A 144179-nucleotide genomic window follows, 5' to 3' on the forward strand; every position below is an offset into this window, starting at 1 on the left:
TTCTAGATTAAAGTTGGAACAAGGCAGTAACCATGTCCCCAATACCGTTCGATTTTCTATGGGGGAGGGGAGAGGTGAGACAAGGATACTACGTTTTTCTCTATTTTAAAGCTTCACCCCAATTGGTAGAAAGAATGGGTTCCACAAAAATCACAAAAGGGGTTAAGTCTGTTTTTGGCTTTTTATTTTTTCTTATTGTTGTGCTCCTTACTCCTCTATTTATTTTTTTATATTAATTAATGGGGAAAACAAGACGGGTCTGCCTGGTTGGCCTATAGTGTTTGTGTGATTCTGTTACCAGACACTTACCCCCTAGATGGTATATCCCCATAAGGTGAAACAGGGTTGGTTTGGTGCTTGGCACCTATAGTGGTATTTTTTTTTCCCTCTCTCCTTTCCTTTCCCTCTTCAGTGCTGCTAAGTCCAAAATATGGTTACATTTGCCTGCAATAATGTCAGGGGCATGAGAGTCTCAGAGAAGCCGACGCAGGTCCTTAGGGAACGTTGGTAGGTGCGGGCAGACATTGTGTTTCTTCAAGAAACACACGTCACCCATGCTAGATTCCCCTCACTGAAGAATGCAAGGTACCCTATCTTGTACCATAGCTGCTCGGACAATCCTTGAAAGATTGTATTAACATGCCTTATTATATTTCATATATATTTCAGCTTATGCCCATTTGTCAATGGAATGTGGTCCCTTGCATTTACATAGTAGCGAGCCAGACTAACACTCATTCATACAACCCTGGACATCAGACAGCTGTATTTTGCATTTAGACGACATGTTAAACACCTTTCCATTCATTCATTTGAACCCTTGACAGTTGGATATTTTGCATATAGATGACAGACAACACCTGAACTCATTGCCACTTACTTACATGTTAACACATCAGACAAACTGAATACAGACAGAGCGACTCGTCCCACAAAACACAGATTCAGATACAAGAACACCTCATATTGACATAGATGCATAGCGAAAACAAAAGCCTTTTCATGTACTGTTCTGTGAGATATGTGCTATTGTTAATTTGACTGATGAATTGTAACCAGTTTGGAGCAGTTTTTCCCGCTCAAAACTTGCCTTAAATATGAGCGAAACTTGCAATAAAATCAGTTGTGTCTGCGCTAAGTTTGAGTGCTATGTGTCGTCACAACTCCTGGCCGGATGAGGGAAAATTCACTATCTAGGGGGGGTTAGCAACTGAAGGGCCATATATCATCGTGAAATTGCCTTCTGACAAGATTTGAGCTAACAATCCTAAATCCTGTGGAGTCTCAATTGTGTTTGCCGAAACCCTGCCGTGGACATTGGATGACCAGCTTTCTGATCCCGAGATCAAATATCTGTTTGTACGTGGTAGTGTTGGTGAACAGTCTGTAACACTTGCTAACATATATTTTCCAAATACATCTCAGCTTACCTTTTTGGAGTCCTGTGTGGCGGACCTCAGTCAAATTGCCGTGGGTAAGATGGGGAGGGTGTTTTTAATATGGCCATGGATCTCCTTGTAGATTCTTTCCACAGCTCTTCACATCTCTCATACCCATATCTAAGGAAAATTAAACAATGCCTGCCTGAGGCCCGGTTTGTGGTTAAATGGCATCTCCAACATCATAATGTGCGAGATTATACTTTCTATTCTCCTGTACATTAATCCTATTCTAGGGTTGACTACTTTTTTATTTCTCGTGCACTAGTGGAAAATGTGGTGGAGAGTACTATAGAACCAATGATTATGTCGGACCACGCTCCCATCACCTTGTCCCTATCTGTCTCAACCCCCTCAGAATAGATGGTGGCGTATTAATGAAAGTATCTTACAGGAGGAAGTGTTAAAGACATAACTTTAAACTGCGCTTTCAACCCTCTTTGAATTAAACGAAACACATGATACTAGACCATTATCAATTTTGGAGGCTCATAAATGTTACATTAGATGATTGCTGATTAAGCTTGGCTCTAGGTACAAGAGGGAACATTTTGAACAATTGAATCAACATATATCCTGTATACACTATATTGAAACCCAACATAAAAAATCACAAGCGATGCAATTAAAAACAGAGCTAGCTAATTTAGGCTTCTTTTACACGGCCGCTCCGTGTGAAAGCTCCGCTGCGGGACTTTTTTTTTTTTTTTTTTTCACGGAGCAGATGACATTCGTGTCATCCGCTCCGTATGCCCGCATATCATCCCATCCGTTTGCGGATGATATGCGGACATAATGTAAGTCTATGGCATTGCGGATGACACCGCTGACATACGATTTTGCTTCCTTTACGTTTTTTGAACGGATGAAAAAATAGGGTTCTGTTCAGTTCCAAAAAACGGAACAGAACTGAAAGGAAGAAAATCGGATGTCAGCGGATGGTATTCCGCTGACATCCGCAGTGCCATTGACTTACATTATGTCCGCAAATCATCCGCAAAAAAATAGGATGATTTGCGGACAAGCGGAGTGGCTGTGTGAAAGAGCCCTTACAGGAACAGGTCAACTCCCTCCTGCTATCTAAGGCCAAAAGGAAGATGTTGTACAGTAGGCGTTTGTATTACGAATTTGGTAATAAAGCAGGCAGGCTTCGTGCGTGCTCTATCTACACCCCATATACACAGGCCTTCATTCAGGCTATCACGTCAGAGAATCAAAATCAAAAAGCCACTAGGTCTGTAGAAATAGCAAGTTGTTTTAAAGATTTTTATTCAGCCTTATACAGCCTGATCAGCCACCCACAGGTCGTGTACCAGCCAGCCACAGCACTGTACCAGCCAGCCCGCCACCCACAGGCGCTGTACCAGCCAGCCACCCACAGCCCCTGTGCGAGACACCCACCCACCCACCCACCCACCACAGGGTGTCAGCCAGCCAGCCACCCACCACAGGTGCCAGACAGCCACCCAACCACCACAGGGTGCCAGACAGCCAGCCACCCACTGGCCTTGTATCAGCCAGCCACCCACAGGCCCTGTACCAGCAAGCCACAGGCACTGTACCAGCCAGCTACCCACAGGCCCTGTACCAGCCAGCCACCCACAGGCCCTGTACCAGCAAGCCACAGGCACTGTACCAGCCAGCCACCCACAGCCCCTGTGCCAGTCACCCACCCACCACAGGGTGCCAGCAAGCCAGCCACCCACCGCAGGGTGCCAGCCAGCCACCCATAGGACCACCCACCCACCACAGGGTGCCAGCCAGCCATCCACCCACCACAGAGTGCCAAACAGCCAGCCACCCACCACAGGGTACCAGCCAGCCACCCACCCACCACAGCATGCCAGACAGCCAGCCACCCTCCCACCACAGGGTGCCAGCAAGCCAGCCACCCATACACCCACCCACCACAGGGTGCCAAACAGCCAGCCACCCACCACAGGGTGCCAGCTAGACAGACAGCCACCCACCACAGGGTGCCAGACAGCCATCCAGCCAACCACCACAGCATGCCAGACAGACAGCCACCCACCACCAGGTGCCAGCAAGCCAGCCACCCACCCACCACAGGGTGCCAGACAACCAGCCACCCACCACAGGGTGCCAGCCAGCCAGCCACCCACCCACCACAGGGTGCCAGCCAGCCAGCCATCTACCACAGGGTGCCAGCAAGCCAGCCACCCACCACAGGGTGCCAGACAGCCAGCCACCCACCACATGGTGCCAGCCAGCCAGCCATCCACCACAGGGTGCCAGCAAGCCAGCCACCCACCACAGGGTGCCAGACAGCCAGCCACCCACCACAGGGTGCCAGACAGCCAGCCACCCACCCACCACAGGGTGCCAGGCAGCCAGCCATCCACCAAAGGGTGCCAGACAGCCAGCCACCCAACACAGGGTGCCAGCCAGCCATCCACCACATGGTGCCAGCAAGCCAGCCACCAACAACAGGGTGCCAGCCAGCCACCCACCCACCACAGGGTGCCAGCCAGCCAGCCACCCACCACAGGGTGCCAGCAAGCCAGCCATTAAACAAAAATTAACATGTTCAGTACCAGATTTGTGTCAAAAATTGTCTTTATTTTTCAAAACTTTAAATGTTCAAAATATCGGCCCATATCGGCCGATACCGATATGCGATGACCAGAATATCGGCAACGAAAAACCAATATCGGTCGATCCCTAGTAGGGATTACTTTGACACAGTTCGCCAGGTTAAGCATGTATTGCCATATGAACTAAAAATCCCTGTTTTTTCATTGCATAGTTTCCTGGAAAGGGTGTATCCAGAATTTGTAGTGTTAATATGTGGTCACACCCCTTTAGCACCGAATAGTTTAAATACATGTACAAGCTATTGGGATTTGAGCACAGGTATATCTTTTCTCTGTTGTAACGCAGGTCAGTTACCAAACTTAAACCTAGTAGCTATCCCCCACCTTGTGTCTTTATGTTCCAGGTTGGCATGGTGTCCACAATAGCATTTGCACTAATAAAGCAGTGTAGGACTGGCCATAAAAGGGACTACTTTGATGCAATTGGCCAGCTTAAGCATGTATTGCAATATGTGTGAACTAAAAATCCCTGTTTTTCATTGCATAGTTTGCTGGAAAGGGTATATAGCAGTTTGTAGAAGGTTCATCCAGAATTTGTAGTGTTAAGGTGTGGTCACACCCTTTTAGCACCTGATAGTTTAAATACATGTACAAGCTATAGGGATTTGAGCACAAGTACTGTATATCTTTTCTCTCTTCGGTACAGTATATAGGGATCGGGACAGATGCAATGAAGCCCTATATGACCATCCAACGGCTGTGGTTAAAGCTAATGGTATGCTATCTACTAGTTTTACATTAAAAAAGGGCACTTGACAGGGCTGTCCCCTTTCACCGCTCCTCATTATATTAACTTTATAGCCTTTGCTGAGATGTGTTAAAGGTAACCTAGATATAAAAGGGGTACAGGTTGGGGAAACATCCCATAAAGTAGCTACATTTACAGATGACCTACTTTTTTTTCATTACCAACCTGGAGATATCACTACTACCTAATTTAATGAGAGAATTGGATTGCTATTTACAATTGTCAAATTCTAAGATTAATCATGCAAAATCTAAAGAAATGAGCCTTACAACCAGAAGTTAGAATCCCTGTATTGGAAATTAGCTTCCTGTTTAAATGGGTAACTGAGAGACTAAAGTATCTGAGACTATTTCTCACACGCTCTTTAACAAATACATTTCAGTATAATTTTCCACAATTGCTTACCAAAATTAAAAGTGAGCTCAGACGATTGTGGAGTTTGACACATACGTGGTTTGGGAAAAACTGTATTTTAACCACTTTACGACCAGCCGCCGCAGATGTACTCTGCCCCTGGCCCCGCCGATGGTCTGATTCGGTTCAGAACCGATCAGTCATCAGGTCCAGGCCAATGATTTTCAGCCTGGACCTGCTGATCGGTCCTGACCAATCGCAGACCTAGCTGTGCCTGTGTAATGTAAACACAGGCACAGAAATGACCCTCTCTCCCCTCCCAAAATCCTTTTTGGATTCCAGCGTGAGAGGAGAGAAGATAAACTGTAAATACTGCACCAAGCACATTTCCACACACCTAGAAAGACACATTTAACCTGCGATCACCCCCCCCAGTTAACCCCTACACCCCCTGTCACATTGCACACTGTATATAGTATATAGCAGTTTTCTATATTCCTGTATTAGTGTGCCTTGTGACTTGGTTTAGTGCTAGCGACTGATACTTTTAGGCTTAGGATACTCGCCTACCCCCCAAAAAAGATTTAACCCCCTGATCCCCCCTGATCACCCCAGTTAACCCCTTCACATTGCACACTATATACAGGTATATAGCGGTTTTCTGTGTTCCTGTAATAGTGTGATTGTGACTTCAATTAGCGCTAGCGAGTTAGTTTCAGTCCCAAGTAGGTTTAGGGTCCCCGCCACCCCACCCCCCCAATAAAGACTTAACCCCCTGATCACCCCCAGTTAACCCCTACACCGCCTGTCACATCGCACGCTATAGACAGAATATAGCAGTTTTCTATATTTCTGTAATAGTGTGACTTGTGACTTGGTTTAGCACTTGCGACCGTTACTTTTAGGCTTAGGATACCTGCCACCCCCCTCAATAAAGATTTAACCCCCTGTTGTGGAAATTGCATATTTAACAGTGGCTCACTAATGATAAGGTCACACCTTTCTTGAAGATTTGGAAGGCAGTTTGGCCAAGCCTAACATCCCCCCCCCCCTTCAAGGTCACTGTACAATGGATAAACAGCCCTTTTGTCCTCAGGACAAAGGGTGTTGGTTTGGGGGGATGGTATATTCTAAATACTTCTGGCCAAAGCTGCAAGAAAGTCTTCAGTCTCAAACGAAACATCCATGAAGCGAGGACTGCTGACTTTTCTCTGTGCCATGTGCTTGAAAGCAAACGGGACTCCATGGCTGCAATCTTCTTTTAGTTAAGTATATTTGCTTTATCTTTATCTGTATCTGCTAGTCTTGTATTATGCTCCTAAATATTGTAACAGTTTTGTATGTACAGATTGTTTTTGCATAGTAAAAGCACATTTATACACCACAAAGGTCTAAGTTTACTTGGTTGTACCGCAAAGTAACCCTTGCTAGAAACACAAGCAAAACATTTGGGGGCTCGTGCCAGGATTGCGCTATGGATTCAACTGAAGCAGACCTGTTTTCTGTGGTGTATTGTGTAGTTTGTGCTGGGTAAAAATGCTGTGTAAGCTGTTTAGGAAAAGCAAGGCTGCAGAGAGGTCTAGTGTCCAGAAGGAAGTGTGCAGTTTACCTATCTGGGCCAGAAACAATGAGTGGGAGCCTCTTGCTAAAGTATTTGCAAAGTATGCTTCTCCCTTGAATAAAACTTGGGGTGATAAAGTCTCAGATCATTTTGTAGATTTTAGCCTTAAGGGGTTTGGTTTAAGTAAAGCAGAGAAGAGGACAGTGTCCACATTGGGTTGGTACTTTCTACATGCTCTCTATATAGAATCACAGAGAAGGGAGAAGACAGAGGATGAACTTAAGGTATTAAAAGGCCAACTAGCAGTTGCTTCAGAGTGTGTGCGTTCAATTGCTAGTCGGGCAGATGATTTGCAAGAGCAGTGTGCAGCCCTCACAACCAAATCAATTAATGCCTTAAGGGAAAGGACGGGCCGAAAACCTGTTAGTAAAGCCAGGGTACGTGCCATTGTCACATCCCAAAACTGGGATTGTGAGGATGTCTCCTCCAATGAGGATGAGGAGATAGAGTTTGATGTTTCAGATGATGACTATGTGTCTTATTCTGATGATAGTGATGATCTGAATGAGTTTCATGCAAGTCCAATAATGCAGAATAGTGCTTGTGATGAACTGAATGAAGTGGAAAAGGGGCCTATTCAAATTGAGCCCAAGGAGCAGCTTGCAGTGGTGACCGAAGAAACTGCAAGCGAGGTAAAGTATTTAGGTAAAGTTAAACCTGCAGTGGCTTTGAAGTGTGTTCAAACTTCTGTAGGCAGAGCTGAAGATTTGAATGAGCGGTGTGCAGCCCTCATAAGCATTTCTAATGATGTAACAAAGGACAAAGGCCCTAAGCCTGCAAGGAAGACAAGGCCTATGGTCTCCAGAATAAACATGTGGACTGATTTACTTAAGGCAGGGGTCCCTAAAGGGGAAATAGATGGGATCCCCACACCAGCTTTGTTTGAGAAGTGGGAACAAGTGAATGGGAATGGTTTATTCAGCCACATTAAGTGTTTCTGCTGTCATAGAATGGGGCATTTTGCTAGATGCTGCCATGCTGTGACGATTGGACAACAGCAGGCCAGTATTCGCAGGACAGCACGGAGAGACATGCAAGTTTATTCCTTTCGTTGGAAGTCAAAGCCTTTCAGTGAAAATGTAACCAGGCAACAGTGGGCACCCTATAACAGTTTTGCAGTTAAATGTGAGCAGTGAGCTATGTTTTTTGGCACAGGTGGAAGGAACATATAATCCGCTTTGTCTGTAATTTTTAAGGTACCGAGCAATGAGAGGTGGACCGGGCAGAGCAAATGACAAAACCGGATGGGATGGAACAGACCAGAAGATGAGAGCCTGAGGAAGATGCAGATGATTTCCTGATGGTGGCTTAATTGGAGTGGACTTACATCTGAGCATTTACCAGGAGAAGGACAAAGAACTTTCATCATTTAGGATTTTCTTTCCACAGACTGCCAAGGACATTGCTAAGCCTGTTTAAAGTAATGTTGTAGCTGCCAGGGACTTGGTCTGACCGCTCAGATGATACGGGGGTCGAAAGGGAATTTTTTCCTCCCATTGAACGGGGGGGGGGGGGGGTTATTTTTGCCATTTCCTGGCAAAGGCTTTAAGAGATGTTGAAGTTTGTATTGCATATACATTGTACATGCTTAAGATAATTAGCTTGTGCATGTTGTAGATATTTTTTTTTTGTAAAGAAGTAGAAATGTTTGTAATGTTGGTAATTATTGCCAATGTATGGGATCAAGAGGTGGATTGTATCAGTTGTGGATTTTTTACAAATGTTCCCATCCATGTTTAAATAATTTCTCTCACCAACAGGTAGTTTTAAAATGGCTGCCGCATATTTAATGAACCATGTGCTTTTAGGGGGGAGGTGCAGCCATGTGTGGATGACCTCACTCAAAGTGACCTAGGATGTGGTCAAAAGATATGACCACATCCTGTGGGAGGTTTTTCTGTGTACAGGATTATAAAAGGGTGAATTTGCATGAGAAAAGCTCTGTTTCTACCTCACCTTTTGGACCTTAAACATCCAGGCTGCAGCCTGGCTTGTTTGTTCATTTGTAGTTGGAGAAAACATGCGGCGAGGACCTTTCTTTGTCTTGTTGCTGCAGACATCCATTGGAATCCCACCACCCGAGCTAAATATTCAATATTCTTGGGACAAGTGTTGTATGTTTAAGAAGCATATTTCTGCTGTTTACAGACCATAGGCTGTTCATGTGTTAGGCATTGTTATATCTGCCAGTCTTGTGATATGTTTCTAATATTGTGATAGTTTGTATGTACAGCATGCTTTTGTTTAGTAAAAGTACATTTATATACACCACAAAGGTCTAAGCTTCCTTGGTTATACCGCAAAGTAACCCTTGCTAGAAACGCAAGCAAAACACCCCCTAATCCCCCTGATAACCCCCAGTTAACCCCTTCACACCCTGTCACATTGCACACTAGATACAGGTATATAGCGGTTTCTGTATTCCTGTAATTGTGTGATTGTGACTTGATTTAGCGCTAGCGAGTTCGTTTCTGTCCCACGTAGGCTTAGGATACCCGCCACCCCCCCAATAAAGATTTAACCCCCTGATCACCCCCCAGTTAACCCCTTCATTGCCCTGTCACAGTGTCACTTTTATAGTGTACAGTTTTTTTTCCGATCACAATTATTAGTGTCACAGGTGACATTAGTTAGCATTAACGCTAGTTAGCGTCGGTCTAGGACAGTGCAGATCCCCTCCGCATAGTTAGAAATATTAGTTAACCCCTTGATTACCAGTAACACACACATACACACACATACACACACATACACCTCCATTACTACTATAGTATCTGAACGGATCAATATATTTGATCTGATCAGAACTATACTAGCGTCCCCAATAGTTTAGGGTTCCCAAAACACAGCGTTAGCAGGATCGGTCATGACACCTGCCAGCACCTGCATTTTGCCCCTCTGCCCAGCCCAGCCACCCCACCCCACCCAACCCAGGCAAGTGCAGTAATCAATAGATTACTGTCACTTCCAAAAAACACAACACACAAAACCGTTGCGTTAGCAGAGTCAGGCCCGATCCCTGCTAGCACTAGCAGTTTTTTTGTAGCATTTGAAATAGCCCTTGACAACCAGGTGCTTTTTTACCTGTGAGTCACACTACTGTACCTGTAAATTTAGTGGCTAAAATGTCCAAACGGTGGTACAGTAGTGAAGAGGCCTACAGCATACTGACCATGTCAGATGAGAGCAAATCAGTATACGAGCCTGTAGAGAGTAGTTGCTCCCTGACAGATAGCTCCGATGACGGAGGGGTCCCTGCTAAGATCAGGCGTACCCAACCCCGTTTGCTAAGGTGCAGGAATTGCAGGGTGCTCATATGGAGCAGAGAGCCAGTACTAGTGCCGCTCACACTTTTGGTGAACTGGCGAGCACAAGCGGCCTAGTACACCCTGGACCTAGACATACCAGCAGTGCAGTATCACTTGGTGATGTGGCGAGTCCCATAAGTGCAGTTGAAGCTGGTGCGGTGGCTAGCACGAGTAGTGGCCCGCAGCCATTGATAATTGGAAGACAGGCCCATAGAGCCCATAGTGTCCTCCCTGAAGTGCTGGCATATCCTAATTGGCAGCCCACAGATTCTACAGCGCCTGTACTTCCCCCATTCACTGCCCAACCCGGAATTCACGTGGAAACAGCCAATTTTACTCCCCTTAATTTTTTTGAGCTGTTTTTCACAGAAGATCTTTACAGATCTATTGTGGACCAAAGCAATTTATTTGCTGGTCAATATATCGCCGCACATCCAAACTTGTCCCTTGCCAGAGAATTCGCCTGGAAACCTATAAGGGTTTCCGAGTTTAAATCTTTTCTGGGCCTTTCCTTCAACATGGGTATAACTAAAAGGAGTGAGTTGCGGTTATATTGGTCAACTAACCCAATGCACCATATACCCATGTACTCTGCTTCCATATCCAGGGCGAGATACGAGCAAATTCTGCGGTTCATGCACTTCAGTGACAATGAACTCTGTCGTCCTCGGGGAAACCCTGAATATGACCGGCTCCACAAAATTCAGCCCCTCGTAAACCACTTCAATCAGCGGTTTGCAGCCTTGTTTACCCCCTTGTTGTCTGCGTTGATGAGTCCTTGATTAAATTTACTGTCCGCCTTGCTATCAAGCAGTATCTCCCCAGCAAGCGTGCCAGATACGGGGTCAAGCTGTATAAGCTGTGTGACAGGGCCACAGGCTATACAGTTAGTTTCCGTGTTTACGAGGGTAAAGATAGCACTGTGGAGCTCCCCAACTGCCCAGACTACATAGGGAGCAGCGGCAAGATAGATTGGGACTTGGTGTCACCCTTATTCGGAAAGGAGTACCATTTGTATGTGGACAATTTTTATTCAAGCGTGCCACTTTTTAGTCACCTGCTCGAAATACAAATTGGCACATGTGGCACCGTGCGACCTAATCGCCGGGGCTTCCCCCAACGGCTTGTAGATTCCCATCTTAGTCGGGGGGCCAGAGCCTGCTTGAAAACTGACAAATTGCTTGCAGTGAAGTGGAGGGATACACTGAATGTTTTAGTTCTGTCCTCCATTCATTCAGACACGACGGTCCAAATTCCTACAGTAACTGGTGTTTTGGAGTAGCCCATCTGTGTCCACGACTACAACCTTAATATGGGAGAGGTGGACCTCAACAACCAGCTTTTGGCACTGTACTTAGTTGCCTGTAAAGCCAGTCACTGGTACAAAAAAGTGTCTGTTTATTTATTCCAATTGGCTTTGCTGAACACCTTTGTGCTATACAAAGCATCAGGACGAACTGGATCCTTCCTAGAATTCCAGGAAGAGATCATCAGTGCCTACCTGTATCCAGGAGGTGCTCCTGCCCCACTTTCCCTACCAGATGCAGTGAGCTGGCTGCATGAGAGGCATTTCCACATGTCCTCCCGAGTACCCCTGCCAAAAGAAACCCCCAAAGAAGATGTTGTGTCTGTAGTAAGCGTGAATTTAGGCGTGACACCCACACTTATTGTCCCTTCGGTCCTGACGAACCTGGTCTCTGCATCGGGAATGTTTCAAATGCTACCACACACTAGTGGAATTCTAGCGTAGGGTACAGCACGGCACAGTCTAGGGCACACTAACACAGGGTCTCGAAAGATGTTCGATGGCTATCGTCATTTTGAGAGACCCTAACCTGGAATGATACAGTTGAGTTGAAGAAAAAGTGTAAAAAAAAGTTACAAAAAATTACAAAACAAAAAGTTACAAAAAAATGACAAAAAAATATAAAATAAAAAAGCCAAAAATAGGTGACGTTTGAGTTAATTTTCTGTTCTTACTCTGCTCTTCTACTTCTACTCTTTTTACTTTTACTGTACTTTGTTACTGTTTTTCATTGGTAATGGTAACCATTTTTTACTTTTCAGGTACCAATGTAATGTTTTATGTTTACTGTTCAGTTTGCCTTGCAGGTACACTCATCAGCTGCCACACTGATTTATATATATTCTGACACAAACAGCGTTTGCGCTCAGCATATATGGAAATCTCTGATGGCAGCGCTGTAGGAGGTGATTTCACCACCACAGTTAAAATAAAAAAAATAGGTATACATAGCGTTGGTCACGTATACCCATCATTAGAAAGTGGGTTGGATGTTTTGGGCGGCTAATGATGGGAATACTACTCCTTTTCTGGCGTATATTTCTTACATTGATCGATGTGGATGAAGGAATCTGTTAGATTCTCTTTTTTTGGTTCAGCCCACAGGCTGCATGGAAAAAAAAAAAAACCTACAATATATGCCAATGTATGTTGCTGGACTTTGAGTGGTTATACCAGGATGATGCCGGCAGATTTAGGCATTATCTTGGTATTGTTTTTTACAGCCAGCGGTCGGCTTACATGTAAAATCAATCCTAGTGGATAATTAGCCGCTAGACTCCCCCTCCTCCCGCCGCCTTTCGTGGTTTTTCTTGGGCTCTCCTGTCCCCCCGGTTAACCCGAGAGTGCAGCCGGTGGTTCAATTATCTAACCATAGAGCTGTTTGGAGACGAGAATGGCTCCAATCATCTCTATGGCCTAAGATACCGGAAGCTACGAGCATTTCATGACTTCTGTTTCGCCAGAAATAAACAGCGCCATTGGGAAATTGGGAAAGCATCTTATCACACCAATCTTGACGTGGTCAGATGCTTTAACGTCAGGGTGAGAGATCTAGAGTCTAAAAGACCCCAATTTTCTTAAAAAAAAGAGTACCTGTCACTACAGGTTGCTATCATAGGGGATATGTAAATTCACTGTAATAACAATAAAAATGATTTAAAAAAAAAATGAAAGAGAAGGTGTCAAAATAACATAAAAAAGCAAAATAAATAATATAAAAAAAAAAAAAATTCAAACACCGCTGTCCCCCCGTGCTTGCACGCAAAGGGGCACAAAAGCGTCGGTCTAGTGTCATAAGTAAACAGCAATTGCAGCATGCATGTGAGGTATCGCCGCAAACATCATGTCAAGGGCAGTAATTTTTGCAGTAGACCTCCACTGTAAGTCCAAAGTGGTAACCCATAAAGACTTTTAAAGGCTTTTAAAAATGTACATATTTTTTTGCCGCTGCATGGGTGTGTGCAATTTTAAAGCATGTCATGTTTGGTATCTATGTACTCGGCATAAGATAATCTTTTAAATTTTACCAAACAATTAGGAATTACATAGTGTATTTGTGCATTTGATTTAAAAAAAGTGTTTTTTTTTCGCAAAAATTGCGTTTGGAAAATCTGTGCACAAATACGGTGTGACGAAAGAAATTGCAACATCCACCATTTTGTTCTGTAGGGCCTCTGCTTTAAAAAAATATATAATTTTGGGGGGTTCAAAGTAATTTTCTAGTAAATAAAATATTTTTTCATGTAAACAAAAAGTCACAGAAAACGCTTGGTCTTCAAGTGGTTAGAAGAGTGGGTTATGTGTTGCTAGATATTTGTTGAGAGGCATATTGAGTCATTGGAGTATTTTATATTTTGCCCTAAGTTTCAGGAAAATTACAATTTGTTTTTTTTTTTTTTTCTTGTCACTAAATGATATATTGCTCAAGCATGCCATGGGTATATGTGAAATGACACCCCAAAATACATTCTGCTGCTTTTCCTGAGTACAGGGATACTACATGTGTGAGACTATTTCGGAGCCTAGCTGTGTACAGGACCCTGAAAACCAATTACCACCTTCAGGTTTTCTAATGGCGTAAATTGCACATTTTACTTCCACACTACCTGTCACAGTTTCGGAGGCCCTGAAATATCAAGATAGCACAAAACCCCACCCAAATGACACCCCAAAATACATTCTGCTGCTTCTCCTGAGTATGGGGATACCCCATGTATGAGACTTTTTGGGAGTCTAGCCGTGTAGAGGACCCCGAAAACCAATCACCGCCTTCAGGCTTTCTAAGGGCGTAAATTGTTGATTTCACTCCTCACTACCTATCACAGTTTTGAAGGCCATGAAATGCCAAGATAGCACAACCCCCCCCCCCCCCAAATGACCCCTTTTCAAAAAGTAGACACCCCAGGGTATTTACTAAGATGAATGGTGAGTATTTTGCAGCTCTCATTTATTTTGCGAAATGAAGAAAAACAAGGAAAATTCATTTTTTTCCTCTTTTTTCAATTTTCAAAACTTTTTTGACAGGAAGTGAGATTACAAAACACTCAAAATGTCTCTCTGCTAATAGCTTAGGGTGTCTACTTTTCGAAAAGGGGTCATTGGGGGGGGGGGAGTTTGTGCTAATAATAATAAAGGTAATAATAAAATGTCTGCGCTGCGTGTTACAATAAGGTAGCTAACCCTAAAGTGGTGTACCTAACCAACATAAAATAATACAAGAATAAAAACGGAGTAGCACACTGGATAAGTACAAATAAATGCTCAAGTCCAATCAAATAGGTGTCCATAGTGAAGATCTTAAATGTGATGGTTATAACTTCAAGGTGCAGTAGTATATGCGACAATATTCACTCCAAGGTGCAGAAATGTATATCACCCGTGAGTCATCAACATCACCAGATAAGTTGGACACTCACCAGATGGTATGGCTACCATTACAGTAGACGGAATGCCTTGAATGTACATGATCTGGATATCGGATGGAAGAGAGACCTCCGCTGAATCACCACACAAGCATCCAACTGGGAAATGAAGCAGCTCAGCCAGAGCCAGAAGGTACAATCATAGTGAAGTATGTTTAATAAAAACGACCAGAAAACCAATACAAACAAAACAAGTCACATAACACTCACATGAATTGCTGATGGTGACCCGGATTCGCACAGCAGCGGGGACATTAGTGCCAAATAGGTGGTCACACCGAGATCCAGGTCATGTACGTTTAAGGCATTCCAGCTACTGTAATGGTAGCCAAACCATCTGGTGAGTGTCCAACTTACTGTATCTGATGATGGAGGTGACTCACGAGTGATATACATTACTGCACCTTGAAGTGATTATTGTTGCATATACTACTGCACCTTGAAGTGATAATCATCACAATTAAGATCTTCACTACAGACACCTGATTGCTTGGACTTTTTATGAGCATTTATTTGTACCTATCTGGTGCCCTACTGTCATGGGTCTGCTACCTAAGGGTTAACTTAGTGCAGACTAATTTCTGTGATTGGGAACAGGCTGCCTTATTTAAACACCTCAGCAGCACTGTGTATTTGCTGTCTGATCTGCAGGTTCCTGTGACCCCTTCTCCCATTTACCTGCTTCTTGGATTGATCTCCTGTATGACCCGGCTTGACTTTTGGACTTCCCTTGCTTTCTGCCTGCATCTGACTTCAGCTCACCTCTGACCTTGGACCTGCCTGCTTCTTTGGATTCCACGCCGCCCACCAGTTGTCGACCCGACCTGTGAACTGACCTGTTTGCCTGTGGGCCCCGCTCCAGCATCTCCCCTCTGAGCTCTCCCAGCCTTCTTACCTCTGCTTCAATCCACACCCCTCTGAACTATGTATCATCTGCCAGAACCGACTTCTGGGTGTGCGTGAGTGTGGACTCGGGTGTTCCAGCCTTCAGCCTGTCTGTTGTTCGGATCCTCCTACCAGCTGGTTGTCTCCTCTAAAGTACCTGGGACCTTGGAGCTGCCTGTCCAACAGCTGACCCACCAGGGCCTCATACCATTTTGTTCTCTCATGCCACCTGTCTGCTCTACCAGGGGCCACGAGTCAGATACACAAGGGAGGCCTTCTTCTGCACTATTGGGCTCATCAGCCAGGTACCTGAGAACTTGACACCTACACTGTTTTTATTCTTACAGAATAAAATGTGTTTTGGCCCTAAACATTACAAAGTGTATGAGTGGAAGGAACAAGAACAAAATTATACACATTTTAAACATATATTTGAAGGTTAAAATATCAGATTTCTCCATTGTTACGAAGCTTGACAAGACCCATCGCTGTGTGCTAAATATAGGTCCATCTCATTATTAAATACAGACCTTAATCTCTTTGAAACATTTTTAGATACTCGTCTCATGCTGTGGATACCCTGAATAATTCACCTTGATCAAGTTATATTTATGTCCGGTAGAGAGCCTAGAGACAACACCTTTAGGACTCTTAACCTTATCCATAACTGTAACTCTAATTCAATCCTAACATTGCTACATTGCTACTCTCTATAAACATGGAGAAAGCTTTGGACAGGGTTAGTTGGAGGTTCTTGAAACATACTGTACGCTGTCCCTTTTTGGGGTTGGTAGTAATATACTGAAGTGGATTATCCTGCTTTATGATGACCCGGTTGTGAATGTGAAGCCAAACGTAACTCTCTCCCCACAGTTTGCTCTAGAAAACAGAACATGTCCAGGGTGACCCCTTATTTTCATTTTGGTTCTTGAACCCATTCTTAGACATATTAGTTTGAACTCAGATAAAATAGGAGTGGAAGTAAACATAATGCATCATAAAATTGCTACTTACGCAGATGATCTTGTCTTTATCTTCAAGTCAGAAATAACGGTGCCTAACCTTTTTGAAGATTTAGACTCCTATTCTAAGCTCTCCAATTATAAAATGAAAATCTAAAGCATTAAACGTAATCATACCTATGATGTGGTTCTAGGCATTACAAGCTTATTTCCCATTTAAAAGGGCTGTGGGTAAGCTGAAATATGTAGGAATCTTCCTCACACTGATTCTTTCACAGGTTTTCAAAGAAAGATTTCCCCTCTTTCATTCCGCCATTCACAAAGATTTAAAGTGGTGACTATAATCACATACTTGGTTTGGTGGGAATAGTACAGTTTACTTAAGATTCATGTGTTGCCCCACCTCCTCCAAACTCTTTCAGTTGCAATTCTGCCCACTTTTTTACGTATGGTCAGGAGGGAGCTTACACTGTTTCTGTGTCTGAAATGCTCCCCTAGAAAAAAAAATTACACTCTTAGTTTCTCAAAATGCATAGGATGTATAGGGTTCCCCGATCTAATATAATACCATCAGACAGTTCATTTATCCAGGTTACTGGATTTGTGCATACATGCTATGACAAAAAGCTGGGTTTCATTGGAACAATGTCCTTACCTCTTCAAGCACCCCGCTGTATGCCAAGTCTGACCCATTTATCTGTCAGGGACCATCTGCTTATGTCTTCTCTTAAGACCATCTCTAAAACACACAACCTTGTCATTAACACATCAGCTAACTCCCCCATGGTTCCCCATGGGTAGACAACCTGGTGTTTGCCCCCAGAACTTACAGGGCTCTCCCTTTACTGATGACCCTGTGGCATGCTTACTAAATCTCAGTACTCCCTGAAGGCAAAAATATCACTTTTCTTTAGTAATCTTCTTAAGGTCTCCCCTGGCCCTTATTGATGGTCAATGGATAAGAAAGGTGAATAATATCATGAATATAATACAACCTACCCTGGCCCTCAGAAGGCTGGGGGGCAGTTTCTGCAAAACATAGTTTAACTGGATCCAATCAAAATGTGACGTCCCCCATTTTTATTGTTCTCTCCTCCACTCTGTCTTTTTCCCTTTCTTTCTTCTGTATCCCACGGACTTTCATAAACCTACCGGCGATGTTATTTTTACTTGTTGGTAGTGATCTTTGTACACAGGACCTACTCCCAGGCGATAAATTATGTAACCTGTCCTTAAAAATACTGCTTTGGCTGAGAAGTATGTATCTGCAGGGGACTCTGCCCTGTTGTACTTGCCTATTTATCAACTATCCTTGTATTTTTGCCTTTCTTAAACAATTTATAAAGAAAATGTCAGATTTCACCAGAATGTATTTTTTAAATAAATGAAGCTTCTTTAATGTAAATCATTTTTACAAGTGCAAGGTCTGTTTGTTCATACTGATCTGGACATGGTAAATTTGAATAATGAATTACACAATTGCATAGCGATTAACTACTTTCTATTATTAAGATTTTGTTTTTACCAATATCTACAGTTTATTTATGATTTATTTGTTATTAACATTACTTGATTGTGAATAGGAAGGATGTATATACAACCCTGCTTGAATTACAGGCAAACACAACATGTAAATCAGAAAATAATATCATACAGAACACATACATACAATGGGAGTAAAAAAGCAGAGCATTTTTAACAGAATACGACTTTCACATACTTGGATGAGGAATTAGAAAATAGAAGTGCAAATTGAGGAAGGGATTAGAAATAAGCATTATGTTTCCAAGACTGTATCTCATTGCAAAATTACATACTGATATAATTCCTACTTGGTAAACAATTGCCTGGAGTCAGTAGGTTTATACCCATTTCAAAATGTATACGAATTAATGTCCCACAATCCAAAAACATACTAAAAAAGAGAATAAAAACTGAAAAAACACCTTTGAGAATTATACATGGAATTTGTATGTTATTTTATCCTGTTCAAGTGTTGTTAGGATATTTAATATGTGTCATATTCTGAAGACAATAACAATACACATACACAACATTATTTTCTTTGTGTGCGAATAAACAGATTTTAAAGTGTATGTAAACCCTAACAATGAATTTTTATTATTTGCAACCTTTTGGTCTGCATTGAAAATGCTTTGTTATATTTGTGCCATAGGTGCAACAATTTAAAAAAAAAAAATACACGTTGACCCTTTCACAAATCCAGTGGACATCTTCCTGTAGTTAATTGATATCACAGACATTATTATCACTTGAGCTCTCTCTATGGATTACAGCACACTCCCTGTGAGTGGAGACTATGACATATTCTGTAATCCAAACGCACCTCCTGTCCTAGGATGACAACACTGCTCCTCCATAGATATAATACAGAATGTTGTCTCTGTAGGACAGAAAAGATTTTACTGCCAGGATCACTAGGTAAAGAAAGAGGAAAAAAGCCAGAAGAAAGAAATTAATGCAGCTACCACATCTAATGGCTAGTAAGTTGCAAAAAAAAAAACATTTTTTTTGTCCTTGGGTTTAGATACACTTAAATTGAAAATGTGTAATGTTTCTGAAAGGAATCATGTGTTTAACTTACAGTTTATGATTTCCTATTTGCAATCAGTGAGACTTAGAATTTGCTCACAAAGGCTCAGACATAAATTTGGAAGCTATAGAAATAATCTAGGCATATTATTACTGTCTCTGTTGGTAGCTTTCCATGAAAATCCATACATTAGAAGATGCCATAAAGGAATGGTCACATGCACCCACAACGATCTACTACCATAGCTGGAATTTTTCCTTGAATTATTTCTGCATCATCATTAAAAAAAAGCATATTAATAGAAGACATTTTAGCCGGGGAACAGCAAGGCCCACTGGGCCCTCTAGGGTTTGCCTTGTTAATAACATGGCTATGGGGGTACTTTTGCAGATATTCAATACCACATTCTCCAGAACATAAGTTGGCTTTATATCTTTTTGGTGCAATCACCCAATCCCAGCCAAAAGCCTCAAAATCTACTGTTAATGGGTAGCGACAACACATTGTTTCAGATGAATTCTCATCACAGTCATTGCCAACGTTTCTTCTCAATCTTTTCGGCATATCTATGACCTTGACCTCCAAAAATGGATCCTGATGGAAAAAGAGGGCCATATTATTAAAATACTGTAACTCATGATTGCTACAGATATACTAAGATTTAGGCATACACATATGTACACTTTACACAGAAAGAATAAATAGTTGTCGGATATGTAATCAAACATGCAATATTTAGGTTGCTCTTCTTAAAGACCAACTCAAAGCGATAGGCCCAGCTATCCATGAAACATACATATATTTTAAAACTCATTTGAAGTCACAGAAATACATATGCAATCAGATACTAACAAACTCCATTTTGTCCTATCTGAACTTTACAACAGTTGTGCAGCCGCAGGGAGTCTAAATTTGATCGGAAGAAGATTGGCAGACTTTTTTTGGTCATGCCCCTTTGACAGAACTTCTGTAGGATCGGCTGCAGTACTCACAGGCCGAATGTCGACCAGATCCTTTTGAACCGGCTGATGACTCCCAACATTCGGTCTGTGTGTACTAAGCTTTAGGCTAGCCTTCCCTCAGCCCAATTGATCCACACAAGCAGAATGAGAGATCTTCAACGGTTTCCCCCATCCATTCTAAACAACGTGAATGAGCTATTGTTTTTTAACAGCTTCAGCACCCTTGGCTGCCTTAATACCCACAATTTTCCACTTAACTCATTTGTTTTTTTTAATTTGCTTTTGTTTAGCTGGATGGTGCCAAAATTCAATCTGTGTATGGTTAGCTGTGACCTAGAGGAGTCTTTTTTTAAAAGACCTGGTTAGCACACCTACTCCATTTTTCTGCAATATACATATATATATTTACAAAATGGGACGTTCAATGTACACAAAACTTATTAAAACAATAATTTATTATTTGTCTTTATTAACCGTTTTACCTCATTAAACTTATATAAGTGCATTATAAGGCTGGTAATATTTGTAACTTGACCGCTTAAAGACTAAGGGCCCTTTCACATGGGCGATCCGATCAGATCCGCCTGTCAGTTTTTTAGGCGGATCTGATCGGATCCTCCATGCAGCTCAATGGGGCAGCGGATGTCAGCGGAGACACCTCCGCTGACACCTGCTGCCATCCGCATCCGATCCTGTCCGTGAAATCTGGACGGATGGAAACCCTATTTTTCCATCCGTTCAGTGATCGGATCGGATGAGAGCGGACAGGCGGTCCGCTCTCATCCGATCCCCCATAGAGGGCAGCGGGGGCTGAGACACCTCCCTCTCCGCACTGCAAGTGGAGACGGAGCTGTCATCCGCCGGCTCAGCGGGGATCGCGGATCAATCCCCGCAGAGCAACACGGATCCGCCTACGGAGGCGGACCATGTGAAAGAGGCCCAAGCCTTTTCTGGCACCTTTTGTTTACATGTAACAATTAGTATTTTTTGCTAGAAAATTTCACAGAGCCCTTTAAACATGATATCTTTTTTTAAAGCAGAGGCCCCAGAAAATAGCACAGGGACCACTTTCCACCATTTCCAACTGTGACCTACCACTTGTTTTTTTTAATATATTTACGTTACCCCTATGGGGACAACTGTATTCATGTATATGTTTTGTATGTGATGTGCTTTAATTATGATGTTTATTGTAAGGCATGTATTGTGCATGCTTTTTATCCATTTGATTGAATAAATATGGATTTTATATAACATTTGTGTGGTATATTGTGACCATCCCCTTAAAGGCCTAAAAAACCCAACTTTTTCTCTTCTTTCTGGTTTTGCCCTAGAAAATAAGCTGGTGGGTTTTGCAATTTTTTATGTCACACAGTATTGCGCAGTGGTTTTCAAACGCATTTTTTTGGAAAAAATACACTTTATTGAATTCTAATGCAAAAAAAACCAAAATGCATAACCCAATTTTTGGCAAAATTTAAAAAATTATATTACACTGAGTAAATAGATACTAAATATGTCACACTTTAAAATTGCGCACTGCCATGAAACTGCGACAAACGACATACGTTTTACTATCCATAGTCAATGCTTTAAAAGCCTTTACAGGGTTTATATTTACACAGGAGGTCTGGTGCTAGAATTACTGCCCATGATCTGACGTTCGTGGTGATACCTCACATGTGTTGAACAATTGCTGTTTGCTTGCATGCATGACTGAAGCATGTGCTCGTCTTTGCCTGCAAGAAGGGGGGGGGGGGGTACTTTTTTTTTTTTTTAATTATTTATCTTTTAATTTTGGTTTTTACACTGTTGCTTTAAAAAAATGTTTTTTTTTACTTTTATTGTTGTCACAGGGAATGTAAACATGCCTTGTGACAGCAATAGGCATGTAACAGGTGCTATTTATAAAGAGATCTGGGGTCTATAAGACCCCAGATCCCTCATCTGCCCTTTAAAGCATTTTATTACACCAAGATCAGTGTGATCCAATACTTTTGATTTTTAAAAATGTCGCCGTTTACATCCGGGTAACCTGAAAGAGATGTAAAATCATTGCTTCCAGGTTACTATATCAGGGAGCCCAACAAATCCAATATGGTTTTTGCGGGACTCTATGATCAGCTGGTGGACACGTGTGGCTTGTCAATTGGGACTCCTGGTGGGACCTGAGATCCCGGTACAGCCACGGGAGGCGTCAGCGGGGAGGGACGTCCCCTCGCACTGCTTGTAAAAGAAATCCAGCAGCTAGTTAGCCACTAGGATTGTTTGCAGCTGTGGGCATGATCCTGGTATAACTCCTTAAACTCCAGCAACGCACGGGTACGGGGTGGGGGGATTTGGGGGAAGGGCTCCCTGCCAGTAGAATACATTGATTATTGCTAGTGGCTATAACAGTAAAATACATGTAAAATATGGCAGGCTGGTTGTACCAAAATTAATTGATCAATCAACTTGGGTACATTCAGCATGCCCATCCATGGTTTGAATCTCGGCTGGTTCCTGCTGAAGTCTAGAGGGAATCCACATCTAAAATTTGAGAAACCCATGAGAGTGAGATACCATACTTAGGCTAAGGTAGGCAAATGGAGCCTAAACTGTTTGGTATACCTTTTTTTTACTGAATGACACTGTGTAGACACTGTATTGTTGTGAATAACTGTGATTGGCCACATCTAATCACATGGCATAAATGGGCTGTGATTGGCCTTGTCTGTACCATGTAATCACTGTGATCACTGTGCCCGAAGGGGCCGTACGAGGCACATTCTTGGGAGGACCCCATATGACATCCTCCCAGAACAATAGGGTTCCCGTTGACCGTCATTTTACAATGGCGTGGGCAGGAAGCAGGTAAAGGGAATAAATTGTTTTTGCATGGAAGTTCCTTTAACTCACAGTCTGTTATTTATTTATGTATTTATTTTTTTTTGCTTCTTTTTAGTCAGGTAAATATGATATCAATATATCTGAAAAAAATTAAAAATATGTACTACAGTATATATTTCATATTTACCACTTGTAGCCAGGAGGAGATTAACACAAGCCTACTACCTCTGGGTTTCATAAGGCTAATTTAAAACCTTGTTGCAAATAGCCTTTAATAGCTGGGCAATGACTGGGCAATCAGTGACATTCGATACATTAGACTTTGTGTGCTCTCACCCGCCTGAAGCCAAAAATGAGTTCCTTAATAATAGGAACCAACACTGACCTTGTCAGGAGACTACTCACTCCCCTTGTTTCAAAGCATGACACATCAACTGAGAGTGTACACTCCATGCTACTCAAAAAATAGCAGCACCTTGTTCAGGAACAGAAAGCCCCTGCTGAAGGAATGGGGAAGTTGTGGTGACTAGACAGAGATGAGAAGATACTTCAGCCAGGAAGGAGTCTATTCCACATTATCACAGCTCTTACTGTGAAGAAACCTTTCCTTATTTGGAGATGAAATCTTTTTTCTGCTAGACATAAAGAGTGCCCCCTTGTCCTCTGTAAAGACCTTAAAGTGAATAATGCAACACCAAGCTCACTATATAGACCCCTTATGTATTTATACATGTTGATCATATCCCCCCTTAAGCTCCTTCTCAAGAGGGAATACATTCAGTTCCTCTAATCTTTCCTCATAGCTGAGCTCCTCCATGCCTCTTATCAGTTTGGTTGCCCTTCTCTGCACTTTCTCCAGTTCCCCAATATTTTTTTTGTAAACTGGTGCCCAAAACTGAACTGCTTATTCCAGATGAGGTTTTACTATTGATTTGTACAGGGGCAAATTGCTACCCCTCTCTCTGGAGTCCATCCATACCCCTCCTAATACAAGAAATAACTTTGCTCGCTTTGGAAACGCTTGGCATTGCATGCTATTATTAAGCTTATGATCCACCACAACCCCCAAAACCTTCCCCACTATGGATTCTCCCTAGTATAGGTGGTCTACTGAAGAGGCACCTCAGATGATTCTGAAGATAAATTACAACTGTTATTGCCAGGCAAGAATATGTATACTATGCTGACTGTTCTGCATTATATTCATAGTCACCTAGGGCCCGAAAAAAAAAAAAATGTCAAACTAGTGAGACACCACTGCTTTTGACACTTCATGCGGGCTGAAATTGAAGGTTACTGTCACTCTTGCATATGATGCATACAGATGAAGACTTTACCCAGCAGAAATGCCCCAATGGGTCATCTTCAAAGTCAAGGACCAATGGAATTAGTCTGCATTGACATTCAGTGTCTGGAACCTGATTCGAGTGGACAGGGAAATGTCCTGGTGGGGACCAAGCACTTTACCCAGTATGCCCAAGCATTCCCAGCTAAAGACCAGCAAACATTTATTGTGGCCAAAGTTCTGGTAGAGAAGTTCTTCATCCACTATGGCCTGCCTCAATGGATACACTCTGACCAAGAGAGAGACTTTTAGGCATTCAGAAGTCCAGAACAACTCCTTTCCATCTGCAATGAGAATCACAGCTAGAATGATTCAATCACACTCTTTTAGATATGCTCTGGATGCTTTCTGAAAAGAAACAGCAATGGAGCCAGCATATTTCAGTAGTCGTACATGCCTGTAACAGTACAGAGAACAATGCCACAGGGTACGCCCCCTATATGCTCATGTTTGGGAGGGAGGCCCAACTGCTAGTCGACCAGCATTTGGTACATTCTCCGACCAATCTTAGATGACCTCCCATAGAGGATATGTGGACTGCTTAAGGAAAAATCTGAGAACTGCATACGAGAAAGCCCAGGCTGCCTCAGATACCTGGGGGCAGCGAAACAAAAGATCTGAAACAAAACTTTGATCTGAAATAGAGTACTGCTGAGAAATCTGGGTGTTCCTGGGAAGCATAAGCTAGCTGACCAGTGGAAGTCCCAGCCCTATGCCATCTGTAGGCAGCTGCCTGGATTGCCGGTATACCATATTCACCCAGAAGGAGAACAGGTTCTTTAAAGACTTCCAGCCTCCCTTAATGCAGTAAACCAAGAGACTTCTCAGCCATCCATAGATTTAGAAGAGGAACCAGCTAGGGAAGAGCCCTCCGAGCAGAAAGAACAAAGGGCAATGGAACTATTCAGCATTCTAAAAGACTGAGGTAAATTACCTTAGTTGAAAGTTCTGAGGAAGGTATTTTCACTACTCAAAGGACTCACAGAGCACCAACCCTTCCCACTACATATTTAGTGGATGGTGACTCAAACCTACCCTCTAGGTGGGCTATTAATTCCTTATGGACAAGATAACCTTGATCCTTCTGGCAAATTATGGGAGGTTCCTCTGTCAAATTCATATATCAATGAGAATGACCAGGGTTTTTTGTAAATGGCAATTTAAGTTTGTTTTTATTTGTTCAATAAAGTTAATTTAAAGTTGTGGATGTTATATGCTAATGGACACTGCCCCTTCTTTGGGGACCAAATATTTCTGACTGGGGGAGTGTGTAGCCAGTTGATTTGCTAAGAATGAGAGTGAGAAAAACACTGGCTGCAGCACTGACCTGGTTAACAGCTATTTCAGCAACAGGAAGGGACTGCTGAGCAGGAAAATGTTAATAAGCTGAATAAGGCAACAATACGCTGTGGGAACCGTACTCTACAGGAGAGGAGAGACTCTACTGTGTAATCAATAGCTTTTGAACTACATTCCCCAGAGAAGATTTTGTCAGGAGGAGGGGAAAGAGCAGCACTTTCCTAGGTCGTCCAGGGCACATCTTTCTCTTGCCATAAGGGAGACTGGGGAATACATATCACTGTTCATTGTGCACCACCATTGCTGTATATTGGTGGCCTGAGCGGGATCCAGAGTGCTGAATTGAGGGTGCCAACAGACAGTCATCTGGGTGCAGAGCAGAGAGTGGACTAATTGCTGTGTGTGCCTGAATGTTGAACTGCAATATTTTTGGGACTGATGAGCTGCTGCTCTGGGGATTTACTATCTTCTGCGAGAGAGATTGAGCCCTTTATAAACTGACCAAACAGCCATCTAGTCACCTTATTGCTGCCTGCAGGCTTGACTGAGACTATTATCATCTGCACCACCGGTACAACTGGGCCCCAGTGCTAGCCCACTGAAGTGGTAGAACTAAGGACTGTCCCTAGTTCTACCACTAGCTGCTAAACAGAGATCTTTACCGATTGATTATGCTAAGAGGTACCTCTCAGGAAACATTGCACCATATCCTAGCCATTCTCCTACAGTACACTCTAGACTCGGTATAGTATTATTATTCATGTTGCAATTAGTGCTTTTATGCACTGTTTATTGTTGCATTTGCTGATTCATGAGCTAATCCTGTGGTAACCTGTACCAATACATTTATGTTAATTCACCACTAAATGGTCTTTTCTCTATTTCCTGGTACTAATTTACAGCTGAGTTAAAGGCAGCCCTCAAAATTTCCACTCGCCTGGTCGCATTTGGCGAGTGGAATTTATTTAAATGCGAGTGTTGCAGCTTGGCTCAGGTGGTTGCCGGTCCGCTCGGCTCGGCTCGGCTAGGGTGGGGGGCGGTTCTGCTCGGCTTTAGACAAGCCGCAGGAGCTGCCTCCCTAGTCATCTCTATGGAGGGCTGTGAGCCACGCTGCACGCTGGGAAATGTAGTTTCCAGCACAGCCCCATGGATTCTCTGCTCACTGACATTCCGGACTTGAGGCGGCAAAAAAGATGCGTGTCCCAGGGCAGCGAGGAGGAGGAGGAAGAAGAGTTGGCAGCAAGTGAGACTTCAAGGTAACAGCCTTCTGGGTAGAAGTTTGTGCAGGGACAAGGGAGTAAGGGTCGGGGAGGGGGGAAAGTAAACAGAGGAGTCTGGGTCTGGCCATGCCTGCACACAGAGGAGAGGGAGGGAATGGGGGGGGGGAGCATCCATCTCCACAGTACCTGCACCATCTCTGCAGTCTCTGACTGTCTCCTGTGCCATCTCTCCAGTCTGTCTGCTGTGCCATCTCTCCAGTCTGTCTGCTGTGCCATCTCTCCAGTCTCTGTCTCCTTTGCCATCTCTCCAGTCTCTGTCTCCTGTGCCATCTCTCCAGTCTCTGTCTCCTGTGCCATCTCTCCAGTCTGTCTCCTGTGCCATCTCTCCAGTCTGTCTCCTGTGCCATCTCTCCAGTCTGTCTCCTGTGCCATCTCTCCAGTCTGTCTCCTGTGCCATCTCTCCAGTCTCTGTCTCCTGTGCCATCTCTCCAGTCTCTGTCTCCTGTGCCATCTCTCCAGTCTGTCTCCTGTGCCATCTCTCCAGTCTGTCTCCTGTGCCATCTCTCCAGTCTGTCTCCTGTGCCATCTCTCCAGTCTGTCTGCTGTGCCATCTCTCCAGTCTCTGTCTCCTGTGCCATCTCTCCAGTCTGTCTGCTGTGCCATCTCTCCAGTCTGTCTCCTTTGCCATCTCTCCAGTCTCTGTCTCCTGTGCCATCTCTCCAGTCTCTGTCTCCTGTGCCATCTCTCCAGTCTCTGTCTCCTGTGCCATCTCTCCAGTCTGTCTGCTGTGCCACCTCTCCAGTCTGTCTCCTGTGCCATCTCTCCAGTCTCTGTCTCCTGTGCCATCTCTCCAGTCTGTCTGCTGTGCCATCTCTCCAGTCTGTCTGCTGTGCCATCTCTCCAGTCTCTGTCTCCTTTGCCATCTCTCCAGTCTCTGTCTCCTGTGCCATCTCTCCAGTCTCTGTCTCCTGTGCCATCTCTCCAGTCTGTCTCCTGTGCCATCTCTCCAGTCTGTCTCCTGTGCCATCTCTCCAGTCTGTCTCCTGTGCCATCTCTCCAGTCTGTCTCCTGTGCCATCTCTCCAGTCTCTGTCTCCTGTGCCATCTCTCCAGTCTGTCTCCTGTGCCATCTCTCCAGTCTCTGTCTCCTGTGCCATCTCTCCAGTCTGTCTCCTGTGCCATCTCTCCAGTCTGTCTCCTGTGCCATCTCTCCAGTCTGTCTCCTGTGCCATCTCTCCAGTCTGTCTGCTGTGCCATCTCTCCAGTCTCTGTCTCCTGTGCCATCTCTCCAGTCTGTCTGCTGTGCCATCTCTCCAGTCTGTCTCCTTTGCCATCTCTCCAGTCTCTGTCTCCTGTGCCATCTCTCCAGTCTCTGTCTCCTGTGCCATCTCTCCAGTCTCTGTCTCCTGTGCCATCTCTCCAGTCTGTCTGCTGTGCCACCTCTCCAGTCTGTCTCCTGTGCCATCTCTCCAGTCTCTGTCTCCTGTGCCATCTCTCCAGTCTGTCTCCTGTGCCATCTCTCCAGTCTCTGTCCTGTGCCATCTCTCCAGTCTGTCTCCTGTGCCATCTCTCCAGTCTGTCTCCTGTGCCATCTCTCCAGTCTGTCTGCTGTGCCATCTCTCCAGTCTCTGTCTCCTGTGCCATCTCTCCAGTCTGTCTGCTGTGCCATCTCTCCAGTCTGTCTCCTTTGCCATCTCTCCAGTCTCTGTCTCCTGTGCCATCTCTCCAGTCTCTGTCTCCTGTGCCATCTCACCAGTCTCTGTCTCCTGTGCCATCTCTCCAGTCTGTCTGCTGTGCCACCTCTCCAGTCTGTCTCCTGTGCCATCTCTCCAGTCTCTGTCTCCTGTGCCATCTCTCCAGTCTGTCTCCTGTGCCATCTCTCCAGTCTCTGTCCTGTGCCATCTCTCCAGTCTGTCTCCTGTGCCATCTCTCCAGTCTCTGTCTCCTGTGCCATCTCTCCAGTCTCTGTCTCCTGTGCCATCTCTCCAGTCTGTCTCCTGTGCCATCTCTCCAGTCTGTCTCCTGTGCCATCTCTCCAGTCTGTCTGCTGTGCCATCTCTCCAGTCTCTGTCTCCTGTGCCATCTCTCCAGTCTCTGTCTCCTGTGCCATCTCTCCAGTCTGTCTCCTGTGCCATCTCTCCAGTCTGTCTCCTGTGCCATCTCTCCAGTCTCTGTCTCCTGTGCCATCTCTCCAGTCTGTCTCCTGTGCCATCTCTCCAGTCTGTCTCCTGTGCCATCTCTCCAGTCTCTGTCTCCTGTGCCATCTCTCCAGTCTCTGTCTCCTGTGCCATCTCTCCAGTCTCTGTCTCCTGTGCCATCTCTCCAGTCTCTGTCTCCTGTGCCATCTCTCCAGTCTCTGTCTCCTGTGCCATCTCTCCAGTCTCTGTCTCCTGTGCCATCTCTCCAGTCTGTCTCCTGTGCCATCTCTCCAGTCTGTCTCCTGTGCCATCTCTCCAGTCTCTGTCTCCTGTGCCATCTCTCCAGTCTCTGTCTCCTGTGCCATCTCTCCAGTCTCTGTCTCCTGTGCCATCTCTCCAGTCTGTCTCCTGTGCCATCTCTCCAGTCTGTCTCCTGTGCCATCTCTCCAGTCTCTGTCTCCTGTGCCATCTCTCCAGTCTTTGTCTCCTGTGCCATTTCTCCAGTCTCTGTCTCCTGTGCCATCTCTCCAGTCTCTGTCTCCTGTGCCATCTCTCCAGTCTCTGTCTCCTGTGCCATCTCTCCAGTCTGTCTCCTGTGCCATCTCTCCAGTCTGTCTCCTGTGCCATCTCTTCAGTCTCTGTCTCCTGTGCCATCTCTCCAGTCTTTGTCTCCTGTGCCATCTCTCCAGTCTCTGTCTCCTGTGCCATCTCTCCAGTCTGTCTCCTGTGCCATCTCTCCAGTCTGTCTCCTGTGCCATCTCTCCAGTCTCTGTCTCCTGTGCCATCTCTCCAGTCTGTCTCCTGTGCCATCTCTCCAGTCTCTGTCTCCTGTGCCATCTCTCCAGTCTGTCTCCTGTGCCATCTCTCCAGTCTCTGTCTCCTGTGCCATCTCTCCAGTCTGTCTCCTGTGCCATCTCTCCAGTCTGTCTCATGTGCCATCTCTCCAGTCTCTGTCTCCTGTGCCATCTCTCCAGTCTCTGTCTCCTGTGCCATCTCTCCAGTCTCTGTCTCCTGTGCCATCTCTCCAGTCTCTGTCTCCTGAGCCATCTCTCCAGTCTCTGTCTCCTGTGCCATCTCTCCAGTCTCTGTCTGCTGTGCCATCTCTCCAGTCTCTGTCTGCTGTGCCATCTCTCCAGTCTCTGTCTCCTGTGCCATCTCTCCAGTCTGTCTCCTGTGCCATCTCTCCAGTCTCTGTCTTCTTTGCCATCTCTCCAGTCTCTGTCTCCTTTGCCATCTCTCCAGTCTCTGTCTCCTTTGCCATCTCTTCAGTCTCTGTCTCCTGTGCCATCTCTCCAGTCTATGACCCTCTCCTGTACCATGTCTGCTGTCTCTCTGGCTGTCTCCTGTACCATGTCTGCAGTCTTTCTGGCAGTCTCCTGTACTATGTATAATCTAAATAAAATATGATCATTTATGAGGGTGTGTTTAGGGGCGGAATTAGGGTCAGGCCAGGGTAAGGGCAACTGGTGGCAAGTAACTCTTAAGGCCTGGCTAGTAGCCCAGGATTTGAAATTTTGAGCCCTGTTAAAGGTATCTATTTCATGTTCTTAAAAGTGCTTGCAGTAACTTTCATTCAACCAGGTGTGTCAGAAAGTCTGAGGTTGTACTTGGAATCATGGCACAGAATACAGAACTCAAATTGCCAAGCATGTTAGCACTACATTAAAATGCGGCTGGAAAGAAAAGATCAGCATCTATGGGAATGGGAGCAACAAAAACAGAATAAGTATTGATGAACTGCTTGTAGTAGTTAGGAAATCCTAGATAGCATTGTGTAGCTTTAGGAGTGCTGGGCAGGGGTCATTTGTTAATAGCAGCAGCTATTTCAAGACAATATTACCTAGGAAAGGCATCTGCAGGTTCATTTTTTAGCTTAAAGCTGGATACACACTATCCAACTTTTGTGGTTAGATTTCCTTCAGATTTACCTTTTCTACGTAGTGCAAGGACCTGCCAGATTGCATACAAATTGAAAGTGTTTGACCTCATATTATATGGTTTTGGTAAGTCTAAAGGAAAAAGTCTTCAGAAAATCTTATAGTGTGTATGGCCCATTAGCATAAAGTTCCTTTTCATGCAGGAGTTGCAAGCAGACATGACATCTGTGAATTGGCAATTCCAGTGTGAAAATTAATATATTATCTAGGTAGACAACAATACACTCACAGGAGAATGCTCAGAAGATTTTTTTGACAAACTGTTGGAAAACTGCAGGCATATTAGAGTGGCCCAAAGACATCACTAGATATTCCTAGTGACCATCTTCGATATGAAATGTTGTCTTCCACTGATCTCCTCCTTTGATGCAAACAAAGTTGGATATGTCTTGTAGGTCTAGTTATGTGAATATTTAGACTCCACAGAGGTGGTCAAAAAGCTCCTTAATAAGAGGCAGCGATTCCTGACAGAGTTGGCAATAAATCTGTGATAATCGATACAGGGATGGAGAGTACCACTTTCTTTTCTACAAAGAAAGCTGGATACACACTATACAATTGTCTTTAGATTTTTTCCTTTAGAATTACCTAAAACCATATAATATGAGGTCAAACCTAAACACTTTCAATATGTACGCAATCAGGCAGGCCCTTGAACTGCATAGTTGAAGGTATATGAAAAGGAAATTGAACAACAAACGTTGTATAGTGTGTATCCAGCTGAATAATCCTGCTCTAGCAGAAGAAGATTTGTTCTTTTGGAGTTTTTTTGAGATGTATTATGACATGGAGTTGGTTTCAGGAAGACTAATGGGATATACATGACCTCCTAGGGGGAGTAGAACCCAATACCAGGTATTAAGTTGATGACATAATTGTAGGCTTCCAAGAAGACAGTGGTCTTGTTGAGATGCAACTACATATGAATCATGCAACATTTGGAAGAGGGTTATGAAGACTCATCAGCATGCCTCCTCCTAGACTTACTACAGTAAATGTAGGCGTTTCCCAGTCTCTGTGGACATTAATTAATGGGGTGTTTTTTTGTCCACCGTAGATACAAAGGCCTTAGGGATAAAAGTGGGTTTTTCTTATTGGGATAGTCATGAATGGCCAGGTTGTGTAGATTGCTTTCTCGAGAAGACCAAGCAGAAGGTGCAGATGGTTAATGGTGGCACTGGAAAGTTACTGCCATACAGGTGAGAAAGCTTTTCCAGAGCAGACGTCTCTTGGGAGCATTCTTGAAATCAAATGTCTATATGCATGGCCAGGGTGACCAAGTCATCATGCTTTGCCATTTCATCTTTAATATGCTCAGACAAACCCTGCCAGAATTGCCCCATTATTCCAGAAAAATTGGACCACAAAAGTTTGAAACTGGACAGCATGTTGTCCTACTATGGGAAAACCTTTGTAGAGGTGTAGGAAGGAACATACTGTAGAGTAGGCTCAAACAAGCTCATCAAAGATTCTACAGAAGACAGCCAGGAAAACAACAATGTTGTTGGTCACAGAATCACCTTTTTCCCAGAGCGAGAATGCCAAAGTTTCCCCATAGATAAGGGAAATTACAATGGTCACTTTAACGTGGTCTGCAGGAAGTCTGTGACTGTAGCTTGCAGTATACATTACACTGATATTAGGTGGGGGTAACAAGAGAAGCTTTGAGACCACTGACAAGACAGATGTACACACTGTGACATGGCCAATGGTTCAGTAACTGGAGCAAGAGAGGCCTGTACTTGGTCTAAGAGTGTTGATAAAGTGCCAAAATGTCACAACATCTGGACTTGACTGCCTTCCTGAGCATTTTGTCTTCGGAAAAGAAATTAATTTGAATCAGTAGATGGCTGTGGTAGGATTCATTGTTTGAGGAAAATTGTCTTGGGGCCACAAAGAAAGAAATAGTTCAGGAGATTTTGGTAACATACTGTACCAAAGGTTGCATGGGGATGCAGTTGTCTTGGAAGCACTCAGGGCTCACTGGCGTCACAGGCTGCAAGTGAATGCTCTGAGGTCGCAGCATGATACAGGAAGCTCTGGGGTCACTGATTGACACAGGATGCTTAGGACTTGCCAGGTGACACAGGTTCTTACCAAGATCACTGAAGAAACAGGAGTCACTGAAAACATGGGAGCACACAGGGGTCATTGGGGTCTTTGAAGACACAAAAGTCACTTGATACACAGGTGTAAAAGGTCTCACCAAAGTTGCTGGAGACACAAGAGTCACAGGGATTACCAATGTCCCTGGAGACACAGGAGTGCAATGATCGCTGATAGCAGAGTAGTGCAGGTGTCACTGGAGCCAACGATGTGTTTAGGTTACTGAAGGCACTAGACTTTACAGGTACAGATTTTACTGAAAACATAAGAGTGCAGGGGTCACTGAATGGCTGCACAGGGGAAACAGCCATTAAAAGCATGGGGAATTAAAGAAGGAGAATGTCACTTCGTCATTTGAAGCTGGTGCTAATCAGAACTATTTCCAGATTGGATGTAGCACAAGCGTTCCAGGTGATAGCTGACAATTAATCCCATGCCAGAGAAAACTAAGCACTGTTCACTGGATCATGAAACAGGTGAGTGCTACATTCTGCTTGTTTATTTCTTGCTGTCTGTTTCCCATCATGGAAATTTGCCTTACCTTTCTTCCCAATAAACACTACAGGAAATTAGGGGAATTCCTGCCTTAGACAGTTGTCCCTGGAATAGGTATAGCCATTGGAAGATTTTCCCTTCTGGGAACAACTCTAAAGTTTTGGATTTCCCCTTACTTTCATTCTAGAAGACAATGGTGGTACAATATAGAAGGGTCAATCTCCCCTTCTGACATTTCGAACTTGACAGAGGGTCTAATCCCTCCTAAATTTATCAAAAAATAAAAAGAAAGACATTTTCCTAGAGATGAACTTAAAGTGCTGCAGCACATATTTTTTCTATGGGCAGCCATATTTGTTATTTATTGTAGGACTCTATTTTAATAACGTGTAAAAAAAGTAATTTGTTATAGTAGAAACCTCTTTGTGTCTCTTTGGGAGATGAGGATAGACAAAAATTGGATTTACCTACATTGGATTGGATAAAACTACATTGGAAGTGGAAAAAATAAGCCTTTTTAAAAAACTTGTTATTATACAGTACAGTATCTCACAAAAGTGAGCAAATCCCTCACATTTTTGTAAATATTTTATTATATCTTTTCATGTGACAATACTGAAGAAATGACACTTTGCTACAATGTAAAGTAGTGAGTGTACAGCTTGTATAACAGTGTAAATTTTCTGTCCCCTCAAAATAACTCAACACTCAGCCATTAATGTCTAAACTGCTGGCAACAAAAGTGAGTACACCCCTAAGTTTAAATGTCCAAATTGGGCCCAAAGTGTCAATATTTTGTGTGGCCACCATTATTTCCCAGCACTGCCTTAACCCTCTTGAGCATGGAGTTCACCAGAGCTTCACAGGTTGCCACTGGAGTCCTCTTCCATTCCTCCATGATGACATCACGGAGCTGGTGGATGTTGGATGTTGGAGACCTTGCACTCCTCCACCTTCCGTTTGAGGATGTCCCACAGATGCTCAATAGGGTTTAGTTGTGGAGACATGCTTGGCCAGTCCATCACCTTTACCCTCAGCTTCATTAGCAAGGCAGTGGTCATCTTGGAGGTGTGTTTGGGGTCGTTGTCATGTTTGAATACTGCCCTGCAGCCCAATCTCCGAAGGGAGGGAATCATGCTCTGCTTCAGTTTGTCACAGTACATGTTGGCATTCATGGTTCCCTCAATGAACTGTAGCTCCCCAGTGCCGGCAGCACTCATGCAGCCCCAGACCATGACACTCCCACCACCGTGGTTGACTGTAGGAAAGACACACTTGTCTTTGTACTCCTCACCTGGTTGCTGCCACACATGCTTGACACCATCTGAATCAAATAAGTTTATCTTGGTCTCATTAGACCACAGGACATTGTTCCAGTAATCCATGTCCTTAGTCTGCTTGTCTTCAGCAAACAGTTTGGGGACTTTTTTGTGCATTATCTTCAGAAGATCCTCAGAGAGTTCTTTGCCATGAGGTGCTATGTTAAACTTCCAGTGACCAATATGAGAGAGTGAGAGTGATAACACCAAATTTAACACATCTGCTTCCCATTCACACCTGAGACCTTGTAACACTAATGAGTCACTTGACACTGAGGAGGGTAAATGGCTAATAGGGGTGTACTCACTTTTGTTGCCAGCGGTTTAGACATTAATGGCTGTGTGTTGAGTTATTGTAAATGGACAGAAAATGTACAGTGTTATACAAGCTGCACACTCATTACTTTATATTGTAGAAAAGTGTCATTTCTTCAGTGTTGTCTCATGAAAAGTTATAATAAAATATTTACAAAAAATGTGAGGGGTGTGCTCACTTTTGTGAGATACTGTATATGGGGGACTTTTGCCAAAATCACGGAAAGTAGCTGAAACCCCAAACACAAAACCCATCTACATTCATATTATGACTTACATATCTAAGTGATTACTTAGGAGAAACTAAGTGTGAAGAATATAACAAAAAAATATGTAAAAAAGGAGAATATTTTTAAAGGGAATTAACCACTTTTGGACTGGGCCTTTTTCTGACACTTGTTGTTTACAAAGTTGAAATATTTTTATTTTTTTTTTTCCTAGAAAATTACTTAGAATCCCCAAACATTATATATATATATATATACATATATATATGTATATATATATATATATATATATATATATATATATATATATATATATTTTGGCAGAGACCCTAGAGAATAAAATGGAGATCGTTGCAATATTTTTTATCACACCCTATTTGCGCAGCGGTCTTACAAACGCAGTTTTTTTGGAAAGTATACACTTTTTTAAATTAAAAAATAAGAGAACAGTAAAGTTAGCCCAATTGTTTTCTATAACATGAAAGATAATGTTACGCCGAGTAAATAGATACCCAACATGTCATGCTTCAAAATTGTGCACTTTCGTGGAATAGCGACGAACATTGGCACTTAAAAATCCCCATAGGCGATACATTTAAAAATTGTATACAGGTTACCAGTTTAGAGTTACAGAGGAGGTCAAATTATTGCTCTCACCCTAATGATCGCGGTGATACCTCACATGTATGGTTTGAACACCATTTACATATGTGGGCACGACTTGCGTATGCGTTCGCTCCTGCGCGCAAGCTAACGGGGATGGGACGCTTTCATTTTATTTTTCCTATTTACTTTATCTTTTATTTTTTATTTTTACACTATTTTTAAGAAAAATAAATAGATTTTGATCACTTTTATTCCTATTACAAGAAATGTAAATATTCCTTGTAATAAAAAAAAAGTCATTTTTTTTCATGATGAAAAAAAAATCGGTTCTTAAAATCCGTTGCTAGGAAGCGATGTATGACGTCGCTCCGGCCCTCCAAGGCCATAGAGTAGAGTGAGGGCCATCTTGCCCTCACTCGACTTTCTGCCTGAGGGGACAGCGGACCGTATAATTTTCCCCGCTACCAACGGGTCTGGTAAGCGGAGAAAATGACCGGGAAGCGGCGGGAGGGGAGCACCTTTCCCGCCGTCCATAAGGGTGATCCCGTGGCGAATCCGCTGCTGGTACCACCCTTATGTTAAAGCGGACCGCCCGTTGTTTAAAAAAATACTGGGGTTGTGGCAGCAATTTGCTGCCATAACCCTGGTATTTAACGTCAAAGTACCACGGTAAAACTGCGGCGGGAGGTCCGTAAGTAGTTAAAGTGGAACTTAAGACTAAATTAAAAATTACATATACGGTATGATGTAATCTGTTGATCCTATCAGTAGATCCTTTATTTTTCCACTTAGTTTAACAAAGTGTTAATGCTGTTTTATTCTACAGTGAAATTGTACAGCAGCATTGTCACCTTGTAAACAGGATGCACTCAAATGAATGTATAGTTTTAAATGGACCTAAAAGGCCCCATTAAACTCAAAAGCAAGCATTTACAGTATTACAGATAAAGAAAAGGAGGGAAATGGCGCTGTCTACTAAGAGAAAGATCCAACAAACACGGTAATATCAGAAAATTCAGGGCAATAGTAATAAATACTGTATGTGGCAATTAAAATGTGCAAAGAATTCCAAAAAATAGCTGGTATGTTAATAGGTAAACGGTACTAAATAAATGCACAATAGAAAAAAAGACGTTGGATGACGAAACGCGTACGGCGCCGTCACATCACTTCCGGTTCCGGTTTGCGTGTGGAACGCATTGCGTTCCAGAGACGTGTTTACTGCTCGTACTTTACTTCCTAAATGTGAGTACTTATTTTTACTTGTACATAATAAAGGATACATTTATACTGTATCACACTATGTGCCCTCTCGTTACTCTACATGGTCCTTCCATTTAAATCTCTGTCCCGCTGACACTGGCTGATATTCCTGGAGTACTGGAATTAATACCCCACCCACCAAGAGCGGACCCTACAAGACCCCTGGACATCCTTTAGAGGAACCCCCAGATTATCCCGGAGCCCTACAGGGACCTCCTGGCACATCCCTGTACATCAGGATACCTTGAGGGACCAGGATCTATCAGAGGGATCACCTTTTTTGCCACTATATATACCCCTGTGTGGGTGGGTATTTCTGGCGAGTTTGCTACTTACCTTAGGGGTCACCAAAGCACCTCACCAGATTACCCACCACGGGGTCACCACTGGTATTACCGCATGAAGATTGTTCTCACCTGTTTACACCATTTATGGATTGTTTCCGTCAGCTGACACCCAGTCACTTTATTTGATTATAGGGGCACATTGACACTTTATTGGTTATACCTTGTCCAGCTGACATATTTCCACTTTTTTGGATACATTTATGTGCACAGTGCCACTTTACCTTAGTTGTCATATTGTTTACTTCTTATCGTCAGATTGCACCTCATCACTTCAATTTTGATATTTATATGTGCACCTTGTCACTTTATTTCCAATCAACCATTCCGTTATCACGTGTATATATACTTTGTCACTAAGCACACCTTTATACTATTTTTTTTTTTTTATTGTGCATTTATTTAGTACTGTTTACTTATTAACATACCAGCTATTTTTTGGAATTATTTGCACATTTTAATTGCCACATACAGTATTTATTACTATTGCCCTGAATTTTCTGATATTACCGTATTTGTTGGATCTTTCTCTTAGTAGACAGCGCCATTTCCCTCCTTTTCTTTATCTATATTTATATAGCCTTTTGGTTATAGTTAAGGGAGGCTGCAGCCTACTATGGTCACGTTTCTTCCTTAGCGTGGAGTATATCCCTTTTATTTACAGTATTATATTGCAGCTTACCAATTCTTAGATATAATGGCTGCATTCACTTTCTTTCTAAAGCTTTCTTTCCTTTATTTTTACCTGGTGACCAATCCATTATGTCTATTGTTTTTCAACAGAACAAGCTGTCCTATAGATGTAGCAGTTACAGGGATGAGAGACACCATTTACCACTGACAGGGTTGCTTACAAGGCTCAGCTTTTATTTATGTAAAACCTTAATCCCAAAACTAAAAAACTGTTTGCTGTAACTGCTTAAAAGTGTTAACTAGGGTCCAGCTTCAATTTGTAAGAGTATCTATATCTGCTAGTACATCTAACACTCTCCGCCCCTCAGACTGAAATGAATGCAACCACCACATCTAATGATTGGTAAGCTGCAACATATTCAATTTTTGGTTCTGGGTTTAATACTGTTTCAGTATCAGCAATAGTGCAGCAACAGTTTATCCTTCTTTTTGAAAAAAGGTTGATAATTTTTTTTGTGTGTGTGTGAAAAAAGCTGATAATTGTAAGCACCTCAAACAGTGTTATATGTTTTTTTCCAACCCCTTTTGTTAGACAGCTTGGTCTGCATGTGGAAAGAAAACACTCTTCACAACAGTTGGCCAGATCACGAACACTCTCCAGGGGTAGGTATATGTGTGTCAACGTCAACAATCAAAAGAAGATTTCGCCAGAGTGAATACAGAGGGTTCACCACAAGATGTAAACCATTGGTGAGCCTGAAACACCGGAAGGCCAGATTAGATTTTGCCAAACAACATCTAAAAAAGCCTTCACAATTCTGGAACAATATTCTATGGACAGATGAGACCAAGATCAACTTGTACCAGAGTGATGGGAAGAGAAGAGTATGGAGAAGGAAAGGAACTGCTCATGATCCAAAGCATACCACCTCATCAGTGAAGCATGGTGGTGGTAGTGTCATGGCGTGGGCATGTATGGCTGCCAATGGAACTGGTTCTCTTGTATTTATTGATGATGTAACTGCTGACAAAAGCAGCAGGAGGAATTCTGAAGTGTTTCGGGCAATATTATCTGCTCATATTCAGCTAAATGCTTCTGAACTCATTGGACAGCGCTTCACAGTGCAGATGGACAATAACCCGAAGCATACTTCGAAAGCAACCAAAGAGTTTTTTAAGGGAATGTTATGCAATGGCCAAGTCAATCACTTAACCTGAATCCGATTGAGCATGCGTTTCACTTGCTGAAGACAAAACTGAAGGGAAAATCCCCCAAGAACAAGCAGGAACTGAAGACAGTTGCAGTAGAGGCCTGGCAGAGCATCACCAGGGATGAAACACAGCGTCTGGTGATGTCTATGCATTCCAGACTTCAGGCTGTAATTGACTGCAAAGGATTTGCAACCAAGTATTAAAAAGTGAAAGTTTTATTTATGATTGTTAATCTGTCCCATTACTTTTGGCCCCTTAAAAAGTGGGAGGTACATATACAAACTGTTGTAATTCCTACACCGTTCACCTGATTTGGATGTAAATACCCTCAAATTAAAGCTGAAAGTCTGCAGTTAAAGCACATCTTGTTTGTTTCATTTCAAATCCATTGTGGTGGTGTATAGAGCCAAAAAGATTAGAATTGTGTCAATGTCCCAATATTTATGGACCTGACTGTAGGTGTTAACCTGGTACAGTTACCAAATTGCAATCGTTTTTGCTATAGTGGCCCATTAACCACCTCCAGTCCAAACCTTTTCTGGCACTTTTTGTTTAGATATAACAATCAGTATTTTTTGCTATAATATTATTTAGAAGAACCCCAAAACATTATATATTTGTTAAAGCAGAGAATAAATTGGTTGATTTTGCAATTTTTTTATGTCATATGCCTTTGTGCATGAGCGCGAGAGGACGGATGCTCTTTTTTTGTAATTTCTTATTTATTTTATTCATTTATTTTTTTTTCCACTGTTGCTTTGATTTTTTTTTTTGTGATCACTTTTATTGCTGTCACAAGGAATGTAAACATCCTTGTGACAGCAATAGGCATGTGATAGGTACTTTTAATGGAGAGATCTGGGGTCTATATAAAACCCAAATCCCTTCTCTGCGCTTAAAAGCATTCAAAACACCAAGATCTGTGTTTTTGAACGCTTTAGATTTTTAAAAAAATGGCGCTGATTGTTTCCAAGTAAACCGGAAGTGATGTTATGTCATCTCTTCTGTTTTACAATACCGGCTTTGCTTGGCTGTCCGACCAGCTGGTGGATGTGCTGGCTGGTCCCTCGGGTTTCCTGGTGGGATGGGACAGCACGAGCAAGCCATGGAAAGCTGCGGGAGGAGGGATGTTCCCTCCTGCTGCTTGTAAATAGCAATTAAGCGGCTAGTCAGCCACTCCAATTGCTATTAAGAGAGAGCCGACCGCTGGCTCTAAAATACGGTACTCAGGCATCATGCTGGTATAACCACTGAAAGTTCGCTGAGGTACGGGTATGTTGCTGTACTGGAAGTGGTAGAACAGTGATTGAGAAAAGGCCATGTCAATTGGAACTGCAAAACCTAAGATCACTGGGTGCAAAGTAACTCCACATATGATGGTCTTCGAGACTGAGAAGTATGAGATGGTATTTATTCCAAGGAGATGATTTTAAACACATTTAAAAAAGGCTATTCGGTTGAAAGTTATGTCAGAAAGGAAACCTAACCTAATTTAACACGTGCCCTTTGTAATGTACTAGTAATTGATTTAAAGTTTTCGTAACCTTGGGTTGGCATATGCTGCCAGCCCCTCTCTTGTATTCAGCTATAACACACTGTGTAAGTGTATCTGGATTGCAGATATCTTCAGGGTGGTCATGTGACTCCCAGCCACTTTCTAGTCCAATCCAGGGCTACAGCAGGAGGAGCTCAGCACTTAGATGGGGCAAAGTGCAGCTGGGAAGTCACGTGACAGGCCTGAAGATTTGTTTTCCACATACACTTACATAGTGTGTTATAGCTGAATACAAGAGAGGGTCTGGTAATAATTTTTTTAAATGTTTAAATCAATACTAATAGTGGCAGGAGGGGATGGGAGAGGCAGCTCACACACATACACAGAGCTGACAGGCAGGGAAGGGAGGGGAGGGGGGAGGAGGACACAGGACAAAGAGGAAAAGAGGATGATGAAGACATGTATCCTGACCACAATCCCATAGCACAGCAGCCATGATAAATGTGGTCTGCTCTCAGGGGGGTAGTTAGGAGGATGACGAAGACACGTATCCTGACCACGATCCCATAGCTCAGCAGCCATGATAAATGTGGTCTGCTCTCTGTAGTTAGGACCAGGCAGGATAAAACAGGTATTTTAGGAGATACAAAGGGGTAATTAAAAAAATGAAAAGCACTATACTACAGCTTGCACAATAAAGGGACAGGAGCATAATTTTTGTTTTGTTTTTGGGGTAACAACCACTTTAAGAGCTCTTCACTTTGTAAAAGACTTAGATCCATTGCTAGGTTAGCGCAATATCAAACACTGGGGTTGATTTACTAAGGGAAAATAAGCTGTTTACTTTGCAAGGGAAGTTGCACTTTGTAAAAGAATTTGCCCCTTAGTGAATGTGATTAAGTCTCACTTTGAGAAAATAATGTTGCCTGATTTGTAATATTTCTGAAACACTAATTGAGATGTATGTATATAGCTTGGGTTTTCCCAACTCTGTGAAATGTAGGTTTCTTGTGACGCATAGTACAGTGTGATCACCCAGTGAAGTTACATTCAACAGCACATGTCACAGAATTGCATTAAAGGCAGGTAAGAGCAGATTGCTGTAAATTATGTGGATTTGCAGACTATAGTATGCCTGTATGCTTTGCCTAGATAGACTGCTGATACTTTATATTCAAAGGTTTGGACTATATTGTATAACTGGGCAGCATAAAAGGGTTGAAAACCTATGTTGTATTTCCTTATGATGTATTTTTTATTCCTTGCACATTTTTAGGTATGCTAATTCGTTTTTAAAAATGTGTAGATATAATTCAATATCGTGATATAATAAAATATTTAAATCGTAAGCAAATATCTGGTGAACTGCTGAATGGCAGAAATAATTTGAATGCTGAATGTTTTACATTTTCTAAATATCCTTATATAATCATTGACTCAAGCAATGAAACACAAAACATAGAAATAGAAAATAGAAAGAAAAGGCAGCTTAATTGTTCAAGCAAAGAGCTGAGATGCTTCCCAACCTTGAGTGTAAGGTGCATGAATGTCATTCATGATCTTGGTGACATTAATACAGTTGATTTGTATCATTCACATTTTATGATTGCAAGAAAATTGAGTGTTGTTCTAACTAATGCAAAAAGACTAATGTTTAGTCATTTAGCCATGATTAAAGTCCCATACTGGCTGAGATACATTTATACACATTTAAAACACAGAGCTTGCTTAGATTTTTCTAATATTGTGTATGACCAAATCTATACAAAAGTTCTGAGGAGGCACCTGTGGGCTTTAGAGCTCTCTTTTACTCTGATGATTAGACATTACTTTCATATTATGTACCTTTGCTCCCCCCCCCCCCCCAAGTCCTTAACAGACATGTCACTATCTTTCAGTTGGATTCCCAGCTATATTCTGCATTATGGGGAATCCATTGGTGAAGGTGTGACAATACCATTAAAATATTTAATGTCATAAATATCAAAAATGGGGTTCTGATGGAAATGCCTCTCCAATTAAATCTTCATGAGATAAGAAACAATTCTTTCATTCATCATGCAAACATGCAAAACTGCAACTTTAATTGAATTAAATTTTTAAATTGAGTTGGCCTTTAATAGCAATTGCTGTGAATTAATTTTAAAAGAGTGTTAAGTGCAGTATGAAACCTACCAGGCCGTTTTCATTGTTGGTAATGACAAGGTCTTCTCCATTTGCAACCAACGCTTTAATTTCAATGCCTAAATTGGTTTCAGGTTGCTTCAGCCAGTTTTGCAGAACAGTTTTCACATCGAAGCTTTGCCAAGTTCCAGGTCCTGGATTCATGTCAAGTTTTAATGTTCGGATTCCAATGTGTCTTGTACCATCTTTCAAGGGTTTAATGAGTCTCAGGATTTGCACCACAACTGTTGCAGGCATTTGGACAGGCTTTAGATGTATCCATAATTGCGCCTTGGATATTTTAGATGACTGAATTTCAGAGTTCAGTTTGAAATAACAGCATTTTTTCATTTTGGATGTTTCATAGTCCAAATCATCTGATAAGTAAAGGGGAAAAAATGAGTATTCAGGATTTTCTGGGATGCTAAACTAAGATATTTGGAGATAGAAAATTTACAGACAATTTCTTGACTCTGAATAGTCATATGTCATTATCAAATTGCTTTTGCAATATAAGGTACATAAGATAAGAAAAAACTAAATGTAATATCCTTAACTATAATATTTGTCTGTATACAGTTTTTATACAGCTTTTACCCAAGCTTTACCAAAAATGTATATTTGATATGTTATGGAAGTGACTCCAGCATGCAAAACAGCAACCTGTTTGGATAGTGTGGGTTTCATTATGCTTTACTTGTACTACTACACTAAAGAGAATGTATCTGAATACCAGTTGTTCACCCTTTAGGGCAGGGGTGGGGAACCTTTTTTCTGCCAAGGGCCATTTGGATTTTTGTAACATCATTCAGGGGCCGTACAAAATAATCAACTTAAATATTAGCCTGTTATATTTGACCACAGCGTGCCCCCTTTCAATGCAGAGTGACCACAGCGTGCCCCCTTTCAATGCAGAAAGACCACAGTGTGCCCCCTTTTAATGCAGAGAGACCACAGCGTGCCCCCTTTCAATACAGAGAGACCACAGAGTGCCCCCTTTCAATGCAGAGAGACCACAGCGTGTCCCCTTACAATGCAGACTGACCAAAGCGTGCCCCCTTACAATGCAGACTGACCACTGCATGCCCCCTTACAATGCAGACTGACCACAGCGTGCCCCCTTACAACGCAGACTGACCACAGCGTGCCCCCTTACAATGCAGACTGACCAAAGCATGCCCCCTTCAATGCAGACTGACCACAATGCAGAGTGAACAGCGTGCTCCCTTAAAATGCAGAGTGAACAGCGTGCCCCCTTAAAATGCAGAGTGAACAGCGTGCCCCCTTAAAATGCAGAGTGAACAGCATGCCCCCTTAAAATGCAGAGTGAACAGCGTGCCCCCTTACAATGCAGAGTGAACAGCGTGCCCCCTTAAAATGCAGAGTGAACAGCGTGCCAAGCGCCCCAGACCAGTGCACTTGACTTACCTGTTGTAGCGGCAGCTTCCTCTCTTCAGTCCCCGCGTCTCTTCGAGTCCTCCCGCGTCCCGCCTCCTCCTCGGCAATGGCATTGGCCGAGGAGGATCCGTGAGACAATAGCGAATTTTCTTTTGCTATTGTCACACAAATGGGCGGGCTCGAGGCGCACTGCTCTGCGCCTCGGGTCCACCCTTTTCGGAGACTCAGTGTCAGGACGGAGCCATCTGCTCCTTCTGACACAGCGGCACGGGGAGGGGGGCCGGACGTCACGATCGTGCGGGCTGCATGCGGCCCGCGGGCCGCAGGTTCCCCACCTCTGCTTTAGGGGCTAAACATTATACATTTTCCTAGCTGATTTATTTTCACTGTAGAAAAATATAGTAAATAATTTTGCAACATTGAAATTAAGTCCCGACATTCATTCACATGATTGTGATACAATTGCGGATTTAGTTGCTTATCGTAGTGGCTTTCGGTTAGTAACAGATTCTATCTATCTATCTATCTATCTATCTATCTATCTATCTATCTATCTATCTATCTATCTATCTATCTGTCTGTATTTTTTTGATTTATTGATCCTTTCATGACACAAATATGTGTCTTTTTATTACAACTTCCAAAAAAATAGTTTTGTCCTAACTATAATTGGTAGTGAAAGTGAGAGGAGATAGGAAACTGGATCATTTCCAGTGCTGGCTTGTACATCAAGTTACCTGTTTCTAAGAACCACAAGCAGTTCTGTACATAAGGAGTCCGTCTTTGAGCACACAACTTTCTACTGCAGCTGCTGCTGCCTATCTTGGCTATAAAATCATAAAGAGTTATTGCCATAAAGTTATGTAAGTGCAAAAATTGCTTCGGCATATTTTGGTACATGATCAGTATGTTTTAAATGCTTTGAATAGAGAAGCATTATCACTTACATTTGTATAATATATAAGCAGCTGCCCTTCTTGCCAACATTTCAGCCAAATGCCATTTCCTGGCAGAATGTTACTCAACGAGATATGATTTAAAGCTACTTCCCTTTTTACTGTTCCTAGATCAGTACTTAGATCACTGCTGTGTATTAAAAACTATTTATTTCTTCCCAGAACTTTTTATAGATGAATAGATAGGTAGGTGGAAAGATAGATAGGCCATGCTAACAGTGAATTTTCTAGGTATTGTTAACAGAGGGTGCAAATGTGAAATTAAAAAAGAGGAACATTCACATTTTATGAAAGCATACACAACAAACTCTGTTATATTGGGGGTTGCTTTTAAATACCTTGCGAAATTTGCACTTGTACTTTTTTTTATATTTATTCTGTATGAACACAAATATTGTTTTAGAAACATTTTGGCTTTAGGCATATTCCAGGTACTCAACCAAACACACTAATGTTAGTATACAAAATTGTAACTATAGCCATAGCAAACCATTTGACTTATGTGGAGCCAAAGAAAATAGGGGCCTAGATCTGTCTGGTTGCCCATTGATTTATGCAAATAGTAGCTGCATATGGTTAATACAGTCGAATAAATGGATTTTTAATACATACCTACCTTTAAAATCCATTTCTTGAAATACATCACGGGACACAGAGCCATACATCATAACATATGGGTTATATAGCCACCTACAGGTGAAGGACACTGGCAACCAGTCAGAAAGGATGTCCCCCTATGTAACCCCTCTCACACAGGAAGTACCTCAGTTTTGTAGCAAGCAATAAAGGCCCCAAAAAAGAGGGGAGGGACCTTTGTGTCCTGTCATGTACTTTGTACTTCAAGAAATGGATTTTACAGGTAAGTATGTATTAAAAATCTATTTTTCTTTTTGTACATCACGGGACACAGAGCCATAAATCATAACATATGGGATGTCCCAAAGCAATGTATCTGAGGGGAGGGGGACATCAAAAATACTGATATGAGACCACAAAAGGGACTATACCGCTGCCTGCAGAACACTGAGGCCAAATGCAGATTCTTCCTGGGTCCCAACATCCACTCGATAGAAACGAGTGAACATATGCACTGACGACCAGGTCGTGGCCTTGCTGACGAAGGGCCCAAGAGGCACCTACTCCCCTTGCAGAATGTGCCTTTTCAGGAAAAGGTGGAACCTTCCTTTCTATATCATACACCTGGCGAATCCAATGAGAAGTCATAGACTTGGATGCTGCCAACCCTTTCCTGGGCCCTTCTGGCAGCACAAGCAAGAGATCAGTCTTACAAATCTGAGCTGATCTTTTCAAGTAAATCTTAAGTGCATGCATTACATCAACAGAATGCAATAACTTTTCCTCCTCTAAATGAGGATCTGGAAAAAAGGAAGGTAGTATAATGTCTTGATTCAAATGAAAGGTGGACACCACTGTGGGCAAAAAACCTGGGTGTGGACGTAGAATCCCCCTATCATGATGATTACAAGAAAGAGCTGCTAGTTCCGATTCCCTTCTGACCGAAGTTATCGCAATCAAAAAGACCAGTTTCCTGGTCAGAACCAGGGGAACCTGCCCCATGGGCTCAAAAGGCTATTTTTGTAAAACTGCCAGCACCAAATTTAAATCCCAAGGACATAATGGTAGCTTCACAGGTGGAAGCAAACGTAACATTCCCGGACGAAGGTCTGAACCAACGAATGGGAAGCGATCAGTTCTTGGAAGAAAACCGATAAGGCTGACATTTGCCCTTTAATAGTGCTGAAGGCTAATTTCATATCTACCCCTCCTTCAAGAAAAAGCTAGAATTCTCCCGATGATACATTTGCGGGGTTGCCATTTCCTGGCTTCACACCCGGGAAAATGTAGGATTTCCTGACCCTGTAATAAATTCTTCTAGAGACTGGTTTCCTATCATTTATCAGGGTATAAACTGTAGGGCCAGATATACCCCGCTCCTTCAAGAATAAGGCTTCAATAGCCAAGCTGTCAAATTTAGAGACTGTAAAGCAGGGTGGAGTAGATCCGGACACAGTGGAAGGGCCCAAGGCCTTGTCACTGCCAACCTTTGGATTTGTGCATACCAAACCCTTCTCGGCCATGCCGAAGCTACCAGGATTACTGGTTTTCCCTCTAGCTGGATCCTGTGCAACAGACGTGGTATCAGCTGCACCGGAGGAAAGGCATAAATCAGGGAATACTTCTTTCAAGGAATCACTAAAGCATCCACTCTGACTGCGAGTGGATCCCTGGTCCTGGACACAAATCTCTTCAACTTGTTTAACCTGGATGCCAACAGATCTACATTTGGGACCCCCCCCCCTCCCCGCGTAGGCAGATTGATTGAAAAATCTCGGGATGTAAGGACTATTACCCCGGAAACATCGGTTGACGGCTCAGAAAATTGTGCCTTCTTGATGGTTGTTATAAGCCACAGCTGTGGCATTGTCGGATTGCACCCCGAAGTCTGGGCGTCCAGTATTTCAAAGTCCAACTGACTGCTAGGATTTCCAGAATGTTGATGGGGAGACCTTTCTCTACCGAAGACCATTTCCCCTGGACAGTGGCTTCCTCTAGAACCGCTTCCCAGCCGGAGAGACTGGCATCTGTAGTCACCACCTTGCCGGAAGAAATGATTTCCTCTTCTCCAGATTTCTGGTCACCAACCACCAATTCAGACTCTGAAGTACTCTTGGTACCAGAGACATGGACCAGTCCAGAGACTGAACCTTTCCGGGCTATGTAGACAGAATGTTGTTCTGCATGGGTCTGGCATGGAATTGAGCATAGGCAATTTCCTCGAATGCGGACACTATTTTTCCCAATAACTTCATGCATAGATGTACAGAAGGATATCTCAGCCTTACTATGGACCAAACCAAATCCTTCAGGTCTGTGACCTTTCTTGTTGGCAAGAATACCTTTGTCTTTTCTGCTTTCATAAGGAAACACAGATATTCCAGACGCTGGACCAGCTCTAATGCTGACTTTGCCAAGTTCAGAATCCAAGCCAGAAATTCTAGGAACTGTACTGTCTGGAGGACATTTAGACTTAGAACCGAAGCCGATCGATCTATAAGTAATAGATCGTCCAGATATCCTATCACAGATATCCCTTGGGACCTTAGAACAGCCAATACTGGAGCTAGGATCTTTGTAAACAGTCTTGGAGCGGTAGCTAACCCGACGGGTAGGGACACCAACTGAAAATTATTTTTCACTGCAAATCGTAGAAACCATGGATGAGCCTGAAATATAGGCAAGTGAAGATATGCATCCTTGATGTCGATAGATTCTAGAAATTCCTCACCCTGCAGGGAGGCTATGACTGAACTAATTGACTCCTTATGCAAAGTACGAGCGTTCAGAAACTGGTTTAGAGCTTTGAGATCCAGAATAGGTCTCACATCCCCATTTGGTTTGGGGATTATGAACAGGTTTGAGTAAAAACCCCTGAACCTTTAGTTCTCCAGAACCTTCGTTATCACTCTTTGGGCCCTCCGCTGGTCCAACGCCAGAAAGAGAGATCATCTTTTTAGGGTATCTTTCAGTATGCTTGACCTTGCAAAGCGAGGATGCCGGAACACTCGAAATTACAGTTTGTACCCCTGCGAGATGGTGGAGATAACCCAGTTGTCTTGGATTGTTTCCACTCAAAGCTTTGAGAACCAAAGCAGCCTTCACCCCACCCAAGTAAGTGGGGGCGCCCCTTCACAGAGAAGGCTTAGAGGAAGACTTGACTGATCTCTGGGCCCAGGGCTTTTTCTGTCCCTGCCCTGAAGGCTTGGTTCTGGACCCAGATGATGACTGAGGCCATCTCCACCATCTGGAATTAGAAGCACTGGTAGTATGAGTGCTGGGGATCTTAAAAGAGGGATGATTGCTCTTCCTTTTTACAGGTAGCAACGTACTATTCCCCCAGAGATCTTTTGGATATCCTTATCCAGATCGTCACCAAAAAGGTGTTCTCCCTGAAAAGGGAAGCCAGCCACTTTTACATGGTAATTCCGCAGACCAGCTCTTTAACCAAAGGATTCTGCGCATATGCACTGTCATAAGAGCAAAGCGTGACATTTGCCGTATGGAGTCTGTAAAAGTATCAACTGCGAAACATAAAGTGCGAGGCAGATCTGGCAGATCTTCCACAGACTCTCCTTGAGAAGGAACTGTCTTGGACACTCGCTTCATACAGTCTTTTAAAGACTGACAAACTCCTATGGCTGCTACTGCTGGTTGTATCCCAGATCCAGCAACAGCAAAGGAGGCTTTCAATAAAGATTCCAACTTTTTATCTGCTGGATCTTTAAAAATCTGGGCAGTATCCACAGGGCAGGTTAAACTCTTGTTAACCAAAGAAATTGCAGCATCCACAGTGGGTATTTTCCATTTCTTAGTAAATATTTCCTCAATAGGATACAATAGAGAAAACATTTTAGAAGGAACAAAAATCCTATCAGGATGATTCCAATCATTATACATTACTTGCTCCAAGAGCAGATGTATGGGAAATGTCTGAGGACTATGAGCAGGGCGCAATGAGCCTTGAAAGGAAAAAGAGACTTCAGCCATCTCTAAGGGAGGAAATTTGTATCCAGACCAGGCTGGGTTTGAGAGGCTGATAAAGACTCCTATGACCCTGACTCCTCATAAGTGGAAACCTCAGCTTGACCTTCCATAGGGTCATCATCAGCTACTTCTTCCACATCCTCTGCCCAATCCTGAACTTATTCAGGGAGTGGCTCAGGTGAGGGGGATCTATCACATTTCTCCCTCCTTGTGATGCTACAATCATGCCAGCAATCTTACCCTCAAGGCTTGCTAATGCCGATGCCAACTAGTCCTTAGTGACATATGTTGAGGCAGAAGCACCTGGAGTAGCTACTATACCTGACAACCGTAATGGCTCAGATTGGCTAGTCACCTCTGGCTCTTCAGGGGGAGTAGACACAGAGGAAGCACAGCTAGGACCTTCAAGGCCAGATGGCGGCATCTTAGTGCCCCTTCCAACTGTGCCCCCCCAGCCCTCTTACGGGCAGACATTTCTTTATAGCAAGACAAACTTGAGGTACTAACTTTAGTGTACTCAAGGCTTGTGCCAAGCTTATACAGCTTATCACACACAGCACTGATTATCCCAAAGATACAGGACCTGTTTGTGCCAGTAACATACACCCACAGTAACTTATGCAACCCAGCTGCTGCTGCTCTGTGTCCCCTTCAGCCTCTGACAGAGGCTAGCGCGTTGGAAACAGTTCCTTTTAATCGTGCCGATTTATACAGTATTGCGCGTACGCGCCATGCTAGGTGGTGTCCACGTGCACACCAATCTCGTGCAAACACGCCCTCCATGCAGGGTACACCCGTTTTAAAAGGGTGAAGATTCGTGCGTACGTGAATGGGCCTTCACCACAGACATGCTATCGAGGGAGGAGACGAACACGTGGGCGATTTCGCGTCAAGGCGAAGACAACAACATGGGGTAAGAGCAGCTTAGGCCGAATTTGGTTTGTCACAGCTAATACCTTTCAGGTGATCAGCCCTGGGTTAAAACAGTGTGTCAAACAAAGAGGCAAAGAAATAATGTTTAAACAATCTTTGTATCCATACCACAACTGCACAAGATGTATTTGCATAGCTTAACATCCATAGTCTTATGCAGAAACCCACATGGTACTCCGTTCCTGTTATCTTTTAAAGGGAACAGTGCATAAAATATTTACATTTGCTGTATGTGTAAATATTTTAAATTGGACTTACCAGTCCTGCTGCAGGATTCTGTTTGAAACAGGAATCCAATCTTCACCCATCACTGTGAGCTTTGTCTTGCCGATCTTCAAGGACTGGGTCCCCTTGTTTTAGAGGGGACACGGCCTTGGACCTGTAGAGCAACCCTTTGGGGATGGGTGTTACTACGGGTCCAGATCCCAGGGCCCAGCGCCTAAAAAGGACAACATTACAGGCAAAACCTTGTAACTGCTTCCCAAGGCTCAGGTACCATCTTTTTAGTCTTCTGACTTTTTTAGATGTATCTGATAGCTAACCCCTTAGATTCGGTGATCTTTGATAAGGGTATATAGCATAATCTTTTTTCTTCTTCTTTGAAGAATATGTGGAGAGACTCCCCCCCATGACCATCACCTTTAGACACTGGTGAAAAAACTAAGGTACTTCCTGTGTGGAAGGTGTTTTATAGGGGGACATCCTTTCTGATTGGTTGTCAGTGTCCTTCACCTGTAGCTGGCTATATAACCCATATGTTATGATTTATGGATCTGTGTCCCGTGATGTACAAAAAGAAATAGGGAATAATTTATATCCAGTTTGAAAACATCCATTCTATCCCTATGAAACCTGTCAGATTTTAAAGCAGTAATAAGCCCAAATCAAAAAATGTAATTCATTGCAGCTTACCAACCCTTAGATGTGGTGGCATTTGTTTTCTTTTTATGACATTTTCCCCTCTGTTTTTACCCTGTGGTCTGGCTAGTAACACCTCCTGTATTAGAGATCCCCACTCAGGATGAAGGAGCACAAGGGCACCTTTGGACAGCAGCATTGTCAGTCTGGTGGGGGGGGGGGGTGTTAGATGTATTAGCAGATTTTGATACGCTAACAAATTGAAGCCAAACTCCAGCTCAATCTGCAGTTACACAAACAGTTACAGCAACAGTTTTTTTTTCTGTTGGAATGATAGTTTTTACATGAATAAATAAAAGCTGATCATTGTCAGCACCCCTGTCCGTGGTAAATGGTTTGTCTCAACACTCTAACTGATACCTTTGCAGGAGAGCTTGTTCTGTTAAAAAAACAACAGTCTGATAAAGAATTTGAAAAAAACAAAAAAAAACAACAGTCTTTCTAGCCAGATGAAAATATAGGAAAGAAAGCCTATAATAAGAAAACTAGTGCAGCCATCACTTCAAAGAATTAGTAGCTATAATATAATAAATGTCTGCTTTTGGGTCTAATACTGCTTTAATATCAGTTCAGTAAATGTGTTGGGGATTGAGATTAGAGAAACAGTGGAAATTCGTAATGGTTTTGTTATATGGTCCCCCCACACCAAATGGCCCTGTGAGAGAATAATATAACCAGAATCATTTAAAAAATGAACTCTTATATACAGCATTGTATTTACCTTTAAGCACAGTATGCCAGTGCCAGTAAGGGGCAGAGGCAAAAAGGTGGCTTCCACTATATATTTTTTAGCCATATATTTTTATGCTTAATTGGTAAAAATACATTGCTTATTTACAGGTTGTTGTAATAGTGTAATCAGGGTTGAGTTTATTTCTACTAGTCACCCTAGGCCAACTATTCTGTATTGCTTCCCTCCATATCACAGTGGACTAGCTAGCCCATCAACGAGATCACACATCATAACAACGCAAGACACATCAAGACTAAGGCCAGCTAGGCTAACTTGACTTAAAGTGGAAGTATACCCTCCTATTGTTTTCAGCCAAGGAAGCTGCCATCTTGACCTCTGTTTAATCTTTACTGGCACATGTGATCAGTTATGACACTAGCAATTGGATGGTTTGACAGTTTGGTTGAGAGCACAACCAATCTGACAGTTATATCTCCGTTACGCTACAGAAATGTAATTGTTTTTTTTTTTTTAAACTGTTAAATTGATGGATTTACTTTTACTTTAAGTCCACAGTATGATTTACAGTTGAACGTGTGCCACCACTGGCAGTCTTGCTGTCTTAGACCACAGCTGTGGTTGGCCAAGAAGAAACCTGGTTCTGCCTGCAAAACAAAAAAAATGCCCTGTATGTAAGAAATGATCTTACCAGAGAGGTGTTGTGTTGTGTGCCTCCAGTGAATAAAGTCCAGCTTTGCTTTCATATGTTAATTATTTATAGAGGGCTATGAATGAATGCCACAAGGTACTATTTGATTATAAACTTCTAAATTGCCAATATTACAACCCCAGTGTAACTTCACAAAAATAACCATTTCTTTGAAAGAGTTCTCTTGGCTTTTGTCTCAATTGCTCTTTAACACAAACCAACGCGTTTCAAAAACCTAGAAGCTCCTTCCCAAGCATGCCATAGCTGTCAATGTTGGAGGCAGGCACAGATATAGCATGCCTTCTACTTACTCCCAATGGTCTTCCAGCAGTTTGAACAACATATTTCTGTGGTTATCTATTTTAGGGAATTGGCTAGTTAGCAGCCCTCCTAGCTTTTGAAAAAGAGAAACAACTTTTAATAGATTATATATAGAGATCCAAACACATCTGGCATTATAAGTTATAAAATGTTTCTGTTTTAAACAGAGTTCTGCTGATGGCCAATATATGTAATGCTGCACTCTGTTAAAATGTGTACAAGACTTATTTTGACATTATGAAGGGGAGCACTTACACTTTTATAGTAGGTTTATTCAAAATAAGACAGGATCATAAATCAAAGGCATATACCTTGAATACTAAACTCAAAAACATAAAATCTTATATGTTGCAGCGACATTAGTTTATACTTTTCAGACTAAGAACATTTTTGTAGCAAGTATAGAATACACCTGCTTATCTTGCCACTTCATGTGTGCTGAAACGGTAGCAACGACATCCTTATTTTTGGATTGTATATTACTAATCTACCCATCCCCCATGCAATAGATTTGAGCAAAGGCATGTTTGAAATCCTCCCTGGGTAACAAACATGGCTTCTTCAATAGATACAGTGGAGTAGTGGGCATATCCACCCAGGGATAGGAAGTTGGTTATTTCCAGGACTACCCAGTAGGAAAAAAGCTGAAAAAGAAAACAAATGCAGCCACCTCTTCTAAGGACTGGTAAGCAGCAATATATTTAATTTGTTTGGGGGTTTAGATATACTTTAGAGTGCACTTTAACACAAGTCATTTACTTTATGCACAGTTAAGTGTGCTATCAAACCCCCAAAATCAGAAAAGTGAGATTGCATCAAATGATGTTTTATGAATACATAAAGATAATACATCCCCCTGTAAGTGTTTGGGTTGATTTTAATATTGGAGCCCATGGAACCCAAAAATGTAGAAGTTTCAAGAGAGCTGGATATTATTATTTTTTTTTAAATGAATGCTTACATCCTTACAGCCTTACAAACATTATTAGAAATTATAGTATAGAACAGCCTTTCTCAACCTTTTCAACACAGAGGAACATTTCTGGTCTTGGGGAACCCCTGCTAAAAATTAAAAATCTACAACTCATGACACATTGCTGTGACAGTCAGTGGGAAGAATGCTCCTTACTCTTGTCATCGTTGGGAAGAATTACCCCCTTATAGATAGCTAAAAGGAACAAATATATCATTGGGAACTTATCTGAGAGGCAGAAATTGCCCATTGCTCAAGGAACTCCTAGCAACCTCAGGAGAAACCCTGGTATAGAATATCAAATATCTATGAGCTGTTACCATTAACATTCTGCTTTTACATATACTAACCTAAACATCTTATGGAACAATTAACATGCATTCTTGCACTGTAACAACAAAAAAAGTATGTTATCGCATTGTTTTTATCTTTAGGTCAGAAAAGTATCTAAAAATTCCATGATTCTTTAGGCTTTTTCCATAATTGTAAAGATATTATCTTTAGATCAGAAAAATATCTAAAAATTCCATGATTCTTTAGGCTTTTTCCATAATTGTAAAGATTTTATAGCTCCATGGTTTAATGGCATGACTAATAATGTACCTTGGCTGATGTTACACTTGAACTTTGTGGGGTGCTGGCAGTAAAGGGATCTGGTAATGTAACATTTCCAAGGTATTATTGGGCTCCTGACAGTTTTTGCCACTGTGGAATTAGTTATTCGAATGTTGTTCTATTTGAATGATTTATGCAAACCTATACACTTCAACGCAAACATTTTTACAGTTAATGTATAATCTCTAACTTAGAAGCTCCAATACAGTGGCTAAATCAGTAATATCAGATATGCAGTAGTTTGGACTTCCATAAGTACTTGAATTCTCATGCAATTTGAACTAACCCTCAAGGTTTTAAATACAAAGTGATAACATGCAAGCAATTACCAAAAAACGACATAGCTAATCCAGTCCAAACATGACATACTTACTTTCTGTTGGCATTATAATGAATGTTTCAGGGGTGGCATGATAATCATCGTCTTCCAAAGACCCCTCAATGCTTGCATCGCTTTGAACATCATACTGGTCTATTATGTCTTGCAGAGGTGGAGCTTTTGGCAACATTTGTTTTATAACTTCCTTGGTGATGTTAGGTGCTTGTTCCAAGCGAAGCTTGCTAAGTATCTGGAATTTTATAGCTTCTAGTCTTGTAGACTTGCTGTTCTGCCTCAAGGAGCAAGAAGTGCACAGAGTGTCCTTATTAGCTGCTTGATCGTTGTCATTCAGTTCCACTGATGGAAGAACTACTAAAATGCACAGGTAAAAATAGCAGCAAGCACGTACCTTTATCATGTTCTCATTTAGTCAACTGTAATGTTTACCCTTACTTCGTGGTCTATGTTATAGGATATTGAAACGTCAAAGACTCCTACTTACTGTTACTAGAGTGGAACCTGTCACACTAATAAATCATCTGCAGCTCATCTGTACTTTTATACTGTAACTTAAGTTACGCTTGCATCATCAGAACCAGTGATTGGCTGCCTCATTAACAATGAATTCAGCTGGCAGAGTCTATTGAGCTGTGTTACTGTGGTGGCGGTTTGTTGCATGCCAAAACCCAGTTTATCTTTTCAATGACTCTAATTAAATGTAATTTCCTAATTTTACCAGATGTTTAAGAAATACTTAAATATGTACTGTGGGCATAAAGCTGGGCTCTATTAATCCAAAAATATTATCTTATTTTCATAAAAAAAAAAAAAAAAAGTACTTGTATGATACCAGAAACCATTTTGGGTTACAATAACATTTTTCCTACAATATATACATAAATAATTCACCATCAGACTGGTCCTGTATAAACAGAACAGATAGCTAGCAATACTTACATGTTAGGTAGGAAGTGCTGTTTTAAAACTTTGACCTTTTTTAATAAAGAGTGGCAAAGCAACAGCAAGTATTAGCACCCATGTGGACATGTCATTATATGTTGGATAGCATCCCTTAGCCTTAAAATAGATTTAATAGGTTGTGTTTCTTTACTGACATGTATAACTAATATAGCCAGTTTTACTGTTGGGGCTTTTGCAGTTCAAGCTTCTGCCCTTGGTGTAGGCTGTCACCGAACGTTACTTACTTTATTGGCATTAGCTTTCTTTATTTCCATTTTCTTTTTTTCTTTTCCAATTGTTATAGATTAGGTGTTGAAATGTAATTTTCATATCCTTTACTAGAATATAGTTGGTTAAAGAGTTAATGATAATTTCACAAATTACTGTATAATAATGGAATGCATATCAACTAGGGATCGACCGATTATCGGCTAAGCCGGTATATCGAGGGCCGATATGCACTTTCCCCGATATATATTGGAATCGGCCCCGCAGGTTACCGATATTGCCGATATTTTGGAAAAGTGCTTGTACCGGAGTGTTGCCTGCAGCTAGAGGCATCACCCCGGTACCGGCAACCATAGCCGACGGTCCGCTGTCTTGTAATGACAACCAATGCGGCTGAGAAGCCATTCGGCTGTCATTACAAGGAGCGGGAGGGGACGTCCACCCCTCCTGCCGCCTTCCGCGGCTCACCCTAGTCTTCCGTCCCACCGGGAGAACCGGGCAACCAGCCTGCACGGCCACCGAAGTCCCCATCAAAGCTGCATTCGGGTCTCCATGCAAAAACCTGGAAGTGATGTCATGACATCACTTTTGGGTACTGGCGCCAAATTAAAAGAAAATGACAGCATTCAAAACAGCCAAACTTGGCATTTTGAATGCTTTTAAGTGCAGAAGAGGGGTTTTGGGTCATTTAGACCCCCAGATCCCTCCACAAGAGTACCTGTCAAGAAAAAAAAAAAATTAAAATGTACGAAAATATCGGCCAAAATATTGACCAAAATATTCGGCAATGAAAAACGATATCAGTCGATCACTAATATCAACTGCCTTGAAAAGAAACAAATACATAAAGCAGTACTATACAATAGATTCAGATCAATAAAAGTGGTTTAGGTAAAGAAAGACATTGGCTGCCACTGCTGATCTCATCTTAATTTAAATGTTTCAATCCTCTGTGCTATTCTGGGCTTTGGTACTAACTGAGTCACTGACAAAAAGTAGTATGGAAATCAGGAGGTGTGACTTCACTCTAATTTCACTTGCTGCGTATTTGTCTTTGGCCAGTTATCCAAAAACTATGGAAGCAGAGATAGCCATGTAATTAGCATTTTTAACCACTTGCCGACCAGTCACGTTGATTGTACTGCGGCAAAGTGGCTCGTTATCATCTGGCGACGTAGACCTACGTCACCAGACATTCCCATCTCTCGGCGGCGCGCGCGCGCCGCCGGAGGCTCGCTCCCGCTGTATTCAGTTACAGAGGGAGTCGGGCATGGGGAGGAGCGGCGGTGATCATAGCTGAACCTGCGATCTGTCCCTGTGTCACTCAGTCACCTCCCCCCACACACGTTAGTAAGCACCAGGCATACATTAACCCCTCCCTCTCCAATAAAAATGAACCCCTTCGCTGCCAGTGTCATTTTTACAGTAACAGTGCATATGTATAGCACTGATTACTGTAGTAATGTCACTGGTACCCCCAAAAGTGTTAAAAATGTCAGTCAAGGGTCCGATCTGTCTGCCGCAATGTCGCAGTCTAGCAAAAAAAATCGCAGATCGCCGCCATTACTCGTTAAAAAAAACCCCAAAAATGACAGAAATCTTTCCCTTAGTTAGTAAACACAATTACTTTTGCGCAAACCAATCAAAATACGCTTATTGCGATTTTTTTTACCAAAAATATGTAGCAGAAAAAAAATTGGCCTAAAATGATAAAAAATTTAGATTTTTACATTTTTTGGGGGGGGGGGGGGGGGAATTTCATATAAAAAAATGTGAAAAATATTGTTGTTTTTACAAAATTGTTGCTCTTTTTTTTTTTTGGGTACAGCGTTGCACGACCGCGCAATTGTCCGTTAAAGTAATGCAGTGCCGAATCGCAAAATATGGCCTGGTCAGGAATGGGGTAAAACCTTCCGGTCATAAAGCAGTTAAAAATACGCTCATTGAGAATTTTTTTGTCAAAGACATGTAGCTAAATACATTTTGGCCTAAATATATGACAAAAATTGAAAATATTGTTATTTTTTCAAAATTTTCACATTTTTTTATTAATATCGCAAAAAATAAAAAGCGAAGAGGTGATCAAATACCACCAAAAGAAAGCTCTGTTTGTGGGAAAAAAAGAACATAAATTTCGTTTGGGTACGGCGTTGCATGACCGCACAATTGTCAGTTAAATTCGCACAGTGCCGAATAGCAAAAAGTGGCCTGGACGTAAGACAGCAAAATCCTCCGGTGGTAAAGTGGTTAAATAGGGTCAACAACAGCAGCCTATATATTTCTTTCAGTACAAGTACCTTAGAATTTGTTGCCTGCAACTCTGGCAATGGTAAGTTGATCTTTTTCAATGATTAATGTAAATTGTTACATAGTTAGTCTGGCTGACACAAGTCCATCTAGTTAAACCAAGGTAAAAATATAAGTATATAAATAAATATACAAATGAATAAATGAATATTTATATACAGAATCTCACAAAAGTGAGAAAACCCTCACAATTTTGTAAATATTTTATTATATCTTTTCATGTGACAACACTGAAGAAATGACACTTTGCTACAATGTAAAGTAGTGAGTGTACAGCTTGTATAACAGTGTAAATTTGCTGTCCCCTCAAAATAACTCAACACACAGCTATTAATGTCTAATCCGCTGGCAACAAAAGTGAGTACACCCTTAAATGCAAATGTCCATGTTGGGCCCAAAGTGTCAATATTTTGCGTGGCCACCATTATTTTCCAGCACTGTCTTGGGCATTGAGTTCACCAGAGCTTCACATGTTGCCACTGGAGTCCTCTTCCACTCCTCCATGATGACATCACGGAGCTGGTGGATGTTAGAGACCTTGCGCTCCTCCACCTTCCATTTGAGGATGCCTCACAGATGATCAATAGAGTTTAGGTCTGGAGACATGCTTGGTCAGTTCATCACTTTTACCCTTAGCTTCTTTAGCAAGGCAGTGGTCATCTTGGAGATCGTTATCATGTTGGAATAATGCCCTGTGGCCCAGTCTCTGAAGGGAAAGGAATCATGCTCTGCTTCAGTATGTCACAGTACATGTTGGCATTCATGGTTCCCTCAATGAACTGTAGCTTCCCAGTGCCGGCAGCACTCATGCAGCCCCAGACCATGACACTCCCACCACCATGCTTGACTGTAGGCAAGACACACTTGTCTTTGTACTCCTCACCTGATTGCTGCCACGCACGCTTGACACCATCTGAACCAAATAGGTTTATCTTGGTCTCAAGAGACCACAGGACATGATTCTAGTAGTCCATGTCCTTAGTCTGCTTGTCTTCAGCAAACTGTTTTTTTACGCATCATCTTTAGAAGAGGCTTCCTTCTGGGAATGACAGCCATGCAGACCAATTGGATGCAGTGTGCGGCGTATGGTCTGAGCACTGACAGGCTGACTCCCACCCCTTCAACCTCTGTAGCAATGCTGGCAGCACTCATACGTCTGTTTCTCAAAGACAACCTCTGGATATGACGCTGAGCATGTGCACTCAACTTTGATTGACCATGGTGAGGCCTGTTCTGAGTGGAACCTGTCCTGTTAAACCGATGTATGGTACTTGACCACTATGCTGCAGCTCAGTTTTAGGGTCTTGGCAATCTTCTTATAGCCTAGGCCATCTTTATGTAGAGCAACAATTCTTTTTTTAGATCGTCAGAGAGTTCTTTGCCATGAGGTGCCATGTTGAACTGCCAGTGACCAGTATGAGAGAACGATAACACCAAATTTAACACACCTGCTCACCATTCACCCCTGAGACCTTACAATAAGGAGTCAAATGACATCGGGGAGAAAAAATGGCGAATTGGGCCCCAATTTGGACATTTTCACTTAGGGCTGTACTCTCTTTTGTTGCCACCGGTTTAGACAATAATGGCTGTGTGTTGAGTTATTTTGAGGAGACAGCAAATTTACTCTGTTATACAAGTTGTACACTCACTACTTTACATTGTAGCAATGTGTCATTTCTTCAGTGTTGTCGGATGAAAAGATATATATATTTACAAAAATGTGAGGGGTGTACTTATATATATATATATATATATATATATATATAGCTACACTCCTATACCCACAATTGGTCCAGAGGAAGGCAAAACAAACCCCCAATAAAGCATGATCTAATTTGCTCCAGTAGGGGAAAAACATTTTTGTGTGAGAAGTATAGCGGTTTCTTCCACTTTGATGTACTTTTAATTGATAGTCTGGACATGGGAAAACAGTAGGGTCCTGGCAAGTGGACCTTGAATACTTTTGAATTTACAGGCTGTTGCTACATGAAAAGGTATACTCCCCCTTTTTTTTGTTTTGTTGCTGTTTGGGTCACGTATGATGTTTTTGCTTTTAGATACCTGTGCTTTTCTCCTCATGAAACAAAATAGTGTCTTCACGAAACACGTCGAGATTCATCTGACACAGACCATTGATGTTGTTGATATTGTTGATGTTCAAGCAGACTAACAAGTATATGTATGTAATGGAAATGTTTTCTGTTGATGATCATCCTTGTTTTGTGTACCATTATGTATTTCTTACTATTTTTATATTATAAACTAATGTAATTTTACAATTTTTTTTTATTTCTCGTTAAAGTCCCGTGGGCCCTCATCTTCTGTTTTTATGCATAGTATTTATTGGGTTAGATCACTGTTACCACAAAGTGTACCTTGCATGACAGGACTCAGACTTATGAATAGTGCAGCCTGTTTGTATCCAGTACATGTTCCTGTGGGGTACTTTTCATTGCTGGGACATTAAAGGGTTAGTTTACCTTTACCAAAAAACTGTCTATGCAGATAAGGGGGCGCCTGTAGCTCAAAATCAAACTGTGCAGCTCTGACTAAAATTGAATAATGTCCTTGCTATAAGTGTAGGCCATTTACATACCTCCCAAAGCCTGACTGGAATACTTCCAGGACGTTGCTAAGTGAGGCCTAGTCATTACTGCTCACCTCCGCCATCAAAGGAAGAAGCTCTTTCTCTGATTCAAACACCCTCACATGCTCTTTCTCTCCTCTGATGCAGTGGCTCTGAGCTCACAATTTGAGCTTTCACTCCTGTGATGTTGGAGGGGAGCAGAAATGACTAGGCCTCAGTTTCCAACATCCTAGCAACATCCTGGGAGTATTCTAGTCAGGCTTCGTGAGGTATGTAAACGGAATACATCTATAGCAAGGGCATTATTTAACTTTAGTCAGAGCTGCACAGATTGTTTTTATCAGATGCCCCTGAACAGCATAAGCAGTTTTTTTTTTTTTTGGTAAAAGTGAACTAACCTCATAAATACTATGAACTGTGCACATGTGTGGTTATTTGCAATCCCTTCACTGCTGTTGGAATTTGAGGACCTGTTTTGGAAACAATGGCTTTTGATATTATTTATTTTGTCGGTTTAAGATTAGCTTGATTAAAAAAGTGTTATTTATTTATATAATTCAATGGTTTGCTAACCAATGCCCGCCCGAGGACGTCATATGACATCCTGGACTTTGAGTGGAGATATCTGAATGATGCCCGCAGCTACAGGAATCATTCAGATATCATCTTTTGCAGCCGACGATTCCCTGCACCATAAGAACAATCATAGCGGAAGTTCAGTTGATTGATAAAGTGTTATTTATTTATATAATTCAATGGTTTGCTAAACACTGCCCGCCCAATATGACGTCTTTAGCTTTGAGTGGGGATATCTGAATGATGCCTGCAGCTACAGGAATCATTCAGATATCATCTTTAGCAGCCAGCGATTCCCTTCACCATAAGAACAATCATAGCGGCAGTTCAGTCGCTTGATCGTTCCTACATGAGGCGGAAGTTCACCATAAAGAATACCGAGGACCAGATGGTCCCCAGCAGCCTTTAGTACTCTCGGAGGCTCGGGCACGACGTTATGACGTCATGTCGGGCTCGGCAGTTGTAAATACTTCCATTATCTGGGCTGGAAAGGCTGAGATTGTTGTTTTCTTTTTTTTTTTAAATCTCAGTCTTTCCAGCCTAGAGTTATAGATCCCACATCTCTCCATAAAGAGGACCTGTCATGCCCTTTTCTTATTACAACGGATTTTTACATTCCTTGTAATAAGAAAAAAGGTGATAAAAAAATTATATATATATATATATATATATATATATATATATATATATATATATATATATATATATATAAAAGGAAACTGTAAAAATATAAAAATAAAATAAGCAATATATATATATATTTTTTTTAAAGTGCCCCTGTCCCTGCGTGCCTGCACACAGAAGCGAACGCATACATTAGTCGTGCCCACATGTGTAAACAATGTTCAAACCACACATGTGAGATATCGTCGTGAACGTTAGAGTGAGAGCAATAATTCTAGTCCAAGACCTCCTCTGTAACTCTAAACTGGTACCCTGTAAAAAATTTTAAAGCATCGTCTATGGAGATTTTTAAGTACCGAAGTTTATCACCATTTCATGAGTGTGCGCCATTTTAAAGCATGACATGTTAGGATACTGAAGAAAGGAAAGACACTGCTCCAGGTGTATAGTGTGTGGTGATAGCCAGGAGATAGGATATCCAGTAGAGTGCTGGCCCCGGCCCACCTCCGTGGGAACACTTGTAGGAAAAGAATTAGCCGCACATCCAGGGATTCCAATAGGTTTCAAATACCTTTATTTCCAAAAGTTGCAAATGATGACACCAAAGACACCAGCATGAAGTCTCGTAGACGCGTTTCACACATACATCTTGTGCTTAATCATTACGATTATGACGGTAATGATTAAGCACAAGATGTGTATGTGAAACGCGTCTACGAGACTTCATGCTGGTGTCTTTGGTGTCATCATTTGCAACTTTTGGAAATAAAGGTATTTGAAACCTTTTGGAATCCCTGGATGTGCGGCTAATTGTTTTCCTACAAATGACATGTTAGGTATCTGTTTAGTCGGCATAACATAATCTTTCACATTATACAAAAAATTGGGCCAAATTTAGTGTTTTTTTATTTTTTTTATTCATGAAACCATTTTTCTTCAAAAAAAAAAAAAAAACACGTTTGGAAAATTGTTGCGCAAAATACTGTGTGACATAAAAAGTTGCATCAACCGTCATTTTATTCCCTAGGCTCTCTGCTAAAAAAAAAACATATGTAATGTTTGGGGGTTCTGAGTGAATTTCTAGCAAAAAAAAAATGATGATTTTTACATGTAGGAGAGGAGTGTCAAAATAGGCCCGGTATGGAAGTGGTTAATAGTCGCTTACTGATATGAGTTGTCAGGATTTCTCTCTATGTAATCCTTTGTTGTACAGTTTTCCTGAGTTAGGCCATAGCTTTTGGAATTAAATAATCTTTCAAATTCAAGTTGAGCTGTTAAATCAAATATATGGCAGCTGCCATTGTTGACTTATTTTTGAATGTGCATGTTGAAGAGCTGTCATTTGTATTCTTACTTGACTGTTTAGTGAGTCACTGACCCTGAACAACATGTCAATATCAGTTATCCTAACACCTGATCTGTGCTTATTGCAGATCACTGACTCAACAAGTAGTGAAGGAAGGAAGGGGATGACACCTTCAGATTATGAACCTTGAGAAACAAGTAGTAGTTCTCACATTTCTCTCCAGGGTAAATGGAAAATCTTTTAGTGCTGAGACTCACAACTGGATGGAGATCTTTGCTTGAGAATCTGATCAGCAGGAATAGGAAATCCATACAGTAGAAATGAGGTAAGATGAGCAACTCCTTCCAAAGGGGTAGGCTATGCCAGAGCAACATTCATATGTGACTGCAAATTGGTGAAATAAATTCCAGATGGACATACACTATATTACTAAAAGTATTGGAATGCCTGCCTTTACATGCACATGAACTTTAATGGCATCCCAGCTTTAGTCTGTAGGGTTCAATATTGAGTTGGTCCACCCTTTGCAGCTATAACAGCTTCAACTATTCTGGGAAGGCTGTCCACAAGGTTTAGGAATGTGTCTATGGGAATGTTTCTTCCAGAAGTGCATTTGTGAGGTCAGGCACTGATGTTGGAGAGAAGGCCTGGCTTGCAGTCTTCGCTCTAATTCTCTAATTCATCCCAAACCTGTTCTATCGGGTTGAGGACAGGACTCTGTGCAGGCCAGTCAAGTTCCTCCACCCCAAACTCGCTCATCCATGTCTTTATGGACCTTGCTTTGTGTACTGGTCCAAATCATGTGGTGGAGGGGGGATTATGGTGTGGGGTTGTTTTTCAGGGGTTGGGCTTGGCCCCTTAGTTCCAGTGAAGGGAACTCTTAACACAACCAGGAGAAAATTAATGAGTTGAGACATCATTATTAAAATAAATGTCCATACAGTGAAAATGATCAACAATGTGAAATAAAGTCCATATCAACGTGTGTATAGATATGAACACCAGTGATAATGTTCAAATATATATTAGCTGCTATGCAGCTGTGCAATTCTTCTGTCCTTCCCCACCCAAAGTAAATCCTTCACCAAAGCTAAATAACATAGATTTTTTATCAGAAAATCGTGACCCTCAAGGTCATCAACACTTGTGGCATAACCCCGCCAGGGCCTCTAGTGTAAGGAGTAGCATGAAGTGTATGGATCCAAAAGTTGTTAACACCACGTCCGCTTCCACTTGCTACGATTGATAACACTCAGCATGAAAAAGATAATGATCCTTCATAGTGTAAATTGTAACTATTTTATTGTATAAATAAGAGATGCACTTACAGCAATCCAGACCGAAATCGCATAAAAATAAAGCCGGCCAGCTAATTCAACATCGCCCTTAGGTCGCCTCCTCAGTCTCCTCCGTGGGTCGTGCTTCCCCTGCGTCTCCTCCCTCATCCTTGGCCAATAGCATGGCTTCTCCTTTCAGCCAATCGGAAACGGGTCTCAGGACTGCTTCCTGATTGGCCAGGAGGAGAATCTGTGTGACAATAGCGAATATTCATTCACTATTGCCAAAAAACTGGGTGGGCTCAGGGCGCAGTGCTCTGTGCCCCGAGCCCACCCTTTTTTGAAGCCTATTAGAGCCTCTGGCTCTAATCACGTGCTTCAAAAAAAAAAAAAAAACATTGCATGTAGATTAGGGGGCTGGACACATGGATAGGGGGGGCACCCTGTGCCCCCCAGTGGGCGGGCCGCCACTGGTAGGGAATGGAACCAAGGGATGGTGCTCGCAGGTGGGTAGGGGCGAAGAAAGGGGGGGGGGTTCATGCACCTATTCTCTGAGAAAAAAAAGCACTGGATGCAGTTATATTTTCATAGGGCCTAATGTCAAAGTCTGATAAACCATAAATTATCTCATAACATGCAATTTCGTTTTATTAGAGAGCAATCATGATGTATCTTTTATGTGTGGCTTCCTCAGACGGAGTGATGTGTTCCATCATCTTCCTGCACTTCATAATTTGGAGGTGTTTAGAATTAATAGCCATTTTTTTCTACATTTGAGTAAACTCTTGAAAGAAATATAACTTTATCATACCAGGATTTATGAAATATTGCTAAAGCTTAGGTTGTGCAGTTTTTTTGCGCTATAAACAAAAAGATCCTGACAAATTTGAAAAAAACAAAGCATTTTTTCACTTTCTGTTATAAAACCCATCCATTAAAAAAATTTAAAAAATCAAATTTCTTTATCAGTTTAGACCAATATGTATTCTGCTACATGTTTTTGGTCAAAAAAGGTCACAATAAGCGAATATTGATTGGTTTGGGCAAAAGTTATAGCGTCTACAAACTATGGGATAGATTTATGGACTTTTTTTTTTTTTTTTTTTATATTTTTTACTAGTAATGGCGGCAATCAGCGATTTTTAGCGGGACTGCGACATTGCGACGGACAAATCTGATACTGACACTTTTTGAGGAACAGTGACGCCAATACAGTAATCAGTGCAAAAAAAATGCACTGTAGGGGTGATCTAAAGGGTTAAATGTGTTCCCTGGGAGTGCTTCTTACTGTTTGGGAATGGCTGCACTATAGGAAGACAGAGACCTGTGTTCCTGCTTAGCAGAAACACAATATCTCTGTCTTCCTTACTAGCAGAACAGCAATCTGCCTTGTTTACATAGACAAACTGCCGTTCTGCCTCTCTCCGAATGATCGGCATCTCGTTAACAAGGAGACACTTTGAACTTGGTTTTTACAGTATTAGAGCTTTCCAGAATCTCTCTCTCTCTCTCTCTCTGTGCCCTTGTTAAGCTAGCTGAAGACACAGAATCTCTTCACCACAAGGACTTCTCAATTACACTCCCCTCCCCCCTACTTACCCATTTAAGGGGAGTTACACTAATTTTTTCTTCTTTTAATGTGTGTTTTAAGCATTACAAGCGCTTTTCCAAATGGATATTTTACATTTTTTTGTAATAAACCACCTTTTTTCTTCTGTCTGCTGCACTTCCTGGTGCCTCTGACCTAGGCAATTACATCACTAGGCAATTTGCAAAGGCTGCTGGGATAGTGGAGTCATGTATCCCAGGAGTCCTTGTGAATCATCTAGTGATGGAATCTCGTGTTATTTCCAGACCGGAAATTATGTGCATGGGAGGACCAGGATGCCATGACTGACAGATCGCTATAGCAACGGGGCGGAAACTTCGGCCACGTCACCATTGCTATTGTAACATGTCAGGAGGAAGGAGCCCAGCACGGTGACATTACTGCGCAGGCGCAAGAACAGGAGGTGCATGCTGGGTAGCCAGCTGCACCTTATCCTGGAAATAAATACTTAAGGGCTTCAGAAGCCTACAGTGGACATGGACCCTGCCAGCTTCCGAGATTAAGGCAGTTGTTCTTTATTTAAACTGAAACTAAAAGGAATAGGCTATAGACACAAGCTAAATTTGGCATAAAAAATTCATCAAATTACAGCGGAGTTTAAAAAAAAAATGTAATTTGGGGACTGGAACTCAACTTTAAGTGGAAACCCTTCACTAAAGTACCAGTGTTACCTTCCTAGTTGGTTATATATTTGTCACAGAGTTTATTGGGCCTGTGGTGTTAGGGGTTGAAAAGGAAGTAATTAGATATATAAAAAAAGGTCACTCTAGTTCCCTTTCAAACCCGTGGTCGCAGCCTCGCTTCCAGGTTAAACTAATTACATCTTTTAATATAATGTCATTTTACATGTAATATATTTCTGTATACTGAACTCTCCAGTAATTTGGTCACTTTATTGCCGTTTGGTCTGTGTAAGTTGCATTACTTACTTTGAAACATGTCTGAACTCAGGGTGTCAGAGGTGTCAGGAGGTTTGCAGGGTCAGGGCAATCTTTGGGGTAGGTCATCTTATAGCGGCCCTCACGGATATACTATCTTTGGGATAACCTTCATTACAGAACATACCTTTCAGGACTCAGGAGGTCTAGAGCTAAAGTAAACCCATTATGAGAGCATTATGAGAGCAACATGGGGGCTGCCTTTGCTGAGCTCTCCACCTGAAAATTATATTTGGCTGTAATGTTTACCCAGTGGCGTAGCGTGGGTTGTCAGCGCCCGGGGCAAGGTAAGTAATTTGCGCCCCCTACACAAACCTATTAGACCACTACACTGACACCTACACTGACACCAACACTGACCTAGCTGACCAATACAGAGACCTACCTTATTCCTACACTGACCTACCTGATTACTATACTGACACCTACACAGACCTACCTGGCCACTACACAGACCTACCTGGCCACTACACAGACCTATCTGACCACTACACTGACCTACCTGACCACTACACAGATCTACCTGATTACTATACTGACACCTACACTGACCTACCTGACCACTACACAGACACCTACTCTGACCTACCTGATCACTACACTGAGCTACCTAATTACTATACTGACACCTACACTGAACTACCTGACCACTACACAGACCTACCTGACCACTATCCAGACCTACCTGACCAATACACTGACCACTACACTGACCTACCTGTTTCCTGTACTAACCTACCTGATCACTATACTGACACCTACAGAAACCTATCTGACCACTACAGAGACCTACCTGACCACTACTCAGACCTACCTGTTTCTTGTACTAACCTACCTGATCACTATACTGACACCTACAGAGACCTATCTGACCACTACACAGACCTACCTGATTCCTACACTAACCTACCTGACCACTACACAGACAACTACACTGACCTACCTGATTTCTGCACTAATCGACCTGATCACTACACTGAGCTACCTAATTACTCTACTGACACCTACGCTGACCTACCTGACCACTACACAGACCTACCTGACCACTCCACAGACCTACCTGTTCATTAAACACCTACACTGACCTACCTGTTTCCTGCACTAACCTACCTGATCACTATACAGACACCTACTCTGACCTACCTTATTCCTACACTGACCTACCTTATTCCTGTACTAACCAACCTGATCACTATACTGACCTACCTAATTTCTATACTGACACCTACCCTGACCTACCCGACCACTACACAGACCTACACGGCCACTACACAGACCTACCTTACCAATACACTGCCCACTTCACTGACCTACCTGATCACTATACTGACACCTACAGAGACCTATTTGCCCACTACAGAGACCTACCTGATTCCTACACTAACCTACCTGATTACTATACTGACACCTACAGAGACCTAGCTGACCACTACACAGACCTACCTGATTCCTGCACTAACCGACCTGATCACTATACTGACCTACCTAATTTCTATACTGACCCCTACACTGAACACTACACTTACATTCCTGATTCCTATCTGACACATTCACTGAACCCCCTACACTGACATCCCCCCTACACTGACCCCTACACTGACCCCTACACTGACACCTTCACTGACACCTACACTGACCCCCCTACACCGACACCTACACTGACCCCTCCCTACACTGACCACTACACTGACCTCTACAATGAACCCCCTTCACCGACCCCCCATACACTGACACCTACACTGAACCCCCTTACACTGACCCCTTCAATGACCCCCCCCTACACTGACCCCCCATACACTGACACCTACACTGAACCCCCTTACACTGACCCCTTCACTGACCCCCCTACACTGATCCCCCCATACACTGACACCTACACTGACCCCCCCATACACTGACCCCTTCACTGACACCTACACTGATCCCACACACTGGCCCTCTACACTGACACATTCACTGACCCCCCCCCCTACACTGACACCTATACTGACCACCAGTGGCGGCCCGTGCATAGGGGCGCCAGGGCGCCGCCCCCTACCCCTAAAAAAATAAAAAAAATAAATGACAAAGCGAACAAATAAAGTTGTAAAAAAATTGGGTTTGCCGGCCTCTGTGATGGAACTGGTGGCTAGGGGGGGGGGGGGGGGGGTGGGGTTTACGTCCCAGAAGAGGCGCAGATTGGCTGTCTTCTGGGGGCGTAACCCGGGCGCAAGTCTTTGCGATTGGACACCCCCACTTTCTGATATCCTGGCTGTGATTGGTCCAGTCTCCAGCCTGGACCAATCATCATCCAGGACATCCGATCCCTGACGTCACAATGGGGGCGGTGCCGGTGCGTGAGTCAGTCACTCACCGTCACCGCCGCTCGGAGGACGAGGGAGAAGTCGCTCACCTTCCCGCCGCCGCCGCCGCAGAGAGGACGAACTGGATCGAGGAGGGAAGAACCCGCCGCCGCCGCCAGGTAAGTGCATTAAATTGAAGGGAGCACGCACACTGGTCTCTGCATTGATTGGGGGACAATGCTGTGGGCACTCTGCATTTATTGGGGTACAATGCTGTGGGCACTCTGCATTTATTGGGGTACAATGCTGTGGGCACTCTGCATTTATTGGGGTACAATGCTGTGGCACTCTGCATTTATTGTGGTACAATGCTGTGGGCACTCTGCATTTATTGGGGTACAATGCTGTGGCACTCTGCATTTATTGGGGTACAATGCTGTGGGCACTCTGCAATCATTGGGGTACAATTCTGTGGCACTCTGCAATCATTGGGGTACAATTCTGTGGCACTCTGCAATCATTGGGGTACAATTCTGTGGCACTCTGCAATCATTCGGGTACAATGCTGTGGGCACTCTGCAATCAGTGTTTATTGCATTGAAGGGGGCACAGCACAGTGTTTATTGCATTGAAGGGGGCACAGCACAGTGTTTATTGCATTGAAGGGGTCACAGCATGGTGTTTATTGCATTGAAGGGGGCACAGCACGGTGTTTATTGCATTGAAGGGGTCACAGCACGGTGTTTATTGCATTGAAGGGGGCACAGCACAGTGTTCATTGCATTGAAGGGGGCACAGCACAGTGTTCATTGCATTGAAGGGGGCACAGCACAGTGTTTATTGCATTGAAGGGGGCACAGCACAGTGTTCATTGTATTGAAGGGGGCACAGCACAGTGTTTATTGCATTGAAGGGGGCACAGCACAGTGTTTATTGCATTGAAGGGGGCACAGCACAGTGTTCATTGCATTGAAGGGGGCACAGCACAGTGTTTATTGCATTGAAGGGGTCACAGCACAGTGTTTATTGCATTGAAGGGGGCACGGCACAGTGTACATTGCATTGAAGGGGGCACAGCACAGTGTTCATTGCATTGAAGGGGGCACAGCACAGTGTTTATTGCATTGAAGGGGGCACAGCACAGTGTTTATTGCATTGAAGGGGGCACAGCACAGTGTTTATTGCATTGAAGGGGTCACAGCACAGTGTTCATTGCATTGAAGAGGTCACAGCATAGTGTTCATTGCATTGAAGGGGGCACAGCACAGTGTTTATTGCATTGAAGGGGGCACAGCACAGTGTTTATTGCATTGAAGGGGGCACAGCACAGTGTTTATTACATTGAAGGGGGCATAGCACAGTGTTTATTGCATTGAAGGGGGCACAGCACAGTGTTTATTGCATTGAAGGGGGCACGCACGCTGATCTCTGCATTAAAGGGGGCACGCACGCTGGTCTCTGCATTGAAAGGGGGCATAGCACAGTGTTCATTGCATTGAAGGGGGCACAGCACAGTGTTTATTGCATTGAAGGGGGCACGCACGCTGTTCTCTGCATTGAAAGGGGGCACAGCACAGTGTTCAGTGCATTGAAGGGGGCACAGCACAGTGTTCATTGCATTGAAGGGGGCACACACGCTGGTCTCTGCATTGAAAGGGGGCATGTACGCTGGTCACTGCATTGAAAGGGGGCATGTACCATCTCCTGTACCATGACCTGTGCCATGCCTATACCATATCTGTGCCATGCCTGTACCATGACTTCAAAGTCACACAATTTTTTTACTGCGTTTTTTTGGCGCGAAGCAATACCTATTACATTTTTCTTTTTGCGCCCCCCCAAAAATTTTGAGCACCAGCCGCCACTGCTGACCACCCTACACTGACCCCCCCTCTACATTGACCCCCTCATACACTGACACCTACGCTGACTCCCCCCTACACTGACACCCCCCTACACTTATCCCCCTATACTGATCCCCCTACACTGACACCGACACTGACCCCCATAAACTGACACCTACACTGAGACCTATACTGACCCCCCTCTACACTGACCCCCCTACACTGACCCCCCCTGTACACTGACACCTACACTGAGACCTATACTGACCCCCCTACACTGACACCCCCCCTACACTGACCCCCCCATACACTGACACCCCCTACACTGACACCTATACTGACCCCCCTACACTGACCCACCTCACCCCCTCCCGTGTCCACTTCCCTGGGCCCCCAGGGGCAGGCAGCACATCACTTACCTTGTTCTGTGTCCAAACACTGGCGACTCGAGGAGGCGATCCGGAGTGGAGGGAACAGCATGTCGGCGGCCGGCCCGGACAGCAGGGGGAGACTCTGGAAGCATGCTGCACATGCACTAAACCACAGACTGCCATATTCACCCACGACCAGCCCCGCCCCCTTGCCGCATGTGACACCTTCAGCGGGCCGCCGGAGTGCGGGCGGGCGGGCCGCTGGACAGGGCATCATCAGAATAAAGGGACACTATGATCCCGCGGACGGTGGGTGTGTTATGCGCCCCCCTAAATGTTGCGCCTGGTGCGAGTGGCCCCCTCAGCACCCCCCACGCTAAGCCACTGTGTTTACCCTGTAGCTTTAAAGCAATATTAAACCCAAAACCATTGTATTGTAGCTTACCAATCATTAGATGTGTCGGCTCCATCAGTTTTCTTTTCTTTGGCTTTCTTCCCTCTCTTTTCACCCGGTGCTCTGGCCAGTAACACCCCCCCCGGTATTAGTGAGACACATCTCTGGACAAATAGGCACAGGAGGCACAGCAGACAGCAACATTGTCATTCTGGGGAAGGGAGTGTTAAATGTATTATCATAATTAAATACACTTAACAAATTGAAGCCAAACCTCAGCTCACACTTTATAATCAGTTACAGCAAAAGTTTTTTTTCTTTTGGGATACAAATTTTGCAAGAATAATTCAAAGATGATCATTTTAATCACCCCTGCCAGTGGTTTGTCTCATCCATGTAAACTGATACATTTTGCTGGAGAGCGTGTGTTTTGAAAAACAACAGACTTGCTGGCTAGATCACCAGATGACAATAGAAGAAAGAAAGCCTAAAAGAGGAAGATGCAGTCTTCACATCTAAGAATTGGTGAGCTGCAATATAATAAATGTTTGCTTATAGTTTTAAAGCGGTTGTAAACCCTATTAAAAAAAAAAAAAAACCTGCAAGACAAAGGCATAATGAGCTAGTATGCATCGCATACTAGCCCATTATGTTTAACTTACCTTAAAACGAAGCCCCGACACGGACCCCCGGACATCGATGCGGGCGCTGCCATGATCCCTCGTCGTCTCTTCCGGGTTCGGCGGCTCCGGCGCGCTGATTGGCCGAAAGAGACGGCTCCAGCGTGCTGATTGGCCGGAGCCGCGATGACGTCACTCCCGCGCATGCGCGCAGGAGTGATTTTTCCGGCAAGCTCCCGGCAAGTTAATTGAAGGTCCCCCCGGACCTTCAGAGCGCATGCGCCGCTCGCGCGAGCGGCTGCATGCACTGTAAATATCTCCTAAACCGTGCCGGTTTAGGAGATATTATTTGTACCTACAGGTAAGCCTTATTATAGGCTTACCTGTAGGTAAAAGTGTCAAAAAGCGGGATACAACAGCTTTAATACCACTGTAAAGTCACACGTATGCAGGTAATGACTTTTTATTTTTCAGATCTACTACTTTCAGGTCAGTAAGAGTTGGTGGTTCAGTTTCCTAATAATGCATCTAACATATTACCTTCATGACAGTTTACTTGAAGCCAGACCTGAGGCTGAGCAAAAACAAGTTGTGAGTGTACATTTATGTGTGTAAAAAATGAAAAAAAAAAAAAAACTGACAGGTCCTGTGGGAGCCACTGTACTAACAATCCAATGTTAGTACAGCAATCTCCCCTGCTGTTCTATTGTGTTCTGGCAAGGGGATTGCCCCCTTGCCAAAATACTTCAGTCAGCGCTCTCAGCTATTGGCCATTGATCAGGAACTGGTTGGCTACTGGTTGTCCAGCATGCTTGTTTGAAAGAAGCCAGCCGAACAGACGGCTTCTAGCGGATTGGGTGCCATACACATGGGCCGATTTTAAGCTGGTTTTTATTGAACTGGCTGATGTTGCCCCACATTTGGCCCGTGCATACTTAGCTTTAGTCAGGGAAGCTGGAAATTCAGCTAGCTCTAAAGCAAGTAGCGTTTAACCTTTTCCCATACCTCCATGCCACTATAGGACACAGTAGCGACAAAGTAGTTGGCCAGGTGGACCACTCAGCACAGCAAGAGAAGTTGATGGTCCATAGTCCCAGATGTGTTGTTTTCTCAGCAGATAGGTGGGCAGTGAGAGAGATATTTACTCTCCTCTTTTACTGGCAAATCTTTTTTGGACAATTTAATCATGGTGACAAGATCTTTCTTTCAAGAGGACCTTTACCCTTATCATAAAAATGACATCAAAGACATCTTTAGAAATGTTTACATCAATCAGGAAACAGTAATCTATAAACAGATACTTAGATAACTGCAGGCTTTTAAATCTTTGAAGATCGTATTTTTCTTTTTCTTCCCATTTTTTCTGATGGTGGTCATCTTTACCAAGGGCAGATAAATTAATCTCCCTTTACTTCCTGGAAATCTGGGTCTTCCTCCTGGAACATGTGACAGGAATTCCCAGGATTCAACTGTGAGGTCATGGTGACATCGTCAGTGTCTCACTCAACCAGGAAGCTGAATACAGTAACTAAATCGCAAAAAAGTGTTTGTTTAACTGATGAATGTACATCAGCATGCAGGGCTGTATGCTGCTGTGATTTTTAGTTGGGGGGAGGGTAATGGGGGGAAAGTCTACTTTAAATACAGATAACAAACTGAGTGACTCAAAGGACTATGGGATCTGTATAAATTATGTGTGCCAATTGTTAAACTGATGATTGACCAGTGATACCACAGGATGATAATACAATGTATCCCATTCTGTGGCATACCTGTAAAACATTTCTTTCACAATAAATTTCCCATAGTGTACCTTCATTTTGCCTGTATGCTATAAAGAAAGTGACCATCAAAGTATTTACCATGCAGCCATACTCTTTCATATTTTTTTCTTTATTATAATTACAAAATTAACCAAACAAGAAAAATACATTTTGCAGTCAAGACTAGTAACACTGTGCTTTTAAAAAGTTGTGTTTAAAATCAAAATCATTGTTTACTGTCTGGTTATAATGAACTAGTTTAATAACCTTTGGATGTTTAAGGTTTATGTTGAAAATACAGTACATTTACATTGTCCCAAAGTTTCCTTTCTGCATTTCCATGCAAGGTATTTGTGTGTAACAGTTGGTAAGAAGAAATGAATACAGCAAGCTTATATGTCTTCTCAGCTTAATGAAAAAGTGATGATAGTCTGTCTCATTACAAAGGGGGAATGGAATTGCTCCAACTCTCTTGATATTAGCAAAACAGCATATTCCAGAGCACCACGGTGATCTTCTACCATTTCTGGATGTTTTCCATTAATGGTTTGTTTATTTTCATTGAAATCTTATATGTTGATTGGGGACATTGGAGACATATAACTGCGTATTCATGAGCACCCACAGCGATCTACTACCATTGCTGGGATTTTTCCATAAATTATTTCTTCATTTTCGTTGAAGTATAACATATTGATTGGAGACATTTTAGTTGGGGTGCAACAAGGGCCTGCAGAACCTCTGGGGTTTGCTTGCTGAACGAGATGAGTATGGGGGTATTTCTGCAAGAATACAATTCCACATTCTCCGGAGCAGTAGTTAGCTTTGTATCTTTTTGGTGCAATAATCCAGTCCCATCCAAAAGCTTCAAAATCAACTGTCAGTGAATAACGACAGCATCGGGATTCTGTTGAATGTTCATCACAATCTAGGCCAAAATCTCTACGGGATCTTTTTGGAGTATCCATCACTTTAACCTCTATGAAGGGATTCTGGTGGTAGAAAGAAACAATACATTTCTGATGTATACATTTGTATATATTGAATGGAATATACACATGTAATTTATGAGCAATTTAAGATTTAACACCTGCCTAAATTAAAGGTTAAATTCCTTTTATCAATGATTAATGCATATAATTAAAATATCTTCCTTTCTAGACTTCTATGTACCAGGGCCGGGACAAGGGGTGGACAGGAGGAGCGGTTGCCCTGGGCACTGTGGTATCATGTAAAGAAGAGGGGGGCACCACAAAGAGATTGAGGGGGAGGGGATTTGTGTTGGAAGGGAGCATTTGAGGGGCAGCAGGGGGTAATTATTGTTTTAGGGGGGGAATTTTGAGGGTGAGGTGGCAATAGTGGTGACTTAGGGGGATTTGTGTTTGGAGGGGAGGAAGATTTGTGCTAGGAAGAAAGATTTGGGTGGAACTTGTGCTGGCAGGGGAGATTTGAAGTGTGTGTGGGGGGGGGGGGAGATGTGTACTACGAGGGGAAATTTTAAGTATAGAGGATTTGTGCTAGGAGGGGGAAGTTCTTTTTGGGGTAAGATTTGGAGGATGGGGAGGTAAAAGAGGGGGGATTTAAGCAGGGGGGGGCAATTTGTATTGGGAGGAGGGGGGATGTATGCTTAGGGGTTAGCATGGAGATTAGTGCTCATTGTTTTTCTGGGGGAATTTTGCTGACACATAATGCTCATATATCTGGGGGGGGGGGGGGCGCAGTTTGGCATGTTCGCCCTGGGCTCTAGGTGACCTTGTCCCAACACTGCTATGTACTGTACTCTTCTAGTGACTGGCAATAGAAAGCAAGTTATTGTTGCAGCTATAATAGCAACTGGGTACATTCAGTTAATACAAAACATTTTGCCAAATTTGTAGTTTGGTGTGCAAAGTTAAAATGTATGTATGGCCAAAAAAAAAAAGTCATATTCAATACATCTCTGTAATATATCTACATCTTCTTATGTTTTCTCTCTTTAAATTGCTGCAATACAGAAAATGACCTGTTCATTCAATTAGTGAATGGCTGGTTTTTGTGGTTTGGGGTGCAATCAGAGTGATGCCACTGATGGCATAGCATCAACCTAACAAAAGTATGATTTCTATAATTGCTTACATCGGCTAGACCTGTTTACATGCAGTGGTCATCAATTGTTTTATTGATCAACTGCAGACATTAAGCACAATCTTACAGCTAAAAAGAAAACGTTCAACCAATTTCTTTTTAACTGAGGGGAAAAGGCATTTTCAACCTGAAGCAGATGGACATCGATGTCTCCTGGCCAGTAACAACTGCATTAAAATATTATTCTTAAAAGAGTTTGTATCATAAAGCATGGACAAACTGTCAATCTTGAAGGTTTAGCATTTGCCAAAAGGGCATGAGTATTAGGTCTCATGCACTCTTTAACCCCTAAATGCCTGTTTTATAGGCATTTGCATTTTCTGCCCCTAAAGGGCTTAAGACCTTTGAAGCAGTATAAACAGTTGGTAGGAGCCCAGTGTGGGATTCAAAGGTAGAGACAGATAATGTGAATTTCCAATTGTTCAGTCAAATTTGAGAAAATCCCACTTGATTTTTATTATGAGTTTCCATTCACACAGCATACCTAAAAAAATATTTATCACCGTTTAGATGTTTCTTGGAAAAAGGTATCACAGCAGACTGCAAACATTTCTGCACAAGTTCAGAGAGTGTCTGTTTCAAAAGAAAGGCTAAGGACATGCATAAGTTCCTCTCATTAAAATACAATGTAGAAGCAAACTTCTAAACCTTTCACCCTTTGTTAGGATAGACCATAGCCAAATCTAGATTACAGCTGATAATGAGATCAGCCAGCACAGTATAGCAAGGTTAAATATGGCAAAGGTTAAATATGGCAAAAACAGCTCATCAACCCCCTCAAAAAAAGAGAACTTAATAGTATTTTAGGCTAGAGTTATCTAAAGTGGTGATCACCATTTTTAAATGTTTTTTTAGGCTGGGTCTAAACTGCTGCACGGAGCAGGTCACAGCAGGGACCTGGTGCGTCCCTGTTCACCATTTCAGGTCCAATTTCAGTCTGAATTTTTGGCTTTATTTGGACCTGAAATGATTTAGAAGACACACAGGCCTCTTATGCAATTTCCCCCGGAGCCGCCCCGCAGATATGTGAACCAGCTCCATAGAGAGCCGGTCACAATATCCTGACATGCAAATTTGATGCAGAAAACCTGCATCAAATTCGCAACAGTGTGAACCCAGCCTTAAAGCAGAACTAAATTCTCTCAATCAGCATTAAATATTTGTAATCCTTTTGCTGCTAACATTAGTAAATAGATAGGAAGGTACTGTATATTAGATTTAATTGTTTTATTTATTTATATTTTTATATTTCTTCATTTACTTCCTGGTTTCTGGCCCAGGCCAAAATGATGTCATATATCCCAAGAGTCTTTATGGGCATTTTTTCTTTTACCTGGAGGAGGAATAGAGGGGCTTTCTCAGCTAAGCATACCCTCCTGCCTTAATTTCTAAAATAAGGGCAGATGGATTCCAGAAAGTAAATGCTACATGAATCATCTGCCACCACTCAAGATGGCTAGAAATGCTAGGGGGCTGTTTTTCAAAGTGATTTCTCAACAAAAGAAAGCACGGAGACCTAGACGGATAAGTGAGTTTGCTTTGGATATTAAAAATTAATAAATGGCATTTTCAGTTTGTGGTGCTCAGATACAGTTTAGTTCAACTCTAAGTTATGCTATGTGGATGAGAACATATATCAAATATAAAAAAGATATTATCCCAATTTGACTGTAAAAGTAGAAATACATGAAATACAGATTCAGAAACCAAAAGTTCAAGAGTTAGCAGTATCAGCAGGCTTTATAAGCTGTTGAAGTGGCCTTCCTCGTATAACTTTGTGTTCTTTAATACAATCCTAATTCCACAAATGTTGGACGCTGTGTAAAATCTACATAAAAACAAAATGCAATGCTTGAAAAATCTCATAAATACATATTTTACTGACAAAAGAAAACATATCAAATGTTTAAACTAAGAAAATGTACAATTTTAAGGAAAAAAAAAGGGTCATTTTGAAATTGGTGGCAGCAACACATCGAAAAAAGGTTGGGACAGGGCCACGTTTACTATAGTGTAACATCCCCTATTCTTTTTAACAACACTTTGTATATGTTTATGAATAATGTTGTACCATTATTGCCTGATGGATTGCTCAACAGTCCTGGGTCTTCTTTGTTGTATTTTCTGTTTTAAAATGCACCAAAAATGTTCAGTTGGTGAAAGGTCTGGACTGCCGGCAGGCCAGTTAAGCACCCAGACTCTTCTAATATGAAGTCATACTGTTGTCATAGATGCAGTATGTGGTTTAACAAGTTCTGTTGAAATATGCAAGGCCTTCCCTGAAAAATAAGTCATCTGGATGGCAGCATATGCTGCTCTAAAACCTGGAGGTATCTTTCAGCATTGATGGTGCCTTTCCAGATGTGCAAGCTGCCTATTCCATATGCACTAACACACCCCCATACCATCAGAGATTCAAGCTTTTGAACTGAAAGCCGATAACAAGTTTGAAGGTCCCTTTCCTATTTAGTCTGGAGGATGCAGCACCCATGGTCACCAAAGAGAAGATACATTTTTGACTAATCTGACCACAGAGCAGTTTTCCACTTTAAATTAGCTTAAATGAGCTTTGGCCAAGAGAAGATAGCAGCGTTTCTGGATCAAGTCCAGATATGGCTTCTTTTTTGCATGATAGACATTTAATTTGCATTTTTAGATGGCATGGTGAACTGTGTTCACAGACAGTGTTTTTTTCAAGTATTCCTGAGCCCATACAGTGATGTCCATCACAGAACAATGCTTGTTTTTAATGCAGTGCCATCTGAGGGCCCGAAGATTATGGGCATTCAATACTGCATCTCAGCCTTGGTGCTTGCGCACAAAGATTTCTTCAGATTCTCTGAACCTTTTGATCATATTATGTACTGTAGATGATGATATATTTAAAGTCTTCAATTTTACATTGAGGAACATTATTCTTAAATTGTTCAACAATATTTAGATGCAGCTTTTCACAGTTTGGTGAACTTCTGCCCATCGTTACTTCTGAGACACTTTGACTTTTTACACCCAATCATGTTACTGACCTTTTGCCAATTAACCTAATTAGTTGCAAAATGTTCTTTCAGCTGTTCCTTGTTAATACTGCTTACTGTACTTTGCCAGCTTTTAGTTGCCCTGCCCCAACCTTATAGAAACGTGTTGCTGCCATCAATTTCAGAATTAACTTTTTTTCCTATAACGGTACATTTTATTTTTTACATGTTTTCTGTATTCTATTGTGAATAAAATATGGGTTTATGAGATTTCCAAATAATTGCATTCTGTTTTTTTTATGTAAATTTTACCCAGCATCCTAGCTGTAATTGGGGTTGTATATAGATGCCCCCAGAAATATATTTCATTTAACATTCTCTTGTAAGTTGGTGAGTGTGGATGCCAGAATCAGGATGACATTGCAATTTGCAACAAAGTAAGGTATACAGTGGGTACGGAAAGTATTCAGACCCCCTTAAATTTTTCACTCTTTGTTATATTGCAGCCATTTGCTAAAATCATTTAAGTTCATTCTTCTTCCTCATGAATGTACACATAGCACCCCATACTGACAGAAAAACACAGAATTGTTGACATTGTTGCAGTTTTATTAAAAAAGAAAAACTGAAATATCACATGGTCCTAAGTATTCAGACCCTTTGCTCAGTATTTAGTAGAAGCCCCCTTTTGATCTAATACAGCCAGGAGTCTTTTTGGGAAAGATGCAACAAGTCTTTCACACCTGGATTTGGGGATCCTCTGCCATTCCTCCTTGCAGATCCTCGCCAGTTCTGTCAGGTTGGATGGTAAAAGTTGGTGGACAGCCATTTTTAGGTCTCTCCAGAGATGCTCAATTGGGTTTAAGTCAGGGCTCTGGCTGGGCCATTCAAGAACAGTCACGGAGTTGTTGTGAAGCCACTCCTTCGTTATTTTAGCTGTGTGCTTAGGGTCATTGTCTTGTTGGAAGGTAAACCTTCGGCCCAGTCTGAGGTCCAGAGCACTCTGGAGAAGGTTTTTGTCCAGGATATCCCTGTACTTTGCCGCATTCATCTTTCCCTCGATTGCAACCAGTCGTCCTGTCCCTGCAGCTGAAAAACACCCCCACAGCATGATGCTGCCACCACCATGCTTCACTGTTGGGACTGTATTGGACAGGTGATGAGCAGTGCCTGGTTTTCTCCACACATACCGCTTAGAATTAAGGCCAAAAAGTTATATTTTGGTCTCATCAGACCAGAGAATCTTATTTCTCACCATCTTGGAGTCCTTCAGGTGTTTTTTTAGCAAACTCCATGCGGGCTTTCATGTGTCTTACACTGAGGAGAGGCTTCCGTCGGGCCACTCTGCCATAAAGCCCCGACTGGTGGAGGGCTGCAGTGATGGTTGACTTTCTACAACTTTCTCCCATCTCCTGATTGCATCTCTGGAGCTCAGCCACAGTGATCTTTGGGTTCTTCTTTACCTCTCTCACCAAGGCTCTTCTCCCCCGATAGCTCAGTTTGGCCGGACGGCCAGCTCTAGGAAGGGTTCTGGTCGTCCCAAACGTCTTCCATTTGAGGATTATGGAGGCCACTGTGCTCTTAGGAACCTTAAGTGCAGCAGAAATCTTTTTGTAACCTTGGCCAGATCTGTGCCTTGCCACAATTCTGTCTCTGAGTTCTTCAGGCAGTTCCTTTGACCTCATGATTCTCATTTGCTCTGACATGCATTGTCATCTGGAAGGTCTTATATAGACAGGTGTGTGGCTTTCCTAATCAAGTCCAATCAGTATAATCAAACACAGCTGGACTCAAATGAAGGTGTAGAACCATCTCATGGATGATCAGAAGAAATGGAAAGCACCTGAGTTAAATATATGAGTGTCACAGCAAAGGGTCTGAATACTTAGGACCATGTGATATTTCAGTTTTTCTTTTTTAATAAATCTGCAACAATGTCAACAATTCTGTGTTTTTCTGTCAGTATGGGGTGCTATGTGTACATTCATGAGGAAGAAGAATGAACTTAAATGATTTTAGCAAATGGCTGCAATATAACAAAGAGTGAAAAATTTAAGGGGGTCTGAATACTTTCCGTACCCACTGTATAATCAATAGACTAAATAGATACACACTGAAGTCTACAGCCATAAAAACAAAATAGATAAGTAAGGAGCAAGGATCAAAAATACTGTACAGTTACAAACTGAAATTTTGGATGCAAGGGACAGAAAAAGGAAGCAAGATCAGAAATGAACATGCAGAATTAACACTTGACGTTTCTAACCTTGCACAACATACACTATACACATGTAAGGTACACAGGTCTATATATATATATATACAGTGGGTACGGAAAGTATTCAGACCCCCTTAAATTTTTCACTCTTTGTTATATTGCAGCCATTTGCTAAAATCATTTAAGTTCATTCTTCTTCCTCATGAATGTACACATAGCACCCCATACTGACAGAAAAACACAGAATTGTTGACATTGTTGCAGTTTTATTAAAAAAGAAAAACTGAAATATCACATGGTTCTAAGTATTCAGACCCTTTGCTCAGTATTTAGTAGAAGCCCCCTTTTGATCTAATACAGCCAGGAGTCTTTTTGGGAAAGATGCAACAAGTCTTTCACACCTGGATTTGGGGATCCTCTGCCATTCCTCCTTGCAGATCCTCGCCAGTTCTGTCAGGTTGGATGGTAAAAGTTGGTGGACAGCCATTTTTAGGTCTCTCCAGAGATGCTCAATTGGGTTTAAGTCAGGGCTCTGGCTGGGCCATTCAAGAACAGTCACGGAGTTGTTGTGAAGCCACTCCTTCGTTATTTTAGCTGTGTGCTTAGGGTCATTGTCTTGTTGGAAGGTAAACCTTCGGCCCAGTCTGAGGTCCAGAGCACTCTGGAGAAGGTTTTTGTCCAGGATATCCCTGTACTTGGCCGCATTCATCTTTCCCTCGATTGCAACCAGTCGTCCTGTCCCTGCAGCTGAAAAACACCCCCACAGCATGATGCTGCCACCACCATGCTTCACTGTTGGGACTGTATTGGACAGGTGATGAGCAGTGCCTGGTTTTCTCCACACATACCGCTTAGAATTAAGGCCAAAAAGTTATATTTTGGTCTCATCAGACCAGAGAATCTTATTTCTCACCATCTTGGAGTCCTTCAGGTGTTTTTTTAGCAAACTCCATGCGGGCTTTCATGTGTCTTACACTGAGGAGAGGCTTCCGTCGGGCCACTCTGCCATAAAGCCCCGACTGGTGGAGGGCTGCAGTGATGGTTGACTTTCTACAACTTTCTCCCATCTCCTGATTGCATCTCTGGAGCTCAGCCACAGTGATCTTTGGGTTCTTCTTTACCTCTCTCACCAAGGCTCTTCTCCCCCGATAGCTCAGTTTGGCCGGACGGCCAGCTCTAGGAAGGGTTCTGGTCGTCCCAAACGTCTTCCATTTGAGGATTATGGAGGCCACTGTGCTCTTAGGAACCTTAAGTGCAGCAGAAATCTTTTTGTAACCTTGGCCAGATCTGTGCCTTGCCACAATTCTGTCTCTGAGTTCTTCAGGCAGTTCCTTTGACCTCATGATTCTCATTTGCTCTGACATGCATTGTCATCTGGAAGGTCTTATATAGACAGGTGTGTGGCTTTCCTAATCAAGTCCAATCAGTATAATCAAACACAGCTGGACTCAAATGAAGGTGTAGAACCATCTCATGGATGATCAGAAGAAATGGAAAGCACCTGAGTTAAATATATGAGTGTCACAGCAAAGGGTCTGAATACTTAGGACCATGTGATATTTCAGTTTTTCTTTTTTAATAAATCTGCAACAATGTCAACAATTCTGTGTTTTTCTGTCAGTATGGGGTGCTATGTGTACATTCATGAGGAAGAAGAATGAACTTAAATGATTTTAGCAAATGGCTGCAATATAACAAAGAGTGAAAAATTTAAGGGGGTCTGAATACTTTCCGTACCCACTGTATATATATATATATATATATTTATATTTATATATATATATATATATATATGTGGATAATCTGTGAAAAGGCCAACTAAAAATAGGCAGAGAACAATCCATAGATTGCAACCAGTACAAGAAACAGAATACCAAGTTAAGGTACCGAAGTGCAGATAGACAGCTATGGTACATAGCTTCAAATAGCAGGTCTGGATTAGGGATGATCGAACAGTTCGGGTCGACCATCGGTCCGACTTGAACATTGACTGTGCGAAATTCGGCCGAATTCTGAACTTTTTGCTGAAAAAGTTCGGAATTTGGCAACCAGAACCGACCAAAATGCAATGGGACAGGAACTGGGCTTTAAAAGCCGGTGATTGGACCAGAACCATCAGTAAAAGCCAATTGAGGGGGCAGGAGGATGCTAGGAATGTGACTGGAGTGACTATAGGGGGTCCAGAGGCCAATCAGTAGTGAACACGCCCCCCCAGTATATAAGATAGCCCCGCCAAATCTCTAGCATTGTGGAAGAGAGTGGAAGCAGTTCTGTTACTCCTGCTTCAAAAGTGTCATTTAGCAATTATTAGTGTGAGGAAAGGGATATCTAGTGTAGTTAGGGTACTTTTTTCCACTATAGTTAGATTTAATAATCTAGTTTCTGTAGGGAAAGTGTTAAGTGTCAGGGTGACTGTAGTGTAGTGTAGGGTTAACTGACTCTGACTGCTATGGCAGGGTGACCAAACTCTTCCATGTCAGGGTGACCGCCATAGAAAAAAGATCGTTTGTATTAGAATTGCAGTAGAGCAGGATAGTGGCTTCGCTACTTTCACACCTGGCCGTTTTTGTTGCAGGCGTTTATTGGGCTTTTTTGTGGACGTCTTTGGAGGCAGGCATGACATCTGAACTTCTGTGTAGGGGTATATATACACACACACACATGTATGTATATATACACATACACATATATAGGTGTGAAAGTAGCAGAACCCTATGCCTACACTAATGAAATTATTTGCAGGCATAGGGCTTCGCTCCTATCACACCTATATGTGTGTATGTGTATAAATACATATGTGTGTGTGTGTGTGTGTGTGTGTGTATATACCCCTACACAGAAGTTCAGATGTTATGCCTACCTCCAAAGACACCCAAAAAATGCCCAAAAAAAACGCCTGCAACAACACACCTGGGTGTTTTTGTTGCAGGCGTTTTTTTGGGCATTTTTTGGGCGTCTTTGGAGGCAGGCATAACATCTGAACTTCTGTGTAGGGGTATATATACACACACACATATATGTATTTATACACACATATATAGGTGTGAAAGTAGCAGAACCCTATGCCTGCGCTAATGAAATTATTTGCAGGCATAGGGCTTCGCTCCTATCACACCTATATGTGTGTATGTGTATAAATACATATATGTGTTTGTATATATACCCCTATACAGAAGTTCAGATGTTATGCCTGCCTCCAAAGACGCCCAAAAAATGCCTGCAACAACACACCTGGGTGTTTTTGTTGCAGGCGTTTTTTTTGGGCATTTTTTGGGCGTCTTTGGAGGCAGGCATAACATCTGAACTTCTGTGTAAGTGTATTTATACACACACACATACATGTATTTATACACATACACATATATAGGTGTGAATGTAGCACAACCCTATGCCTGCGCTAATGAAATTATTTGCAGGCATAGGGCTTCGCTCCTATCACACCTATATGTGTGTATGTGTATAAATACATATATGTGTGTGTGTATATATACCCCTATACAGAAGTTCAGATGTTATGCCTGCCTCCAAAGACGCCCAAAAAATGCACAAAAAAACGCCTGCAACAAAAACGCCCAGGTGTGTTGTTGCAGGCGTGTTTTTTGGGCATTTTTCGGGCGTCTTTGGAGGCAGGCATAACATCTGAACTTCTGTATAGGGGTATATATACACAGACACTTATATGTATTTATACACATACACACATATAGGTGTGATAGGAGCGGAGCCCTATGCCTGCAAATAATTTCATTAGCGCAGGCATAGGATTCTGCTACTTTCACACCTATATATGTGTATGTGTATATATACATACATGTGTGTGTGTGTATATATACCCCTACACAGAAGTTCAGATGTCATGCCTGCCTCCAAAGACATCCACAAAAAAGCCCAATAAACGCCTGCAACAAAAACGGCCGGGTGTGAAAATAGCGGAGCCACTATCCTGCTCTACTGCAATTCTAATACAAACAATCTTTTTTTTCTGGTTCTGGACATGCTACAGAGCTGAAACTTCACAGGTACACTTTTTAGACCCCCCAGACACTAAATCCAAAGAAATCTCATTTTTTTTCTCAATAATTTTTTCAATAATTGGCTCTCTATCAAAAATGACTATTTTTAAGAACTTTTTTTTTGTGTGATTAATAGTCCCTGGTGCATGACCCAGAACCCTAGGCACTTTTTTAGGGGAATTTATTGGTTTTTAGGGCTTCAAAATGGTGTTTTTTGATTACCTAAGTTCGGGTCCCATTGATTTCAATGGGGTTCTGAAATCCGGGCCAAACTTTCGGGAAGTTCGGGTGTTCTGGTCGAACCAAACTTTTCAAAAGTTCGATCATCCCTAGTCTGGATACACAGTCTAGGAAAAATAAATGGGATCTGGAGGGTTATGTCCACACATCATAATCAGGATCACATGATACAGGCAACTGTATGGGTTGAAACCTAAGACTTAATAAGCCATGCAATGTACCAGTAATCAGTGAAGAAAGAAGAGTATGTTAAACACTCTCAAGTACCGCTCAATCAGGGTACAGGTGAGAAGAATGCAAGAGACAGATTGAGTAAATTGACACAGAGTGGGCTAACACTGGACAGACAAGAATGAAAATACTATAGGTTGCCTAGATAGCAAATTGATTAGATAGCAATGAAAAGGAAATTTGATTCCTCAACATTCAAAAATCGTGAATATGGATCTATAATATAATACAAACTATCTTCCACAAAAATCTGGTTCGTGACCTCTGGGAAGTGCTTCCTCACAACCTATTCTTGTCCTCATTTCCAGCAAGCGTAAATTAATAACCTATATTTTTCTTGTCACCTGCAAGACTATAGCCAGAGCCTGAAGTAAAACAACTAATTATGAGCACAATGATTTACGAAAAACTCACCTCTATATTAAATTATTTACATTTCAAATTTTTTAAGGTATGGTCTCCATGGCTGAACTAAACTCGCCACCTTGACCTCTCTCTTTTCTCACTTTAATGAGCTTTTGGGTCATTTGTGAAAGGGAGTTTTTCTCTGGTCCGATCCCCAATGTCTAACTGCACTCCATCTTCCCTGACCAACCCCCCCCCCCCCCATATCTTTGTTTTCTTCCATATCAGGCCTCAATTCTTTTTAGTCTTGTTTCAACCCCATTCTCTTCCACCTCTCTGTCACGCTACATATCTCTTAGGGACCTGTAAGATTACTTTTCAATTTAAGCCTCATTATCTAGACTATATTATTAGTGAACATGCAAGTGTATCTTGACATAATCTATGTCATATTGTCATGTCTTCCTCACTAAGGACTAAGGCAGGCCATACAGGATTCATTTCTTTAGTTTAACTTTGGTTGAATAAAATAAAATGAAACAATTCCCCCATCCGCACATTTAGGGAGGATGGGGGAGTCCCTCTCATGGAGCTATTGTATTCTGACATTGGGGAGGCACTAATCAAGTAAAAATTTTACAACAGGCTGGTTGTACAGAAGAAAAACTATAATATAAGTTCTCTACAACTAACCGGCCCATGGGTACATTGATATTCGGCAGGTCCTGCTAAACTGGCTGAATTTCAATCCATCTATATCCAGCTAAGCCTCCCTGCGTTAGTAGGCCTTTCCAGATTTACCAATCTAATTACAGTCATTTAGACTGCGAATAACTGTTATTTTGTCATATTTGGAATTGAATGTACACTTCTTTTGCTGTATGCCGCATTGTGTTGTATACTCTTTATCGTATCTGTTACCTGTAAAATAAAAGGGCATAGGAGATGATTGTTTATATTTTATTTTAATTTGAATATCATTATTACTCCTTGCAATGCCTTAATGGATAAGTCAGTTGATCTGAAGAAACAGCTATTGTGTTTACAGCATAACTAAATAGACAAATGTTTTTTTCCTTGCTCTGCCCCAAAAAATGTTCCTAAGGTGAACTTTTATCTTTGAAGGACAAAGTTACCAGCCTCCCTCCCCAGCTTCTTTCTGCTCCTTCACCAGAGAACTAACACAGAGTTAAGGACTCCACCTCCACCTTATAACATTGGTTGCCTGGATGAGCATTTGCCAAGCACCAATGCTATTATATGGAAGAAAGGGAATTAAGGTACCTTCTCCCCATGCCCAGAAGTGCTAGGTATTAACATTGCTCCCTGCAGCTGAGCTGTGTAGTAGGTGGAGCAAAATGAAAGTGAGTATTTGTAGCTGGAAAGGGCATCAATTAATTTAACCTTCACTTTAAGAAAAGATTTAAAATGTGTGAGTTTATTAATAGAAACAGACCTATAGAATGTGTACTGTATTAATACAGTCTGTTTCTCCAACTAGAGAACACTTCATGTTGGTTGGGATATATTTACAGTATGTTTGCTGGGTAGTGGGTTAGAATGCAAAAATGGTGCTGCTAAATTAATTGTTATTGTTTATGTATCATTTTTAGAAGAGGTCAAGATCTTATAACAAAATAATTATCTACGAAGATGTCTAACATTTTTTTTATAAGTTAACCTGATAAATTTTGTGCTGAGTTGTTATGGTACATATTCTAATGAACCAAAGATAACAGCAACTTTCCCCAATTTAGCTGACTGTGAACATTCATATCTTTATAAGCACTTCCAGATTCTGCCAGACATCTTCTGGCTAAGCTAGGCCATGCATGTGTCGAATTTCGAAAGAACATTCTTTCGATCATCAGAAATTTTGTGCATTTTGTGATTCGATGGTGCCACCATTGATTTCAAAATTCGACCGACCAAGCCTTTAATTTCACCTTATATTGCTACAGAAAATAATTTTAGTGGCCTGGGAATCTTCTTTTCTTCCCGTGAATTTTCTTTCTTGCAATCATGCACATCTCTTTTTTGATTATATTTCTTGCATGATTCTCCCATCATTGATTAGAAAAGAGTTTGTTTTTCAAAAAATTTCCAACATGCCGATCACTCAAATTCGATGACTGCATGAAAATCGGCCGTTGCCGCGGCCCACTAATGGTGTGAAATTCAAACGAAAATTCTAAGATAAGATTTTCGAAAGAAAATTCTTTCGAAATTCGACCCATGTATGGCCAGCCTAAGTCTCAGTGCAAGATTGATGGGATGGGTTATATTGTTTTAACCAAACACTATTGCCACACTCTTAATAATCCACTGCCCAAAACACTCCCTAATCTACAGGCTTTGCATGCACATTTGGACAACCCAAACCCAATCCAAAATTTTTATAAAAAGATATTTTTTACCAAAAGATTTTTTAGCTGAGTATTATAGGAAGTTAGGAGCTCACTGGATTTCTAGCATTTTTCTGTACTGGTAGCATTAAAGAATCAAAACATGGCGAAATGTGCAGATGTCTGAGATGTCTTGAATTTAAGCCAAAGGCAGTCAGGCACTAGCATATTCAGAAGGAGGTCAGCAATTACAGCCACTGTATTTCTTTCAGTACAGGTTTCCTTTACTTATGGAGTTCTGTTATGTGATACTGGTATGCATGCATAGATGACAACTCGTGTTATCAGCATAGGGACAGGCAGTGGCAAAACAGCTGCTGTCAGAATTCAGGTGAATTCTCCTCTCTTATCTCACAGAGCCATCCCAATTCTCTGAAGTGCAGATGAAATTGCAATGATTTCTGTCTATAGAAGAATAACTTTCTATGCCTATTACCTCAGCTGTGCAACTTAGCGCAATTTTAGATACTCATCATGAGTAATTGATAGGTCTGCAATGATCAAAACCCTTTTACCTCAACTTTCTACAGAGTACATGGAGGCATTCAATGAGCTATTGGACATCCATACCATTTCTCCAGACTTGCTCTGGGCCAATATTTCAATAATACACAAGGAGGGTAAAAAAAAAAAACATATATGTAATGTCATAGACCCATTTTCCCTTTGAACTGTGACCTCAAACTATTGCAAGGATTCTAGAAAATAGGCTGTGTCCCATGTTACACCATCCACCCTGATGGATCCATATTGCTTAGAGAAACATGTGATAACACTAGCTAATGGGGCCTAGAGTCATCCCAAATACAGCCATTTTGTATAAGTCCAGTCATAACTGGTTCTGTTTAATTCTGTGACAGGCCACATGCCTGGGCTCTCCTACCAGGTTTTTCTTTTACTTTGCCTAATTTATTTTCATTGCAATTTGCCAGTTTCCTGCCAGACTCCTGAAACCAGCAACGCACAATGTACTTTAGTAAAGCACACTGCTGTGGTAGATTTGTTTTATCATTTAAAGCAGATGTAAGGCCACAATATGGCCATAGCCTTGTTTTTACAAGGACCCTTTTTAAAACCTGGCTTAAAAGGTATATTTTCTAAGGTGTTACAGACTAGTTTATACATATATACTGCACATATAGGTACCAGGTCAGTGTGGTATACCGACCCCAGCTGCCCATCTAAAACACAACATGCAGCTGAAAAGGACAATATACATAACGTAGCCATGGCAAGTTTAACTTGGCGTGCCGAGTTTGACAGGTGCACCACCTGTCTAACTTACTCACTGAAGTTAAAAGGGCTGCACTGCAACTGCAAGTCAAATAAATGCTTGGCTCCCGATTGCAGCACAATTTTTCTGTTATAAAAAGTCCTGGCACTGACCAGGTAGGAGGACCCATGCTGTGGGTGGGAAGCTTTGATATGCCAGCTGGTGTGTATATATATATATATATATATATATACACATATACATTTAATTAAAACCATAGGTCTATTTTCCTGCTATTGGGATTGTTTTTTGACAACTTTGCAAGGATAGCCAAATATCACACATATTACTTTGCATCTGGCCATAGCTTTACATGTTATGCTTCATATTTCTGTAGGTTATTACACATCCATTTGAAATACACACAAAAAAGAAAAAGCATGAATTTTAATGGTGCTACGATCTCAGGAATAAACAATACTGCTGTTGGTTATTTCTGAGATTGTGGCACCGTAAAAAGACCCACTTTTATTTTCTGTGTGTATCTCTATGGTCAATTTTGCGATGTGGTTCAAGGCATTTCTGATTGCACCTTTGCCATACTACACACCTTTTGATCATTGCAGACCTATCAATTACTCATGATAGAAGCATTCAAAGACTGATAGCTCAGGATTTGTCTGAACTTGGGTTTCTATCAAACCCCAAAGGAAACTGACCCCCCACTGCTACCCAATAGAATGTGGCCAGGGCATTCCCCATCCCACCCCACAACTCCACATAACCAAAGGGCGGTAATGCTTCTGACATCATTGACGTAATATAGTCACATAGCATTGACCGCAGTTGATTAGGTGACAGTGGGTGGGAGTGCCAGCTTCCTTATAGAAGTTCAAATCAAGTTCAGTCCACACCCAAGCTCCTTGGTAATTGCTATTACTTGCTACTGGTATAGCTTACTCCAGGGGAGGCCATTTGTTCCAGCCAATTGCTACTCTTGGCAAATAATAACTTACAATGGAAAATAATCACTAACAATTTAGTAGCTTGATTGGACTTCTAAAAATCTGTGCAGCTCTAGTCTGAGATGACTGCTAGCAAAAGGTTACATTTGTAAATAGCAAGAGATTTTAATCACCCTTATTGCCAAACTCTATTCACTGTTCTACTCAGCAATTACATAAACAGATGACCTACCAGCCCATCTTCATTTGAACCACGATGGCCTAATGGGATGTCTCTACCATTTTCATCAGAAGCTTTTATTTCTATACCAATACTGGATTCAGGTTGTTTAAGCCAGTTTTGCAGTGCAGCTTTCACATCAAGGCTTTTCCAGACACCAGGTCCAGGGGCCATCTCAAGCTTTAGTGGCCGGATTCCAGTAGATCTTGTGCCATCATTTGATGATCTGGGAAGTCTGAATGTCTGCACAAAAACTGTGGTATGCCTTTGGACTGGCTTCAAATAAATCCAAAGCTGAGCTTTTGCTATTTTATTGTACTGCATTATAGAGCTGAATTTGAAGTAACAACATTTTTGTTTCTCTGTAGTTGAAAAGTCAGCTGTAAAAAACAAAAACAGTAAAATATCTTTACTGAGTCACATTGCACAAAATATTTAGAAAGGTTTAGCAATTTGAAAATTTAGTTAGAGGTGATGAATTTGAGAGTGGTTAGTATGTAAAGAATTTTGTAGTAGTAGGTTTGTATAAGAGAATATTTTACTTGGATGAGTTTTTGACACAGGAAGGTATTTTTTTATAGCACTTTTTCATTCTTTGTTGAAACTCAGCACTGCTGATCTCCTGTAGTCTCTTTGTAGTTATGATCTTTTTGCATGCATGCACACTAGAGATAAGCTCAGGCATGTTTGTACACGAGTCTGGATCTGCCTGAGGTATCCTGCCAGGAAGCTGTCAAAGCTGATAGCCAATTATAGGTGGCAAAGGCTTTCAGCTGTCCTTCAGCCTCATGTATACAAGGGGTATGTATATGTTTGGCTGCGGGACAGGAAATGCCTCTGCCGCCTATGATTGGCTGTCAGCTTTGACAGCTTCCCAGTGGGATAGCTCAGGTGGGTTTGGACTTGTGTCTGAACATGCCTGAGATCACCACTGATAGTGACAATAGTTGAACATATACTATATTACCAAAAGTATTGAGACCGCCTGCCTTTACATATACATGAACTTTAATGGTATCCCAGTCTTAGTCCATAGAGTTCAATATTAAATTGGCACACCCTTTACAGCTATAACAGCTTCTCCACTCTAATTCATCCTAAAGGTGTTCTATCAGGTTAAGGTCAGGACTCTGTGCAGGCCAGTCAAGTTCCTCCACCCCGAACTTGCTCATCCATGTGTTTATGGACCTTGCTTTGTGCACTGGTCCAAATCATTTGGTGGAGGGGGGGGGTTATGGTGTGGGGTTGTTTTTCAGGGGTTGGGCTTGGCCCCTGATTTCCAGTGAAGGGAACTCTTAAGGCAACAGCATACTAAGACGTTTTGGACAATTTCATGCTCCCAACTTCGTGGTAACAGTTTGGGGATGGCCCCTTCCTGTTCCAACATGACTGCGTACCAGTGCACAAAGCAAGGTCCATAAGGACATGAATGAGTGAGTTTGGGGGGGAGGAACTTGACTGGCCTGCACAGAGTCCTGACCTCAACCCGACAGAACACCTTTGGGATGAATTAGAGCAGGGACTGTGGGCTAGGCCTTCTCTCCAACATCAGTGCCTGACCTCACAAATGCGCTTCTGGAAGAATGGTCAAATATTCCCATAGACACACTTCTAATCCTTGTGGATAGCCTTCCCAGAGGAGTTGAAGCTGTTATAGCTTGCAAAGGATGGGCCAACTCAATATTGATCCCTACGGACTACAACTGGGATGTCATTAAAATTCATGTACGTGTAAAGGCAGGTGTCCCAATATTTTTGATAATATAGAGTATTTCATTTATGGAAACCTTGTCATTGATTAAAAAAGTATTGATCAGAGTTGACATATAATTATACTGTTACAACAAATGTATTTACTCTATAGTTTTCATGTGTTGTTTTAATTATTTTCTTTTATATATAAACTTTTCGAAGTGACAACATATAAATCTGAATCAAGTGGCATATTACATCACAATAAATAACACATCTTGTGGGCAACCTTTCCAGAAGAGTTAAAGCTGTTATAGCTGCAAAGGGTGGGCCAACTCAACATTGAACCCTACCGACTAAGACTGGGATGCCATTAAAGTTCATGTGTGTGTAAAGGCAGGTGTCCCAATACTTTTAGTAATATAGTGTATTGCACAATGTGTGTTGGCATGGCCACTTGTATCTCTATAATTAAAGTAATTGAGGGGTAAACAATGCAGGAGAACATTTGGGAGACAGGAATAGAGGGCTGTCATCCTATAACAGGAAGTGCCTGAACAATGACTTTTATGTTACAATATTATTTTATGAAAAGCTGCAGATTTACAAAATTTGAAAATTACTTTTAAAACAGCATGCACATGATAAAGCTTGTTAGTGACTGGGTTTCCATCTACTTCTAGGTGTTACTAGAAGATAAGTAACATGTAGGATGGTGGCACATAAACATACAGAGATCTGATCACTTGAGTTCTCTGGAGTTATATGAAACTAATTAGTCAACCCACTTGTGGGATCAAAGCTGAAATACTTGCTTTGGTGAAGTTATATTTCAAATATTGATACATACAGAACCATAGGAATCCTGTTGGTTGAAGCAAGGTGGACATTATTATTGGCACAACATGAGGCAGCTGAATATTAAAAAAATGAATTATTTTATTTCTCCAACATTTACAATTTGCACATTAAAAGCAAATTTAAACACCCTTTGTACATAGCCTTTCCCGAATGGAGTAACTATGGACATTCTACCAGTTTTTGATGGCTATATTATTAGCAATACAGTGCCATATATATTGTCCAATATTATCTTATGCTAATTGCATATCTCTACTTCTGGGTTGGGTAGCCTTTTGGTATTGATTATTCTATGTACAAATGGTGTTGCAACTTGTTTTTAATGTGCAAATTTTAAATGTTGGAGAAATAATACATTTGTTTAATATTTCGCTGCCTGATGTTGTGCCAATAAAGTCCGCCTTGTTTCAACCAATAGGATTGGTATGGTTCTTTATGTATAAATAATTGGATGTGGCATGGTGAAGGTCCAATAAATGTATATTTTAAATATTGTTTTATAAACACATTATTATACTCAGATTTTGTTATACCTGTCACTGTTAAAAGACATAATACATGGAATCATTCAGAACTCACATATAATATTTGGCCCCTTTCTTATTCTTTAGGCATGTTTGTCCTCACAAAATGATAAAAATAAAACTTCACTCAATGTTTAAGGCTACGTTCATATGTGGGCGCAGCGGATCAGGGCAGAATCACTGCGATTCTGCCCGCGATCTGGAAATCATTGCAAATCACGGGACGCCTGTGCGATGCCCGTGATTTGCAATGGCACCCCAAACGCTGTGCAATGTTGCTGCGATTTCTGCCTGCCGAATCACGGTAACATTGCGCAAACAGAATCGCGAGAGCTTCTTTTGTGCGTCATGCATCCTGCGATTCTGTTTGCGCGATGTTACCTCGATTCGGCAGACGGAAATCGCGGCAGCATCGCATAGCGTTTGGGGTGCCATTGCAAATCACGGGCATCGCACAGGCGTCCCGCGATTTGCAATGATTTCCGGATCGCGGGCAGAATCGACCACATGTGAACGTAGCCTAAAGGTTATGCATTTGATGGAAAAGATATTATTTTTATTGCTATCTGTGTTCCCATCACAAAGGTTTATGCTCACTTCTTGTTCCAGAGACATTGTAAGACCTAAACTTTCCCAAAGTGAGGAAAGTGTCACTGGGAACAGGTGTCATACAAACAACGTGGACAGTGACATGTACTATTTGTATTTAATTGCAACTCACCATGGGCTTCAGGGTTCAATATTATCAGTCCAAAGATACCTGGGAGTACATTACAGGCATTCCAGAGTTACCCCATTTTTTGTCATTGCTGTTCTAAAATTGTTTTGTTTTGGGCAAAGTTAGCCTTTAATCAAGTACTGATGTGGATTTCCTGTCAGGAAAATTTGGAAGTTGGAAGTGGTGACAGGACAACTAGTGAGTGTGACTGTCCCCTTGAATAACAAAGACTGAAATAATAAGCTTTCTCTACTTGATCCAAAGCTAGAAAAATGGCTGAAGGTCTACTTGAAGTTATATGTACAACCAAAACATGTTTTTGAGATCCGAATAGGTTAGGGAAGAGTTAAAAACCATCAGTTTCTTTTTTATTGTCTGTGTGCCATTTTTTCTTCATTTCCTGTACTGAAGTCACAACAGGAAGTGAGAGGAAATGTCTAAAAAGTGAGGGGAAGTGATGTCCCCTTTTAGACACTTGTCCCCAGAATAGGAGTTCCCATTGGATGATTTACTCTCACCTCTTCTGGTGACAACTCTAGACAGCTATAGTAACTTGACAGGGTTTCTATAACCTCCCTACTTCATTCAAAAAAAGAAAAATAATAATAATAATCTACCCTTTTTCTTCGCATCATAGAGGCTTTATTGAGTGATCCACGTCAGACAAAGCTTACTATTTGTAAATGACCTTCAAGTAGAAATATACTGTAGACCCTAATGATAGGCTGATTCTGTACCATTTAAATGAAAGTTCAAGATGGATAACTGGCTATAGAACAAAAGGTACGAGCAACGTGAATAGGTTGACACATATGTTATAGAGAGAGGAGAAACAGTCACTTTATATTTTCTGTTAACCACTTCCCGACTGCCGCAAGTACATTTACTGCGGCGGTCAGCCCCTCCTGGGCAAAGTGACGTAGTACTACGTCGCTCGCCCAGGAGCCTGTAGGGGCGAGCGCGCCGCCGGAGGCACGCTCCCGCCCCCACTCGTTCCCTGGCATCCCCGCGCGAGTGACCGGCGGCTCCGATGTCCGCTGGCCACTGGCAATCTCCTGCTGGAGAGGGAGAAAGGTAGGTGGCTGATGTAAACAAAGCCATCTGTCATTCTCCCTGGTGTAACAGCAGAGACTATACGATCCTGATATGTAGGATCGTATGTCTCTGTGGTTACATCAAAAGCCACACCCCTTGACAGTTAGAAGCCCGCCCCTAGGGACACACTTAACCCCTGGATCTCTAATAAAGTTAACCCCTTCCCTGCCAGTGTCATTTTTACAGTAACAGTGCATATTTATAGCACTGATTACTGTAGTAATGTCACTGGTACCCCCAAAAGTGTCAAAAATGTCAGTCAGGGGTCTGATCTGTCCGCCACAATGTCGCAGTCCCGCAAAAAAATCGCAGATCAACGCCATTACTCGTTAAAAAAAAAAACAATAAAAATGACATAAATCTTTCCCGTAGTTATTAAATGCAATAACTTTTGTGCAAACCAATCAAAATACCCTTATTGCAATTTTTTTTAGCAAAAATATGTAGCAGAAAACAAATTGGCCTAAAATGTTAAAAAATTTTGATTTTTACCTTTTTTTTTTTGAGAATTTCATATAAAAAAATGTGAAAAATATTGTTATTTTTTCAAAATTGTCGCTCTTTTTTTGTTTATAGCGCAAAAAATAAAAATCGCACAGGTGATCAAATACCACCAAAAGAAAGCTCTGTTTGTGGGAAAATAAGGACATCGATTTAGTTTAGGTACAGCGTTGCATGACCGCGCAATTGTCCGTTAAGGTCACGCAGTGCCGAATCGCAAAATAGGCCCTGGTCTTTGAGCAGTCAAATCCTCCGGGGCTTAAGTGGTTAAGCATGGTTGTATTTACCTACCCAAGTAAAATGTAATTATTGCGCATCTTGTTGAACAATATTATATCAATGAGACCTGATACATTACCAAAGAACAGCACTAATGGCGCTTGGAACCGTACCGGTTCGGCACGCTTTTGTGCTTTTCCACTGCTGGTACCGCATGGTATAGGGTCGGAACGGTTCGGTACGGTACGGTATAGGTTTGCTTTTCCACTGCATGGAACCGAACGGTACGGTATGGTACGGCTCTGAAAAAACAGTACCTACTCGATTGTGGTTCCAACAGGTACCAAACTGGTACCATATCCCACAATCCTTTGCATGCAGTCACTACTAGCCACTGATTGGTCAGAGAATCCCACCCACCCCGTTGTTATCCCACCCACTTAACTTTAGTACTACTTTAGGGGAAAAGCAAACCTATACCGTACCGAACCGTTCCGACACTATACCATGCGGTACCAGCAGTGGAAAAGCAAAACGGGCCAAGCAGGGCCGAGTAGAGCCGAGCCGGTACGAGCCGGTACTTGCAGTGGAAAAGTCCCATTAGTAAGTCTGACTCCTTTGAGTGCATTATTCATTATTGATCCTGTTAGATTCAATTTTGATTACCAAAAATTTGATTTTTTGTTCTGTTTCTTATATCTTAATTTTATTTTCATATTTTACAACTTTTATAATACAATCTTTTGAATTTCTGCAAAACGGATTTTCTTTGTAGTAACATAAAACTTATTTTGTTTACTGACAAAAAAAGTTCAATTCAATAAACTTTGGTGTTGAATGACTAACGTTCCATAAATAGGAATGCATTAAAATGCATTATTCACTAACTGCAACAAAAGGGGTTATTTTTTTACATTTGACAGTTTTCCTGTTGATGCTTGGCCAACCCTTTAACTGCAAATAAGTTACCATTGCTACTGATCACATGGTTGTTAGAGCCAGATGTATTTGAATTCCAATGCTTCCTCTAAATTCCTAAGTGATCCTGACAGCATGTGTGGAGCTTATAGTCCCAGAACTATCTCAATAATTATTTCAGGAATCTGACTCCTATGGGATTGAGCACATGCTTCTAGAAAATACTCATTATTGGCACATGCAGACCTTTTCTAATGTACAGAGTATTACCTATGATTCAATGCAGTGTATGTTTTTGTTCTGTTTCTTTTGTTATATGTTAGACACTATGGTTGTATCCACTTAGTTATAGTTTGCTATGTTTTACAAGCGGGAGTGTAGCTGAGTGAATAGTAAAAATTCAGACATTGGTATGATTTCTAAAATGCATACATCATTTGCAAAGTAATCAGCAAAGAAAAAGCATTGGTTTGAGTACCTTGTATTAAGACATTTGACATTTTTGGAAAATGCTGCATTAGGGTTCATACACACAGATATTTGTGAGTGTTTTATGTGCCTAGTGTAAATTTCCTGGAGCTTTCCCTCATCCGGAGAGCAGCATGTGCACATACAGCTTTCCATATAAGTGAAACCTGTACAAAGTCATACTATTTTAAATGACAATGTTTCATTGCATCTGTGTTTACCCCTGTATGCATGTAAAATGAACTTCCAAATGCAAAACTTCTGTCCGCGAGGTAACAGGTCCGTTATGCATGCACAGGTAAATGCTGTTGCAAACAAGGATTGGCGCTTACAAGAGTATTGCTTCAAACAGTCATTTTCTTAGCAGGCTGTACGTGGCACATACAGCTCCCCAGACCAGGGAAAGCTTTAGGAAGTTACACTAGTCGTATAAAACACCTACAGATATCCATGTGAATAAGCCCTTAAATATACATGGAGTTGGAATGTTCACTATTGCTTTCCTGTTGGACTGTGCAAAACATTTTTCAAATGGCTTGGCCCAGTGTAGATTTTTTATTAGATCAGAACAGTAATCCATACCCTGGAAAAGTTGGTATGTTATTTAAAAAAATAGTGAATTTCTCAATGTCCACATGTGTTTTCCTGTTGATATTCAGACTGATTCACTAAAGGAATTGATACTTTTCACACAATAAATTCTGTAAATGTTCCCTTCAAATATCAAATCATATGAAAAGGATAACCCTGTTTACCTATTTAATCATAAATGAATATTCAAAGCGAACAGGAATTTGCTTTTTCACTTGACCTGAAGTGAATATTCGCGTGTCATTGTGTGAAGATTCTGAACTCCTTTACTTAAACAGCCCAAACGTTCTTGATTAAAGAACCTAAGGAGTGCCCAAAAAAACATCCAATGACAGTTTAAAAAAATAATTTTTGCCTGTAGAAAGCCCTAAAGGTTGACAGAGCTATGGTAAACTACTCCTTTAGTAAGCATATTTTTCGTATACAATCCCTTTTGCATACCAAAGGATAACTCCCTTAAAAAGGTAACCAGAACCTTGCAGGGCCAATGAACCTCTGAATAAATCGCTGTATGGCCAAATCCTGATTTTTTGTATTTATTACACATGCAGTAACACACATGAGAATAAAATTTAGGTTTTAAATGCTATTTAGCTATAAGATTTAGTTGGGAAGTTACACTATTCTTTGGAATAGTTATTATGCATAAAAATAAACATATTCATTTAACAATATACATCTGTATATTAATGTACTAAATACCATTTGTCTGTTGCTTCTCAACATTGCACGTTTTTACAATATCTGTTAAATCTTTAACACCAGAAACACGATAAAAGGGAAAAAACCTGGCAAGGAATGAATTTTTACTTGCATATTTAATGTTACTATTTGTTTTCGAGCATAACACTTTGAGGGTGATTTACTAAAAAGTACACTTTTCACTTAGCCAAGTGACTTAAGCATCCAATCAGTTGCAGAGCAACTTAAAAAAGAGAATTTTTTTTTACATAAATAAATAATTTGTGTAAATACAGCTTTATATTATAGTGATAATGTACTCATTTATAAAATCAACCAGCTTTTTTGGTTAAAATATTTGAATGTATTATTTCTCATCTGTGTTTAATTTTTTATAACAAAAACTACGTCTATGTTATGAGAGAGTAACTAGAGAGTGCAAAATCTGGTGCAGTTGTGCATGGTAGCCAAACAGCTTCTAATTTCAGCTTGTTCAATTTAAGCTTCGACAATATAACCTGGAAGCTGATTGGTTTTAATACAGAGCTGCGCCAGATTCTGCACTCTCCAGTTTTAGAAAACTTTAAACATTTTTAGGGCTTACCTGTGCACTGCTAAAAGATATCATGTATTCTTGTCCTTGACTCCTTTGAGTGTACCATATATTGTGTAAATCAATATTTTCAAAGATCAGATTTTTGTACAATATAATTTTTTTTCTATTATATGCCATTAACTGCAATCTCTTTGGATGTCTTTAAAGTGTATGCCAAGCCAATACTTGTTTTACAGTTTGGAAAGAGTTGGGAAGACTATATGTTTTTACTGTTGTCTGGGGCTTTGTTAGAGATATTTTCCCTCACTTACTGTCACAGTGACAATGGTTTCACCAGATAGTAAGGGGGGGATTTACTAAAACTAGTTTACACAGAATCTGGTGCAACTGTGCATAGCAACCAATCAAATTCTAACTTCAGCTTCTTCAATTAAACTTTGACAATAAAACCTAAAAGCTGGTTGGTTTCTATGCACAGCTGCACCCGATTCTGTGCGCATCAGCTTTAGTAAATCTCCCCCTAAGTGAGGGGAAAATCTGCAACAACCATACGAAAAGAAATAAAAATTATTTTTTGGCTTTAGTAAAGTGTGAGCAGAATACACCCCCTAAAAAAACTTTTGTTGCTGTTGATGTTCTTATTGCAGATTGTGCCTTACTTTCTGTCCTGTGAAACCATTGTTACTAGGACAGACAGTGAGGGATAATCTCTAGACCCCTAGGCAGCAGTAAAAACTCAAAGGGGTTCTAACTCGTTCACTCAATCCAAATTATTAAAAAAAAAAAAAAGCTTGGCTGGACTTAAATTTTATTAATGGTTTTGAATCTACACTATTTTACTTTAAATTAAAGACATACCTTTATGGGCACGTTTTTTTGATGTCATGCTATGATGCAGAAGCATAGTTTAAGAAATCCAGTTCAGCAAACCCTGGTGCTGGACTGCTACTCCTCCATGGATATGAACATATTGCATTAAGTCACTAGTTGCAGAAAGAGGATTGATTTACTAAAATTGTTAATGTTCACTTCACAAAATGTATAAAGTAAAGCTGTATTTAGTTTGAATCCCCAGTTATGTGCACGAACATATCGGATCAGGATTTTGCTTTTTGTATGGTTGGATGCTTAAAGTAAACATAGCTATACCTTATTCACTAAGCTAAATAAGCATTCTCTACTCTTTTAGTAAATCGGATCCACTGTGTTAGATAATTTTCAAAACACATTACAGTTTTCTGATTGTAAACAGTTCTTGTATAAAATAATCTTAGTCTTAATACCCCTTTCAGAATGGACACATGATAATAATAATTGAATTATTTCATTTTTCAGATGTTGAGGATGGTTTACAATTAGTGGTAGCTTTAACTCTAGGAATCAGAGTAACCAAAGTAAAGGCAAATTACAACATTTGTTGCTTCTTCTGAAATGCTAGGGTGTATTCAGCAAACTTGAGTTCGCTGAGCTGGCATGGAAACCTGCAATGTTGAGCACATCATCCCCTGCATTCTCATTAGTATTTTTCACATTTACAACCTCAGTGCTGATTTAAAACAGAATAGCAAGATTGTCACATTACATAAAGAAATTTGCAATGGTAATATAGGCAATCAATAATATACAAAGAGCATGCACACACAGCATACAGCATGCAATGAACTATTTAACACAGTTTTGGCCGTGCCATTTTTTCTCGAATGAACCATTTACTGGTGCTCTCTAAAAATAGTCAGCAACAAAAATATTCAATCCCCCTACTGTCTTGTATTTCAGCTTTTCCCAAGTGATTTTAGTGGATTTAATGTGTGAATTTAAAGCTTGGCCTTCTCCATGTAACACAATACACACAACACAGCTTGGTAGTGTTCAGTTAAAAGAAGGGAGGAAAAAAAAAAAAAAAAGCATTTGGCTTGACCAAAGAATAAAAGATGTGAAAGTGTTCTTGTCAGAGAGACTGGTAATTCTCTACTTACGCTCTGTGGACATGGTGATAATAGTTTCAGTGGTGGCATGATAATCATCTTCTTCCATGGATCCCTCACTGCTGTCATCACCCTGAACATCATACTGGTCAATCAGCTCTTCTAACGGAGGAGCTTTGGGTAAAAGATGTTTTATAGCATCCTTGCTGATGTTAGGTGCCTGCTCCAGTCGAAGTTTGCTAAGTATCTGGATCTTTATGGCTTCTAATCTTGAAGATTTGCTGTTCTGTCTCCAAGTACAAGAACTGCACAGGATGTCCTTATCAGTCGCTTGATTGTTGTTCATATTTACAGGAGAAAATATTACCAGAATGCACAGGTAAATAAAACTGCAGACATGTACCTTTACCATGTTCTCATATAATTATTTTAGTGCCTTTTTTTTAAATAATTGGGTAGCTGCCAGGCTCTGGACAGCAAACTTTCCTATTACAATTGAGATTTCAGCTTAAAAACAAATCTGCAATGATAAATCATGTGTTACTTAGGTGTTCTTTTATACTCCAACTTGTGTTACGCTTGTGTCATCAGAGTCAGCTATTGGCTACAACATATTCAATGAATCTAACTGGCAGCAGTTAGACCCTCACTGCCAGAAGAAGGGTATGTATTACAGCACAAAGTGGTTTCATCATTCTGAGCACACAACTGAATACATATCCATGGAAATGACTGCATAATCATATTAGGAAAATGTTATCAGTGCATGTAAAAACATCCAGAGAATTGTCTTTTAAAAAAAACAAAATAGTTTCACTGCAGAAATATACTCACATATACCCAATAAACTGATTTAACACCTAGTATATTCTTGTCATTCAGATATTACATGTAAATGTTACCTTGTAAAAGTGTTTTGATAAATGAAGAAATCTAATAATCAGTATAAGCATTATTTGTTTCTATTAGGCATTATTACTATACTACTATATACTGCGTTTCTATACTGTTTAATGTGGTATGTTTATTTGTTTATCCATCCGTAGACTATCCTTCCTATGCTTTCTTAGCTTTAATTTATAACCATTATAGCCTTTAACCTCTAGAGATATCTCCCAGTTATCTTTAAATCTTTGTGAAGTGAAACTGCAGTGTCTGTCCAGCCCTAATTTATCAATTCCTGATTACTAATTGGATAAGCCCCCACCCCAGGTCTAAGAGTATAAAATTAGAACATCACTTGGGGAAGGCACGTGTGCAGGGGGGCACGTCTGCTTTCGGGGGGCTTCTCTTCCCAAAGTGGGGGCGATTTCTCTAAGTGGTACACACTTCTGAATCTGCACTTCAGAGAATGCACAAAGTGAATGAACACAGGGAAGGCTGAGATATACACCACATAGACTGCAGGTGACCTTTTTAAACACCTTCATCTCTCTCTCCTTGTAAAATGCACTCTCTACCACTTCTCCTGACCGCCCTGTCCTCTATCCTTAAACTCTCTCTACTTCACCCCTCTTCTCCACCCCACAACTTATATATATCACCCACACTTCTGTCCTCACCTTATTACTGCACTCACCATCTCCTGCTATTTCTAAATCCACATGCACACAAATCCTCCAGGACACTGGGGCATGTCCCTTCATATAAATCACACTCTCATATTACCACCCTAGCCTCTGCTTCTCCTAGCCTCTGGAGACATATCCCCAAACCCTGGGCCTCCATCAATTACCCGTGCTCAACACACCACTTACCCTGCACCCTCTGGCTGCAGTCACATTCAGCACAATCTAGTTCCCATCTCTCTTCTTCCCAACACCAGACTCCCCTTCTCTTGCGCCCTTTGGAATGCCCTCTCTGTCTGTAATAAACTCCCCTCTCTCCATGACCTTTTCATCGCTAACTCATTTAATCTACTCGCCATCACCGAAACCTGGCTTCACGAATCCGACACTGCGTCTTCTGCTGCCCTATCCCAAGGTGGTCTTCTATGGACTCACTCCCCTAGACCCAATGGACGCAAGGGAGGGGGTGTCGGGATCCTTCTAGCCCCACATAGCACCTTTCAGATACTTCACCCGCCTCCCTCTCTGTCACTCTCCTCATTTGAGGTACACGGCATTCGTCTTTTCTCCCCTGTTTCTCTAAGGATAGCTGTGATCTACCGCCCCCCTGGTCCAGTATCGACCTTTCTTGATGACTTCTCTGCCTGGCTACCCTACTTTCTCTCTTCCGAAATCTCCACAATCATTCTCGGCGACTTCAACATCCCTATTAATACTAACACTCCTGCCACTTCCAAACTTCTCAGTCTAACCTCCTCCTTTGACCTGAAGCAATGGATACATGCTTCTACTCACTCTGAAGGCAATATCCTTGACCTTGTTTTCTCCCACCTATGCCCTTCCGCACAAACTTTCAAACAATCCTTTCCCTCTCTCTGATCACTACCTTATTAGTTTCACTCTCTCCCTCTCCTCCACCTCCTCTCCCTCCAGCTACCTTACAGTTACCCGCAGAAACCTACGCCATCTCAACCCTTCTCTTCTCTACTCTGCTACCGACCACCTCTATGACAAAATAGCACCCCTGTCCTGCGCCAACCTAGCCACTTCTGTCTACAACGCTTCACTCTTAGCCTCCCTGGACACACTGGTCCCCCTCACCACACACCGAATCAGGCCCCGACCCCTTCAACCTTGGCAAACAGATAACACTATAAGTCTGAAAAAGCATAGCCGTGCTCTTGAGCGCCTATGGCGTAAGACTCGGTCTCAGAAGGATTTCAACCAATATAAATCTGCCCTCCAAAAATACAATTCCAGTCTCCACACTGCCAAACAGACCTATTTTATCACTCTCATTAACAGCCTGTCATCACGCCCCCGGCAACTCTTCGATACCTTTAACTCTCTACTCCGACCTCCACTACCCCCTCACCAACTCACTCACTGCCCAGGAGATTGCCTACCACTTCAAACAGAAGATTGATACAATACGTAAGGAGATCGTTGCTGTTCAGATACCTTCCATGCCTTATGCTTCACGCCCAGAGGTGCGATCATTACTTCCCTCATTCAACACCGCCACTACAGATGAGGTTGCTAAACTACTTGCTAACGTCCACTTAACCACCTGCCCTCTGGATCCTGTTCCCTCGCAAATACTACGTTCACCTTCTGGCCCTATTCTATGCTCTCTAACCCACATCTTCAATCTCTCCCTCTCTTCTGGCATCTTCCCCAACTCTCTAAAACATGCACTAGTCAGCCCCATACTTAAAAAGCCCTCACTGGACCCAACCAATCTGAACAACCTACGTCCTATTTCCTTGCTCCCCTTTTCATCCAAACTCCTCGAACGTCTAGTCTACAACGGACTGTGCAGCCACCTTGCCGAGAATAGCCTCCTTGATCCCCTTCAGTCTGGATTTCGGCCTCAACACTCCACTGAAACTGCTCTCCTAAAACTGACAAACAATCTACTAACGGCCAAAACCAATGGACACTATTCTGTACTCCTACTTCTGGACCTTTCTGCTGCCTTTGATACGGTTGACCATCCCCTCCTCCTCAAAAAACTCCATGCTTTTGGTCTCCGTGACTGTACTCTTCACTGGTTCTCTTCCTACTTATCCAACCGCACCTTTAGCGTTGCGTACAATTCTGCTTCCTCCTCTCATCTTCCCTTCTCTGTTGGGGTCCCCCAAGGCTCTGTTCTTGGACCCCTCCTATTTTCAATCTACACTTCCTCTCTGGGTCAGTTGATAGCATCCCACGGCTTCCAATACCATCTCTACGCTGGCGATACCCAAATCTATCTATCCACCCCTCAGCTCTCTCCTCACGTATCACTAATTTAGTATCAGATATATTGGTCTGGATGTCTCACCACTTCCTAAAACTCAATCCATCCAAAACCGAGCTTATAATTTTTCCTCCACCACGTGCCCCTTCCCCTGATTTCTCTGTCAATATCGATGGCATTACTATCAGCCCATCCCCGCATGCCAAGGTCTTAGGTGTTGTCCTGGACTCTGAACTCTCCTTCAAACCCCACATCGCTGTCCAAATCTTGCCGCCTCAGCCTCCGCAACATCTCCAAAATACGCCCCTTTCTAACCAAAGACACAACAAAACTCCTAGTTCACTCCCTGGTCATCTCGCGCCTCGACTACTGCATTTCCCTTCTCGTTGGCATACCTCTAAACAGGCTATCCCCCCTTCAATCCATCATGAATGCTACCGCCAGACTCATCCACCTTACCAATCGCTCAGTGTCCCCTGCTCCTCTCTGTCAAGCCCTCCACTGGCTTCCGCTCACCCAACAAATTAAAATCAAAATACTTACAACATCTTACAAAGCAATCCACAGCTTAGCCCCTAGCTACATCACCAGCCTCGTCTCAAAATACCAACCTAATCGCTCTCTTCGTTCCTCTCAAAACCTCCTGCTCTCTAGCCCCCTCGTCACCTCCCATGCTCGCCTCCAGGACTTTTCCAGAGACTCTCCAATCCTATGGAACTCCTTACCCTTATCTGTGCGATTATCTCCCACTCTATTAGCTTTTAGGCGATCTCTGAAAACCCTCCTTTTCAAAGAAGCCTATCCTACCAGCCCCTAAAAAATTTACCTCAATTTTCTCCATCAACCCATCCCCCACGGTTATTGCCTTTTGTTTCACTTGACCCTCCTTTCTAGATTGTAAGCTCTAACGAGCAGGGCCCTCTAGTTCCTCCTGTTCTGAACTGTATTGTAACTGTATTGTCTTCCCTCAAATTGTAAAGCGCTGCGCAAACTGTTGGCACTATATAAATCCTGTATGATAATAATTATAATTACTTGTTACCATGATACCATGTTACCACTAATACTTTTAGGACAGTAGAGATGACTGTCATTCTGACACTGTCATTAAAATTGCCTGCTGCAAACAAGGGTTAAACATTTGTAAAACTCTATTAAAATTAAATCTGAACATTCTGACAGGTAACTTCGGTCACGTAGATTGTGAGCATTCTAGAAATTGCTGACCGAGTACCCTGGGGGGAACAGAGAGTGTGACCATTCAGGTCTGGAAACTGTGTTTGATTCTATTATTTTCACAGAGAGTAGCAGGAGGACTGTGCCAGCGGCTCCTTCTTGTTATTTTCTCCTGACTACATAGTCATAAACATGCATGCAGGGGCAGCCTATCTGGGCATGTCTATGATATATTTATGGCCCAGTTTCTTCAGTAAAATACTACAAAGAATAATGTTGTTGTGCACATTGGAGTACCCTATATAAACCTATCAGAATTAATCTTGTAATGACCTGGTTTCAGTAATGTGAAATCTGGTTGCTAATAGTTACCGCACCTAATATATCAATATTGTTCCTCTCTGTAATGTTATACTGAATAAACACATATGTATAGTTAAAGTGATTGTAAGAGCCGGTTCACACTTTTCCGACTTGGACCGCGACTTGTCAGCCTGACAAGTCACGGTCCATCACGCTCCCATTGTTCGGTACAGGAACCGTTCTAATAGGAGCGACACAACTCGCTCCGACTTAGAAAAAGGGTCCTGTACTACTTCGGGGCGACCTGGAGCGACTTGCATAGACATTCATTTTATGAAGTCCGAGCAAGTCGCGCCGAAGTCGCGGTGCACGTGACTTCACAGGTCGCCCCCGAAGTCGTGCCGCTTCAGTGTGAACCGGCACTTAAGGTTCGTGTTTTCTTTTTTGTTAAATAACAAGCATGTTATACTTACCTGTAGAAAAAGAAATAGCCGCACATCCAGGAATTCCAGTTGCCTTTAGATTTCTTTTAATTCCAAAATGTTGCAAGTGATGACACCAAAGACACCAACATGAAGTCACGTAGACGCGTTTCACACATACATCTTGTGCTTAATCATTACAATGACAATAAACGACTATAGATCTTAAATAGACCTCCCCAATGATTGCAGGTGTTCTGGGGGCAGTGATAATCAGCGGTTGTGCACAGCTCAAGTAATCACTTAACTTCAGCCCCAAAGAGCATCTGAATAGTGATTAGAATACAAAATCAAACTAAAGGTCCAAATTATTTGTGTATATCGTGGACTCACCCATACACACAAAGACATGGACCAACAATCACATAGAAAATTGTATAAAAATACCAATAAAACTAGTGGAAAAAAAAAATGTTGAAAAAAATAAATGTGAAATAAAGAAAGAAAAAAGACCATAGTAAAATTTAAAAACCTCTATCCAATATGCTGACATATGTACATGCAGGCACACACCTGCACACACGCGAACACATTTCATGTGCATATAAAAAAAACATATATATAAAATCATTACAGAATGAACTGTTCCCACTCTAAGGATGCATGAGCAGATGCATCCATGTATACATAATAAGAAAACCATCTCCATTAAGATGTCTGTGTGGACACATATATTTCAATTATAAAGGATGTTTCAATTATAAAAGATTTTTTGTGTAAAGGATGTAAGGTAAATCATTACAAGTAGTGTTGAGCGAACACGGACTGTATTATTCGTGTTCGTACCGAATAATTGGATTTTTTTTACCCGAACACGGACACGGACACTTTACTGTATGTTCGGGTAAAAATCCGTGTTCGGTCGTTTTATTTCCGGGTTTTGCATGCTTTGGCGCTCTTTTCATGGCGGGCTTTCAACAGCCAATCAACAATCGTTTAACTGGTGTGCCTTAAGCCATCCCAGCCATGCCTGCAAATGTCTTAGTAGCTGTGATTGGCCGTCTGAAGCATGTGACCAAGTCTTTATAAGTTCGAGGCAGCCGCCGCAGCAGCGTCATTCTGCTGCTTAGCTAAGGGACAGAGCACACATCAATGTGCTGGCTGCTGATTAGGGAAAGATAGGCAGGAAAAAACCATTTGTGTCCGGATAGAATTGAGGGACAGGTCGGAGTGTTTAGGCAGGGCGAGTTGTAGGCATTTTAGGGATAGAGTCTGCTGAATTATAGGGTCAGTGTCTTCTACAAACTACAATCGATATTGCTGTGTGGGGGGTGGGGTGAATCTGCACTCAATCCTGATCTACGATCTCTTCTCAATCCTGTTAGGGACAGAGTCTGCTGAATTTTAGGGAAACTGTGTTCTACAAACTACAATCGATATTGCTGTGTGGTGTGGGATTGGAGATAGGCAGGTGTCAGTGATCCACATCCATTTTTCTGTGTGTGAGCTGCAGTGAACACAATCTTTTTGGGCTGCAGTGAACACAATCTTTTTGGGCTGCAGTGAACACAATCTTTTTGGGCTGCAGTGAACACAATCTTTTTGGGGTGCAGTGAACAAAATCTTTTTGGGGTGCAGTGAACACAATCCTTTTTGGTGTGCAGTGAACACAATCTTTGTGGGGTGCAGTGAACAAAATCCTTTGTGGGGTGCAGTGAACACAATCTTTTTGGGGTGCAGTGAACAAAATCCTTTTTGGGGTGCAGTGAACAACATCCTTTTTGGGGTGCAGTGAACACAATCTTTTTGGGGTGCAGTGAACAAAATCCTTTGTGGGGTGCAGTGAACACAATCTTTTTGGGGTGCAGTGAACACAATCTTTTTGGGGTGGAGTGAACAACATCCTTTTTGGGGTGCAGTGAACAAAATCCTTTTTGGGGTGCAGTGAACAAAATCATTTTTGGGGTGCAGTGAACAAAATCATTTTTGGGGTGCAGTGAACACAATCTTTGTGGGGTGCAGTGAACACAATCTTTTTGGGGTGGAGTGAACAACATCCTTTTTGGGGTGCAGTGAACACAATCTTTTTGGGGTGCAGTGAACACAATCTTTGTGGGGTACAGTGAACACAATCTTTGTGGGGTGCAGTGAACACAATCTTTGGGGGGTACAGTGAACACAATCTTTTTGGGGTGCAGTGAACACAATCTTTGTGGGGTGCAGTGAACACAATCTTTTTGGGGTGGAGTGAACAAAATCATTTTTGGGGTGCAGTGAACAACATCCTTTTTGGGGTGCAGTGATCAAAATCCTTTTTGGGGTGCAGTGAACACAATCTTTTTGGGGTGCAGTGAACAAAATCCTTTGTGGGGTGCAGTGAACAGAATCTTTGTGGGGTGCAGTGAACACAATCTTTGGGGGGGTACAGTGAACACAATCTTTTTGGGGTGCAGTGAACACAATCTTTGTGGGGTACAGTGAACAGAATCTTTGTGGGGTGCAGTGAACACAATCTTTGGGGGGTACAGTGAACACAATCTTTTTGGGGTGCAGTGAACACAATCTTTGGGGGTACAGTGAACACAATCTTTTTGGGGTGCAGTGAACACAATCTTTGTGGGGTGCAGTGAACACAATCTTTGGGGGGGTACAGTGAACACAATCTTTTTGGGGTGCAGTGAACAACATCCTTTTAGGGTGCAGTGAACACAATCTTTGTGGGGTACAGTGAACAGAATCTTTGTGGGGTGCAGTGAACACAATCTTTGGGGGGTACAGTGAACACAATCTTTGTGAGGTGCAGTGAACACAATCTTTGTGGGGTGCAGTGAACACAATCATTGTGGGGTGCAGTGAACTCAATCTTTGTGGGGTACAGTGAACACAATCTCATACTTCTGAAGATTTGAGGGTGCTGCCTGTTCCATACTCCCCCTACTCCTCATCTAGCCTTTTAGGGGTACAAACAATAGTAATTGGGGCCTAGTGTGGTTGTGTACGTGTGATATACATACACTTTTTTTGGATCATATTTTCTATTCCGCTATTTAATCAAAAACCTTTGGGGATCAGTTAAATTGGGGGATAGTCTGTGTTGGTACGTGTGAGAGAGATCCACCTTTCCAAGTTGTTGGGGTTCATCTCATACTTCTGAAGGTTTGAGGGTGCTGCCTGTTCCATACTCCCCCTACTCCTAGCCTTTTAGGGGTACAAACAATAGTAATTGGGGCCTAGTGTGGTTGTGTACGTGTGATATACATACACTTTTTTTGGATCATATTTTCTATTCCGCTATTTAATCAAAAACCTTTGGGGATCAGTTAAATTGGGGGATAGTCTGTGTTGGTACGTGTGAGAGAGATCCACCTTTCCAAGTTGTTGGGGTTCATCTCATACTTCTGAAGGTTTGAGGGTGCTGCCTGTTCCATACTCCCCCTACTCCTAGCCTTTTAGGGGTACAAACAATAGTAATTGGGGCCTAGTGTGGTTGTGTACGTGTGATATACATACACTTTTTTTGGATCATATTTTCTATTCCGCTATTTAATCAAAAACCTTTGGGGATCAGTTAAATTGGGGGATAGCCTGTGTTGGTACGTGTGAGAGAGATCCACCTTTCCAAGTTGTTGGGGTTCATCTCATACTTCTGAAGGTTTGAGGGTGCTGCCTGTTCCATACCCCCCCTACTCCTCATCTAGCCTTTTAGGGGTACAAACAATAGTAATTGGGGCCTAGTGTGGTTGTGTACGTGTGATATACATACACTTTTTTTGGATCATATTTTCTATTCCGCTATTTAATCAAAAACCTTTGGGGATCAGTTAAATTGGGGGATAGTCTGTGTTGGTACGTGTGAGAGAGATCCACCTTTCCAAGTTGTTGGGGTTCATCTCATACTTCTGAAGGTTTGAGGGTGCTGCCTGTTCCATACCCCCCCTACTCCTCATCTAGCCTTTTAGGGGTACAAACAATAGTAATTGGGGCCTAGTGTGGTTGTGTACGTGTGATATACATACACTTTTTTTGGATCATATTTTCTATTCCGCTATTTAATCAAAAACCTTTGGGGATCAGTTAAATTGGGGGATAGTCTGTGTTGGTACGTGTGAGAGAGATCCACCTTTCCAAGTGGTTGGGGTTCATCTCATACTTCTGAAGGTTTGAGGGTGCTGCCTGTTCCATACTCCCCCTACTCCTAGCCTTTTAGGGGTACAAACAATAGTAATTGGGGCCTAGTGTGGTTGTGTACGTGTGATATACATACACTTTTTTTGGATCATATTTTCTATTCCGCTATTTAATCAAAAACCTTTGGGGATCAGTTAAATTGGGGGATAGTCTGTGTTGGTACGTGTGAGAGAGATCCACCTTTCCAAGTTGTTGGGGTTCATCTCATACTTCTGAAGGTTTGAGGGTGCTGCCTGTTCCATACCCCCCCTACTCCTCATCTAGCCTTTTAGGGGTACAAACAATAGTAATTGGGGCCTAGTGTGGTTGTGTACGTGTGATATACATACACTTTTTTTGGATCATATTTTCTATTCCGCTATTTAATCAAAAACCTTTGGGGATCAGTTAAATTGGGGGATAGTCTGTGTTGGTACGTGTGAGAGAGATCCACCTTTCCAAGTTGTTGGGGTTCATCTCATACTTCTGAAGGTTTGAGGGTGCTGCCTGTTCCATACTCCCCCTACTCCTAGCCTTTTAGGGGTACAAACAATAGTAATTGGGGCCTAGTGTGGTTGTGTACGTGTGATATACATACACTTTTTTTGGATCATATTTTCTATTCCGCTATTTAATCAAAAACCTTTGGGGATCAGTTAAATTGGGGGATAGTCTGTGTTGGTACGTGTGAGAGAGATCCACCTTTCCAAGTTGTTGGGGTTCATCTCATACTTCTGAAGGTTTGAGGGTGCTGCCTGTTCCATACTCCCCCTACTCCTCATCTAGCCTTTTAGGGGTACAAACAATAGTAATTGGGGCCCAGTGTGGTTGTGTACGTGTGATATACATACACTTTTTTTGGATCATATTTTCTATTCCGCTATTTAATCAAAAACCTTTGGGGATCAGTTAAATTGGGGGATAGTCTGTGTTGGTACGTGTGAGAGAGATCCACCTTTCCAAGTTGTTGGGGTTCATCTCATACTTCTGAAGGTTTGAGGGTGCTGCCTGTTCCATACTCCCCCTACTCCTAGCCTTTTAGGGGTACAAACAATAGTAATTGGGGCCTAGTGTGGTTGTGTACGTGTGATATACATACACTTTTTTTGGATCATATTTTCTATTCCGCTATTTAATCAAAAACCTTTGGGGATCAGTTAAATTGGGGGATAGTCTGTGTTGGTACGTGTGAGAGAGATCCACCTTTCCAAGTTGTTGGGGTTCATCTCATACTTCTGAAGGTCTGAGGGTGCTGCCTGTTCCATACTCCCCCTACTCCTAGCCTTTTAGGGGTACAAACAATAGTAATTGGGGCCTAGTGTGGTTGTGTACGTGTGATATACATACACTTTTTTTGGATCATATTTTCTATTCCGCTATTTAATCAAAAACCTTTGGGGATCAGTTAAATTGGGGGATAGTCTGTGTTGGTACGTGTGAGAGAGATCCACCTTTCCAAGTTGTTGGGGTTCATCTCATACTTCTGAAGGTTTGAGGGTGCTGCCTGTTCCATACTCCCCCTACTCCTAGCCTTTTAGGGGTACAAACAATAGTAATTGGGGCCTAGTGTGGTTGTGTACGTGTGATATACATACACTTTTTTTGGATCATATTTTCTATTCCGCTATTTAATCAAAAACCTTTGGGGATCAGTTAAATTGGGGGATAGTCTGTGTTGGTACGTGTGAGAGAGATCCACCTTTCCAAGTTGTTGGGGTTCATCTCATACTTCTGAAGGTTTGAGGGTGCTGCCTGTTCCATACTCCCCCTACTCCTCATCTAGCCTTTTAGGGGTACAAACAATAGTAATTGGGGCCCAGTGTGGTTGTGTACGTGTGATATACATACACTTTTTTTGGATCATATTTTCTATTCCGCTATTTAATCAAAAACCTTTGGGGATCAGTTAAATTGGGGGATAGTCTGTGTTGGTACGTGTGAGAGAGATCCACCTTTCCAAGTTGTTGGGGTTCATCTCATACTTCTGAAGGTTTGAGGGTGCTGCCTGTTCCATACCCCCCCTACTCCTCATCTAGCCTTTTAGGGGTACAAACAATAGTAATTGGGGCCTAGTGTGGTTGTGTACGTGTGATATACATACACTTTTTTTGGATCATATTTTCTATTCCGCTATTTAATCAAAAACCTTTGGGGATCAGTTAAATTGGGGGATAGTCTGTGTTGGTACGTGTGAGAGAGATCCACCTTTCCAAGTTGTTGGGGTTCATCTCATACTTCTGAAGGTTTGAGGGTGCTGCCTGTTCCATACTCCCCCTACTCCTAGCCTTTTAGGGGTACAAACAATAGTAATTGGGGCCTAGTGTGGTTGTGTACGTGTGATATACATACACTTTTTTTGGATCATATTTTCTATTCCGCTATTTAATCAAAAACCTTTGGGGATCAGTTAAATTGGGGGATAGTCTGTGTTGGTACGTGTGAGAGAGATCCACCTTTCCAAGTTGTTGGGGTTCATCTCATACTTCTGAAGGTTTGAGGGTGCTGCCTGTTCCATACTCCCCCTACTCCTCATCTAGCCTTTTAGGGGTACAAACAATAGTAATTGGGGCCCAGTGTGGTTGTGTACGTGTGATATACATACACTTTTTTTGGATCATATTTTCTATTCCGCTATTTAATCAAAAACCTTTGGGGATCAGTTAAATTGGGGGATAGTCTGTGTTGGTACGTGTGAGAGAGATCCACCTTTCCAAGTTGTTGGGGTTCATCTCATACTTCTGAAGGTTTGAGGGTGCTGCCTGTTCCATACTCCCCCTACTCCTAGCCTTTTAGGGGTACAAACAATAGTAATTGGGGCCTAGTGTGGTTGTGTACGTGTGATATACATACACTTTTTTTGGATCATATTTTCTATTCCGCTATTTAATCAAAAACCTTTGGGGATCAGTTAAATTGGGGGATAGTCTGTGTTGGTACGTGTGAGAGAGATCCACCTTTCCAAGTTGTTGGGGTTCATCTCATACTTCTGAAGGTTTGAGGGTGCTGCCTGTTCCATACTCCCCCTACTCCTAGCCTTTTAGGGGTACAAACAATAGTAATTGGGGCCTAGTGTGGTTGTGTACGTGTGATATACATACACTTTTTTTGGATCATATTTTCTATTCCGCTATTTAATCAAAAACCTTTGGGGATCAGTTAAATTGGGGGATAGTCTGTGTTGGTACGTGTGAGAGAGATCCACCTTTCCAAGTTGTTGGGGTTCATCTCATACTTCTGAAGGTTTGAGGGTGCTGCCTGTTCCATACTCCCCCTACTCCTCATCTAGCCTTTTAGGGGTACAAACAATAGTAATTGGGGCCCAGTGTGGTTGTGTACGTGTGATATACATACACTTTTTTTGGATCATATTTTCTATTCCGCTATTTAATCAAAAACCTTTGGGGATCAGTTAAATTGGGGGATAGTCTGTGTTGGTACGTGTGAGAGAGATCCACCTTTCCAAGTTGTTGGGGTTCATCTCATACTTCTGAAGGTTTGAGGGTGCTGCCTGTTCCATACTCCCCCTACTCCTAGCCTTTTAGGGGTACAAACAATAGTAATTGGGGCCTAGTGTGGTTGTGTACGTGTGATATACATACACTTTTTTTGGATCATATTTTCTATTCCGCTATTTAATCAAAAACCTTTGGGGATCAGTTAAATTGGGGGATAGTCTGTGTTGGTACGTGTGAGAGAGATCCACCTTTCCAAGTTGTTGGGGTTCATCTCATACTTCTGAAGGTTTGAGGGTGCTGCCTGTTCCATACTCCCCCTACTCCTCATCTAGCCTTTTAGGGGTACAAACAATAGTAATTGGGGCCCAGTGTGGTTGTGTACGTGTGATATACATACACTTTTTTTGGATCATATTTTCTATTCCGCTATTTAATTTAACTGGGCCTCCATGCGAGACCTGTGTGCCTTGTTGCGCTGTTTTGAGTACTCCACCAACATGGCCAGTGGCAATGACGCCGTTCTCAGCTTAACTATCCCACTTCTATGCCTCCTTGAAAAAACAATTCGGGCGATGATGGAAGAGGATGTGGCACAGGATGAGGAGGAGGAGGAGGATGAAGAGGTAACATTTCCAAGGCTTTCAGGGCAGTCATTCGCAAGGGGCTCCGAGGGTGGGTTCCTGCACACGCAAACGCCAGGGACGCAATTGTCCAGCAGGGGCACAGTTCTGGAGGATGAGGAGGATGAGGAGGAGGAGGAGCTGGAGGAGGAGATGGAACCATGTTCACAGCAGGGTGGCACCCAGGCCAGCTCATGGCCATCACTGGTGCGTGGCTGGGGGGATACAGAGGACACGGACGATACACCTCCCACAGAGGACAGCCTTTCGTTGCCTCTGGGCAGCCTGGCACACATGAGCGATTACATGCTGCAGTGTCTCCACAACGACCGCCGAGTTGCCCACATTCTAACTTGTGCTGATTACTGGGTGGCCACGCTGCTGGATCCCCGTTACAAGGACAACGTACCGTCCTTAATTCACTCACTGGAGCGCGATCGCAAGATGCGCGAGTACAAGCGCACGCTGGTAGACGCCATGCTGCTGGCATTCCCATCTGACAGCGGGGCCACAGTGGAAGCACAAGGCAGAGGAGGAGGAGGAGGAGGTCGCCAACGCAACCAGGGCACCGCCAGCACCTCAGAAGGCAGGGTTAGCATGGCCGAAATGTGGAAAAGCTTTGTCAGCACGCCACAACAAACAGCAGCACCAGCAGCTCAGATGGAACGTCTTAGCAGGAGGCAGCATTTTACCAACATGGTGGAGCAGTATGTGTGCACACGCCTACATGTAGTGAATGACGGGTCTGCCCCCTTCAACTTCTGGGTCTCCAAATTGGGCACATGGCCTGAGCTTGCCCTTTACGCCTTGGAGGTGCTGGCGTGCCCTGCAGCCAGTGTATTATCTGAACGGGTATTTAGCACGGCTGGGGGCGTTATAACAGACAAGCGCAGCCGCCTGTCCAGAGACAATGTGGACAAGCTCACGTTCATTAAAATGAACCAGGCATGGATCCCACGGGACTTTTCCGTACCTTATGCAGAATAGCAATGGATACCGACCTTACCCACCCATTGTTCCATTTTTGCTCTTTCTCACTCTTTTGGGGTGTACCCTCATTTAAAATTTTTGAAAAGAAGCAGTGTTGGCTACCTCGTCCTCCTCCTCAGGGCCAGATTAATGTAGGGGCTATTGGAGCTGCAGCTCCAGGCCCCTACCTTTTATATAGGCCCCGGGTTGGCCATATTCACTGTTACCGCTCTTCTGTCACTTGTAAACACAGAAGTCTGGCTTCTATGCTCGCTTCCCCAGGCAGCACCCTCAGAACCTCCCCACACAGCGTGAAGGCCGGACAAGGAGGGACAGTTGGCGATGCATGGATGTGTTTATGGGCTTCAGAGACAGCATCCCATGTTGAATTAGGCATGCATGGCTGCACCCTTCCTCCTCTGGGTGCATGGCAAGGCACGGCCCTTAAGGCCCTTCAAAATCCTCAGCACCAAGCCCATGATGCTGTTAATCCGGCCCTGGTCCTCCTCCACCGCCGCTTCCACCTACACCGCCCATAGGTGTGCGCAGCCTATTGCATTAAGGTGTGCACCCCAAAGTTGAAATACACATGCATGTGTTTGCCAGCAGGGAGAGTAATGTATCGGGGCCATGTACCTGTAGGCAAGGAGAAATAGAGCAGAGCAGGTCCCAGGGAGATCTTTCCCATCTCCTCACTGGCAATGCTATGTGCCCTAGGTGATTAGGGTGTGCCCAGGCACACCCAGCACACCCTGTGCGCACGCCTATGTCACCGCCACATCCACCACCACCTCAACCTCCCTCCTACTCCATATGGGCCTCGTCCTTCAGAGATGAAGAAGAACATTGTTTTATTTTTCTGTTTTTTTTTGTTGTTTTAAGTTATTTCCCTATCCACATTTGTTTGCAGAGCACTTGCCATGCTCTTAATTACGTTTTGCTGCCATTTGCAGCACTCTAGCCCTTTCCTTTGGTGTTTTAGAGCCATTTTAGTGCCTTAAAGTTCGGGTCCCCATTGACTTCAATGGGGTTCGGTGTCCGGGAAAAGTTCGGTAAAAGTCCGGGACACGGACCCGGACTTTTTTTTAAAGTTCGGCCGAACCCGTCGAACACGGACATCTAGGTGTCCGCTCAACCCTAATTACAAGTCATGCATACGGATACCCACACACCATGATATCAACTCTTAACTAGGGTTGAGCGGACACCTAGATGTCCGTGTTCGACGGGTTCGGCCAAACTTTAAAAAAAAGTCCGGGTCCGTGTCCCGGACTTTTACCGAACTTTTCCCGGACACCGAACCCCATTGAAGTCAATGGGGACCCGAACTTTAAGGCACTAAAATGGCTCTAAAACACCAAAGGAAAGGGCTAGAGTGCTGCAAATGGCAGCAAAACGTAATTAAGAGCATGGCAAGTGCTCTGCAAACAAATGTGGATAGGGAAATAACTTAAAACAACAAAAAAAAACAGAAAAATAAAACAATGTTCTTCTTCATCTCTGAAGGACGAGGCCCATATGGAGTAGGAGGGAGGTTGAGGTGGTGGTGGATGTGGCGGTGACATAGGCGTGCGCACAGGGTGTGCTGGGTGTGCCTGGGCACACCCTAATCACCTAGGGCACATAGCATTGCCAGTGAGGAGATGGGAAAGATCTCCCTGGGACCTGCTCTGCTCTATTTCTCCTTGCCTACAGGTACATGGCCCCGATACATTACTCTCCCTGCTGGCAAACACATGCATGTGTATTTCAACTTTGGGGTGCACACCTTAATGCAATAGGCTGCGCACACCTATGGGCGGTGTAGGTGGAAGCGGCGGTGGAGGAGGACCAGGGCCGGATTAACAGCATCATGGGCTTGGTGCTGAGGATTTTGAAGGGCCTTAAGGGCCGTGCCTTGCCATGCACCCAGAGGAGGAAGGGTGCAGCCATGCATGCCTAATTCAACATGGGATGCTGTCTCTGAAGCCCATAAACACATCCATGCATCGCCAACTGTCCCTCCTTGTCCGGCCTTCACGCTGTGTGGGGAGGTTCTGAGGGTGCTGCCTGGGGAAGCGAGCATAGAAGCCAGACTTCTGTGTTTACAAGTGACAGAAGAGCGGTAACAGTGAATATGGCCAACCCGGGGCCTATATAAAAGGTAGGGGCCTGGAGCTGCAGCTCCAATAGCCCCTACATTAATCTGGCCCTGAGGAGGAGGACGAGGTAGCCAACACTGCTTCTTTTCAAAAATTTTAAATGAGGGTACACCCCAAAAGAGTGAGAAAGAGCAAAAATGGAACAATGGGTGGGTAAGGTCGGTATCCATTGCTATTCTGCATAAGGTACGGAAAAGTCCCGTGGGATCCATGCCTGGTTCATTTTAATGAACGTGAGCTTGTCCACATTGTCTCTGGACAGGCGGCTGCGCTTGTCTGTTATAACGCCCCCAGCCGTGCTAAATACCCGTTCAGATAATACACTGGCTGCAGGGCACGCCAGCACCTCCAAGGCGTAAAGGGCAAGCTCAGGCCATGTGCCCAATTTGGAGACCCAGAAGTTGAAGGGGGCAGACCCGTCATTCACTACATGTAGGCGTGTGCACACATACTGCTCCACCATGTTGGTAAAATGCTGCCTCCTGCTAAGACGTTCCATCTGAGCTGCTGGTGCTGCTGTTTGTTGTGGCGTGCTGACAAAGCTTTTCCACATTTCGGCCATGCTAACCCTGCCTTCTGAGGTGCTGGCGGTGCCCTGGTTGCGTTGGCGACCTCCTCCTCCTCCTCCTCTGCCTTGTGCTTCCACTGTGGCCCCGCTGTCAGATGGGAATGCCAGCAGCATGGCGTCTACCAGCGTGCGCTTGTACTCGCGCATCTTGCGATCGCGCTCCAGTGAGTGAATTAAGGACGGTACGTTGTCCTTGTAACGGGGATCCAGCAGCGTGGCCACCCAGTAATCAGCACAAGTTAGAATGTGGGCAACTCGGCGGTCGTTGTGGAGACACTGCAGCATGTAATCGCTCATGTGTGCCAGGCTGCCCAGAGGCAACGAAAGGCTGTCCTCTGTGGGAGGTGTATCGTCCGTGTCCTCTGTATCCCCCCAGCCACGCACCAGTGATGGCCATGAGCTGGCCTGGGTGCCACCCTGCTGTGAACATGGTTCCATCTCCTCCTCCAGCTCCTCCTCCTCCTCATCCTCCTCATCCTCCAGAACTGTGCCCCTGCTGGACAATTGCGTCCCTGGCGTTTGCGTGTGCAGGAACCCACCCTCGGAGCCACTTGCGAATGACTGCCCTGAAAGCCTTGGAAATGTTACCTCTTCATCCTCCTCCTCCTCCTCATCCTGTGCCACATCCTCTTCCATCATCGCCCGAATTGTTTTTTCAAGGAGGCATAGAAGTGGGATAGTTAAGCTGAGAACGGCGTCATTGCCACTGGCCATGTTGGTGGAGTACTCAAAACAGCGCAACAAGGCACACAGGTCTCGCATGGAGGCCCAGTTAAATTAAATAGCGGAATAGAAAATATGATCCAAAAAAAGTGTATGTATATCACACGTACACAACCACACTGGGCCCCAATTACTATTGTTTGTACCCCTAAAAGGCTAGATGAGGAGTAGGGGGAGTATGGAACAGGCAGCACCCTCAAACCTTCAGAAGTATGAGATGAACCCCAACAACTTGGAAAGGTGGATCTCTCTCACACGTACCAACACAGACTATCCCCCAATTTAACTGATCCCCAAAGGTTTTTGATTAAATAGCGGAATAGAAAATATGATCCAAAAAAAGTGTATGTATATCACACGTACACAACCACACTAGGCCCCAATTACTATTGTTTGTACCCCTAAAAGGCTAGGAGTAGGGGGAGTATGGAACAGGCAGCACCCTCAAACCTTCAGAAGTATGAGATGAACCCCAACAACTTGGAAAGGTGGATCTCTCTCACACGTACCAACACAGACTATCCCCCAATTTAACTGATCCCCAAAGGTTTTTGATTAAATAGCGGAATAGAAAATATGATCCAAAAAAAGTGTATGTATATCACACGTACACAACCACACTGGGCCCCAATTACTATTGTTTGTACCCCTAAAAGGCTAGATGAGGAGTAGGGGGAGTATGGAACAGGCAGCACCCTCAAACCTTCAGAAGTATGAGATGAACCCCAACAACTTGGAAAGGTGGATCTCTCTCACACGTACCAACACAGACTATCCCCCAATTTAACTGATCCCCAAAGGTTTTTGATTAAATAGCGGAATAGAAAATATGATCCAAAAAAAGTGTATGTATATCACACGTACACAACCACACTAGGCCCCAATTACTATTGTTTGTACCCCTAAAAGGCTAGGAGTAGGGGGAGTATGGAACAGGCAGCACCCTCAAACCTTCAGAAGTATGAGATGAACCCCAACAACTTGGAAAGGTGGATCTCTCTCACACGTACCAACACAGACTATCCCCCAATTTAACTGATCCCCAAAGGTTTTTGATTAAATAGCGGAATAGAAAATATGATCCAAAAAAAGTGTATGTATATCACACGTACACAACCACACTAGGCCCCAATTACTATTGTTTGTACCCCTAAAAGGCTAGGAGTAGGGGGAGTATGGAACAGGCAGCACCCTCAAACCTTCAGAAGTATGAGATGAACCCCAACAACTTGGAAAGGTGGATCTCTCTCACACGTACCAACACAGACTATCCCCCAATTTAACTGATCCCCAAAGGTTTTTGATTAAATAGCGGAATAGAAAATATGATCCAAAAAAAGTGTATGTATATCACACGTACACAACCACACTGGGCCCCAATTACTATTGTTTGTACCCCTAAAAGGCTAGATGAGGAGTAGGGGGAGTATGGAACAGGCAGCACCCTCAAACCTTCAGAAGTATGAGATGAACCCCAACAACTTGGAAAGGTGGATCTCTCTCACACGTACCAACACAGACTATCCCCCAATTTAACTGATCCCCAAAGGTTTTTGATTAAATAGCGGAATAGAAAATATGATCCAAAAAAAGTGTATGTATATCACACGTACACAACCACACTAGGCCCCAATTACTATTGTTTGTACCCCTAAAAGGCTAGGAGTAGGGGGAGTATGGAACAGGCAGCACCCTCAAACCTTCAGAAGTATGAGATGAACCCCAACAACTTGGAAAGGTGGATCTCTCTCACACGTACCAACACAGACTATCCCCCAATTTAACTGATCCCCAAAGGTTTTTGATTAAATAGCGGAATAGAAAATATGATCCAAAAAAAGTGTATGTATATCACACGTACACAACCACACTAGGCCCCAATTACTATTGTTTGTACCCCTAAAAGGCTAGATGAGGAGTAGGGGGGGTATGGAACAGGCAGCACCCTCAAACCTTCAGAAGTATGAGATGAACCCCAACAACTTGGAAAGGTGGATCTCTCTCACACGTACCAACACAGACTATCCCCCAATTTAACTGATCCCCAAAGGTTTTTGATTAAATAGCGGAATAGAAAATATGATCCAAAAAAAGTGTATGTATATAACACGTACACAACCACACTAGGCCCCAATTACTATTGTTTGTACCCCTAAAAGGCTAGATGAGGAGTAGGGGGGGTATGGAACAGGCAGCACCCTCAAACCTTCAGAAGTATGAGATGAACCCCAACAACTTGGAAAGGTGGATCTCTCTCACACGTACCAACACAGACTATCCCCCAATTTAAATGATCCCCAAAGGTTTTTGATTAAATAGCGGAATAGAAAATATGATCCAAAAAAAGTGTATGTATATCACACGTACACAACCACACTGGGCCCCAATTACTATTGTTTGTACCCCTAAAAGGCTAGATGAGGAGTAGGGGGAGTATGGAACAGGCAGCACCCTCAAACCTTCAGAAGTATGAGATGAACCCCAACAACTTGGAAAGGTGGATCTCTCTCACACGTACCAACACAGACTATCCCCCAATTTAACTGATCCCCAAAGGTTTTTGATTAAATAGCGGAATAGAAAATATGATCCAAAAAAAGTGTATGTATATCACACGTACACAACCACACTAGGCCCCAATTACTATTGTTTGTACCCCTAAAAGGCTAGGAGTAGGGGGAGTATGGAACAGGCAGCACCCTCAAACCTTCAGAAGTATGAGATGAACCCCAACAACTTGGAAAGGTGGATCTCTCTCACACGTACCAACACAGACTATCCCCCAATTTAACTGATCCCCAAAGGTTTTTGATTAAATAGCGGAATAGAAAATATGATCCAAAAAAAGTGTATGTATATCACACGTACACAACCACACTAGGCCCCAATTACTATTGTTTGTACCCCTAAAAGGCTAGGAGTAGGGGGAGTATGGAACAGGCAGCACCCTCAGACCTTCAGAAGTATGAGATGAACCCCAACAACTTGGAAAGGTGGATCTCTCTCACACGTACCAACACAGACTATCCCCCAATTTAACTGATCCCCAAAGGTTTTTGATTAAATAGCGGAATAGAAAATATGATCCAAAAAAAGTGTATGTATATCACACGTACACAACCACACTAGGCCCCAATTACTATTGTTTGTACCCCTAAAAGGCTAGGAGTAGGGGGAGTATGGAACAGGCAGCACCCTCAAACCTTCAGAAGTATGAGATGAACCCCAACAACTTGGAAAGGTGGATCTCTCTCACACGTACCAACACAGACTATCCCCCAATTTAACTGATCCCCAAAGGTTTTTGATTAAATAGCGGAATAGAAAATATGATCCAAAAAAAGTGTATGTATATCACACGTACACAACCACACTGGGCCCCAATTACTATTGTTTGTACCCCTAAAAGGCTAGATGAGGAGTAGGGGGAGTATGGAACAGGCAGCACCCTCAAACCTTCAGAAGTATGAGATGAACCCCAACAACTTGGAAAGGTGGATCTCTCTCACACGTACCAACACAGACTATCCCCCAATTTAACTGATCCCCAAAGGTTTTTGATTAAATAGCGGAATAGAAAATATGATCCAAAAAAAGTGTATGTATATCACACGTACACAACCACACTAGGCCCCAATTACTATTGTTTGTACCCCTAAAAGGCTAGGAGTAGGGGGAGTATGGAACAGGCAGCACCCTCAAACCTTCAGAAGTATGAGATGAACCCCAACAACTTGGAAAGGTGGATCTCTCTCACACGTACCAACACAGACTATCCCCCAATTTAACTGATCCCCAAAGGTTTTTGATTAAATAGCGGAATAGAAAATATGATCCAAAAAAAGTGTATGTATATCACACGTACACAACCACACTAGGCCCCAATTACTATTGTTTGTACCCCTAAAAGGCTAGATGAGGAGTAGGGGGGGTATGGAACAGGCAGCACCCTCAAACCTTCAGAAGTATGAGATGAACCCCAACAACTTGGAAAGGTGGATCTCTCTCACACGTACCAACACAGACTATCCCCCAATTTAACTGATCCCCAAAGGTTTTTGATTAAATAGCGGAATAGAAAATATGATCCAAAAAAAGTGTATGTATATCACACGTACACAACCACACTAGGCCCCAATTACTATTGTTTGTACCCCTAAAAGGCTAGGAGTAGGGGGAGTATGGAACAGGCAGCACCCTCAAACCTTCAGAAGTATGAGATGAACCCCAACAACTTGGAAAGGTGGATCTCTCTCACACGTACCAACACAGACTATCCCCCAATTTAACTACACAGACTATCCCCCAATTTAACTGATCCCCAAAGGTTTTTGATTAAATAGCGGAATAGAAAATATGATCCAAAAAAAGTGTATGTATATCACACGTACACAACCACACTAGGCCCCAATTACTATTGTTTGTACCCCTAAAAGGCTAGATGAGGAGTAGGGGGGGTATGGAACAGGCAGCACCCTCAAACCTTCAGAAGTATGAGATGAACCCCAACAACTTGGAAAGGTGGATCTCTCTCACACGTACCAACACAGACTATCCCCCAATTTAACTGATCCCCAAAGGTTTTTGATTAAATAGCGGAATAGAAAATATGATCCAAAAAAAGTGTATGTATATCACACGTACACAACCACACTAGGCCCCAATTACTATTGTTTGTACCCCTAAAAGGCTAGATGAGGAGTAGGGGGAGTATGGAACAGGCAGCACCCTCAAATCTTCAGAAGTATGAGATTGTGTTCACTGTACCCCACAAAGATTGAGTTCACTGCACCCCACAATGATTGTGTTCACTGCTCCCCACAAAGATTGTGTTCACTGCACCTCACAAAGATTGTGTTCACTGTACCCCCCAAAGATTGTGTTCACTGCACCCCACAAAGATTCTGTTCACTGTACCCCACAAAGATTGTGTTCACTGCACCCTAAAAGGATGTTGTTCACTGCACCCCACAAAGATTGTGTTCACTGCACCCTAAAAGGATGTTGTTCACTGCACCCCAAAAAGATTGTGTTCACTGTACCCCCCCAAAGATTGTGTTCACTGCACCCCACAAAGATTGTGTTCACTGTACCCCCCAAAGATTGTGTTCACTGCACCCCAAAAAGATTGTGTTCACTGTACCCCCCAAAGATTGTGTTCACTGCACCCCACAAAGATTCTGTTCACTGTACCCCACAAAGATTGTGTTCACTGCACCCCAAAAAGATTGTGTTCACTGTACCCCCCCAAAGATTGTGTTCACTGCACCCCACAAAGATTCTGTTCACTGCACCCCACAAAGGATTTTGTTCACTGCACCCCAAAAAGATTGTGTTCACTGCACCCCAAAAAGGATTTTGATCACTGCACCCCAAAAAGGATGTTGTTCACTGCACCCCAAAAATGATTTTGTTCACTCCACCCCAAAAAGATTGTGTTCACTGCACCCCACAAAGATTGTGTTCACTGCACCCCAAAAAGATTGTGTTCACTGTACCCCCCAAAGATTGTGTTCACTGCACCCCACAAAGATTCTGTTCACTGTACCCCACAAAGATTGTGTTCACTGCACCCCAAAAAGATTGTGTTCACTGCACCCCAAAAAGGATGTTGTTCACTGCACCCCAAAAAGGATGTTGTTCACTCCACCCCAAAAAGATTGTGTTCACTGCACCCCACAAAGATTGTGTTCACTGCACCCCAAAAAGATTGTGTTCACTGCACCCCAAAAATGATTTTGTTCACTGCACCCCAAAAAGGATTTTGTTCACTGCACCCCAAAAAGGATGTTGTTCACTCCACCCCAAAAAGATTGTGTTCACTGCACCCCACAAAGGATTTTGTTCACTGCACCCCAAAAAGATTGTGTTCACTGCACCCCAAAAAGGATGTTGTTCACTGCACCCCAAAAAGGATTTTGTTCACTGCACCCCAAAAAGATTGTGTTCACTGCACCCCACAAAGGATTTTGTTCACTGCACCCCACAAAGATTGTGTTCACTGCACACCAAAAAGGATTGTGTTCACTGCACCCCAAAAAGATTTTGTTCACTGCACCCCAAAAAGATTGTGTTCACTGCAGCCCAAAAAGATTGTGTTCACTGCAGCCCAAAAAGATTGTGTTCACTGCAGCCCAAAAAGATTGTGTTCACTGCAGCTCACACACAGAAAAATGGATGTGGATCACTGACACCTGCCTATCTCCAATCCCACACCACACAGCAATATCGATTGTAGTTTGTAGAACACAGTTTCCCTAAAATTCAGCAGACTCTGTCCCTAACAGGATTGAGAAGAGATCGTAGATCAGGATTGAGTGCAGATTCACCCCACCCCCCACACAGCAATATCGATTGTAGTTTGTAGAAGACACTGACCCTATAATTCAGCAGACTCTATCCCTAAAATGCCTACAACTCGCCCTGCCTAAACACTCCGACCTGTCCCTCAATTCTATCCGGACACAAATGGTTTTTTCCTGCCTATCTTTCCCTAATCAGCAGCCAGCACATTGATGTGTGCTCTGTCCCTTAGCTAAGCAGCAGAATGACGCTGCTGCGGCGGCTGCCTCGAACTTATAAAGACTTGGTCACATGCTTCAGACGGCCAATCACAGCTACTAAGACATTTGCAGGCATGGCTGGGATGGCTTAAGGCACACCAGTTAAACGATTGTTGATTGGCTGTTGAAAGCCCGCCATGAAAAGAGCGCCAAAGCATGCAAAACCCGGAAATAAAACGACCGAACACGGATTTTTACCCGAACATACAGTAAAGTGTCCGTGTCCGTGTTCGGGTAAAAAAAATCCAATTATTCGGTACGAACACGAATAATACAGTCCGTGTTCGCTCAACACTACTCTTAACCAATGTGTCCACACAGAAACACCAGGAGATGTCAAAACTCTAAACATAATAATCAATAAAGGATCATCAATGATATAAAAAAAAAAATCCACAGCAAAAGAACGGGACTGGTGCAACACATGGTTAGATCATATTGTATCGTATATTGTCCGTATATAGGCATGTGTAAAGATCAAACATACATGTATGTATATATATATATATATATATATATATATACAGCATACATCCCAATGTATGGAGGGGGTCCCCAGTGGGGTTCATTCATAAAACTGACTGACATCCTACTCAAAATTAAGCCCGAGTGGGATGCAACTCTGCAGGTGAAAGATCCAAAATACTTCCTTTCTGCATAGGGATCGAAATGCATCACCCCCCCCCCCCCCCCACCTTGGCACCCTGCCACATTGGTAGACAAATTCTTCTCTATACTATAAATATGTTGCTGAAACCAATCCCTAAGGCGTCTCGTGGTCCTTCTTACATACTGTATTTTACAAATAGCACACATAATTAAATAAATTATATAGCTAGTATTGCAGTAGAAGAAGGACCTGATATCATACACTTTGTGATTGACAGTGGACCTAAATGTAGTACCATCCTGAATGTGGCTGCAACAGGAACATCCCACTGCCCCACATCTGTAATTACCTTTACAATGTAGCCATTTGACCGATTGTGGGACTTTGGTGTGGAAAAAGCTAGGAGCCAGAGAACACCCCAAAGACGGGGCTCTACGTAAAACAATATTGACCCCCTCCTTCAGAATCTCTGAGCAAATATCATCTTAGAATAGAATGGGCAGATGCCTATTAAAAATCTGTTTAATTATGTTAAATTCACTGCTGAAAGGAGTAGAGAGTGTGGGATGGTTACGTTTATTAATCTGCTGTCGGGTACCCTTCTTTATTAATTCACATCTATCTTTCCTTCTAGCTATAGTGAGTGCTCTATCCAGCATCCATCCAGGGTATCCCCGCTGTAAAAATCTTGCATACAGTGACTGTGCCTCCCTTTCAAATTGTTCATTATCACTGCAGATACGTCTGATTCGTAAAAATTTACCTACAGGGATACCCCTGATGGTATGCCTTGGATGGCCCGACTGAGCAAGTAAGAGGGAATTGCCTGAGAGGGGTTTCCTATAGAGAGTGTTACACACCTTGCCATCAACACCTGTCAAACATCCAAAAAACACATGGAATTATTGTCTGCGGTGCCGGTAAATGAAATATTTAAACTGTTATTATTAAGGTGTGTAAGCATGAATGGCATAAGTTCCACTCCCCTATGGACAACCAGCAGAAGGTCGTCTATAAATCTAAGATAGACCACAATTTCTGTTCTATAGGGGTTCCCACTCCCAAAGATGTGGGACCGCTCCCACCAACCCATATATAGGTTGGCCAATGAGGGTGAAAATTTAGCCCCAATGGCTGCCCCACACCTCTGGAGGTAGAAGAACCCATCAAAAACAAAGAAATTGTGTGACAACAAATACTCCAGCACATCCGCAATAAATGATCGATGTTCAATTGGTAAATCAGTCAACATTTCTGAATAGAACTTGTTAATATGAAAAGGTAAACTAAAGAAGCTCCCAGCCCCACCCTGTAAAATTTTATATATTAGAACTTCAATCATTAGATGTGATGGCTGCATTCGTTTTCTTTTGTTAGGCTTTTTTCCTTCTGTTTTTATCTGGTGATCTGCCCAGTAACACACCTCTGGTATTACAGGCACCTTTGAACATCAGCATTGTTAGTCTGGAGGGAGAAGAGTGTAATTTGTACTGGAAGATTTAACGACTTCCGGACCTCCCACAGTATGTCCTTAAATACCGGAGTTATGGCAGCAGATAGCTGCCATAACTATGTCAAATGCCACATCCATCCAACGACCTTAAAGGGCCAAATCTTTTTTTTTAATTAAAAAAAATTTTAATTTTAATTTTTTTTGATCCCAGATCTTAACTACAGTACTTAAAATTTTCCATAGGCGACATTTTAAAAAATGTTAACAGTTACCAGTTTAGAGTTACAGAGGTGTTCCTTTGCTAGAATTATTGCTCTCACTCTGACGATCGCAGAGATAACTTACATGTGTGATTTGAACACCGTTTTCATTTGTGGGCGCGACTTATGTATGCATTCTCTTTTGTGTGCGCGAGCCCATGGGGGCACTTTATATTTTTCTTCCTATTTATTTTTTATTTTTAACACTGTTTTTAAAAAAAATATAAAAATCTGATCACATTTATTGCTGTGACAAGGAATGTAAACGTCCCTTGTGACAGTAATAGGCAGTGACGGGTATTATTTATGGAGGGATCTGGGGTCTAAAACACCCCCTGACCCCTCCACTGCACATCAAAGTATTCAAAACGCCGAAATCTGCATTTTTGAATACTGACACTTTTTTTTTTTAAATCGGCGCCATTGGCAGCCGAGTAAACCAGAAGTAACGTAGCTGCCGGGTTACATGATTGGAGACCCGATTGAAGCTGAATCCGGCTTCGTTTGGGACTTTAACAAGCCGACGGATGTGCCGACTGGTTGTTCCAGTCCAAGCCGAGGAAGGCAGCAGGAGGGGGGGGGGCTTCCCTTCTCGCTCGCTGAGATAACGGCCGAGCGGCTGCTGAGCCGCATCTTTTGTTATCTCCTGAAAGCCGACCTCCGACTCTAAAAAACTGTACGGCTGCAGGCTTCACTCCGGTACAACTACTTCTTCAAGCCAACGTACAGGTACATCAGTTTGCGGGAAGTGGTTAAAGAGGACCGGTCATGCTTATTTCTATTACAAGGGATGTTTACACTCCTTGTAATAGAAAAAAAAGTAATCAAAAAAATAAAAAATTTAAAGGGACAGTGTAAAAATAAAAAGTAACATGAATAATAAAAAAAAAATTTAAAGTGCCCCGTCCCTTGGAGCTCATGCACAGAAGCGAACCTGCGAACGCATACACAAGTGGCGCCCACATATATAAACAGTGTTTAAACCACACATGTGAGGTATCGCCATGATCATTAGAGCGTGTAATAATTCTAGCCCTAGACCTCCTCTGTAACTCTAAACTGGTAACCTGTAGACATTTTTAAAGCGTCGCCTATGGAGTACCAAATTTGTCACCATTCCATGAGCGTGCGCAATTTTGAAGCATGACATTTTAGGTATTAATTTACTCTGCGTAACATTATCTTTCACATTATAGAAAAAAATTGGGCTAACTTTACTGTTTTTTTATTTTTTTATTAAAAAACGAACTGTATTTCTTTCCAAAAAAATTACATTTGTAGGACCGCTGCACAAGTACGGTGTGACATAAAGTATTGCAGTGATCTCCATTTTTTTCTCTAAAGTCTCTGCTAAAAAAAAATAAAATATATCTACATATATATATATATATATATATATGGAGGCCACTGTGCTCTTAGGAACCTTAAGTGCAGCAGAAATCTTTTTGTAACCTTGGCCAGATCTGTGCCTTGCCACAATTCTGTCTCTGCGCTCTTCAGGCAGTTCCTTTGACCTTATGATTCTCATTTGCTCTGACATGCATTGTGATCTGGAAGGTCTTATATAGACAGGTGTGTGGCTTTCCTAATCAAGTCCAATCAGTATAATCAAACACAGCTGGACTCAAATGAAGGTGTAGAACCATCTCAAGGATGATCAGAAGAAATGGAAAGCACCTGAGTTAAATATATGAGTGTCACAGCAAAGGGTCTGAATACTTAGGACCATGTGATATTTCAGTTTTTCTTTTTTAATAAATCTGCAACAATGTCAACAATTCTGTGTTTTTCTGTCAGTATGGGGTGCTATGTGTACATTCATGAGGAAGAAGAATGAACTTAAATGATCTTAGCAAATGGCTGCAATATAACAAAGAGTGAAAAATTTAAGGGGGTCTGAATACTTTCCGTACCCACTGTATATATATTTATATATATATATATATATATATATATATATATATATATATATATATATATATATATATAAAATGTTTGGCAGTTCTAAGTACTTTTCTAGCAAAAAATACTGATTTTAACTTGTAAACAACAAATGTCAGAAATAGGCCTGGTCCTTAAATGAAGCCAAACTTCAGCTTGCAAGTAAGAGGGAATTGCCTGAGAGGGGTTTCCTATAGAGAGTGTTACACACCTTGCCATCAACACCTGTCAAACATCCAAAAAACACATGGAATTATTGTCTGCGGTGCCGGTAAATGAAATATTTAAACTGTTATTATTAAGGTGTGTAAGCATGAATGGCATAAGTTCCACTCCCCTATGGACAACCAGCAGAAGGTCGTCTATAAATCTAAGATAGACCACAATTTCTGTTCTATAGGGGTTCCCACTCCCAAAGATGTGGGACCGCTCCCACCAACCCATATATAGGTTGGCCAATGAGGGTGAAAATTTAGCCCCAATGGCTGCCCCACACCTCTGGAGGTAGAAGAACCCATCAAAAACAAAGAAATTGTGTGACAACAAATACTCCAGCACATCCGCAATAAATGATCGATGTTCAATTGGTAAATCAGTCAACATTTCTGAATAGAACTTGTTAATATGAAAAGGTAAACTAAAGAAGCTCCCAGCCCCACCCTGTAAAATTTTATATATTAGAACTTCAATCATTAGATGTGATGGCTGCATTCGTTTTCTTTTGTTAGGCTTTTTTCCTTCTGTTTTTATCTGGTGATCTGCCCAGTAACACACCTCTGGTATTACAGGCACCTTTGAACATCAGCATTGTTAGTCTGGAGGGAGAAGAGTGTAATTTGTACTGGAAGATTTAACGACTTCCGGACCTCCCACAGTATGTCCTTAAATACCGGAGTTATGGCAGCAGATAGCTGCCATAACTATGTCAAATGCCACATCCATCCAACGACCTTAAAGGGCCAAATCTTTTTTTTTAATTAAAAAAAATTTTAATTTTAATTTTTTTTGATCCCAGATCTTAACTACAGTACTTAAAATTTTCCATAGGCGACATTTTAAAAAATGTTAACAGTTACCAGTTTAGAGTTACAGAGGTGTTCCTTTGCTAGAATTATTGCTCTCACTCTGACGATCGCAGAGATAACTTACATGTGTGATTTGAACACCGTTTTCATTTGTGGGCGCGACTTATGTATGCATTCTCTTTTGTGTGCGCGAGCCCATGGGGGCACTTTATATTTTTCTTCCTATTTATTTTTTATTTTTAACACTGTTTTTAAAAAAAATATAAAAATCTGATCACATTTATTGCTGTGACAAGGAATGTAAACGTCCCTTGTGACAGTAATAGGCAGTGACGGGTATTATTTATGGAGGGATCTGGGGTCTAAAACACCCCCTGACCCCTCCACTGCACATCAAAGTATTCAAAACGCCGAAATCTGCATTTTTGAATACTGACACTTTTTTTTTTTAAATCGGCGCCATTGGCAGCCGAGTAAACCAGAAGTAACGTAGCTGCCGGGTTACATGATTGGAGACCCGATTGAAGCTGAATCCGGCTTCGTTTGGGACTTTAACAAGCCGACGGATGTGCCGACTGGTTGTTCCAGTCCAAGCCGAGGAAGGCAGCAGGAGGGGGGGGGGCTTCCCTTCTCGCTCGCTGAGATAACGGCCGAGCGGCTGCTGAGCCGCATCTTTTGTTATCTCCTGAAAGCCGACCTCCGACTCTAAAAAACTGTACGGCTGCAGGCTTCACTCCGGTACAACTACTTCTTCAAGCCAACGTACAGGTACATCAGTTTGCGGGAAGTGGTTAAAGAGGACCGGTCATGCTTATTTCTATTACAAGGGATGTTTACACTCCTTGTAATAGAAAAAAAAGTAATCAAAAAAATAAAAAATTTAAAGGGACAGTGTAAAAATAAAAAGTAACATGAATAATAAAAAAAAAATTTAAAGTGCCCCGTCCCTTGGAGCTCATGCACAGAAGCGAACCTGCGAACGCATACACAAGTGGCGCCCACATATATAAACAGTGTTTAAACCACACATGTGAGGTATCGCCATGATCATTAGAGCGTGTAATAATTCTAGCCCTAGACCTCCTCTGTAACTCTAAACTGGTAACCTGTAGACATTTTTAAAGCGTCGCCTATGGAGTACCAAATTTGTCACCATTCCATGAGCGTGCGCAATTTTGAAGCATGACATTTTAGGTATTAATTTACTCTGCGTAACATTATCTTTCACATTATAGAAAAAAATTGGGCTAACTTTACTGTTTTTTTATTTTTTTATTAAAAAACGAACTGTATTTCTTTCCAAAAAAATTACATTTGTAGGACCGCTGCACAAGTACGGTGTGACATAAAGTATTGCAGTGATCTCCATTTTTTTCTCTAAAGTCTCTGCTAAAAAAAAATAAAATATATCTACATATATATATATATATATATATATGGAGGCCACTGTGCTCTTAGGAACCTTAAGTGCAGCAGAAATCTTTTTGTAACCTTGGCCAGATCTGTGCCTTGCCACAATTCTGTCTCTGCGCTCTTCAGGCAGTTCCTTTGACCTTATGATTCTCATTTGCTCTGACATGCATTGTGATCTGGAAGGTCTTATATAGACAGGTGTGTGGCTTTCCTAATCAAGTCCAATCAGTATAATCAAACACAGCTGGACTCAAATGAAGGTGTAGAACCATCTCAAGGATGATCAGAAGAAATGGAAAGCACCTGAGTTAAATATATGAGTGTCACAGCAAAGGGTCTGAATACTTAGGACCATGTGATATTTCAGTTTTTCTTTTTTAATAAATCTGCAACAATGTCAACAATTCTGTGTTTTTCTGTCAGTATGGGGTGCTATGTGTACATTCATGAGGAAGAAGAATGAACTTAAATGATCTTAGCAAATGGCTGCAATATAACAAAGAGTGAAAAATTTAAGGGGGTCTGAATACTTTCCGTACCCACTGTATATATATTATATATATATATATATATATATATATATATATATATATATATATATATATATATAAAATGTTTGGCAGTTCTAAGTACTTTTCTAGCAAAAAATACTGATTTTAACTTGTAAACAACAAATGTCAGAAATAGGCCTGGTCCTTAAATGAAGCCAAACTTCAGCTTGCACTTTGTAAGAAAAACAGCAAACAGTTTTTTCCTTTTGAGATAAAGTTTTTACATAAATGAAAGCTGATCGTTGGAAGCACCCCTGTCAGTTGTTAATGGTTTATTTCATCCCTGTAACTGCTACATCTGTAGGAGAGCTTGTTCTTTTGGAAAACAACATACACTAGGCGAAAATTAAAGGAAAGAAAGCCTACAAAAAGAAAAAGTAAAGCAGCCATTACATCCAAGAATGGGTAGGCTGCAATATATTAAATATTTGCTTTTGGGTATATTACTGCTTTATTCTGGCCAGCTGTGTCAAGGTAATTCCTGTCTGGCCAGTCCCTACTTTAAATTACACTACACTATTCTATAAAATGCTAAATGTTAATCACTGCTAGCATACTTCAGTGGATATAGTGCCAGTATGGGGCAAATAGACATAAGCTGTAGGCAAGCTACAAGTTCAGGTCTGGTCACTAATCTAAACTACTGTGCATATATATATATATATATATATATATATATATATATATAACCCAGCAGGTGCTAAAAGGGTATGACTACATGTCAACACTAGAAAATTTGAACTGAGCCCTCTGCACATTGCAATACACCCTTTCTGCAAACTTTTATAAAAACAGGGATTTTTGGTTCACATACTTTGCAATGTATGTTTAAGCTGGCCAACTGCGTCAAAGTAATCCCTCTCTGGCCAGACCTACACTACACTAAACTACGCTAGCTACACTACACTACTTTGCTCTAAACTATACTATTCTACACTACACTACTCTACTATACTCTACAAATCAGTACACTACATGACACAACACTACACTACAGTACTTTGCTTTACACTACACAGCACTATACTATGCTATATATCATTGCATTGCACTACACTACACTACTCTACACTGCACTACTCTACACAACATTACTGCATATAACACTATTCTACTCTACATGACATGACACTATTCTACACTACACATACTACGCTGCACTAATCTACACCACGGTACACTAACTACACATCACTACGCTGCACTACATGACACAACACTACACTACAGTACTTTGCTTTACACTACACAGCACTATACTATGCTACATATCATTGCACTGCACTACACTACTCTACACTGCACTACCCTACACAACATTACTCTTTGAAACACATAACACTATTCTACTCTACAGGACATGCCACTATTCTACACTACACATACTACGCTGCACTACACGCTGCACTACTCTACACCACGGTACACTAACTACACATCACTACGCTGCTCTACCTGACACAACACTACACTACAGTTCTTTGCTTTACACTACACAGCACTATACTATGCTACATACCATTGCACTGCACTACACTACTCTACACTGCACTACTCTACACAACATTACTCTTTGAAACACATAACACTATTCTACTCTACACGACATGACACTATTCTACACTACACATACTACACTGCACTACACGGTACACTAACTACACATCACTATGCTGTACTACATGACACAACACTACACTACTGTACTCTACACTACTTTGCACTACTCTACACATCACTACACCATTCTACACTACTCTATATGACATTACTCTGTACAACACTACTCTGCACATTACAACACTATTCTACACTATACAACACTAAACTACTCTACACTGCTCTACTTTACATAACTGCACTTCATTGCATAGCACTACTCTACACATCATTACTGTAATCTACTCTACAGTACGTTGCACTAAACTACACTATACTGCACAACACTATATTACTCCACACTATATTACACTACTGTACTCTACACTACAGTACACATTACTATTCTGCACTACTCTACACATCATTACTGTACACTACTCTACAGTACATTGCACTAAACTACACTATACTGCACTGCTCTGCACAACACTATATTACTCCACTTTATATTACACTACTGTACTCTACACTACAGTACACATTACTATTCTGCACTACTCTACTGTACTATACACTATGATACTCTACATGACACTACTTCACACAACACTGCACCATAATACAACACTACACTCACAACACTACTGCATTTTTTTTTTTGTTTTTTTTTTTTTTTTTGTTTTTTATAATATTCTTAAAGGGTAAAGGGTAAAAGGGTTAAATATACATATTTACAAAAAAATAAATGGAGAAATATCTTTCCTCTGTCAGTCTCCCAAGGTAGGTGGAGTGGAATTCCTGGGAGCAGGGTGGCACGATGGTGGTGTTGTCACACTCTCCTTCACCGTCTCAGCAGACGCTCTCTGGTTCTGTTGGAAAAACACAGGTCAGTTAGAGATAGAGCACCATTTGTACAATACCATTTTCATCATTCTCAAGGAAAAACCGAAGAGACGAAAATTCTTCAACACTTAGGAAGGGTATCTCCCAGTCTTGGATCCTCCGATGATTGGGCGGAGGAATAAAGGCCCGGCAAAGGGGACAAGTAGAACTCTGCTCCCTCCACTGGCCGATACATCCAGTGTGGAACTGGTGGGTGCACGGCAGCATTGTAGTCTCCTCTCTCATGTCCTCCAGGCAGATGGTGCAAATGAGCTGTTCACTTACTGCTGGCCTCTGCAGTGCCGGGTCTCTCGGAGAGCGACTTCTGTGAGAGGATCTGGTGTTCGGTTGTCTCTCTTGAAGTCGTGCTCTAGAACGAGTCCTGTGCGTTATAGGAGATTCTTGGCCTGTAATAACAATGACTGGAGTTTAATTATAATGAACAATAAACAATTTAGTGCAGCACTATAGTTCTAATACATCCCACTAACAGTGTGTAAATAGGCAGTACATATAAATATCAATTCAATCCATGTTAATATCCAGCTTTTCATTAATTATTCTCCACCCAAAACTGCAGACATTATAAACATCCCATATAAGTGTCACATTCAAAGCACATAATATCAAAATGACAGAGTGTTTCTCAAGTGGGGCTTCAATCCATGCAAATCCACCCAAAACTTTGCCACCTATTGTAAACTCTTTTTTACCAACAAGGGATAAAGATAATACTGGGTCCAGGCAAGTCTAGAAGTGCTCTTTTCCTCCTAAAGGTAGCAAACACTTATGGCTTTACCTCCCCAGGTGATACAAAATAAGAGAGAACTCATAGTGCTTCATGTAACACCATCATTTATTAAAACTCATATTAAAAGCACTTTTGTGGTGAAGTATGGGCTTCAGTACAAAAGCTTTGCCGTGTTGCAACAAAATCACAGCAACATAACGTATAGGGTGATGCCACCGGTGGGATCTCTGAGGGATTCCATGCAAATGTGAGGCGAGCAGTGAGAGGCAGAGCGGAGTATTGTGATGGGAGCGGTGAGCGGCCATATACACACTACATGGAAATACTTTTTTATTGAAAGCCGTACTGGTTTTATACAATGTAAGTGCTTTCAATATAAGTTTTGAAAAATGATGGTGTTACAGGAAGCACTATGAGTTCTTACATAGTTACATAGTTAGTGAGGTTGAAAAAAGACATCAGTCCATCCAGTTCAACCTATGATGTGTGTGTGTTTGCTTTTAACCGTACATTGTGTACCCCTGTATGTTGTGGTCTCCAAGGTGCCCATCTAATCGTTTTTTGACACTATCAATGCTCCCAGCTGATACGACTGCTTGTGGAAGAGAATTCCACATCCTTACCGCTCTTACAGTGAAGAACCCCTTACGCATTTTAAGGTTAAACCGCCTTTCCTCTAGTTTTAGTGAATGGCCACGTATCTTATTGTATCTCCTCTCTCTGAATAGTTTGTTCCTTATGCTAGGGTCGCCAGTACAGTATTTGTACATTGATATCATATCCCCCCTCAATCGTCTCTTCTCCAGAGAGAATAAGTTCAGTGCTTGTAGTCTTTCCTCATAGCTGATGTCCTCCATTCCCCAATTATTTTTGTTGCCCTTCTCTGGACTCTTTCCAATTCCAGCACATCCTTCCTGAGGACCGGTGCCCAGAACTGGACAGCATACTCCAAATGTGGCCGGACCAGAGTCTTGTAGAGCGGGAGAATAATCTCTTTATTTCTGGAGTGAATCCCATTTTTTATACATCCCAGTATTCTGTTGGCTTTGCTTGCAGCGGCTTGGCATTTCATGCCACTGCCAAGCCTGTTGTCTACCAGTACCCCCAGGTCCCTTTCCATCCTAGACTCACCCAGAGGTTCCCCCCCTAGTGAGTAGCTTGCTTTCTGGTTTCTGGCCCCCAAGTGCATTACTTTACATTTTTCAACATTAAACCTCATCTGCCATGCAGTTGCCCACCCCGTTATTTTGTTCAGGTCCGCTTGTAAGGTTTCCACATCCTGCATAGAAGATATTGGCATGCTTAGTTTAGTATCATCCGCAAATACTGAGATTGTACTAGATATCCCCTCCTCTAGATCATTTATGAATAAATTAAACAGGATTGGTCCCAGGACAGAACCCTGGGGGACCCCATTTTCCACACCCACCCAATCCGAGTACTCCCCATTAATCACCACCCTCTGGACTCTCCCCTGGAGCCAGTTCTCTATCCAGGTACTCACCCTATGGTCCATACCTACCTTCCTTAGTTTGTATAGTAAGCGTTTGTGGGGAACGGTGTCAAAGGCCTTTGCAAAGTCCAGATACACCACATCCACCGGCTTACCTTTATCTAGGTGGCAGCTCACTTCATCGTAGAAGGTTAATAGATTGGTTTGGCAGGAACGATTTTTCATGAATCCATGCTGATTACTACTAATAATACAGTTTTCATTACTAAAGTCTTGTATGTGGTCCCTTAACATCCCCTCCAAAATCTTGCAGACTACAGATGTTAGGCTGACCGGCCTATAGTTACCCTGGATACATCTCGGCCCCTTTTTAAATATTGGTACCACGTTGGCTTTTTTCCAATCAGCTGGCACCATACCCGTCTGTAAACTATCCTTAATGATCAAGAATAATGGTCTGGCAATCACCTGGCTGAGCTCTTTAAGAACCCTCGGGTGCAAGCCATCCGGTCCCGGTGATTTATTTATGTTAAGTTTCTCTAGTTTCGTTTTAAGTCTATCTTCTGTTAGCCATGGCAGTATTTCCTGAGGTGTGTTGTTTAGTTCGGCCTTACAAGCTAGGTTTGTGTAGCCCCCCGATTCTTTTGTGAAGACTGAAGAGAAGAAATTATTTAACACTTCCGCCTTTTCTCTGTCCTCAGTGGCCATATTTCCTTTGTCATCTTTTATGGGGCCAATGTGTTCTGGCCTCGCTTTCTTACTGTTTATATACTTAAAAAACTTTTTGGGGTTCTTTTTACTCTCCTCCGCTATATGTCTCTCGTGTTCTATTTTAGCCGCCCTGATTTCGTCTTTACATTTCTTATTACACTCTTTGTAATGCTTAAATGCTGCCAATGACCCCTCAGTCTTGTATTTTTTGAAGGCCTTTTCTTTAGCACTAATATAACTTTTTATGTTGGAGTTTAGCCACCCAGGGTTTAGCTTTGCTCTTTTAAATTTGTTTCCCTTTGGAATGCACTGGCCAATCCCCTTGTTAAGTATGCTCTTGAAGCACTCCCATTTTTCCTCCGTGTTCTTTGTTCCCAGGGTTCTATCCCAATTGATATTTTCTAGCAGTGAGCGCAGTTTTGGGAAATTGGCTCTTTTGAAATTCAGCATCTTAATATTACCCTTGTGCTTCCTATTACTGTAATTAATACTGAAACTTATTGACCTATGGTCACTGTTTCCTAAGTTCTCCTGTATTTCTATATCCGTGAGCAGGTCTGCATTGTTAGTAATCAGTAGGTCAAGTACCGCATTGTTTCTTGTCGGTGCATTCACCATCTGACCCATGAAATTGTCCTGCAGAACATTTAGGAACTGCCGAGCCTTGGCTGAGTGTGCGGTTCCTTCTGCCCAGTCTATATCAGGATAATTAAAGTCCCCCATTATAATGACATTTCCCATCCTTGCTGCCAATCCTATCTGTAAAATGAGGTCCACCTCCCCCTCCTCCCTCTGGTGGGGGGGCCTATAGCATACGCCCAATATTACCTTCCCCACCGTGCCTTCCCTTTGAAGCTCTACCCATAGGGATTCTGCCTCGTCCTTAGCTCCATTTTTAATATCATCCCTCATATTTACCTGTATACTGTTCTTAATATACAGACATACCCCTCCCCCTTTTTTACCTTCTCTATCTCTGCGATGAAGGGAATACCCCTGAATGGTCGCCATCCAGTCATGAGAGCTGTCAAACCAAGTCTCAGTTATCCCCACAAAATCTAAGTCCTCCTCAAACATCAGCAGCTCCAGCTCTCCCATCTTGTTGGCCAGGCTTCTGGCATTGGTATACAAACCTCGTAATTTTGACCGATTACAAATATCCTCATTTGATGTTTTTAGGCTGCTCTTGTGATTTTTCCCCATACCCACCCTGGGTATAGGAGCTCCAAACACCCTACCGCTAATGCCCCCATTTCTGCCCTCTGAATCTTGCTTTCCACTGGCTAATTCTACATCTGTACCCTCCCCCCCCATTCCCTAGTTTAAAAGCCCCTCTAACTTTGTGGCCATCCTCGCACCCAGTACGGCTGCACCCACCCCATTTAGGTGCAATCCGTCCTCTCTGATTTGTATTATCTGGGGAGACAAAGCCATAAGTGTTTGCTACCTTCAGGAGGAAAACGCTTCTAGACTTGCCTGGACCTGGTATTATCATTAACCCTTGTTGGGAAAAAAAAGCGTTGTAACCAGGTGAACTGGTGTTTCTTTTGGGAGTGGAATTAACATTGTGGTGGAGAATTGTGGCGTATCTTCAGTTTTGGGTGGATCTACCTGGATTGAAACATTACTTGAAAAGCAATTGGTCATTTGAATATAAGGTGTTTTGAATGTGACAGGTATATGGGATGTTTATAATTTTTTGAATGTATTAATTGAGAATCTTTTTAATTTTGGTTGGAGCAACTGAGACTCACAATTGAAACGATACGCAAATGTATCTCTATGGGGTGGATTTACTAAAGGCAAATAGACTGCGCACTTTGCAAGTGCAATTGCAGTAATTTTCTCCAGAGCTTAGTGAATGCTGTAAAGCTTCACACTGTAAAAAATATCCAGTCGGGTGCAAGAAAAAATAAACAATGTTTTTGCTTGCACAGGATTGGATGATGGAAATCAACAGAGCTTCCCCTCATTTACTAAGCTCTGGGGAAAATGAGGGTAACTTCCCTTGTAAAGTGAACAATCAATTTATCTGCAGTAAGTCCACTCCTTTGTGTTTTCATCGTGACACTTACAGTACATGGGATGTTTATAATGTTTTCAGTTTTGGGTGCAGTAACTGAGACTCACAATTGAAACATTGGGTATTCACACAGATTGGAGTGTGGACATTTATATTGATATATATATGTATTGCCTATTTACACACTGTATAATGCAACTGTTATTTTCTGGCTTACTATATACAGTATATTCATCTATTTTCTGTGCAGTGCTGGAGTAATAAGTAAGGTTAATGATTGGAGTTTTTCTAACCTTTCCTATCACATAACACATTCAGATTTTTAACCACTTGCCGACCGCCGCAAGTCAGCCCTGTGCAGGCAAAGTGAAGTATGGGTATGTCACTCGCCTGCAAACCAATAGGGGGCGAGCGCGCACCCCGCCGGAGGCACGCTCTCCCGCCCCCGCTCGTTCACTGTGATCCCCGCGCGTGAGACCGGCGGACCCGATGTCCGCCGGCCACTCGCGATTGTCCGGTACAGAGGGAGAAAGGCAAGCGGCTAATGTAAACAAAGCCGCCTGTCATTCTCTCTTGTGTAAGTGCAGAGATCATACGGTCCTGCTATGTAGGATCATATATCTCTGTAGTTACACAAACAGCCACATCCCATAACAGTTAGAAGCACGCCCCTAGGGAAACATTTAACCCCTCCTTCTCTAATAAAGTTAACCCCTTCCCTGCCAGTGTCATTTTTACAGTAACAGTGCATATGTATAGCACTGATTACTGTAGTAATGACCCTGGTACCCCCAAAAGTGTCAATGTCAGTCAAGGGTCCGATCTGTCCGCCGCAATGTCGCAGTCCCGCAAAAAAATCGCAGATCGCCGTCATTACTCGTTAAAAAAAAAACAATAAAAATGACAAAAATCTTTACCTTAGTTAGTAAACGCAATAACTTTTGCACAAACCAATCAAAATATGCTTATTGCGATTTTTTTTACCAAACATAAGTAGCAGAAAACAAATTAGCCTAAAATGTTAAAAAATTTTGATTTTTAAATTTTTTGGGGGGGAATTTCATATAAAAAAATGTGAAAAACATTGTTATTTTTGCAAAATTGTCGCTATTTTTTTGTTTATAGTACATGATCAGAAAATCGCACAGGTGATCAAATACCACCAAAAGAAAGCTCTGTTTGTGGGAAAAAAAGGACGTCAAATTCGTTTAGGTACAGCATCGCACGACTACGCAATTGTCCGTTAAAGTCAGGCAGTGCCGAATTGCAAAATAGGGCCTGGTCAGGAAGGGGGTAAAATCTTCCGGGGCTTAAGTGGTTAAACTTTAAATGTCTAGGGCAAGTGTCTCATTTGGAAGAAATATTGAAGCGTCATAGCTGACTATCTCAGAGGTCATCCTGAAAACTAGAGAAAATTTAGGAGTGAATAGTCAGATTAATTTATCAGTCCAATCACAGCACCAGCTTGGCCTCTATAATACATCTAGATACATTTATTGTGTGTTAATTTAAATATTTATAGAAATATATTAAATGTATATTACTAAATTGAGTTTTAATCAAATGTATGCTGCCTGAGTACAGAGTGCTGGTTGATTGACAACTGCTCTGACCAATCAGCTGAGATTGGGATTTTCTGTTATTCAAACTGTCACTTTTCTAAGACAGCCCAGCCAGGCCCAGAAAATGGAGAAATGAAGG

General features: G+C 42.2%; 2 protein-coding genes across 2 annotated transcripts; both read right to left on the reverse strand.

Moving 5' to 3' along the window:
- Positions 1 to 18935: 18935 nt before the first annotated feature.
- LOC309557581 (growth/differentiation factor 8-like) lies at positions 18936 to 56046 on the reverse strand. The gene is made up of 3 exons (XM_082260370.1): positions 55554 to 56046; positions 43134 to 43498; positions 18936 to 19808 (listed from the first exon to the last, which is right to left on the reverse strand). The coding sequence occupies exons 1-3, from the start codon at positions 55915 to 55917 to the stop codon at positions 19428 to 19430; spliced, it is 1110 nt and encodes a 369-aa protein (XP_082116496.1). The 5' UTR covers positions 55918 to 56046; the 3' UTR covers positions 18936 to 19427.
- A 19292-nt stretch (positions 56047 to 75338) lies between these two features.
- Positions 75339 to 103399, reverse strand: LOC309557582 (growth/differentiation factor 8-like). Its single transcript, XM_082260371.1, has 3 exons — positions 102938 to 103399; positions 92150 to 92517; positions 75339 to 76180 (listed from the first exon to the last, which is right to left on the reverse strand). Exons 1-3 carry the CDS (start codon positions 103296 to 103298, stop codon positions 75800 to 75802), a joined length of 1110 nt encoding a protein of 369 aa, XP_082116497.1. The 5' UTR covers positions 103299 to 103399; the 3' UTR covers positions 75339 to 75799.
- Between the last annotated feature and the right edge of the window lie 40780 nt (positions 103400 to 144179).

Source organism: Pelophylax lessonae, assembly GCF_965119305.1.
Source record: "Pelophylax lessonae genome assembly, chromosome: 6".
Classification (NCBI taxonomy): domain Eukaryota; kingdom Metazoa; phylum Chordata; class Amphibia; order Anura; family Ranidae; genus Pelophylax; species Pelophylax lessonae.

What these genes read in the sequence shown, in the direction of transcription:
- LOC309557582 (XM_082260371.1), bottom strand. Translation starts at nt 103,298, where the DNA reads ATGGTAAAGGTACATGTCTGCAGTTTTATTTACCTGTGCATTCTGGTA. An exon ending in TATCACCATGTCCACAGAGC is followed by an intron (nt 92,518 to 102,937) that starts GTAAGTAGAGAA and finishes TGTTTTTTACAG; the next exon opens with CTGACTTTTCAACTACAGAG. An exon ending in GTTCAAATGAAGATGGGCTG is followed by an intron (nt 76,181 to 92,149) that starts GTAGGTCATCTG and finishes TTCTACCACCAG; the next exon opens with AATCCCTTCATAGAGGTTAA.
- LOC309557581 (XM_082260370.1), bottom strand. Translation starts at nt 55,917, where the DNA reads ATGATAAAGGTACGTGCTTGCTGCTATTTTTACCTGTGCATTTTAGTA. An exon ending in CATTATAATGCCAACAGAAA is followed by an intron (nt 43,499 to 55,553) that starts GTAAGTATGTCA and finishes TTTACTTATCAG; the next exon opens with ATGATTTGGACTATGAAACA. An exon ending in CCAACAATGAAAACGGCCTG is followed by an intron (nt 19,809 to 43,133) that starts GTAGGTTTCATA and finishes TTTTTCCATCAG; the next exon opens with GATCCATTTTTGGAGGTCAA.